This window comes from Phyllostomus discolor, chromosome 6 (genome assembly GCF_004126475.2).
Source record: "Phyllostomus discolor isolate MPI-MPIP mPhyDis1 chromosome 6, mPhyDis1.pri.v3, whole genome shotgun sequence".
Lineage (NCBI taxonomy): Eukaryota > Metazoa > Chordata > Mammalia > Chiroptera > Phyllostomidae > Phyllostomus > Phyllostomus discolor.
The window spans coordinates 119,483,572-119,624,555 of record NC_040908.2 but is presented as its reverse complement, the minus strand read 5'-3'; the positions used below and the strand labels follow the sequence as shown (position 1 = coordinate 119,624,555).

The 140,984-nt window shown below is 52.9% G+C and overlaps 3 protein-coding genes and 2 non-coding genes across 10 annotated transcripts; 4 read left to right on the top strand and 1 right to left on the bottom strand.

The window, feature by feature from the left end:
- The first annotated feature begins 17,558 nt into the window (after positions 1-17,558).
- On the top strand, positions 17,559-19,618 carry TPBGL (trophoblast glycoprotein like). The gene has a single exon (XM_028517338.2). The coding sequence runs from the start codon at positions 17,818-17,820 to the stop codon at positions 18,985-18,987; it is 1,170 nt and encodes a 389-aa protein (XP_028373139.1). The 5' UTR covers positions 17,559-17,817; the 3' UTR covers positions 18,988-19,618.
- Positions 19,619-31,033: 11,415 nt separating this feature from the next.
- ARRB1 (arrestin beta 1) lies at positions 31,034-102,335 on the bottom strand. Of its 6 annotated transcripts, none has more exons than XM_028515856.2 (16): positions 101,953-102,135; positions 56,005-56,035; positions 54,235-54,295; positions 51,444-51,488; positions 50,542-50,738; positions 49,192-49,251; positions 48,246-48,313; positions 46,030-46,165; positions 45,041-45,125; positions 44,529-44,601; positions 43,568-43,705; positions 42,791-42,874; positions 41,532-41,555; positions 39,350-39,420; positions 38,486-38,537; positions 31,034-37,143 (listed from the first exon to the last, which is right to left on the bottom strand). In XM_028515856.2, exons 1-16 carry the CDS (start codon positions 101,970-101,972, stop codon positions 37,032-37,034), a joined length of 1,257 nt encoding a protein of 418 aa, XP_028371657.1. In that variant the 5' UTR covers positions 101,973-102,135; the 3' UTR covers positions 31,034-37,031. The 6 variants fall into 6 exon arrangements, with proteins under 6 accessions (XP_028371657.1, XP_035884700.1, XP_028371655.1 ...); XM_036028807.1 differs by lacking the exon at positions 101,953-102,135 and adding an exon at positions 69,019-69,041; XM_028515854.2 differs by lacking the exon at positions 101,953-102,135 and adding an exon at positions 58,844-59,094.
- Positions 102,336-132,842: 30,507 nt separating this feature from the next.
- Positions 132,843-138,409, top strand: RPS3 (ribosomal protein S3). Its single transcript, XM_028516726.2, has 7 exons — positions 132,843-132,987; positions 134,089-134,219; positions 134,460-134,553; positions 135,024-135,118; positions 136,986-137,173; positions 137,650-137,846; positions 138,335-138,409. The coding sequence occupies exons 1-6, from the start codon at positions 132,958-132,960 to the stop codon at positions 137,841-137,843; spliced, it is 732 nt and encodes a 243-aa protein (XP_028372527.1). The 5' UTR covers positions 132,843-132,957; the 3' UTR covers positions 137,844-137,846; positions 138,335-138,409.
- LOC114501126 lies at positions 133,785-133,931 on the top strand. The gene has a single exon (XR_003684891.1). It is a non-coding gene; the product is annotated as a small nucleolar RNA SNORD15 (small nucleolar RNA).
- On the top strand, positions 137,388-137,530 carry LOC114501125. The gene has a single exon (XR_003684890.1). It is a non-coding gene; the product is annotated as a small nucleolar RNA SNORD15 (small nucleolar RNA).
- Positions 138,410-140,984: the final 2,575 nt, after the last annotated feature.

Genomic DNA, 140,984 nt, shown 5'->3' with positions numbered 1-140,984 from the left:
ACATCCAGGACTTGTCTGCATGAAAACTTTGGCTGGAAATTGAAGCTAGTGCCTGAAATTTATTCTACTGTTGGAAAGATTTAGAGCCTAACTTTTGTGACTGCAAACAACAGAAACTGACTCAGACTAAGCAAAACAGAAAAAAATTATTGGCAGTTCCACCAGGGAGCTCAGGATAGATGAGAAAAACAGGACAACCAAATGAGTGGGCAGCCAGGTTCATAGCCAAGGTCATACCGTAGGAATAGCTGGTCCCCATGCCTCCACCAGTACAGCCTTTCAGCGTCACCACCACTCTGCACACACAGTTGTGGTGCTGCTACGTGACATAAGCACAAGTGAGTGCTAACGCATCTTCCTCCCAGCCTAATTGTCACACCAAAATCCCGAGCCAGGTACAGCTGGCCAAACTGCCAGGGGGGTGGCAGCGGGAGAGTATCTGGCTTCTTTTGCCTTTGAAGTGGAAGGCGGTGTCCTAGTTTCCATAAGGACTCACCTCCTGGGAGATTCACTCAAAATACAAAGCAAAGGATTAGCCTAAGGCAGCAAAGCACGTGAGAAAGGTCCACTTCGCCTTCATTGAAGACTCACTAAGAGCTGTGTGCACAGCCAGGGGCCTTACATACACACGTCTGCAAAACTCTCTAACCGCATGGTGGTCAATCCCAGCTCATAGCTGAGGAAACTGAGGTTTTGACGGTGGGGTAACTTCCCCAAAGTAAGTGATAGAACCAGGACTTGAATATGGGTGTGTGTGTGGCAGGGGGATGGGTGGGGGGAGGGTTGTTGAGTACATTGTGCCGTCCCCCAAACTGCAAACACGGAGCACTTGTACTCATGGTTCTTAACACATGTTTTAAACGTCTGGGGCACAGAAAAATGACGGTGTAAATATTCCAATGTCTGCACTAAATGGTTGATGGGAAAAGGGGATTATGAGTAATTTTTTCCTGCTCCTTAATGTTTTTCTGTACTTTCATTCTTTAAAACCTAACAATCATAAGAAAAAATAAGGTAAAATGGCTTCAAAGATCATAGTAGTGTTAATACAATTATGAAGAAAATATTCATAGAAAAAAAGGCTGGAAGAAAATTTGTCAAAAAAACTCTCTGGAGCCTAGAAATAAACCCGTGCCTATATTATCAATTAATATTTGACAAAGGAGGCGAGAACATCCAATGGGATAAAGACAGTCTATTCAATAAATGATGTTGGGAAAATGGATGATACAGATACATGCAAATAAATGAAACTGGACCACATTCTTACACCGTACACAAGAATAAACTCAAGATGAAGACTTAAATGTAAGACTTGAAACCATAAAACTCCAGAAGAAAACAGGCAGTAAAATCTCTGACATTTCTCTTAGCGATATTTTTTCTGATATATTGCTACCAGAAACAAAAGAAAAAAATAAACAAATGGGACTCCATTAAACTAAAATGATTCTGTACAGCAAAAAAAACCATCAACAAAGTGAAAAGATAACACATGGGGGAGCATATTCACCAACGACACATCGATAAGGGGGTAGGATCCATAAAAAGGAATGAAATGTGACCATCTGCAACAGCACGGACGGACCGAGAGGGCACTGCGCTGAGTGAAATAAGGCAGTCAGAGAAAGACAAGTAACGTATGATGTTACTTACGTGCGGAATCCAAAGAACAAAGCAAATGAACGAAAGTGAAACAGACACACAGACACAGAGAACAGACTGGTGGCTGCAGGGGGCGGGGACCGGATGACAAAGGTGAAGGGACTGGGACACACAGACCGACAGCTGCAAAGCCGCCGTGGAGACGGAGACGGGAAGCACAGGAGAGCACAGGCGAGGACACTGTCACAGCGGGGGATGCCGTGGGTACCGGAAACATCGGACAGGACGCTGTGTGAAGTGCAGTTGTCTCACTGCGACGCTGCACACCTGAAACTAACACAAAATAATACTGGATGTAAACATCAATGAGAGATAAAATGAAAAACCATCTCTGGATTGTGGGATTATGTGTGTTTATTTTTCTTTCAATTTACATATATTTTTCAAATTTTCTGTGGTGAGCACACTCAGGGAAAAAGAAAGCAAAATAAGTTACATTTTAAAACCAAGCATTAAAGAATGACATTAACAGAGAGATGGAACTGCTGTGTCTCTGTCCTTTTAAATTTCTGTGATCATGCCCTGGAGCAGTGAGGAAGCCAAGGTAGCTCCGGGTTTTCCGGGGCAGCCTGGCAGCCCCTCTCGGTGTCTGTGTTTGCCACCGGAGAGAGCACAGCTGGCATGGATCACAGTCCCCACCGCTGCCTCAGGCTGAACACTCAGCCAGGCTGGGGACAACCCAGCACACCCACCTCTTGTAACAATGAGTATGTCCCTGGGCCCTGCTGCCCTGTGAGAAGTTTGCTCCAAGGGCTGGTGTCCTCCTCTCTGCCAGCTTCACCCATTTCCCAGGGTTCGAGTTGTACCTGCCCTTCTGTGAATGGGGCAGGGCTGCTCAGTCACGTGAAGTTGAGGCCCCTCTGAGGTGCCTTCTGCATCTCCTGGTCCTAGCCCCTGCCCTCTGCCCTGCCCCAACGCCAGTGCCCTGAGCACACAGAGGGTAAAGGTCTGGTCCTGCCCCAGTCCCAGTCTGGTGGAGGAACCAGCCTTCCCACCCCAGGAAGACTCCAGACTATCCCCTGCCTTAAGAATGCCCCACTCAGAGGGAAGAGGCAGTCCCTAGCTTTCAGGAGCTCCTGGTATGATGTCAGGAGACAAGTGGGGAGAGAGTGCCCCCACCCCATCACCACACCCAACCCACTCCTCAGTTTCTTTCTGGACAAGGTGAGGAAGCCAGATAATCCTGAAGGGCCTCCAACCCAGGGGGACATTTTGTATCTTGTTAGCTCCTTTCCAGCGCCTCCCGTCCCCTCTCCCTACCCAGCATCTTCACTCATCTGCTCCCTCTCCTCCTCCTTCCAGGTACATCCTCTTCTTGCCAAGCTCTCAGAATCTCCAGGCAGATATCCACTTTGGCTCTTGCAGCAGCCAAGCGGCTGCAGTAAAGGGGTGCAGTGGGGTAGAACAGAGGTGGCTGGGGAGGGAGGAAGTCCAAGCCAAGGCCAATTTCGAGAAGGCTGGGCAGGGCACGAAGCCAGCCTAGCAGCCCAGGCCAAAGCTACCTCAGCAACTTCTGCTAAGCTCTAGCAAGGCATCTACGCTTGGGTGGCAACACCAGAGTTGAGAGGCTTGTGGGGAGAGGGGCATCTGGTGAGGTCAGCACAGCCTCCAGAAACCTCTCCAGAGGCCAGAGAGAGTCTAGCCCAAACCCTGGACTCAGGAATAAGAGGAAATGACGTGCCCTCCTCCTAGGGCAGGTACTCAGGTCCTGGAAAGCTAGAATCCAGAGCTGAGAGGGCCCCAGAGGACCCCTGCGGGAGACAGGAATCTCCTCTACTCTCCCAGGGGATGTAGAGCCCTGCTCACAAGCCTTCAGGGGCAGGAAGCTCATTCCTGCAGTGGCAGCCGCTCCCCTGAGAGGTGGTTCATGCATCAGTTATCAAACAGCCACCCATGCCTCCTCTGTGCCAGGGCCTGTGCTGGGCTCTGGGGCTGCAGAGATGCCTGTGGTCCCTGCCCTCAAGGGGCTCGCTTTCCAAGGGGTGAGGCAGATGCTGCCCACACGCTGCCACAGGGGAGCTGTGAGAACCTGGAGGTGGCCCTGAGCCAGCCTTCTGGCAAGGTAGATGGGGGCTGTGGGGGTCAGGAACTGCTTCCCACAGCAGACAATGGACCCGCAGGGCCCCTGAATAAGCAGGCAGCTTCAATGACCATGTAAATGCTGACAACTCTCAGCTTTGCATCTCTAGCCCTGACACAGCTCCTGAATCCCAGACTTAAATATCAACTGCCCGCTCAGTGTCTCCACTCGGCACCGGTAAACTCATCCAGGGCACAGACAAAGTCACCCTCTGACCACGCGGCACCTGGTCTTCCCTCTCTGGGTGAACGGTCTCATCAGGTCTCATCACTGATAAGCCAGACACCGGGAGCCAGGCCCCCTCCTCACCCTGTGTCCCGCCTGTCATGGCCCCTGCTTCTCCCCACCTCCACCCACCCCACACTGCCACCCAGCCCAAGCGCACAGTCATCCCCCTCCCCCACCCTCGCCCTCTCCTGAGTGTCTCCTCATGTGTTTCTGCACTCAGCCTCCTTCAATCACTCAGTGACAGTGATCTTTCCAAAATGCAAATAAAATGATCACCTCTCTGCTTAAAAGCTTTCAGTGGCTTCTCCCTGCCTTTGGGATAAAGGTTAAAACCTTGAACCAAGCCTGCAAGGCCCAGCACCGCCTGCGCAACTGCGCAACTGTATCTCGGTGGCATTCCTCCCCACTCTCTTCACCCTTTGTGCCGGACCTGCCTGGCTTTGTCCCGTCTCAGAGACCTTTGTACATGGTCATCGCACTGTCCCCACCGCAAGTGCAAGGACGTGGGCTTCCCTCCTTGCCCCTTCCAAATGACTTCAGGGACATCTAATCTGTTCTTTGCACGTTCACTGAACACCATTCTCTGGCCCCCTGCACTCTCAAGAACAGCTGCGGGGCACAGCCAGTGGTCATAAAGCAATCGGCACACTCAGAGCCCTCGGTCCCAGAGCCTCCCAGCACCCCCAGAGGCGTGTCCCTGATTCTAGCTCCCCTCCTGCTCTCTTCTTCCATTTCTGGGCTGGGGGCTGGGAGCGGAGGGCTGGCAAACGTCCCCCTCCCTTCACAGCCTAGATCATTCCTGGGCCTTAGAGAGAGCCCAGAAATGAAGTGCTCAGGCTGGTGCACTCCACCTGGACCTCAACTCGTGGGTCCCCTGGGCTCCCAGACAAGCCAGCCTTCCTCAGGCCCGGCCGGGCGCCGCCTGCTCTGTGCAGTCTGCTGGCACTCCCTGAAGCAGGAGGCCCCTGGTTATCCCTGGGCTCCCAGGACACTCAGCACACCGATGCTGTCAATTCGCTTGCTGTTGTGCCAGTCTCTCCCCCAGACCAGAGAGTGCTCGCTCGGCCCTGTTCAGGGGCTGGGTGTTTTCATCTGCGCACCCTGAGCCGGGGCAGCCCCAAAGGAGAGGCTCAGAAAAGCCTCAGCATTACAATTTGGGACAGATGTCACACAAATATATGTGTTTGTTTTCTTTTTGCATGAACCACTGTTCAGTTCTGTGTGCTTCCTGCGGAACTTTCTGGGAGAAGGTGCACCTCCAAGTCTCACCGGCCCCAGCACTGGTTTCAGCCACGCCTGTTACTAGCTGGGACCTAATGCAAATGCTGAGCTCCTTAGGGCCTCAGTTTCCACCCCTATAAAAGGACAACATCCTCCTTTAAGCGTTTCCATAATTAAATGAGCTGTTATGCAAAGGGTATGGCAAGCAGTCTGTGCTCAATAATTCCTTCCCCTCTCCCCCACCCCAACCTTTGAGCCCTAATAAGGAGTTGACATTTATCTCCATGAACTTGAACCCATGGTTGTCACCTATAGATCCAGTGAATCCAGGTCATTTTGAAACCCAGTCCTGACACAGTCACTCCTGCCCACAGATTTTGATACATGTATTTCCTTTGGCCTCATCTGAGTGCTTCAAAAATACACCAGACCGAGCAAGTCAGCACGAGGGACCGAGCCCCGAGGAGGGCTCCAGCCTGCCCTCCAGGCTGCTATCGACCCACTAATCAATTCTCCTCCTCTGGCTGTCCAGCCGGCCAGGGACTCCCCTAGAGTATCACTATTTGATCCCCCCCCCCCCCATCTTACCATAAATATACTTTGGGAGATGTTCCAAATGCCTTTTCAAAGTCAAGAATCTCAGGACTCTGACAGACCCCAATCGGTTCTTCCAAAGGAGGAGAGAGGGGAGGTTAGCCTGACTTCCTTTAAGGTAAACCCATGCTGGGTCCTGGTGACTACCACACTTTCTTCCTCATTTTTAAATAATATAAATCCGGTTTTTTTGGCTGTATTTGCTAACGCTGTTAAATCTGAAAATTTTTCAGTCCTCAGTGAAAGGACCTCACTTAGAAATGACCGAATCAACCCAGGCTACTTACCTATAAAAGTTGACTATTAGATAAAAAGTTTAAAACACTGAAGTGAGAACCTCCCTGTACCAGAGGAAATTCACTTTCTGAATGAAGGTTTTCTCTATAAGAAGGTAAATTTCCATCCTGCTCTTCTGATTCACTGTCAGTGTGAAATGGTGCAATTCAAATAAGTTCTGTCTTCTTGCACTCCTGAGTCAAATGTTCACTTGTTAAAAATATAACAACATTGTGTCTTAATAAGAGCTTAGCTGTATATTTTAAGACCAAGAAAATAAGCTTGGCCAACTATGATTTTTGAGGTTTTGTAAGACTGTTGAGAACACAAAAAGCCAGTACAAGAGGGAGCACAATAACATCCAGCAGGAATAATTTGTAATTAGAAAACCCCACGCAATTCTTCAGCCAGGGATAATGGTGATCCATCTCCAAAACACATGTGTCCCATGCTGGGCACTGATGAGCCTCATCAGACACGCTCCTCCGGCATTTTTCTCCATCCTGAAGGGCCCCTAATTGCTGCTGGGTGCATACAGGCGAGCTTCTTGCTGCTCCTCTCCGGAGACCATGATGATTAAGAGCAGGCCTGGGGCCAGCCAGCCGGGGTTGGGATCTCAGCCGTCCTCCTACTCACGCTGTGATCTTAGACAAGCTGCTTACCCTCTCTGTGCCTCCGTTTCTTCATCTTTAGACTCAGGTCTGGGAATCACTGCCTTTCAGGGTGAAGGTTATAAAGACTGGACGAGCTGCCACGGGACATCTGCCTGACTCAAAATGGGACTTTATTCTCCCCAGTTGCTGGGGTGCTCATGGGCAAGGCCAAAGAAGGGTCCCTTCTCCACTCCCCATCCTGCTGCCTCTCTTTTGTTAGGGACACATGGCCCCTGCCAGAAGTTCCAGGCCATGTGGAGGGGCACCGTGCCCACAGTGGCTCTGCCCTGAGGTCCAGTGTTATCTCTCCTCCTCAGTGCTCCCCACCCCACCCTGGACCACACCTGGCCCCGGCCCTGGCCCTGGCCCAGCTGGACTGCTGATGGCCTGCCCCCGCTAGGCAGGGCTGGTTTGGCTCCAGCAAGGGCTAAAGGTTCTTCATTTTGTTTTCTCTACGGCTTAACCATCTGGGTTGGGCAGAGGGGCAGGAGAGGGGCCAAGAGAGGAGAAGAAATGCACTGTTCCCACATTGCTTCCTCTCCTGCCCTCCCTATAGTGGGGCACAGGCTGTACTCATTCCAGACTGTCCTCAGCCCCAGGAGAGCTCCCCCCAGGGGGCCCTTGGCATGGTGTCTGGGGAGGTGGCAGTGATCTGCCCCATCTCAGTAGCACCTCCACCATCCCTCCATCTGCCCTGCCCCCAACTTTTTCTGTCCTTCCCTGGGTTAGCCTGTCCTGACTGTTGAGTTCAACAGCTTCTCTCGGCACTTGCCACGTGCCTGTCCCTCCCTGGAGCTGGGCACTGTGGGGCACAGAGAGGATGCAGGCCAGGGCTCTGCCCTCCAAGCACTCATTTTACCACAACAAAAGCACAGCCTGCAGAGCACACAGCCTGAGCTGGACTCCCCAGTCGGCCCCTTTTAAGCCGTGTGATCTTAGGTCAACTACTTAACCTGACTATCCACTTCTTTATTTGAAAATGGGGGCCAAAGTACCTCCATTTCAGGGCCCCTGTGAGAATTAAATACAATCCTGTATGTAAAGTCCTCAACTCAGTGCACTGCATGCAGCAGATGCTCAGTCAAGTCTGCCTACCTTCCCTCCCTCCCTCCTTCCCCCTTCCCCTATAGCCAGCTGCCTCTCCCAGAGCAGAGGGTCACAGGAAGGCCAATGGGTGGATGTAGGGCCCTCCCCCAGCAGGGGGACCTAAGAGCCAGGGCCATTTGGGCCTGTGTGGGGCCAAGCCCCATGCTGGGCAGCTGGGGCGCAGACCAGCAGGGTTCTGCCTGCCAGGTGCTTCCTTTCAGAAGTAGACTCAGTCCTGTGACCTCCTTTTCTTTCTCCCAATGGCTCATTAGGGCTGATTGTGGGCTCCTTTTTAGCCTTTCCTTTTCTGAACTTCCAACTGGCTTCTGTTTTCCCTCCCTGGGGCTGGAGACACACCAGCAGAGCCACCCTGAAGCCCCACCTCAGCCGGGCCCTGCACTGGTGGGGGTGGGGGGTGAGAGGCACAGCTGGGGGCTGCTGAGGCACAGAGTTTGGGGTGGCCACAACAGAAAACTACTTCTTGACTGCTTAGGCTGCTGTCCATCCATCTGTCCTGAAGGTCCTGTCCTGCGTCCATGAATATGGGGGCAGCCAATATTCAAAGTTCGGGCCAGCCTTCAAGGTTTTCCTGCCCACCCCAGTCTTCTAGAGAGCTGAGACCAACCCCCAGGGACAACTCTACTAGGGTGGGGGAAGCCACCCCAACCCCACCCGTGGCTGAATACTTTCTTGATCATTTTGAAATACAGTTGGGAAACCTAGGACTAGAACCTGACCCACTAGGGGTAACCAGCACTAGATCGTCCTGGGAAATGGGCAACATGAGGCTGGAAAGGCAGAGGGGCTCTGGGTGCCAGGGAACCACCAGCTCTGGAGGCCTGGGCTGGTGGCAATAAGGTAGTCCATCTGCAAGGAGCAGGGCTCCACCACTCAGCTGTGGGAAATGGATCAGTCATGAGTCCCAGGGGCAAGGATTAGCAGCAGCGGGGCTGAGACTCGGGGGGACCCAAACATGTCCAATTCTTCGGAAGGACTGAAACCGCAGCCCAACAAAGCTGCTCCACCTGGGCAGAGGGAAGCGGGGCCACAGTAGCTGAAGCCAAGCATGGCTGCCACATGCGAAGAAGCACAGATCCATGAAAAGGGCAGGCAGATCGGGGAGATGTCATCTGGGGGCTCTGAGCTGAAGCAGAGAAAGAGACAAGGGCATGCGGACAGAGGAGTCACCAGAAAGTCTTCCTGGAAAAGGACTGTCACTAAGAAAGTCAGGGAACCTGGTGTCAGAGATTTAGGAGGTGAACTGGAGGTAGGCTCACTGGCCATCCTGAGCACCAGGGCCTGTGCCATGATTACCTCTGCATTCGAGGTGGGTGCTGGGGGCATGACACCGGAACTACTCAGGCCAAGGTGTCCTCCCTGCTCCAGCTCCCGCGGGCAGGAGGCTGCCACATGTTCTCATCACGCCTTCTCACCTGGAGCCAGAGCCTGCTGGCTCCTCTGCTAATAGCTTCCAGGTGTGTCCTTGGGCCCGTGGGGGAGACATCCAAGAACACTCCCCCTCATACTCAAGTCTCTTCCCTCTGGCCACCTTCAGCCACAGAACCTGGGCTGGCCCGGTGCCTCCTTGTGAGACTGAGTGTGTCTAGGCTGTGGGTCTCCGTAACTGTGGGCCTGTTCCTTTCTGTGCACCCATAACTCTCTCTGCATGTGCATCTTTGCAGGCATCGTCTCTGTTTCTGAGACTACGTGTCCAAGTGCTTCTCTGTGTATTTCACAGCAAAGCTTTCCTAGACTGTAATACCAAATTCCATCAGTGTTTATTGTCTAATAAAAGGGAGCCCAATATCACACTTCCTGCTTCACCTCCCTAAGGCCCTAAGTTTTTATTCCAGAGTTATTTTCAGCCTAAATGGAGAAAATCTGATTTATGCTGTGCTGGGGGTGACTTGGGCTCAAGAAGATGAGAGGCTCATGGCTGATGAACTGCAAAGAAGCCAGGCCACCATAAATCACACCCCTGCGGCTCACAGCAGGCCCCCAGCTCCAGATACCTTGTAGGCACTAGGTCCATCTTCTGGCATTCTCCTGACCCAGGCTGATGCTGAGGGAGTATGTGCAGGGCTTATACTGACCATCAGCCTTATCGGCACCATCCTCACCATCACCTCCTTCTTCTTCACCAAAATCACCATGGCCATTACCATTATCACCCCTCTAGGAATGTCACCACCACCACCACCTTTCCCACTGCTGTCACTATCAGTGCCACAGTGACCATCACCATCACCACCACTGTTCCATTGCTAATGTCGAAGATGCCATTACTTTTCAACAGCTAGCTCTCCTTCTTCCTCAGTCAGAAGGACCATAGCTTTTTGCTGGGAACACTGCCTCCCAATTAAAAGGCTGTATTTCCCAGGCCCTTTGAAACTAGTTAGATGTGGCCAATAAGTGAAAGTGTTGACTAAAATTACAGGATATATCCATAAAGGGAAGGGGAACACTTATTTATCCTTTGCCTCCATCTGCTAACTGATGTGTTGGCTGGTGCTCTAGCAGCCATTACGCACCACAAGAATAAGGACTACATACTAGGGAAGGCAGAGTGGGAGGCTGACAGGAGTGATGGTTTCTCATGACTGTGGAGTAACCTGTCAGACTCTGGACTGCTACATCTGGACTTTTTGTGAGAAAAAAAATGAGCTTCTATTTCCATATCATTTAGGAGATTGTTATTTTGGGCATTCTGATGCATACAGCTGAACCTAAACTTGATTAGTATACTTTCTCACATGTTAGTTGCCTTTTAAATAGCCCAGGACAATGATCCCCACATGAGATATGGCAGGGGGAGGTAAGATACGAGAAAGGAGGAAGAGGAAGAGAGACTGAGATTGAATTTTAGGACATGGAAAATGATTCTACAATTCTGACCCTCCGGGCCACTGTCTCCAAAGACGTTCAGCACCACGGACAGCTCACTGACTGTCGCAGTGAGGGCAGGAAAAAGGGAGAAGAGGGTTTGGTTTGGTTTGATTTTTGTTTTTGTGTGTGTAGTGGTAGTGGTAGTGGTGGTGGTGGTGGTGGTGGTGGTGATGGTTTTCCTCAAGATATGTTCATTAACCCCTGTTCTGTGGCAGGTGCTGTGCCAGGAACTGGGATAAATACCAAGACAAATTCCCACCAAGTCCATGTTTAGCTCCCAAAACCAGAGCAAGCAAATCAACGTGGGAAAGCTTCCTGAAGCAGAAGAAAGACACTGAGAAGCCAGATGAGGGGAGAGACAAGGCTGTGTGATAGAACGAACAGAACACCAGAGCATAATGGACCCTGTGGGGGTGGGAAGGGCCCCACGGTGGAAAGGGGTGAGGCAACTGCTCTGTGAGTTAAAGGAGAGTAGCACTAGGTGGGAGATAAAGAAGTGAATCCTCAGGCCCCACCCCTTCTATTCCTCAGACAGACATCAAGAAATTTCAGTTCCTGACCCCAGGAATCTATGCTACTGTGACTGTATGGAGTCTATGACTGAGATTCCACAATTCTAATTCTAAGGCTCTGAATCAGAATCAGTTATCTACTGCTGTGTAACAACCTCCTCTCTGCCCTGCCCAGAACTTAATAGCTTAAAACAGCAACCAGTTAATTTGTTCACAATTCTGAGCCAGCAATCTGGCCTGTGTCAGCTGGGTGGCTCTCCTGGTCTTATCGGGGTCACTCAGACAGCTGCAGTCAGCTGGAAGGTCACCTGGGAACTGGCTGGTCCAGAAGGCTTCAGCTGGAATGGCCCATTTCCGGTCTCCTCCTCTAAGAGGCCTGCTTGGGTTTCTACACATGGAGATCTCGAGAGAGCGAGAAGAGGGGAGTCGCAATGCACAAGCACTTCTTAATCCTCTGCTTGCATCACACTGGCTGATATCTCAATAGCCAAAGGAACTCACATGGCCAAACCAGTCAGTGTGGAAAGGGACAGCACGAGAATAAGGAGAGGCAGGACTCACTGAGAATGTTCCTACAACAACCTCCTACAGGCTCTAAGTGTTCCATTCACCACCATTCATATTACCAGCACCACAGGTCTTATGTTCTGACTCAAACAGACCATAGTTCTATGGCTCTCTGAGTCTGTGGTTCTTAGATTCAACATTTTCTTAGATTCCAAGATTCTGTAATTCTAGAAGTAGAAGGCTGGGTACAGCTGAGGAGGACCACAAGGATGCAAAGGAGGGCAAGCATGCTAAGGTCACTCCCAGATCTAAGCAGGAACCCCCCTGCCTCTCCTACTTCCATCCCTTAGCCCCCTACTTCCTGCCTAGAGCAGAGCCAAGGCATGAACACTAAGTGGGAATCAGAAAACATACATCGCTAATCTGGGGTGACCCCACACATAGCTCTTAACCTCCCAGTGTTCTCATGTAACCAACAGAGATAGCAATCCCTGTCTTCCAAATGACAGCGCAGTGGTGGGGTCAGAGGAACTGGGTCCGCTAACTCCCACTATCAGGAACCTGACTCTGGTCCAGCTTAAGAAGAAGGCTTTGCTCCCACCACCCCCAAATTGCATCTACTGCTCCTGAGACCAAGTCTTAAGGGAATTAAGGTTTAAATAGTTATTGCCCTTGGTCTACCCTGACCTCTACCTGCAAAAGAAAGGAAGGAGGGGAAGGGAGAGCAGGAGAGGAAAGAGACGGCTGCTCCTGACTCAGCGGAATTCACACTGGACTCCGGGGGCCAGCCCCTGCCTGGCCCGGAGCCTCAGGCTTCTCCGCCCTTTAGCTTCCCCAAGAAGAGGCACGTGGAGGCAAAACTAGCTGTGCGAGAGGAGACCCAGACCAAGGCAACGACTCATGACATTTTACAGCTAGAGCGACCAGTGGCGACCCACCAGCTGGCCCACCCTGGAGTGTCGATGAGGATATGGAAGCCCAGAGAGGACCAGGACCTGCTCGCAGCCGCACAGCCACACAGCCGCCAGCAATGGGCCAAGAACAAGAGCCTGGTTGGGTCACTTCCCTTTTTTCTAACCCTTGGTTTCCAATTTTAAACCAGGGATAAAAAAAAAAAATGCAGCCTGGGACACCACTCAGAAACGGTGAAGCACTGTGAAAGGTAGTAAGGATATTATGGGTTGTCCCCAGAGCCTGGGAGTCTTGGTGGGGGTGGGGCAGAACGGGTGGGTGACTTTCAGGGGACTCTCCCAGCTCGTTCACTCTGGCTTCTCCCCAGAGGCCCAGGCCGCAGAGTGGAGAAGGATGCCCATTAAGGATCAGAGTTATTTAAAAGCCAGTCCCCCCCTCCGCCACCCCCGCCCCGCCCTGAGTCCATGTGGCCTCTGCTGACTGAATGGAGAAAATGGATCTTGGGGCTATGGATTTTCCCGTGTTTCACAGCAGTGGGGGGAGGGAGAGGGAGAGATGGGAACAGCAGGGCCTGCAGCGGAGGCTTCCCCTCCTGCCAGCATGGAAGCAGCAGGAGAGAACCTGGGGCCTGGCCCGCTACCTAAGGACTGAGCTCCATCCTGTCAGCCTGCCCAGCTGCTCCTCCGCTTGCCTCAGTGGAAGGGGGAGCAGAGGGAAGGGAGGGTGCTACAGCATCACCTTGGGGAGAACCCCCTATCCTATCACCACTTTCTAGTTAGGGTGGAGCCAAGTTCAAGGTCACACACCGTGAAGGATGGGAAACCAACTCCAGCAAGTCACAGTATTACCTTCCCTTTTGTGACCCCATTTGTAAAATGTCAAGGGGCACTGACTCAAAAGCCTTCCAAGACCATCACACACGCGCGTGCGCGCGCACACACACACACACACACTCTTCTTTGCAGACAGGGAAACTTAGATCTGGAAAGGTAGACTTGCCACAGACCCCTCCAAGAGACAAACCAGAGTGGAAGAAAAATGGGGAAGGGGCTACCTACCTGCTGGGTGACCTCAGGGAAGTTGCAAACCTCTCCAGGCTTCCACCAAGGAAGTGAACCTCACAGAGGGCACAGCCTTTGCAAGGTGAGAAGAACACCAGTGGGGGAGCTGAAATAGGGGAGGGAATAGCACCTTGGAATGCTGAGAGGGGATCTGGGGCCGAGTGGGATAATAAATTCAGGAATTGGGGTCCAGAGTAGCTGATGTGGGGGATTCTCAACTCAGCACAGGGTACAGCTAGGATGACTCACTCGTTGAGCCCAAAGGAAAGCCTTAGGCCGGGCCGAGCTCTCTGCCCACAGGCTCCCAGGGGACCTGACCCAGCCACACCCCGCAGGGAGTGCCCAGGAGGATGGGGAAGGCCTTGACAAAGGAGGCAACAGGAAACCTGAGCTCCTGTCAGGCTCCAGATCAGTTGGCTTTGCAACCCTGGGGGAAAGCACTTAACATTTCTGGGCCAAGTCTCCTGGTGCAAAGTGGGGATCCTCACCTAGCCTGCCTCACAGGGCTGGGGTGATCAAGCCAGAGATGTTTAAATCATTATGTTCCCTAAATGTTCCCTACTGCCTTCTCCATGCTGAGTTCTGAGTGGTGTGCTGACAATACAGTAAGTCACATGGATCTCAGGCCCTGGCTGCTGACAATTGGGGGCTGCAGGGCAGATCTAGCCCTCTGACCTCCAAGTGAAATTCGAAGGGGAGAAGAGAGTCATGAAGGCTTCCTGGAGGGGGCAGAACTCAAGCTGAGTGGGCTGGACTGGAGAAGAGCTGAGGGGAGGGTGCACCAGGGGTGCGCCCTCAGACAAACAGTCTGAGCAAAGATGCTTCTGCTGGATGCCTCAGGGAATAAACACACAGCCTCAGATGCAGCCAGACATACATGTATCAAATGCCTACCACACGCTGAACTCGGACAGCCCGAAGATGCACAGGGCTGTTCCTCCAGAGAACAGGCTTGGCTCCAGGGGCCACCTGGACAGAGACGGAAACCAAGAGGAGAAGATGGGGAGGAGGCCAGGTAGACGCATACAGACAGACAGCAAGTGGCAATTTTTACTACGTACCGTGAATGTGCTGTGCTGGGGAGGGAAGAAGATGAAACGAGGTAAAAATGACATGGGAGCCGATTAGTCCCAGAAAAGGGCAGTGCCTCATCCAGAGCCACAGGGTGACAGCGTGGCAGGGTGGGTGCTAGGCCCCCAGACCCTAGGTGACATGGCCTTTCTTGTTTTGAAGCACTTTCCGTTTACTTTATCACAAAGGCTTTGAGAGGACTGGGAAGAACAGGAATTCAGAAGCCCGCCTACTTCCAGAAGTAGATGCTGACAGCGCAGCGGCAGAGAGGTCCAAGGGCACGGTGGCCCCACCCGAGCATGAGCATCCGTTCCTGGCCTCGAGCTCCCTGGGGTCAGGACGAAATTTCCTGGTGGTGCTGGACCCTCTCAGATGCAGCCACTACCTTGCACAAAGCCCTGGGCAAGGACCCTGGTGCCAGGTTACCAGGCGAAGCCCTGACAACCACTGGCTTTGGGGCAAGTTCCTGGCCCTTTGACCTCAATTTCCCCATTTATAAAACACAATCACTGCCTTGTGCTCTGGTGCCTAAGGGTTCTTGGTTCTCTTTGAGTCTTCTTTTCCCAACTGAGGTGTTTAACTCCCCAATCAAGGCTGCCTACTGCCCTGCAGCCCTTTCGTGGTTGGGGGGCATCAGCCCACCAGGAGCCAATCACGATGGGGGTCTGGGGAGAGGGCTCTTACTTTGGCAGTTAGACTGAAAGTCTTCAGAGGCTGGAAGCGAAAGGGGCTCTATGCAGCGAGACAGGGAAGCAGAGACCTTTTCATTCGGTCAGTCTTTCATTCATCTACAAACATGTACTGCACACTGCCTTGTGCTAGCCCCTGTAATAGAAACACAGCAGTGAAGAAGAGTCCGTGCCTCCCTCTAGGGGAAATGTCAGAGCCAGGGCTTAGAGCTGACATGGCCCAGGGCTAGGGGGTAGTACAAGAGCTGAGTGAGGGCCCAGCCCCAAAGGCTGTAGGAGAAAAGACACCACAGTTGGTTACCTCCACAGACCAAGGGCAGGTGGAGGGCAGGAGTGGGCTCAGAGTGCGTTGGCCAGTCTCTGGGTACACATGCTTGCGTGCATGGGTCTGTAAGTCTGCCCCTCCCAGAATACACCCGGGAACCTGCATGGGCCCAGAAGTATGAATGTTCAAGTATGAATGTCCTTATGATTCTGGGACACATACCAGGATGCACTCAAATCTATGTTCATATGTGCACGTGTGTGAATGAACCTTCATGTGCTTGCATGAGGCACATCTGAGCCTGCCTGGAACCCTGCACAAGTTTATATAAGCCTTCCTATGCATGTGTGTGCACATTCAAGCAAGTATGAATCTGTGTGTACTGACGCGTGGACAACCTCACATGTACATATGTGTAGACATGCCTAGTCATATATGTGCAAGTTACTGTTCTCATTTGCCAATACCTGGGAGAGAGGGAAGGGCCAGCTCCCCCTCCCCAACCCCCCACCCAGCATCAACAGCCCTGGTCCTTAATGTTGGTCCTTGCCAGAGACCCAAGCCACAGCAGGGTCTGCCTTTTCTCCTTAAGTGTTATTGATCTGTTAAATATAACCTCAAGGAAGGAGTCAACCCAACAACCGTCCCTAATTCAGGAGAAAGAGACTGACTGATTCTTGGGGGGGGGGGGGGCCTCTATCCCAACCAGCTCTGCTGATACCAGAATGGCTGCAGGGTCAAGTGTCAGTCCTCCAGCCTAAATAATTTATGCCAAGGCCAGGAGCGCTCCCTTCTCGGGAGCCTGTTCCTTTAAGTCAGGTCTGGAGCTTCCCAGTTCTGGAAAAAAAAATCCATCCAGAACTAAACAACCCATAAACAGCTCATCCCTGAACCCCCTTAGCTTAACTCCGCATTTCATGCTGCAAAATCTGCTCCTGTTCTCCCACCACCAGAGCCCCAAGCCCTCCACCCATTCATTATTTATAGGTGGGGCACCATGGAGGGAAGGAGGGACAGTTGATGGTGTCCAACAACCCAGGGTCCTGAGACCCAGTACAACAGTCTAGTGGGGTGTCTGCCTAGGAGCCGGGGCAGGGAGGGGACAGCAAAGAGCTGAATCACCACACCCACTGGTCGCAAGGCCTGGGAGAGCGGTTGGAGGAGGAGTCCAGCCTAGTGGAGGAGACGAGATGAAAGAACCCCGGCTTCGCAGCCAGTGAGTTGGGAGCGAGGGGGAAGCGGAGGGGATGTCCCTGATTTTCGGAGGCGCGGTGGGACAAGGTCAAGAAAACGCTATTCCCATTAGACTTGCAGTGGTGGTAACCCAGACAGCCCTAATGTAATCGGGGTCGAAGTGGAGGGGGCCCGAGGCTGGGGATTTTCCAGTCTCTCCTTGCACAGCTCTCTCCTAGATCACAGAGATTAGGAAGATCCTGAAAAATGAGTAACTTTCTCAGCCCACCCCTCATCACTGCTTGCGCTTGTGGGGGGGGGGGGGGACGCTAAAGTCCTGCACCCAATTCTCATTCCGTGGGGCTGACCCACCTGCCTGCTCTCCTCAGTCCGACCCAGCCCCACAGGTGCCAGAGAGGGAGGAAGAAGGAACCAGATTAAACATGGGAAGTGGAGGAGATGAGGCATTGAGAACCTGGGAGAGCCAAACTTCTCAGCAGACCGGAGTCCGAGAAGGGGAGAGAGAAAGCACAGCAGCCAAAAGCCCAGATTCACCGTAGCCTCCCACTCCGCCTCTCTGCGAGGAGGGCGCGGAGACTCCGATGGGGGCGGAGGAGGAGGCTGGGAGGCGGGGAGGGGGGGGGAGGCAAACCCTGCCCACTCGGCTCCAAGCCCGGAACGGCCACGGAAGCCGGAGGCCAGCGCGCAGGGCGAGTAGGGCACCGGGGGCGGGGGGCTCCGCTCCCCGCTTGACCCCTCTCGCGCCAGCCAGGAAAGGGAAGGCTCCTCGGATTTTAGAGCCAGTGGACAGACCGACCGCGACTGCCAGCATCTGCAGGTCAAGGACTTGCCCCACCCGCCCCCCTCCCCGCCCCCAAGGCGCTCCAAACTCACTGGTGAGCGCGGCGGCCCGGGCGCTGGATGCGGGGGCCGCCGCGATGGCCCCGCGCGCGGGACAGCCGGAGCCAAGGGGGCCGCTGCTACAGGGGCTGCTGCTCGTGGCGGCGGCGCTGAGCCAGCCCGCTGCGCCCTGTCCCTTCCAGTGCTACTGCTTCGGTGGCCCCAAGCTGCTGTTGCGCTGCGCGTCGGGCGCCGAGCTCCGGCAGCCGCCGCGGGACGTGCCGCCCGACGCGCGCAACCTCACCATCGTGGGCGCCAACCTGACGGTGCTGCGCGCTGCCGCCTTCGCCGGCGGGGACGCGGACGGGGAGGAGGTGGCGGCGGGCGGCGTGCGCCTGCCGTTACTGACCGCTCTGCGCCTCACGCACAACAACATCGAGGTAGTGGAAGACGGCGCCTTCGACGGGTTGCCTAGTCTGGCGGCGCTCGACCTGAGCCACAACCCGCTTCGCGCCCTGGGCGCCGGCGCTTTCCGCGGGCTGCCGACGCTACGCTCCCTGCAGCTCAACCACGCGCTGGCGCGGGGCGGCCCTGCGCTGCTGGCCGCGCTGGACGCCGCGCTCGTCCCGCTGGACGAGCTGCGCCTCCTGGGCCTAGCGGACAACGGACTGAGCCGCCTGCCCTCTGCCGCGCTGCGCCTGCCGCACCTCGAGCAGCTGGACGCGCGCCGCAACAAACTGGCCGGCCTGGGCCCCGACGACCTGCGCGCACTCGAGCGCGATGGCGGCCTGCCGGTGCCGCGCCTGCTGCTTGCCGACAACCCCCTGCGCTGCGGCTGCGCCGCGCGCCCCCTGCTGGCCTGGCTTCATAACGCCACGGAGCGCGTCCCCGACGCGCGGCGCCTGCGATGCACCGCCCCGAGGCCCCTGCACGACCGGCCTTTCGTGGACCTGGACGAGGCGCAGCTGCGTTGCGCGGACCGCGGCGCCGAAGGTCGTGGGGAAGAAGTAGAACTCACCGGACCGGAGCTGGAAGCTTCCTATGTCTTCTTCGGGCTGGTGCTGGCGCTCATCGGCCTCATCTTCTTAATGGTGCTCTACCTAAACCGCCGCGGCATCCAGCGCTGGATGCGCAACTTGCGTGAGGCCTGCCGGGACCAGATGGAGGGCTACCACTACCGCTACGAACAGGATGCCGACCCGCGCCGTGCGCCTGCCCCAGCCGCTCCCACCGGCTCCCGCGCCACTTCCCCGAGCTCGGGCCTCTGAGCTTTGCCTCTTCGAGGTTGGAGGTGCCCCTGCCAGCTGATGACTTTACTGAGGCTACCTGGCCTGCAGCAGTGGGTATGGGACACCCGCGAGCTTGGGGCTTTTGAGACTTGCCCCTGACCTGCCTGAGACCTTTGAATTTTGGCATCACTTCCCGTCCCACCCCACCCCCACACACACCTGGAGACCCAAAACTGTAGCCCCTTCTTCCCAGCCTCTGAGAACCCTCACCATCAAAGACCCAGATATGCCCCTTCTGATTCCAGAAACCCTACCCACCCATCCCAGGCTGCGGACCCATCAACTCTCCTCACGCACTTTTAAGACTCACCCAGAGACCTGGCCCTAAAATCCAGAAGCCCTGAGACTGCATCCACCAAGCTCTTCCTGAGCCCTTACTCTCAGCAGGAAACACCCTAGACTTCATGGACCCCCATCTCCAGCTTGGAGCCCTCACTTTCCTTCCCAGAGCTCCCGCCCTCACGTCCCACTTTGGTCTCAGAAGCAGAGCACTCCCACAAAAAGGTTTTTGTGGACTTTGAGCCTTTTTTCTCACACCAGAACTCCTAGCCCTCCATCCTGCGTAGATACCCCCATCCTGGGGCTCTGAAGTGTTGGGCGCTCTCCCCGCCCCCCCGCCCCAACCGTCAGAGGGCGTGTCCCATGCCATCCACCACTCTGCTATGGCTCAGGCCCCTCCCTTCTTTGGCCCCTGCTTGGGGCTCAGCTCCCGTGGTCTCTCCCATCCCAAAGACAGGCGCTCACTGTATAGCCTTAGCGTTGAGCCAGTCCTCAGCCTTTCCCGCTGGGGCTCTGATCGCCCAGCACTCAGTGCTCACCCCAATCTAGACTCAGCTCTTCACCTGATCTGAGTTACAACCCCTGTCCAAGTCTTAGGCTCTTGATTCCACCCACACCTGTAGCTTACACTCAATACTCAACCCTCCCCCTCACTACTAGGTCAGGGTCCAATGAGGAATCCATCCCTGAAATGTGCTCTCCCTTTTTACCTCCTAAAATGAACTCTCCAGCCCTGCAAGACAGGTGCAGGTGCCACACACCCCCATCCATACTGGCAGGTCCCCATGGGGAAGGGAGATTCCTGGGGGTGCAAAGTCGGGCTTCAGAACCAGGGTCACCCCCGCTCACCATGGCCTCAGTGAGGGGTCAGGAAGGGGGCTCTGAAGGGCTGGGAGCTGCTGCATACGTGCTGTTTCCCACCCATGTGTCCCCTCCCCTAAGGATTTCTTGCTGCCGTGTTCCCTACCCCCCACTCCATGTCTTCTGGAAGAGGAAGGGGGTCTCACCTCCTGTCTCAGGCACACGCCCTTTTGTTCAGGGTCAGAGCCTCAGCGACCTGCCTTCTGCATGATCCCAAAGCACAATTGGTGAGTGGGGAGGCGGATGCCTCTCCTTGACTCCCACCCCTCGGTCAGGCAGAATGGCTGGCCTGGGCTGCTTCTGCACACAGGAAGTCACCCTCCAACACACTGGTTGAGGCCTGCCTTGTCACCCCCACCCCAGAAACCTGGATGTCCCTCGGGCAGTTTTCTATAAAGTCTGCAATAATCTCTGATACTCTGCTCTTGTAAGTCCTGCCGTGTCATTCCTGCTGACCTTGGAGCATTGAAGGGGCTGGAGGGGATACTTGGGAGGGCGTTCTGGACCTCCCTGAGGTGTGGTGACCCTTGGCATCTTCCCCTGGACTGTGGGAAAGGAAATGGGCTCTGACTGCCCAGAGCCGGGTGGAGGCTAGGCCCGCAGACTTCCCGCCAGGATGGCACTGCTCTCCAAACAGGGCCGCATTTTATCCTGTGAGGTGGGGTCACACACGGCCAGGGCGGGAGCCTGTGCTTCCTCTGCATCCTCTTACCCTTCCACTGGTCATCACCTCGGTGGGGATGGGGGTTGGTGGGGCAGAAATGCAATTGGGCTGATAAATCTAGCATCGCACAAAGCTACCAGGGAGGAATTCCAGCCACAGAGAACTGAGTCAGTTAATTCAGACAAGAAAAAGGATGGCTCATTCTCTGCTGCTTTGCCATCAATCCCTCTGATGAATTATCTGGTATTCACTTCACCCTTTGTCATGCCACAGTCTTCTGGCTAGAGGTGTAGGAACTGCCCGCTCGGGCATGTGAGAGGCTGGGAGCAGAAGCAGCCTCGAGGTGGGGGTGGATAAAATGGCTCCTTGGGATATGTGGGAGCAAGGAGGCAGCTGGGCAGGGCCAGTGGGGCCAGGCTCAGAGGCCTGTCTCCTGCCTCAGGTTTCCCAGGCTGGGCTGTTTCACACTCAGAGTCCCGGAACCATGTAGCAGAAGCCCAGACCTCTGGCATTTCAGAATTTTAGGGCTGCATCATCCTAGAATATGTGCCTTCTAAACATTGAAAAGGACCTCAGAGATAATGTGGGAGCCATCTCCCAAGCCACCTTAGTAAGGAGCACCCTCTCTCGATAAGGGGCTCACTCCTCTCTTCCCAGGAGCATCCATTTCAGCGCCAGAGGCTTCGGCCTGAGGCTTTCTGACAGTCCAGCCCTGGCTCTGTGTTGGGGCCAGGAGCACACCTCTCCCCAGGATCGCTCTGTGCAGAGTCAGGGCCAGCGCAGGTGCCCTATCTTCTCCTAGCAGATCCCTATCCCGTCATTCCTCATGAGAAGGGATTACATTCTCTTGAAGCATTCCCATCTGTCAATGACCTTCAAAGAGCAATCCTCCAGGACAAAGTAGTGGCTGTGTCTCTAACATGGTTAGAGAACTTTAACAGATCACCTCCCCAGTTCCAAAGACGTGCCCTCTGATGATATGGTCAAAGTCTGCAATAAGCCCTGGCAAATAAAACATGCTGTTAGTTGTGGGCTCGTTGTCAGCAAACATCTCTGAGGGTTTGTATGAGAGCTGCTACTAAGCTAAGTATCCAGTCGATAGTTGTCAAACATCAAACGACTGAGAGTTTCAGATGTGCCAGTTGACATTTAAGCTTAGTGCCCATTAAATGCTGTCTCTGGGCTGCCATCCTCCTTGTGGCCTACTAGTGACCTTTGGTCTTGTGGGACTATCACTAGGTCCCCGGGGTCCTCAGCCCTGTCTCCTCTGCAGATCCAGCCATTCACTCAGCCTCTGCTGAATACAGCTGTTCCAGTGCCGGAGAAGCAAATCGCCCAGGGGAGGAGTCATATTTAATCAAGGTTTAGAGAAAAGAAGTCCCAGGAAACTGAAAGTTTAGAGTGAGGACCCCTGACCCAACCTAGGGAGACTTTTTAGAGGAAGTCATGTTTGAGTGGGTTTTAAAGGATGAGTAGGAGTTCCCAGAACAGAGAACGACCTTTAGGCAGGAAGACCTTGTCAGTCAGAGAACTGGAGAAGACCGTTCATGGCTGGGAGTAGGCAGGAGGTGAGTGTGAGTAAGACAGGTCTGCTTCCCCTGCGTTCCGTGCTGGGTGGCAGTAGAGGGACCTCCGCCTTCAGAGAAGTCAGGGGCGTGGCGAGCTGTGATAGGAGATCCCTCACAGAAAGAGGTGAAATGGGGAAGGGGATCTGGCCAGTCCTGCCCTGATACCCTCATGCCACCCACCCCACCAGCACCCCCTCATTAGTGCCAATACCCCGGTGCAAGGCCAGCCTCCCCCTTTAATCACATGGCAGGAATGCTGCTGGAAGGCTGAGATGGGCAAGAGACTGCAGGGGCCTGCAGGGGCCTGCAGGGGCCTGCAGGGCCAAGTGTCAGGGGGAAAATTCCGTCCCGGATGTCCCCTAGAGAGCAGGCATGGTAGAGAGCGGGAGAGGCAGAGGAAGGTGTGTAACTGTCAGAACAGTGATAGACGTGAGACCAGCTATGTACTTTGAGAAACATGTCACTCCCCAGAATTCTGTGACCCTGTAAAAATTGTGAAATTTCCTCTCAAAAACAAAGGGAGCCATCTCCTTGAGTTTATTTCTGTGACCCCTGCCCTCCCCGTGCCCCTCAGCGAGGTCCCGGCTGCAGTCCAGAGGACGGGGCTTCAGTCTGAGCTCAGCCTGACTGGCTAAGTCATTTGGTTCTCACTCAGACACCCCGGTTGAGATCTTACTGCGCGCTGGGTGCCGGGGATTCAGCAGTGCACACAGCAGAGCCGGCTCCTGCCGGCCTGGCCCAGTCTGACACTGAGCTTGGACAGCCCTGCCCGTCTCTGACTCCAGGTTCCCCCGTCTGGGCTGGGCCTGGCCTCGTGACCTCCGGAGGCACTGCCTGCGCTTCCTGGAGCCCATCTCCTTCCTCGTTAAGTCTCTGCCTAGCAGACTAATGCACAGCACGGCACGACGGGGAGAAGGGGCTGGGGCAGTAAATATTCTTGGGATAATGCATTCAGCTCCTTCAGAGTCCCTGCCTCCACCCCCTCACCTCTCCTTCACCTCCCAGCCCCCTTCCCTCAGTGCTGCCTCAAGGCAATTTATCCCGCGCTAGCCAGTCCTGTGCAGTCCACCTCAACTAATCCTTCATTGTACTAATGGGGAAACCGAGGCCCAGAAAGCCTAGCAGCCCTCCTCCAGGTCACACAGGGCATCAGGAGCAGAGCAGACCCAGAGCCCAGGATGCACCCTGGGGGAATCCCTGCCCTGCTCCGGATCTGAGGATCTGACCCTGGCTGCCCCACCTTCTGACTCTGTATCTGTACCCCAGTGCTCCTGGCAGCAGACCTGAGCCTGTGGTGGCCTGAAGATGGAAAAAGGAAGTGAACAAGGAGGGGGCGGAGAGGACTCTTCAGCTTCCATTAGTACCTGCCAGCAGGCCTCAGAAACCTGTCCTAGCCTCCCGCAGGCAGAAACCCTGTTGCGGGATCCTTCTTGACAGTCCCAGGCTTGAAACTCATTCTCCCTTGGCCTCTCGTCTCCGCTGAGCTGCTGCTGAGATGGACAGGGCCTGCTCTTGTCCTCAGTAAAGATGGGGTCACTGTGATAATGGAAGCACACGGGGGGGGGGGGCTAACTAATGTGACCACACACACCAGGCAACTTTGGACAGTGAAAGCGGCCACTATTACTAATTACATGGGGACAAGAATAAGCTAGGGCTGTATTAGGCTGGTGGGCCTGGGACTCCAATGACTTTTGAAAAGACCTGGGGTGGGGGCGGGGGTTGGGGTGGGGGAGAAAAGGCACTAGACCGCTAGACTAGCTAGTCTGCCAGCACTAGACAACTAGTACACTCCCTGACCTTAACCCTGTCCTCCATCCACACTAGACAGCATCTTGAACACTATTCTCCAGCCACACCAAATTACTCAGACTTCAGGAACTGAGCCCAGGTACTCCAAGCCCCATGCCTTTGCTCACACAGCACACTCTGCCGGGAATGCCTTCCCCGCACTGAGAGCAACAGGACAGCTCCGGCCGTCCACTGGCCTTACCTCACCCCTTGCTCCTGTCACTGTACGCCCCACCCCCTGACCTCTATTTGTACAGACTGGTTTTCTGGCCCATTGTCAGCACCAGCCCAGAAGCTCCCCACAGAGGCCCAGTTCCCTTTCAGGTGCCCAGTCCCGGTGCACAGAGAAGATTTGTGAGCACTGTCCCCACCCCACAGAAATCCACAGCACCGGGGGAGAAGTGTCACGCAGGGTTTGTGGCTTCCTGCTGTTGTGTGTCAGACGCCCACTCCCTTTGACGCCCACAATCCCCCACGTCACTGAACCGAGGTTTCCCTTGTGTGGATGCCTACAGGGTCAGCTCTTCGTTGCAGCTGCTCCATCAAGTGAGAAAACAGAAAGGAAATACAGCTTTAGAATATGTAATCATGCAAAACATAATTCGGCTTTTTGACTTTGACTTTGACTTTGTAATACAGTTATAGTTTTCGGGCCCTCCATCTGCAGTACTTGTCCAGGGTCCTATCTGATCAACTTGCTCCAGGGGCTCAGCCCAGTTTCCTTGCCTCCGGAAACTGAAGCGACATCTGTTGGCCGAGTTCTGTAGAAGCCAAACCAGTTTTAACTTTTCTTTGCATACGCGCGCCACCTGCTGGTGAAGATGAGAAAGTTCCTCTTTCATTTAGTCACAACCCATTCAAGTATTTTAAGTGCCTACTATGTGCCAAGAACTGTGCTAGGAAGAAACTGAGGATACGATATTGAAGAAAATTACAAGGTATAATCCCTTATAAAATAATAATAGTAATAAATGACACATATATGCTTACTATGTGCCAAGGATTGTTCTAAGCACTTAAGACATATTAACCCATTTTACCCTGATGACAATTCTGAGAAGTAGGCATTATTACTATTTCTACTTTACAAATGAAGAAGGAACATAAAGATGAATAATGTGTCACAGCATGCTAATAAAGGGCCAATTTAGGCTTAGAACCCAGAGCATGTGCTCAGACTGTAAACGAGTAAATAAGCAACACACTTCTCAGGGGGAAACAAGCAGAGAGATGGGACAGCGGTGGGGAAGGCTGTCCTTCGGATGGGGCAGTCAGGCAGTACCCCCTGAGGAGGCGGCTTGCTCTAAAGAATGGGAAGAAATATGCTTTGTAAAGAGTCCAGGAAAGATCAATCCAGGCAGAAGAAATAGCAAGTGCAGTTTCTTCTTTGAGAGGGAAAGTTCAAGTATCGAATGGGAGGCAAGCCCTGGCTATGCTACCCGTAAATATCTCTCCATTCGGTTCTTCTGCTTCCCTACCTGGTCCTCAGCTCTGCATCTCTCAGCTGGCTCCCTGCCCCAGTTCCTGTGTGGTCCCCTTGCCTCTAGTCTCTTGCTCTGCTCCATCCTCCACAGTGCAGCAGAGTGATCCTAAAAAAGCATGGATCTGATCCCTTTTGCTGCCCTGCTTAAAGCCTGGCTCTTTGGACTGATTATCTGTAACCCCCCTCCCCATGGCCATGGTCTGGTCCCATCTCCTGTCGGCTCTGCTGGTTCCCTTCATCCTAGCTACATCCAAGTCCTAACAACTCCCCGAGGGCCCCAGGTTGCATCACCCCCTGAGGCCTTCCAGGTGCCTTCCCTTCTACCTGGAATGTCCATAGCCTCTCCTCACCTATCTAACTCCTCATCCTTCAAAACTCAGTTCAAGCAATTCCTCCTCTAGGAAGCCCGCCTTCTTCCCCATCTCATGAGCCCCAGCTGACCGTGATGGCCCCTCCTCAGTGCTCTCCCAGTAGGCACGCAGTGTGTGCATGTGGGCCTGCCTCCAATGCCACTCAACAGCAGCTCTAACCCTTCATTGTCCTGCCTTATCCTCCTATGAATCTGAGGGCTCCTGGAAGGAAGGGGGTGTCTGTTATCTCTGTCTTCAAGGCACAGCGTAAGCCCCAGCAAATGGTACCTGCCCAGTAAACATCATTTGTAGTCTTACAGTGAGCTATAAATTGTTTAGTTTCTTTTTGTCCAGCCCTTTTGCTTCTTTATTGAGGTACATATTTACATAGAGTAAAATCTACTCTTTGGGCATACAGTTGATTTGGACAATCAAGATATGAAACAGTTCCATCCCCGCCAAAATCCTTCCTGCTGTCACTTTGTAGCCATCCTCCTTCAACCGCAGCCAATGGCAATGAAGGGTCTGTTTCCTGTCCCCATGGTTTTGCCTTTTCCAGAATGTCATGTAAGCAGACATGTACAATTTGTCCTTTTCAGTCGGGCTGCTTTCACTCGGTGTAATGCATTTGAGATGCATCCCTGCTGTCGCTATCACGAGTTGGTTCATTTTTATTGCTGATCAGTGTTCCACTGTGTGGTATATGATAGTTCATCCATTCACACTTGTCAAAGAACATTTGGGTTGTTGCTAGTTATTGACAGTTATGAATGTAGGCATCACTTATGTTCATGTACAGGCTTTTGTAGGAATGTAATTTTTCATTTCCTTTGGGAGTGGAACTACTAAGTCTTATAGCATGTTTATTTTTTATTTTTAATTTGTATTGAATTTATTGGGGTGATATTGGTTAATAAAATTATATAGGTTTCAGGTGTACAATTCTATAATACAAATTTATGAGAAGCTGACAAACTGTTTTCCAAAGCATCTGCTAGTCTTATCCAGGTGATCACTTCATAAGTTACATAAATGTCTAAACACTCTGTTGTACACTGGAACTAATATAATACTGTATATCAACTGTAATCGAAAAATAAATTTTTAAGAAAGTGTTTTACCGTTTTGTATTCCCATTATAAGCATTCCAGTTCCTCCACATTCTCACCAGCAGTATTTATTGAAAAGACAACAATCGAATTGCCTTCGTACCTTTGAAGAAAATCAGTTGGCAGCACTCGATCCACTGAGCCACACCAGCCAGAGCCAGCTTTCCTTTTTAGTATTGTTTGTATGATTACCTTTACATGTTTTTACTTGCAACTTACCTGTGTCTTTATATTTTTTAAAGATTTTATTTATTTACTTTTAGAGAGAGGGGAAGGGAAGGAGAGAGGGAGAGAAACATCAATGTGTGAGCGATAAATTGATTGATTGCCTCTCACACGCCCCCCAGCTGGGAACCTGGCCTGAAACCCAGGCATGTGCCCTGACTGGGAATCGAACCAGTGACCTTTCAGTTTGCAGGCCAGTGCTCAATCCACTGAGCCACATCAGCCAAGGCTTTGCCTTTATATTTAAAGTGGGCTTCTTGTAGACAGAATATAACTGAATCTTGGTTTTTTGTTTTTTTTTTTTAATCCAGTCTGACAATCTCTGCCTTTTAATTATGTTTAGATCATTTACATTTAATACAGCCATTGATATGGTTGGATTTAGGCCTATCACTTATATTTTTTTGTTTGTCCTTCCTGTTTTTTATTCTGTTGTTCCAACTTTCCTGCCTTTTTTGGAATATTTGAATATTTTTTAGTGTGCCATTTTATTTATATTTTTGGCTCTATTTTGGTTGTTGCTCTAGGAATCACCATATACACATATAACCTTTCACAGTATACTTAGGATTAATGTGTGATTCCATCAAGTATATATAATGCAGAAGTCTCACAAATAGGTCTCTTTATTTCCCCCCACTAACCTTTACACTACAGTTGTCATATGTGTTCCCTTTATATACACTGACATCCCTATCAGACAATTTATATTTTTCTCTTTCAACAGTCACACATATTTAAAGAACTCAAGATGACCAGTGTAGCCTGTTTCTCTTAATTCCTGGAGATATAGATTCACCTCCAGCATCATTTCCTTCCAGCCTAAAGAATTTCTTTTATTTATTTATCTATTTATTTTTATTGCAGGTCTGCTAGTGACAAATTCTCTTACGTTCTCTTCACCTGAGAATCTCTTTATTTTAAATCATTCTTGGAGGATATTTTCCCTGGTTACAGAATTCTGGGTTGACAATTCTTTTTCTTTTAGCACTTCAAAATGTTGTTCCATTCTCTTCTGGCTTCCATGTTTTCTGTTGAGAAAGCTGCATCAAATCATCATTCTTTATACGGAAGAACATACAGAGGTCATTTTGCCCTGGATGGTGTAGCTCAGTGGATTGAGTGCAGGCCTGTGAACCAGAGCATCAGTGGTTTGATTCCCAGTCAGGGCACATGCCTGGGTTGCAGGCCAGGTCCCCAGTAGGGGGTGTGCTAGAAGCAACCACACATTGATGTTTCATTCCCCCTCTTTCTTCCTCCCTTCCCCTCTCTCTAAAAATAAATAAATAAAATCCTTTTAAAAATCTGTCATATATATTAAAAAAAGAATGTGTCATTTTCTCTAGCTGCTTTCAATATATTAACATTTATGTTTGGTTTTCAGCAGTTTGGTTATGTGTATCATATGGTTTTCTTTGAGTCTGGGATTTGCTCAGCTTCTTGAATTTGTAAGTTTATGCCTTTCATACAATTTTTTTCTGCAGCAGTATCTTAATTTTTTCCATCTTTTTTCTCTGTTTTTCAGATTGAATACTTTTTACTGATCTATTTTAAGTTCATCTCTGTCACCTTCATTCTACTCTTGAGCCTATCCAGTGAACTTTTAATTTCAGGTATTTTATTTTCCAGTCCCCAAAAATCCATTTGGCTCATTTTCTAGTTTCTAATCTCTGTTGAGAACCACTATTTTTCCATCACTTTCAAGTTCTAACAGCTACTTTAAAATCTTTTCTAATAATTCCAGCATCTAAGTTATCTTAGAGTTTGTATATGTTAGTGGTATTTTCCCTTGAGAATTGGTCATATTTTTCTGGTTCTTTGTTTGTTGAATAATTTCAGATTGTATCCTAGACATTGTGGATGTTATATTGTGTAGACTTGGTCCTGTTATAATACTTTGTAGAATGTTGATTTTGTTATTATGTTTAGAGGCAATCAACTAATTTAGGTTTAGACCCTAAGTTCTGTCTTACCTTCTGTTGTTGGTGGTTCTAACTTCAGCGCAAATGCACAGGAGAAAAGAGAAAATAAAGGGAAATTGACCCTAGATTACTTCTCCAAATTTTGAATCCTCTGTACCATCTTCCTGCTTTTGTTTAATTTTCAAAGTCATTAGGCAGTTGTTTTGTATTTTTGTCCAATTTTTTTTTATGTAATCAGTAGGAGAAATAAGCTATAGTGGACTTACTCTGTCTTGGCAAGAATTTGAAATGCCTCCCCAGTTGATTTTGATTTGCTAGAGTTTCCAAAAGCTAGATAAATGAAGTCCCAGAGCACCACGAGACAGTGACAGCAGGAGGCAAGCCCAAAGCTAAGAGGCAACAAGTCCCTCTCCCACACTTGGAGTCCTGGTCAGATGTCAGGGCCCTCCTTCCACATTGTGATATCCAGACCAGTGTGGTTATTTCTATTTCTGGGTGAGAAGATGAAGGAGGAGCGGGTGATTTGCCTATTCGGTCTCCCATCTAATCCCCTGGCCGCCTCTGGCTCTACAGGGCAGGGCACCGACCATTGAAAACTACATTTCCAAAGATTCCTTGAAAATCAGCTTCTGCCCACAGGAGGCACACACATGAAATTAGAGGGCGGGAGGAGAGGAGAAACTAGAGTATTTCTCTCGCTCTCAGCTTTAGGCAGCATCCCCAGCGATAGCTGTGTTTCTTCTGAGGTCCAGACTCCTCAGATACCCTCTCCCTCAATGTCCCTGCTGGGCGGCCCTGGTGCCTCAGCCCCATGAAGCCCACCTCCTCTCCCTGTGCTTCCACCACGCAGGTGGTTGTGGGTTCCTGTTGTGCCTGGTCTCTGGGTTGCCTCATATCCCATTTACCCTTTCAATTCTTGCAACATATTTGTAACCAGTTTTTTTTTTTTTTCAATTAAATTCCTGCCACTGAAATACGGGCATAAATGCTGGTTACCTGGACTCAGACTGATCTAGTCCATGTGGGGTCAGAGCGAAAACTAGCTCGGGTCCCCTGGTTCAACTGTCGGTATCCTCCCGCTGCCCTTCTCCAGCTGGGAGGGGCGTCAGGAAACAGGCCACCTTCTGGCCAACACGGAGGGCAATGCTCTGATCTAAGTTGCACACCATTTTACAGGAATGTAAAAGCTTGTCTTTCCTATATAATCCATTTCCTAGGAAAGTTGTCTTATATTCATCAGCACCTTCCTTTCGTGTTAATACTGTACGTTATCATTCAGAACTTTGAATCTTTTGCACCTGTACCCTCACTCGTCCCAGGTATTCTTTCGGAACAGGCAGGGGGTAAGTTGTGGAAAACAGGAGTGACTTCAGGAAGACCCAGCAGAGCAGGAAAGGAGACCTGAACACGAATCAGTGCTGGAACTGGGGCAGGACTTCGGCAGAAGTGGTCGGTGGCGCCAGGAGAGGACGGGATGGCTTCACCGCAGGAGCAAACCAGGGGTCATGGGACCCAGTGGTATCTGACAGGGATCACAGTTTGGCGACTCCCCCACGGCCATAAGGCTGGTAAAGGGCAGGAGGGGGAGGAGAAAGCTTCCCGGCAGTCTCTGGAATGGGGTGCAGCAACGGGTTGGAGCTGGGACCACAGGCAGGGGAAGAAAACACCTGACCCAGCCACGGGCGTTCGCACCAGGCCAGGGCGTCGGGGCCGGCACCTGCTGGTCCACGTCCCACCAGGGGTTTGTGGGATGGGAAAGAAGCACAGCCAGCACCTGTCACAAAAGACCTTTAATGGACACCTATTTATAGTTCTTTTGTTCACTGTCCTGTGAGAGTTGAATAAACTGCAATAACTTATCTGAGATAATAAGGAATGCCACAGGTACAACAAATAAACCTGGTAGGTGGCCCAGGAATGAGGGCGTCACACAATAATCACTTCACAGAAGGGCCACAGACCCGGAGAGCTGTCCCAGTCACCCGTCAGTCCCCACGCCCAGGACTCACACACGGTTAGTGCACCAGGCTGAGCGCCGGCTCCCACTGAGTGGGAGCAGGCGCCCCCGCCCCGCCCCGCCCCCAGTGTCTGTGGCTGGCCCCCCCCCCCCCGGGCAGAGACGTTCCGGAGGACCGTGCACCCTGCACTGGTTCCCCGAGCGCTCTGCTGATCTGCAGCGCAGGCCATGATTGCACCCCGAGCTTGTGTGGCTCCCGCTTCTCGTGTGAAAGCACCTCTCAGAGCCATGCCTCCCACGACCCTTGCAGCCGTAATTCCCGTGAGGCGGGCAGAGCCTGGCACTAGCCCCACGGTACACACGGAGACACTGAGGTCAGTGGGCTCCCAGGGCACACTCGGACTGAACGTAGAGCGCAGGTGGCACATTTTCTTCCACGCCACGTGGCCTGCAGTGCCCGGAGCCTCACATTTTCACCCAGAATGCCCTGCGTGGGGGCGGGGCAGGATTCTGGTCGAGGGCTGGTCCAGATCTCACCAAGGTGCCCGCCCTCAGCCCTGATGAGGGACCCAGGCAAAGGGGCAGGCTGGCAGGGAGGGAGTTCTGGAGACTGCAGCTGGGGCACCAGCCTCCCTCAGGCACCCTCCTGCAGCCCACACACCCGACTGCCCACACAGGTGGGACTGGAATCCTAGCAGAGTCTCTCGGCAGACCCCGCCCTCACAGGAGGGGCTTCTGCTGCAAAGTCATGCCTCAGCATTTCCTCTAAGAAACCTGGACTGCCACCCACCTGTCCACATGTAAAGAGGAGCCTGACTCTAGTGTCTCCTCCCATCACATTGCTCCTTCAGTCATCCCACTGCCTGGGCCAGGAGAGCTAGGTGTCCCCCTGGGGTACACACATGAGTCCTAGGTGAGGGCTGGGCCTGTTTCTGCACCCCACTGCCCCCCACGCTGCATGGACCAATGTCAGGATCATGACCCGCCCCCCGCCCCATCACTGAGCACCAGGCCCCCGCCCAAATGAAACTTAGGCCCAAGCTTCAGGGCAGGGGGCTACAAAATCACCAAATGACAAAATGTGTGTGTGTGTGTGTGTGAATAAGCGAATGACCTGGGCCTGTGACCTGAGCTCCAGTACAAAGGTGCCCGGCGCTGGAACACGGCAGCCACTCCGCCGTGAAGAGCAAGGGCAGAACTCGTGCCTGCTGGTCTAGCGTCAAACCTCCGAATCGTGGTTTGAAGAAATTTTTTCTCCAAAAGAAACTTTGAAGGTGAAACTTCAATAGACAAGACAGATAAAAGCAGAGCTGCTCTGGTGGGAGTGGGAATGGGGGCAGGGCTGGAGACCTACCCCACGCCTCCATCCCTCCCTTCCCACTGTAGCAGCCCCGACAGAGTGCTGCGGAACACCAGGGGTTCCACAGCACCTGGTGGGAAAACCACTGTGTCAGAGTGTCTACAGATCGTGGGTCTGTGGGATCTGTGCTTTGACTTCCCTTTGGAGCGAAGGGTTGGGAGAGAGTGATGGGGAAGGACGCTCCCCTTCCACAGGCCTCTCTGTGAAGCCGCGGTGCAGCGACCCTGCAAGGGGGCGTCGGAGGTGGAGAGCCTGCCCCAGCAGGCTGGCCTGGCCATTTCGGTCCCGGAGGGAGAACAAAGTGGTGGAGCTGCCCAGGCCGAGGTGCAGGCTCATGCACTGGGGTGGGGGAGTCTGTTTTGGTCCTTGTTGACATGAAAAAGAGAAACACCAGAACAGGCATAGGCCTATGACCATGGGACCCTGAAAGAGTTCAGGACTGGGGCCTAACATCTTCTTCCAGGATGGGCTGAGAATGTCCCACCCCCATCACTGGCAGGAGAGAAGCTGCCTTCTCAGGCTGCTGGAACCACCAGGGGACAGGTCAGCTGCGGCTCAGCACCACGTGTAAGAGGCCTGGGTTTCCCCTGCGTATCCCAAATGCATCCCAAGTATCATCATGAAGTACTGGCAGCTTTGGCTGACCTGGAAGGGGCCTTGTACCATGAAGGGAAGGAGCAGGCAATTTCTATCCCACGTCACCCTCAGCTTCTTTGATGGAGTGCTGATTCGGGGCTGGGGGCTGGGGGTTCTCACCAACCTGGGCCCAGAGCCCCAATCACTGACAATACCCAAGTCTTGTCTCTCTGTCCTGATTGCTGGGACCATTATCTGAGGCATGGCACTCCTGAATAGTGTCTCTGTTTTCCCCTCAGCGGGGTCACCAAAGCAGACCTGGCTACATCTCCTTCTGGTTGACATCTACCTAAATGAGACGACCAGAAGGCCAGAGCAAACTTCCTGTGTGACCTTGAGCTGCTCCCCTGAAGTAGCAGGGCCACGGCCTGTGCGGCCGTTTGCACTTTACAGAGGCAAGTGGGGAAGGGATTGCTGTCCCATTTTACAGCCAGGGAAACCGAGCCCAAGGGGTTGAGTGACTTGTTCAAGGCTACTCAGCTGGGTGACAACAATGAGGACACAGAGGCACTGTGGGCTTCCAGGCCAGCATGCTTTTCACAGTGCTGTGGGAACCAGCTTACGAGCGACACCCCAGCTGAAACAGTGCCCCTGAGGCTGAGGAGGCCGGTGGGGTCCAGCCAGATAACTAGTCCTCAGGTTCATGGGGACGAACCCTTCTCATAGTTGGAATGTGGAGGAGCCCAGCTGACCCTCTGCCTGGGGATTTTCACTCAGGGCCACGGTCTTCCTTGCACCCTAAACTGCTACCTACATGCCACCCCCGTGCCCACTGGCGGGTCCCAGTGCGACACTATGTGCTCGGCACCGGCCCCAACTGTGTGCACAGAATGAACTGACACTGGGCTGGGGCCTGGGGCCCAGTGGGCGCCCCCAACCCCCAGTTTCACTCCGGGGTCTCACCTGACGCCAGATGGAGAGGGGCTCTGCAGAGAGGGACCCAGTCATGTCTGGGGGCTGCAGGGGTCTAGAGCCAACCAGAAGCTTGGGAAGAGGATCTGGGCCTTTCTCGCAGGAAGAGGCCAGAAGAATCACGGGTCTGAATGCCCCCGAGCTGCAGCACAGGGCTTGCCGGGGAGGCATCCAGCCCAGGGGCTGGACTCCAGCCTGGGCACAGTTCACAGAGCTGTCCATTCTAGAGTAGGCTGAGTCCACCTGGAAGGGGCCCTGCTCCTGATTCACATCAAGGCACTATGTGGATGAGCAGTGGCCCTGGGGCCATGAATAAAATGGCCCCATTCTTCCCCCATGACTTTCCCCGACCAGCAGCTTCCTGAGGACAGTGCCTGGGACTGACCCATCTCTGTGTCTCCAGTGCTCGCACTGAGCAATTAAGGTATCAGCTGAGGATGGTTAAGCCAAATTCAAATGAACTTGACCATTGCCCTTCTGCAGCCCTGCACCCAAGGAGTAAAAGGCTAGATGGGGCTATGATGCTCCCTGCAGCTGGAGAAATTTTGGGTAACCACAGAGATAAACCTGAAAGGGTGAGGGAGATGTCGAGGGGGTGGAAGCTCAGGAAACCAGTGGCAAGTCTTTCGTGTGCACAGGTTGGGGATGAAGGAGGAGGATGAAGGAGCAGAGTGATTACCCCAAATCCAGAAGAGTCTTATCCCAGCTCCAGAGGTTCCCGAGGAAGACCCTGGCACCCACATGCTTGTGGCGCATTGTTCCATTGTTCATCAGCTCCTGAGCTGCCCGATGAAGTGCAAACCGCCCAGCCAGCTCTGGTGGGGGCTTGATGCCAGGTGCACCTGCAACTAGGACCCCAGGACTGGCCAGGGGGTGTGACTGTCCAAGCTGACTTGATTCTCACCTGAGTAGGGTTCCCTAGGGTTGAGTCTTCGTGAGAGGCAGACAGGAAGGGCTTGATGCAGAGCCAGGAATGGAGCTGGTGATCTCACCCTGGGAAATGGCTGCCCAGGCCCCCCCAGGAGGGCCTGGACTGAAATGTGTTGAGATTCAACTTGTGTAATAAAATTTTGTTGTCTCCCTTTTCAGGCAAGCATGGGCTAGAGAGAGAAGGAAGCAGAAATTGAGGGGAGAGCCCCTGCCCCATAAATCAATGTACTTGCTTGGGTATAAGGTGCAGCTCAGGTGTCTACATCCAGAGCAGCTGTGAGTCACTGGAGGCCCTGTTACCAGCAGCCCTCCAGCCCCACTGAAAGCTCAGCAAATGCAAACTCTGTCCTTTCGTCATACTCAGGCCCCAGGGCCAGGCAGCTCGTGCTACCTACGGCCACACCTTGACGTCAGGCAACCCCCTAGAGGCCCAGCAAGGATCCTGCCCAGGCCTGCCGTGGGGAAGCAGAACTCTCCATGGCCCTGACGCCTCCAGGGGCTGACCAGTGAGTCCCCTCTGGAGGCACAGAACAGAGTCAGCGGCTCTGGCTCCATCCACTAAGCCAGAAACTTTAATGTTCACAAGTTCTTGGAGGACAGACCTGGGAGGGCCCTTTGTGATCATCGGGTGAAACCCCTTGGTTTTCTAGGTGACAAACTGAGGCCCAGAAAGGGAAAGGAACTTGTCCAAGAACACAGAGTAAGTGAGCAGCAGAAACCAGACAACAGCAGAGACCTTCGAACACTTTCTACCTCATCCCCTGCCCACCCTGTTACCCTGGAAACACCCCAGATGTCAACCAAACACCAGCCAATGGGTACAGGGTTCCCATGGCACTGGGAACCACTGAGGGGGTCATCAACTCCCCAAGGAAATGAGGGATTCCTTGCTACCCGGTAGCCCCCTACCTTTTAGGTGAAGGTATCCCAAAGGACCCTGCCACCTTCTGAGGAAGGACCCCTTTTGCCTGTGGGCATGGTGGCCTCTGGCACTGGCTCCCAGCCTGCAGAGCCAGTCCAGCCTGACCCCGAAGAACTGCAAGGGGAGGGAGGAGGACACGGGTGCCCCTAGCCCCCTCTGGACTTGCAGCCTTGCTTCCCATGGGCTCACCAGCTGCGAGTACATAAAAGGGAGCAGGGCAGACTCTCCCCTTCCGGCCCTGCGCCCACCTCTCAGAGCCACCCTTCAGGACACCTCCTTTGCAGCTGCAGCTCATCCCGCCTGGGAGCGGGGGTGGGGGTCCTTTCTGAAGACCTTTCCTGACTGTCTCTCTCGACACATGTTTATTCGTAGGACAGCATGCGTAAGATGCCGGTAGCTAGGAGACCACACCCTGACAACACTGAGATACACTTGGGCTAGTCCACACTGCTTGCCTTCGACTAGGTAACTGCTGGTAAGAAAGTCCAGTTGCTTTTCTCCACTCCTGGGGTTTATGCCAATGTCACTGTCAGACGCAGAGGGACACAGGGCAGGGATGGGCGTGGAAGGGAGAAGGTGTTTAGTGGGTCAGAGCTGCAAACAGGCATTGAGAATCCATCCACAGGCTGCCGGCCCGGCCAGAAGACGGTGGCCTTCGACATGGTCATCCTTTAGCTGCCAGACTGTATTAACCACCTGGGGCCCTGGACATTCTCTCACAGTCTTGACCCCGCACCCCCACCCTTCCAAGCCCGGTGCCCTGTGCTCCCCCCTGCTCCCCATCCCAGGTCAAATTCCGAGGCCAGAGCCACGGAGGCCTCTCTGGGGGTCAGCAGGAAAAGAGGGGGATGGGAAGATGACTGCGGTGAGAGGGCTATGGTGGTGCGGGCCGCCCTGAGGCCGGAGGCTCACCACCACAGCCTGGAAGACCACTGGGCCCCCTGGCAGAAACTGGAAGAATGAAGGGGGCGGGGCACCAGGACAGGGAGAAGACAAATGAGCGGCCGAGTACGGGAGAGAGGACCCGGAGCAGCCAGGGGTGGGCCGGCCCAGTCTATCTGTCGTTGAGCCGTGGGGAGCCAGTACCATCCTCCTCCTCCTCCTTGTCGTCCTTCATGCCTTTCAGTCTCTGACGGGCAAAGTCCTCAAACACAATGTCGTCGTCGCTGGTGGGAAAGACAAGGAAAACGAGGGGTATTTGCAGGGCAGGGCGAGCAGGCTCATTCAGAGGAGTCAGAGGGCTCGCCTGCTGATGGGACTCGGATGCCGGCCCCCGGGGCTGACCGTGGGCAGGCAGGCCTGCCAGGCCGGCACACCTGGACACCCACCAGTGACAGTAGGCCTGGTCACAGGTGGCCTCCAGCCAGTGGTGGAAATGCCAGAGGAAGGCCTATGTTTGCCTTTCATGCCCGAGGGCTGCAAAGTGGCCGGGTTCTTGAGCAGGTTGGGGGTGTGGTAAGGGGGGGTGAAGCTGGGCTGGGGCCAGAGGAACAACTTACTCCCACTCTGCGGGGCCAGGCCACCAGTAGTTTCATGGCGTATGAACAAGAACAAGCCCAAGAACAAGCCCAAGAAACCCCGCCCACCCGCCGAAACAGCTACTCGCAGGAAGCACTTCAGCTTCTGCACAGGGAAGAGCCAGCTTGGCTTTATGGAAGAGAAAACCGTGAAGACCCTTGCTCCAGGAGAGCCTCGGCTCACATTCTACCCTGCAGGATCTTAGAGAGGAAGGGGTGGTTGGCAGCAAGTCTAAACAGGGGGGCAAAGGAAGAGTGGGGTGGAGAAAGGGGGTGCCTGAGTGGGGTTTCAGGACTAAGGACTGCTTCTGAGAACAATGAGCTCCCCTCTACCATGAAACACATCCGCTTAGGCCCACTCAAGCCCCCCGTCTCCCAGAATTCAGCCAGCTGTGTGGGGTGTGCTCATGGGGTGACTTGAGACCCCAGATGCCAAATATCTCCGGGCAGAGAAGGGAAGAGTGGATTTGGAGCTGGAGCGGAAAAGCTGGTTGGCCCTGGAGGTGGTTGGCGATGTCGACCCAGGTCTCCCCCTCTGGCCACTGTCCGGTGAGCCGATGGCCTTTGGCCGCAGGGCAGTCCGCATCAGTCCTTGGGAGCCAGAAGCAACAAGATCCCCAGAACCTTCCCCACCCCACAGCTTGAGTCCACTGCTTGGGCACGGGAGAGGCAGGAGAGTCCCAGCCCAGGGCCACGAACCAGCCCTGTGCGAGCTGAGCAGGTGCTGTGGACGGACTGACGGACGTGCAAGGATGAGGGAGGAAGAACAGACCCCACCAAGTCAGGAGGAAGAGGAACAGGCACGGAGGGTCCTTCAAGTCACATGCAGGCAAGCGGGTTGCTGAAGAGGCGAGCAGAGGCGGCTCTCAGCAGGCGGGGTTAGCCCAGCTGCTCGTCAGGGATTAATAAGCATATATGCAAATGACCCTGTTGCCCCACCCACCTCCCCGAGGCCCTCCCACCCAAACATTGCAGGCAGGGTTTGGCTTACTTTGTGTCAAGTTCTATGAGATTGGTATCTACTGGTGCCTCGTTCTCTGGAACTGAACACAGGGTGGGTGGGCACCCACAGGTTAGTGGTGAGTGGTATGGGGGCATAGGTTCGAGCCCCGGAGCAACCAAGCTAAGATGAGGCGGGCAAAGGAAGAAGGGAGTAGGGAAGGAAGGCTGGTTCCTGGTCTCAGGAATACCCCCAAATCACCCTAGAGGCAGGCTGGAGGGCTCAGGGAAGGTCCCAGAGGCCCACCGTGGCCCCAGCAAATGGAAGAACCTCTGGACCCTGCTCCCTTTGGCATATTTCCCATGTGACTTAGATTCATTTCTTGCATGCATGACTTTCACTAACTCTAAAACAACCATTGTCACATCTCTGAACTTCGGGTATGTTTATAATAGATGGCATTGCATAGTTTAATTGTGGGAACATTTTCCTTTCTTTGTGGTATACACTATAATGTCCCTTGACGGAATAGTCTTAGATTCAATGAAGTATGAGCAATCTGGTATCACTTGGAAAAGTTGTGGGGATGGTGTGTCCAGGGGACACCCTGTCCATGCAGCCCCTCCCCCACACCTGGATGCAAGACAGGGTCCCAAGCACGGCCAGGGGGCCCCTCCGCCCCAGCCCCACCCATCCCCACAGAGAACAGAGCCAGGCCTCTCTGCCTCCTGGGGAGGTGGGGGTAAATAGGGGTGTGGGTCTTGCAAAAGATCCTGGGGAGCTGGGGAAGAGGGGTGACCCTGGGCTGAAGCCTGACCCAGAGGGAGGTGGGGCAAGGGGAAAACACAGCAGCTGGTGGAGAAGGGGGTTGGCTGTCTGGAAAGCCCAGCCCAGTGACCTGCAGACCCCACTCACCTTCTCGATGTGGGGGTTCCTCTTTGGGCTTGGGGTGCATTAGGGTGAAGGGCAGTTCCACGGCCACATCACTGAAACAGAGACCCAGACCCAGTCAGCCCCGAGCCCAGTCTCCAGCTGTGAGATCAAGGCCCCATCAGTTTAAGGGCCGGGGAAGGTTTTGTGGTCAGAAGAGGTAGCTCTGGGCTGAGAGGTAGGAAATCTGGCCCCAGGCCCTGGTTCTGCCATCCTCTGAGCCTCAATCTTCCCTGGAGTTGAACTAGCGGACCTCTTACCCTGGCTCCAAAACGAGTGGAAACCACCTGTTTCCTGAGAGGGATCCCTGATCTCCCACGAGCTGGGAGGAGGGACAGGGGTGGGAAAAGGATTGCCTAGACAGTGCGTGCATCTTGGTCACTGGTAGTTCCAGAGGTGCCAAGGGACCCTGCCAACCTCAAATCGCCACAGCCAGCCCAGCCTTCCCTGACACTGCCCTTCCCAACTTTCTGGGTGCCCCCCACCCCCACCCTCACCATGGCCCATCTCCCAGCATCTCCAGGAGGCTCCTGTGGAAGTGCTCCGGTGGCCCCAGCCTCCTGCCGCCTTGCACTGCTGAGGTCGGCTTAATCAAACTGAAGTTGGAGGGGACCCAGGCCCCGGGGCTGTCTGTGCTGGGCACGGGGATAGAAGGGGGCCGGGGGGCAAGGGGGCAGGACCACGGAGGTGCTGGCACCAGCCAGTGCTTCTGACAGCCAGCAAAATAACAAGACCAGGCACTTACAGGGCACTGACTCTGTGCCGGGTGCTATCCTAGGATTACTCTAATCTTCACAAGCTGTTATTGCACCAACGTACAGACTGGGAAGTTGAGGCACAAGGACAAACAGTACCTTCCCCAAGGGCACGCAGCTATTAATGCGAAGTGACAGACAGGCCTCTGACTCCCTTAACCACTGAGTGACAGCAGCTCATAACCAGGTGTTTCCCACCCACCCTTGCTCTGCACTCTGACAAGAGCAGCCCTGAAGCCCCTCCTCTCAGCCCGAGGGCGTGTCCCCATGGGAGGCCCCGCAACTGTGAGTGCTGCCAGGCACAACTCTGCCTTCCTGAGCCTGCTGCCCAGCAAGTCCCGTTGGGAGAGAGGAAGGGACAGGGGAACAGAGGGGACAGGCAACCAGGAGGGTCTGTTCCGCCAGCCCCACCACTCACTTGGGGGCGGCTTACATCAAGTCCTACTGAGCTCTTCTGGAAAATGGGGATAACAACACCTATGTTCCAGAACCACTAGAACTTCCGGAAGGTGACATAGGTAAACGCTGGTTACATTGTGAAGCTTGTGCCGGGCAGAATCGTGACTTCCCCGCAGTAAGAACATGGAGGTTTCCTAAGGCTGTTGAAACAATTTGGTTCTTTTTGCTTCCAAAGGGGATTGCTTTTCCAGGTCCACTTGGAAGAGTGAACCCTCAGACCAGAAGCTGGTGGAAGACACAGTTTGCCACTAAAGCCACACAGGGTGCAGACGGAAGAATCTGGACCTTAACCTTGTACCAGGTCAGGAGCGATCAAGGGCAGGGATTGCGTGTGATCCTTCTCCGGAACCTCAGCAGCCAGTACAAGCCTGGGCACAGGCTGGGTTCGGGAAATCTTTACTGAAATACATTGAATTGAACTGAACTGAATTGAATTGCACCTCAGTCCAAACGGACCAATTTCTGGGGATCAGTAATGCTGCCATCTTGTCACAGAAGGAGGCAAAACCTCTGGGGGCGGGGGGCATGTGCTTTTTGGAATGCATGTGGATCCCGCTGGCAGAAAGGGAATCTTGTCGACAGAAGCAGAGCTCCATGGGCCCTCTCCTTAGCAACCCTCAGCCTGCAGTCCATTCTCATGAGTGTAGAAGTTTGGAAGCCATGGAGCAGACATTTTCCCAAAACATTCTATAATTCAGACTAGTTGGGGGCTACTCCCTAGATCAGTAATGCTGGCTTTGCGATCTGCAAAGGTCCTTGTCACCTGGGTGCAATGCTCGAGCAGGGTGAGGTTTTTAAAGGAAAAACTGCATCCCTTCGGTCCCTCGGGGGAGGGTTCCAGTCCCGGCGCGTGCCTGAGCCTGGCAATGCAAAGTGACCCTTAAGATTCCTTCCAACCCAGTGCCCTGCAGTCCTGGGAGGTGGGTCCATCAGGCCGAAGGGAAGGACTTTACCTGCACGTAAGGTCTCCCAACAGGCTGGGTGGGTCAGAGGAGGCGGGAGAGGTGGTCAGGAGAGAGTTCAGAGAGGAAGAAAACAGAAAGCATGTTCATTCACCACCTGTGCTGCCCGTAGGTTGAGAAGACCCCAGGACACACTGTCGCCCACCCCCTGCATGGCCGCCACTGCTCATCCAGGACAGACACGGTGTTAGCCTTTGCTGGGGGCTCTGAGATCGGCCCTGCTCGGCCAAATCCTCTGCAAGGCCTTGTGGAGCCGCAGGACCCGCATCCGCAGAGGAAACAGGAGAAGGAAGCCCTGAGCTGCCTCTCTTGGGAGGCCTGTCCAGTGGAGGGGGCAGTTCGGGGTTCACCAGGGATTTCTCCGGGAAGCAGCTCTAGGAGACTGGGTCCTGCGAGAGCCACAGGCCGTGGGAGCTGGGGCCGGCAGTTTGAGACGCCCTATAACACGTGGGCGAGTTACATGCTGCCAACCTGCACGAGGCAGGATCCTCATAATAAAGGGGACTGAACATCGAAGGCCACCAGCCTTCCCATCCTTTTGTACAAATGCATTAACTAGAAAAAAGCTCTGTGACGAATTAGAAACCTAGAAATCCTAATTCTAGGTTTACAACAACAGTAGGGGGAAAGTAGCTCTTTCTGAGCCTCCCCGCACCAGGCTGTGCTCCAGGGCTGGGACTGGGTATGGTCCACGGCCGTGACCCTAGCTCCCAGCCCGTGACCTGGGATTAGGGGAGGAGACTGCAAGAAAGGTTTGGGGAACTATTTGGGCCTCTGTTTCTCCATCTGTAAAATGAGAGAGTCAGAACACCCCCAATCCAGCTGTGGGTGGGATCCTCAGCCCCCTGCAGATCATCATGGGCATGCGTGGGGGTGGGTGCCGTACCCCAGGGTGTGAGGAGGGGCACAGAGCCCCCCAGACACCCCACAGCACAGACTCTGTGAAGCCTCCCCCACCCATGTGCCCAGAGGGGAGGACGAGGAAGGGGGCGCGGGGGAGAAGGAGGAGGGGAAGATGGGAGGGGCAAGGTTGGGGCTGAAGGCCTCTGAAATGAGAGAGTAAGGGGGTAGAGGAGGAGGAAGAGAAGCAGGAAGGAAGAAGGGATGGAAAAGGAAGTCCTAGAGCTTGGTTCACCCTCAAGGCGGATGCAGCTAAACCGTCCAGCAAACAGGTGGAAGGGGCGGCAGGCTGCAGGTGGCTAGGGGCACTGCCCTGGACTCAGGGGTCAGGGCTGCACCAGCGCACTCACCCGCCCCGAGACACCACCAGCTTCACTTTCACTTTGTAGGAAACGATGATGCCCAGGATCTCTCTGTTGGCTCCTTCCCTCAACCTGCAAGGCGACACGAGGAAGCCGGTCCATGGGAGCTCCCTGGGTGGGCAGGACCTGGCAGGGGAGGGGTGCGGTGGGGGGCGGCGGCCATCACCCTCTCCTGGACCACTCAGCCACCAGGAGCGAGCAGACAGCAGTGTGAGAAAGGGAAGCTGTGCCCTGAGGGGGCGGGAACTCGGAAGGAATGGAAGCCCTGCCTTTGAGGGGCACCCCCACATCTGCCCTCATCTCTCCAGCCTCCCCAACCCCCTCACCATTCACTGTCTCTTGCTAAGGCCATTCGAGGAGCTACTCCCTCCCCCCCCCAGCCTCACTATGCCTCAGGGACAAACCCCATCTGATTGAAGACACTAGGTTAGGATTTGCTGCCTCTTGCAGGAAGCCTCTTGCAGGAAGCCTCTCCAGGTTGCTCTCCCTCAAGCAAGCCAGCGGAGCCCAGCCCTGACCAAGGGCATGGGTCTAGGGGCCCATCATGTCCCCTGGGTCATTCCTGGATAGTGGTGAGAATAAAGGGACAACTTTCCCTGGCCGTCTGAGCTCCCTGGCCGTCTAAGAGGAGGGACCCTGGACAACGCTTGGGAAGAGGGGAACCTATGCCACCCAGCGCTGGCACTGGTGGGCCCAAGGCGGGTGTGGATCCACAGGGACAGGGTGGACATTCCAGAGCCGGGACGAGGGATGGCATGTCCTCACAGGGTGCTGGAGGCCAGGTTCGTGTCTTCGTGCTTGAGCTTCCCATCCAGGGCGAGGCCGCGCTTCTCCCGGTTGTTGGCCAGGAAGGGGGTCAGCGTGTAGACCTTGCAGAACGTGGAGCTGGGGGCCACCGTGTCGCTGGGCAGAAGGGAGGCGGGTGTAGAGAGGCCCTCGCCCGAGCCCACCCCACCCAGCCAGGACCTCTTAGAGAACACAGGGCAACGTTGTGAAAGGGGGTTTGCTTTTTAGTGTTTTTAGCTGCAGATACACTGATTGCTATGACATGTAAATAAACACACATATACAAGAAATATTAAATGAAATTAACTGCTCAAAAAAATTACATGCAGGGCCATGAAAAAAAGAAAAAACCAAATGTATCTTCTAATAGGAGGATCTACTTCCTTCTGGTGAAAAAAAAAATGTTTCAGTTGAGGTCGCTCATTTCCTCAGCAGCTGGGAACAAAGTTCCACGATCAATCACAGTAGCGCTCCTCAAACCCAGATGTTTCTAACAACAAATCATCCTCTACCCTCCCACACAACCCCTTTTACCCCATGAGCCGGATTATTCTTTCATCAGACAAGAAAAGCTGTGTACCTAGTGTGTCAACCTCTTTGCCTTGGCTACCAGGAAGCTCAGAACAAAGTACTTCCCTTCAGTATAGGTTTCTGACACAGCATCATTATGACCCCAGGCCCTTGAGATTCATTAGCTCTTATTTGGTCATTCTAGTTTTAGTGGGTCTTTTCCGTGATGGTAGCACACATTTTCTCGCAGCTGAATCAAGTGAATGCTTTCTAAAAGGCGGGTCAGGATCATGGACTGTGAGTGGCAAGGAAGTCCAAGGCCCAGGCCTCTGCTGGGTGGAGAAGAGGCTCCTGGGCCTGTAAGGGACCCAGGGCTCCTCCTCCCCCCACCCAATCCCACGCGTCCAGGGCTGGGCTTGTGCTCACTTACTCGGCCTCCTCCATGGCCACAGGGCACTTGTACTGGGCTGTGTTGAAAAGGCAGATGTCTGCATACTGGCGCACTGGGGAGGGAGAGGGGAATGAGGTGGTGTGAGTCGGGGTGCAGCTCCCAGGCACCCCAGGCTTCTCTGAGTTGGGGGTGCTTAGCCCCAGGCAATGGCCAGAGTCCACTGGAAGCTTCTGCTGGTGACCATCCCCACCCTCCACTCTTAGGCCCCACTGTAAGCCAAAGGGCTGCCCAAACACACCCACTCCCTTCTACGACCCAGAAGTCTTCCCCTCGAGGACAGCTTTGCCCTGCGCCCAGAGAATCTAAGAGGAGGCGGCTTACAAAGTCCACGCACTACCTGGCCAATAGGCAGCCTCAAAGCCTCGCCCTTTGGCTTAGAGCAGGGCCTGGGTACTCAGCAGTTACTTACAAGGCTGCTAACAAGGGGAGAGCCTTCAGCCACCCCCGCCCCGTGGGAGGACCCCCTCTGGCCCACCCTCTGCCCAAGGTACCCGAGATCTTGATCTTCTTCACAGTCTTGTTGGTGTTGTTGGTGACGTGGACGTTGACGCTGATGGGTTCTCCGTGGTAGTAGATCTGGGAGGCGGAAGGAGGGAGCGGGGCTGGGTGGGAGGACCCCGAGCTCCAGAGAAGGGGAGGCAGGAGAGGCCTCACACAGGTCTCCCGGGCTCCCCAGACCTTGGCCACTCTGACACGGGCCCCTAGTTCATCAGCCACTCCCCGCTGATGCCAAGCCACCTGGCACGTTAGACTGCAGTCCCTCCGTGGGACCTTGATAGGTCGTTGAGTTAGAAGGTGATGCTCCTGCACTCCAGTCCCGGCTTGCTCACCAGAAATGATGATAACAATAATAACAGCAATGAGAAGGAGAGCGGTGTGACCTTGGGCAGGCTTCCTAAGCCTCCGCTTTCTCCTGTTCACCCCCTAGTCCAGCTCCGTTTTCTCCTGTGTATGATAGGGAAGCTGGACTAGAGGATGACGTATCAAGTCCCTGCCAGCTCTGGCCACCGAGAATTTTAGACTCGAGAGGATCTAGAAGAAGCTGGAGAGAAGTGGGGAAGAACTGGCCCACTCACTGAGGGAACCAGCTCTGAATCCTCACGGAGGGACCTCAACTTGAGTCTTGCCCCAAGCACTTGCTTTCAGTGGTCCCCAGAGAGGGGTAAGGGATGCTTGCAGCCTGAGGGTGGATGGGACCCTGAGGGTCACCCGGACTCCTTCAGGGGTCCTTCAGGGGCTGCACTGATTTCTGCAGTCGGTCGCATCCTTCAGGATCACGCCTCCTTCTGACACCATGTTAGGTCTTAAGAAGCTTCCCCGAAACCCCGAGAGAAACCTCAGGTCTCCAGAGCCCAGTACTCCTAGAGCTGGGGGCAGAAGATCCTACCTGAGGCGTCCTGAGGCCAGGAAAAGCTGGGATCTGAGCAGTCCCAGCCCTGATAGAGGTGCCCCTCCCCCCCCCCAAGTCTGAGCCCCCTACCTCCTTGTCCAGGGAGGCCTCAAGATGCAACGGCTTGTCTGACATCAGGAACTGCCTGGTGGTCTCGGCTGTGGGCTGGGGGCCAGGCCTCTCCGGGGCATACTGAACCTTCCTGATGACCAGGCGCACAGAATTCCTGGTGGGGATGGGCAGAGCAAAGATGACCAGAGTCACCTGCCGCTGGTGACTTTCCTTGCAATTCTCAATCCTCCTGCTCAAGAGATGGCCATTGTGGCCCACAGCCTCAGACTCCAGTCCAAACTGCAGAGATTGGCATAGAAGCCTTGTCACCACCTGGCCCTACTCCATCTTCCCTCATCCTGTCCCCAGCCACCCCCACATCCTCACTATCATCCCGGATGCTCTGTCTAGTTCTTTCTCTGAAGCTTCATTTGCATGGGGTCCCTGCCTACAGTACCCTCTTCCCACCGCTTCTGCCCTCATTTGCTTCCTTCTTCAAGGCCCAGCTAAATGCCTCCTCTTCCAGGGAACCTTCCTGGATCCACCCACTTGGATCTTCTCCTGGTCTGAACACCCACAACACCAGAGCCAAACCACCCCCAGCAGCATGTCCTCTCGGTCTGTGTGCTAGTGGCCAGGAGGACAATAAGAAAGAGACTATGTATTCACTTGCGGCATCCCTTCTGTCATCTGACAGTGTAAGCTCCTCACGGACAGAAATTTTTGTCTCACTTGTTCACTGCTGTTTTCTCAGTGCCCATGACAGTGTCTGCCAGCTAACAAATGCTGCTAAACATCTATGAAACAAAAATATGCAGAGGGGACATGGACCCCATGCAGAAACAAACGGCACCCTGGAGAGGTGACGGGTCCGTGCTGGGGCGTGGATTCCCCCTGGGGATGCAGGTCGGGAAGACGATAAAGACTCGGGGAGGGGGTGGAGGCCCAGAGACAAGACGGGGCTCGGTGATGGAGACAGGAGCTCAGGGCAGAACTGGACGAGGGCGGAACCGGGTCTCGGTGAGGCAGTCCCCGGGGCATGCTGGGCACACCGGCATCCCTGTTCCTCAGAGGAACTGCCTCCACTCCCGGGGCCAGTTAGCCAGGGCAAAGTCCTGGCTCTCCCCTTACGAACTTACGACCTTGAGTAAATTAACCTGTGTCTTGGTTCCTCATGTGTAAAACAGCAACAGTAGCAGGACTAATTTCTTAGGGTTATTATGAGAACTAAATTAGTTTATACACGCCCATCACTTTGAATACTGTCCAGCACTTAATAAATCTTTGATAAATGATAGTTGCTATTATTAGTAGTAACTCTGGTGAGGACTTAAAATGTCCCATTGGTGGTGAGGAGCAGGTGGCAGTTCTCCACGTTGCTCCTCTTCCTTTCTCTGACCAGGCTCCAGCCCCCAAAACCACAATTCCCCTCCACTCCCCTGACCTCGGACCTTAAGAAGAAGTGGAGAAGCAAGGGAGAAGGGCCCCATTTCCTGCCCCCCAACACACACAAGCTGCCCAGGCTGGAGATGGAGATGCCTGCAATACACCCTGGAGCCACCAGGTGGCATACTCAGCCCACTCCTTAACAGATTGCCAGCCAGCCTCTGGCGGGAACTGTCCTAGGCAGAGTGTATCTGAGTTGGGGGCGGAGGCAGCCCACATCAGAAATCAAGGCTGGCTGTTTCAGGCTGCCTTGGGTTCTCTGTGTGCCCAGGGCTGTGCCTCTCCAAGAGAACGCTTCCCCTCTTGAAGACATGAGCTGCCCTCCCCCTCCTCACCTGGATAGGTTCACTTTCCCCACTTCTCTCCCTTGCTTAGAAGCCTCCACGGACACCCCCTACCACCCCTACCTGCCGCTGATAGCCTCCCAGGAAGAGACCTGGGAAATGGGTCTAGGATGGCCTGGGAACTAACTCACTGTTTAAAACAATCTGAATTTTTGGGATTTTTTGCAAAACAAAGTAAAGAGACATGCAGTCTGGAGGCGGCGAGAGGGAGGAAGCAGGTACAACAGTGTGAAGGAAAAAATGCTGAGGCTGAGCCAGGGCCATTAAGCCACCTCCCCAGGAAGCCCTCCGTGACTGGCCAGACGTCCAGAGGGCCCTGGTCAGACCTCCCAGGGCTGGAATGCGTGGCCCCTCCTCAAGTACTTCCAGGCATTGTCACTTATCTCTCCTCTGACCCTGCCTGGCCTGCCCCTCTCCCCGCCAGTAGGCAGTCCACACCCGAGCCCGACGCTGTGGTCTTCTCACCGTTTGTGGATCTTCTCCTCAAGGTTCTCTGCACAGAAGGCTTTGACTTCATAGTCCACACCACAGGCCTGTAGGGAGGGGGTCGCTGACTGCGGGGCCTTGGGGTGGGCAGAGTCCCAAGAGCACCGCCAGCCACCCTCTCCTCTCACAGACAGGACACCGGAGCGGAGCCCCAAGGCCCCCCCCCCCCGGCCCCACCCCGCCGTCTGACAGGCCCTCGGTCTGACTCGGTCTGACTCTGACTCGGGAGCCCTGTGCTCCGCCCCAGGGCCATGCTGCCTCCCTCTGTGGACGCCTCCCCCACCTGACCTTCCCACAGGGCTGCTCCCCAGCCCCCTCAACGTGGGGCATCCTGAGCCACCCCAACAGGGCTCTATTCTGTGGACTCCTGCCTCGCCTAGTGGTCACCCTCACCAGGGCAGCCGCCCAGACATAACAGGACCCTCGGCGCCCTGTTTGGGAGCAGGGTGTGCGTGCAGAGCGGGCACCGTGGGCACCGCAGCAGCGGCTCACTCGCCCTCGCACTGCACGAGGAGGCACATCCCATTACCTCCATTTCGCAGAGGAGGAAGCCTGGGCTCAGAGGTCGGGGCCTGTGATACTAGTGGGGTCACTTCTCTCTGAGCCTCAGTTTTCCCACCTCTGAAATGAGTGCACCTCCGCATGAGGTGTGAGGCCAGGTGGTCATCCAGAGAACGTGTGGTCCTGTTGCAGCCGACACCAAGGTCGGCGAGAATGACTCGGGAGAGCCTTTGGACACACCACTGAGCTCGGGGTAAGGACGGCACTGCATCTGCTACCCTCTCGGTGAACAGACAGATTAGACTCGCCTCGACACAAGGGGGCTTCTACAGGGAGGGCTCCAGCACCTCCTGGAGAGGAAACCAGGGACCGGGGGACACAAGTGTATTGTACTCAGACAGATGCTTCCTTTGGGGCGACTCACCTTCCCTGTGTCTTCAGGCCCTGGCTGCAACGTCACCGAGCACGGGAGGTTCGGAGGGATCTGTGGAGAGGACAGCCAGAATGAGCCTCCTGCCATGTTCACCGCTCACCGCCCTGGGTCTCCCGCCCACACACTCGTTCCTCAGACCAGGGCACTCTAAGGACAGGCACGCCTCTCCCGTCAGGTTAGGGGCTCCAGAGGGCAGACCACGCCTCCCCCATCAGACTGTGCCAAGCCACACCCCACATGGGGCCAAAGGCACCTCCAGTAAAGCCAATGACTGCAGTGTTTCTCTCCGTCCAAGGGTTCAGCCTAGCCCAGTCCTCACAGACCAACAGTTGAAAAAGATCTCCCCAGGATGTCTGCTGTGGTGGGCAGAATAATGGCCCGAAAGATGTCCATATCCTAATCCCCAAACCTATGACTGTGTTGCCTTCCACGGCAAAGGGACTTTACGTGTGTGATTAAGGATCTCGCGATGCAGAGATTACCCTGGATGTAACCACGGGGCTCCTTACAGTGAAAGAGAAGTCAGCGTCAGAGATGGGCTGTGAGAAAGACTCACGTGGGGGGTGAGGGGCAGGGATGGGCTATGAGCCGAAACGTGAGCGGTCTTTAGAAGCTGGAAAAGGCAAGGAAACAGATTCTTCCCCCACCCCACCCCTGAGCTCCAGAAAGAACGGGGCCCTGCTGACACCCCAGTTTTAGCCTAGTGAGGCCCATTTCTGACTTCTGACCTCCAGAACTTCAAGGTACTAAGTCTGTACTTTAACTGGTGGGTTTAATTGCCACCACGTTTGCAGTAGGTTGTTTCCGAAGCCACAAAAAACCAAGGCACTCGTGCAGGAGAGGATGAACTGCACTGTCTCTACCCCCTTCTCTACCCTCCGGACAGCAAGGAGAGATCACTTCGTCACAGTCAGAGTCTGAGAAACAGGACTCGTTAAAACCCAGGATGGGGGGGTCTCGGAATGGACAGTGGGTGGAGCAGGGAAACCCACTACTTGCCATCCCTGTCTGTGAGCCGGACGGAGGCTGGGCAAGTGGGCAGCCAGTCTGAGGGAGGAGACAGCCCTGTGGTGACCCGGGGGCAAGAAAGGGCCCCTTTCTCTGCAGCCCCCCGTACCCTCTTTCTCCCACCAGCAACTTGGACTCAGGAGGGTCTGGGAGCGGCTCAGAGATAAGGGTGACACCCCTGGCAGAGGCCAGACAAGAGGCACTTACCAGGCCATACGGCAGTGCCCTGGGTCCCAACACACACCGCCCCAGCTGCCCCCTGCGTGCCGGCCCAGAGCGCTTCCCTACAGGTGGTGCTTCTGGAATGGGGCCCCGGGGCTGGCGGTCCCTGACCTCAAAGGTGAACGGGTAGGCGTGCTCGCCCAGCTTCTTGATGAGGCGCTCCTGCAGCCGCGTCAGGGGCTTCTTGTCCTCGGGGGCCGGCGGGAAGGACTGCACGTTGGCCACAAACAGGTCCTTGCGAAAGGTCAGGCCCAGGACATCCAGGTCCTCCCGACCGTAGCGGAAGGCGCAGGTCAGTGTCACATAGACTGTGGGAGCAGGGGGCACTGAGGGTGCGCCTGGAGGGCACCGAGCAAGCCCCCCCACAACCGCAGCCGTAGCCCTGAGATTGGCCCAGCTGGTGGCCACAGGTCTGCCCCACAGTTCCCGTGGAGAGGGCTGCGCTGCCCTTGGGACGGGGCACTGGGGACCTGGGAGAGCCACCTGTGGCCTGGCACCTGAAGGACATAGGGGCTGACCGCTGGACCAGATCTGTCCTTCCCCACCCCCACCCCACTCGAGCCAGGGCGTGTGTGAAGGGGCACAGATAGGTGGTTCTGGATGAAGGCCCGGGGTCTTGCCCAATCTAACCCCCGCCTCCCATCTTCCCTCTGACCTTGGACAGCCCCTGCACCTCCCCAGCAATCAGCTGTTTCTTCTATAAAATGAGACTCTAACTCCCACCCTGTGTGCAGCCCAGCCTTGGGACCGTCATTCTATATGGATGTGACAGTGCTCGGGCATTAAAAGGTTCTCCCCGGTGGCCCAATGCAGGGCCACCCCAGGCTGGAGGAGGCCGGGGCTCCTGCTCAGATGTGCGGTGGGGCTGTGGAGGGAAGAACCGATGGGGATGGGCCGGGAGAGGCAATATGAATATGATTGGCTGCTGCTCTGCCTGGGAGTCAGGGGGACTCTAGGCTGGAGGTCGGCAGGGGAAGAGGAGGCCCCTGGACAGGCCGGGGGTGGGGCCTCACCTCTCCTCTCCTTGAGGTACTCAGGATCCACCAGGACCACACCGTCTGGAGGGAGGACAGAGAGTTGAGTAGACCCGACCTCTCAAACTCCTAAGCCCTGAACACCAAGCAAAACCCAAACTCAACCGCAAACCCCACCGTCTGCCTGTCTGTCCAAAAGTACCACGAGGGAAACGGGAGGCCAGCACCCAGGGGGATGGCATGGTACCCCTGCCACCCCCGGCTGGCCTTACAGACCCAGCTGGTGACTTTCGGGGGGTTACTTTTGTGTATCTGTCATGATAATAATTGGGGCCCAAACCCCCTGTTGTCAGGTATCATTTGGAATTTAGAAGTTCTGAATTGTAGGAAGGCCATCAGGTCCATCCTCCATGCACTCTCTGACGCCCCCTGCAGGATCGGGCCATGCCCATCGCTCAAACCCATGCTCCCTCTGCAGGGAGACATGAGTATTCTCACTGAGAGGCCATAAGGCATGACTGGCTGCCTAATCCTGCACCAAACTCATGAACAGTTTTAGACTTTCAGAGCTCTTGGCTTTGGGCTTTGCAGAGCCAGGTGAGTGGCCCTGCTGTGCCCGCCTTGTCAGGCTCCTGTGGGGACTGAGCCCGTGCACGCATTAAAGCAGTAGATGGGGCTTAGCATGTGTGACACCACGGAGAACGTCCCAAGACCAGGCCTTGGGAGGGTGGGGTCAGCCAGACATGAAGGCCCTCTTCTCTGCCCAGAACCCCCGGGGACCAGCACTCTGGCTCACGGTCACATCCCCAGTCACCTCGGGCCACACTTGACCCAGCTAGATGCACTGAACAAGCACAATCTCTCTCTGCCCACACCCTAACCCACCCCACCCCCACCCCACGCTGTCCCCACAGCTGACCTCTCAGGGACTCTCAGAGGCCACCTCTGGAAGTGAGTGCCCAGAGAGCCCTGGGTCCTACCCCAATGCCGGGCAGGTCAAGGGACAGGTGGTTGGGGAAGAGAGCCCCTGTGTACTGCCCTCCCCTAATGGAGGGCATTCCTTCTGTGCTGGCACAGGGGGCTCAGTGGGAAATCAGCGAGGAAAAGTCCCAGTGAGGACACTCCTTCCCGCCAGGGGCATCAGGGGAGGCTTCCTGGAGGAGGGGAGTTGTACCAGGTCTTAAAGGGCAAGAAGGGTCATCAAGAGAAGACCAAGGCAGTCCTTGGGGCCCCCACAGGGCCTGCCATGTAGCAGGTGCTCTTGCGAACACTTGGTGAGCAGCTCTCGGGTGCCCAGGGTGTTGGGGGTGCTGCTTCCCTCGGCCCGCCGCCCTTCCCCCAGCCTCAGTGCCACCTCCACTGTGGTTCTCAATAGGCCAGTGGGCTGGAGATGGCACCTCCAAGGAGGCCGCAGGTGAACACTGGGAGGCTTGCCCACAGCCTCCAAGGGGCCCGTTCAGGGGGAAGATGCAAATGGCAGAGGGGACACTGAGCTCAGGGGACACCAAACAGTGTCCCCAGACAGGGCTGGGGAGGAAGAGTGGAGTCATCCTGCTCTGGGCAGGAGGGAGGGGGCCTGGACGGGAGCTGGCCTCTCCGCAGCCCTGCCAACCCGGGACTCCCCAGGGTTCCTGTCCCAACGTCTCGGAGGTCTCCCTCTCGGAGAGCTGAGGCGGCTGCTGTGCGCTGCTCCCACACGGGCTCTGCCACCCCAAGCTCAGCTGGCTCCCGCCCTCCCGGCCCTAGGACGGCCCCAGTGGTGCGAAGACTGTGACTACAGCCTCTGTGAATTTCCCCAAACACACCTCGGTTTCCTCACCTGGACTTGGCCTCGTGCTGTTTCCGGCACTCACCCTCCCAGCCTGTCCCCTCCACTGGCCTCACTTCGGTTCGTTCGTGTCTCCTCTCTTTAAAACCCATTGAGCCTCTCCGGGCCTCACTGCCCCTGTCTCTACAACAGGGGGACTTGGGGCCTCCCTCCCTCCAACAGGTGTGGGAAGAGGCGATGAGATCAAGCTCTTCTAACGGGAGCGATGGCTCTTAGCTTCCTAACCAGGGGTGAGTGTGCCTTCCGAGGGGTCATTCAGCAATGTCCAAAAATGCTTTTTGTCATGCTGCAACGGGGTCTAGGGGGTGGAGGCCAGGGGTACTGCAGAGCACCTGCAACGCACAGGGGATCCCCGACAGCAAAGTGTTACCCGACCTTCCAGGCCAGGGGCGCCAAGGCTGAGGAGCCCTGAATGAGAGCAAGGCCTGGGGGAGGGCATCAGCCTCTGGGAGGACCCGCATGTCGGTGAGAACAGCCTCCACTTCACGAGCCCCAGGGTTTTCCTTCCACCGCCCAGCCCGTGCCGTCAGGAGGCAGCAGAACACAGGTTCTGTAGGGCCAGGCTGCCCGGGTTTGAATCCAGGCTCCGTGACCTGCTAGCTCTGTGACTGGGGCAAACCATGTAACCTCTCTGGGCCTTGTCACCACATCTGTGAAGCAGGGGTAATAACAGTGGCCACCCCCGGTGTATGCTGTAAATTGTATGGGGCGGAGGAAGGGGGGTAGTGGGGAGCTGCTGTCATCATCGTCCTCGTCCTCCTTATCATTGCCAGGGTTCCTCCCCTGATTCTCACCTCATCCTTCTCACTTACCCCTCAGCTAAGGGGGGAAGCAGCTTTGTAAATGTTTGTTGACTGAAAAGCAGGACGCCCCTCACACCCCATTCTTGGCACCAGGGGCCCGAGGGCTCTTCCGGGGCTGCTTCAACACACCCTTCTCTGGGAGGGGCCTGGCCAGCCCCGCCTCCCCCGCTGCCTTCCTCCCCGGGCTCCAGGGACTCACCCACAGGGTCCACGAGGTCGATGTGGTCCACAAAGTCCCGCTTTCCCAGATAGACGGTGAGCTGAGGACGAGAGGAGCAGGGTGACATTAGCAGCTGTGGGCCCGGGGAACACGCTCGTGAAAGCCGTGGGCCCTGGCCCTGGAGGAAACCTTGGGAGCTGCCCCTGAAACTCCAGACCCATCCCCGACCCTCACCGAAACCCTAGCTGGCCTTGGACCGGAGCCCCAGCCCCCATACGAAGAATAACAAACCCTTGTACAATTTTGAAGGCACCTGTTCATTCTAAACCCCTATGAAGAAGTTACTGTTGTTTCCATTTGACTGATGAGGACACAGCCCTGGAGAAATCTTCTCGCCCAGCACCACAGAGGGTGAGGAGGCCGCAGTGGCCAAGAGGCCTGCTGAGCAGAGTCCCAGGCGCGTCTCTGAGGGCCCAGAGAAACCGAGAGCAGGGACACCCGCGTGAAGCTCTGAACCCTGAGCTCCTTCCGCACAGTCTAGCAGAAACCCACCCCTGCGGGGGCCGGTGTTCCGAGCGGAGAGGGATCTGGAGCTGGAGCCCCACTTGCCAGCCAGCCCTCAGGGGAGACCCAGAGCTAGAGCCCAGAGGGTCACCCTGGATGCCTGCTCCTCCACGGTCCCCAGATCCCGATGAGTCCCTCCATCACAGCCCGCAGGCCACGCCTCCTCAGCCAGCCAGGCCCTCCCGAAATGCTAATCTAACGCTGCTGTTCCCATCTGAAAACCCTCTAATGGTGCCTCCGAGCCCAGAGGCAAGATGACAAATGGGTTTCATTCCAAATGCCAACTATGATCGATGGCGCGATTGGCGGGAGCTGAGGAGGAATCTGGGACGGGCGGGATCCTGGCTCAGTGGGAAAGGTAACTGGTGATGTTTGCTGAGGGAGCCCACGAGGTGCCATTTGCCAGCCCAGGCCAGCGGTCCAAGCCCCTGAGCCCACCACCAGACTCCCCAGGACCCAGCCCCACAGCCGCCCGGCGGCAGCTCCTGCTCCCTCAGCCTCCTTCTGGGCACCCAGACGCAACTGCTGTGACCCCCCACCCCACCCCTACACACACTCCCTACGACTGACTTATGTGCAAGCCCAGAATGCCCTTTCCACCAGGCCTTGCCTGGAAACACACACCAGGCTGGGTCCTGCAGCCCCGGGGCAGCCCTTTGTCTCACACCTGTCACTGTAGATGGGAATGATCGCTTTCGTGTCTGCCTACCCCGTCTGGCGCCAAGTGGAGGGCCTGTGCTTATTTATCTCAGTGTCGCCTACCCCAACCCTACCGGCTCGACGGGGCCTGACGTGACTGATGTCAGCACCATCTATGTGATGAGCTGAGAGGGAGGCAGGATGGAGCCTGGGGCCTGCGGGAAGAAATCCAACAGGACGGGCACTGGGAGCTGCCCTGACAACTCAAGGACGCCCGGTTCGGTAGACAGCCTCTAGGGGCCTCTCACACCAGGGAGCAGGGCCTCTGAGGCCCTTGGCACTTCTCTGGCTCCTGCACTCACACCGTAGTCTCTCTGTGATAGCCGTGTACCCCCACACCAGAGCAGGGGCTCCCTGGAGCCTAAGGGAGCTGTACCACCCCAATCCCAGGAGCGAGTTTCCCAGGGGCCCCCAACCCTGTGGCCAAGGCCTCCTAACAGCCTCAGATGGGGATGTGCAGGGTCCTGCATGGTCAGGAGACATGCCCGAGAGAGGACAAGAGTGTGGGGTCAGCCAGGAGCTGGGGTGCACTTGTTGTAGACTCACCTTTCCATTTGGGCTCGCCTTCTTGAACACCCTGTGGAGAGAAAGAGAGGGAAGGCCAGGGTTAGCCCAGGGGAAGTCTCCTGCAGGCCATCCCTCAGCAGGGCTGAGGGCAAGGGGCCTGGAGTGATTTTGCAGGCTCTTCTCAGCCTTCAGAGCTGGAACAGTGCCCAGCATGCCCAGGTCTCACCATCTCCACCACTGCCCCCAGCCAAGGCACCTGTATTGCCATTACAGCTCTCCCGGGCTCTGGCCACAGCCCCCTCAGTCTGTTCTTCAACCAGCAGGTGGAGGGAGTCTTTCCAGATGTAAGTCAGACCACCGCCGTGCACTTGCTCAAACCCCGCCCCGTCCAGGCAGAGGACTGGCCTCGGTCTGAGCGTCTGCTCTGCCTCCTTTACCTTCCGACATGGCCTCTGCCCCTCCTCCCTCCATCCTCCAGCCACAGAGCCTCCTGGCTGTTCCTCCCACACGCCAGGGCAGTTCCTGCCTCAGGGCCTTGGCTCTGGCAGTCTCCTCCCCGGGGAACTCCCCACAGACCTGCTTGCCCAGCATCCCAGCATTAAATGAGGGGTCTTCCCCCTGTGTCCCGCCCCACACTCTCGCTCCTTCTCTCCCTCTACTTTCCCTTTTCCCACAGCACTGACCACTTTCTAACCTGCTGCACAATCACTGGTTACAGTAATGCCTGTCTGCTCTGCTAACACGTCAGCTCCCTGAGAACTGATTCTGCTCGGATGTATCCTAAGTGCCCAGGAGGGTGCACCTATTAGGTGTTCAATAAATGCATTAATGACTGGCAAGTAGCAAGGACTCGATAAATATTAGTTGAGTGGGTGAATGAATGAACCAGTGAAGGAATCAGCAGCTGAGGAACTGAGGCCCAGGAGAGGGAGGGGACATGCCCGTGGCCATGGAGCAGATCTCTGGGTGTGGAGGCAGGGAGAGGCCTGTCGCCCAGTCCCGCCAAGGGCTCGCTCTGCCTTCTGGAGCGCACTGCAGGCTGCAGCAGCTCCCCTGCCCTCTCCCCAACACTGCTGCCTCTGAGCACCCGAGGCCCCTACCCCCACTGTAGATTCCCAGAAACGCTCAGTACTCTTGGGAGGGAGAGAAGAAAAGTGAGAGACAGAGACCCAGGGGATAAGAGAAGGGGCTGGAGGAGGGAGAGGACAGGAGAGGAACATGGCCCGGGAGCTCTGAAAATAAAAGATGGCATTGGAGATGAAGAAACAAACAAAAAAAAAACAAAACAAAAACAAAAAGGAGGGATAGAGGAGCAGTCACAAGCCAAGACTTGGAGCAGATGCAGGGCGATGGAGCAGGCCCGCGTGCAGCCGAGAGGGACCACACAGCCCCAGTCCCTCCCCGGGAGCAGGAGGTCCAGCAGGCAGCCCGGGTGAGGCAGGGGAGGCCAACAGCATGGCAGCAGCAGTCTGTCCTGCAAGGAGGGTGTGGGGGGTGGCTCTGTGCTGCCTCCATAGCCTCCCACACAGCCACCCCTCTTTCGGGGGCCCAAGGGACTGCTGATGCATCTGAGCTTGGCTTGCAAAGAAGGGCCTAGCACATTCCTCCCTGACATCCCCTAGGGGTTCTGAGCTTTTCTCCTCATAAATATTTATCAGTGTTTGGAGTGTGAAGATGCCACTGTCAGCAGGAGTGTAATAATTGCTAAAGTGAGAAAAAATACACATCACATGGTTTGAAACATGCTAGCCCCTGGCAGCTACCAGGTTGGGCTAGGCCTGCAGAGAAGACCAGAGATCCCTCCCAGGGATAAATGGCCTCCTGGCCACAGGAGGGGGCCGGGGGCCAGGCTGAAAGAGTGATAATCTAAAAGAGAGGGAGGGAGGGAGGGAGGAAGGGAGTTAAGAAGGAACTAGCCTTTGTTAAGTGCCTAATTTTTTCTACTATTAGCATTGCAAAATGGGCATTCTAGCCCATTTTACCACATATCTCTGTGCTCATAGATAATGAACTAGGGGTTTGGAGAGATGTGGTGACCTGCCCAGGAATGCACAGCAAACAGGGGACAGTGTCAGGATTCCGACGCAATTCTGCATGTCTGCCTCCGGAAGCTGGGTGCTTCATACCCAGCCCTGCTGCTTTTCTACAGCAGGTGTTTTTATTGAGATCGGGAACAGAAATGAGGGGAAATGAGGGCAAGAGAGGGGCGGGGGGAGGAAGAAACGACAGGGCCGGTGAAGGGGTGAGAGGAGAGTGAGGGCAACAGGGGCAGGAAGGTGGCCAGTTGGGGGGACGTTCTGACTCTCAATCAGCCAAGGGGCCACCTCCTCCTCAGACCATCGCAGCTGCCCGCGATCTGAGAGCGTGTTGTGCCCTAGTCACGTCTTGAAGTGTCTTTCCCCAAATGCTGCCGATCCTCCAACAGTCCCATTTCAGAGATGAGGAAATGGAGGGTAGGGTGGGCGAACGGTGGCCACCTTTCCCCTTGGTCCAGCCCTCCCCGAAGCAACTGTGCCAGCTTCTTGACCCCAATGTCAGCAAAAAGGCCCCTGTCGGGGTGCTTCCAGGCCACCAGGACACCCCCATGTGTGGTGCACCACGCAGATGGCTTCTCCCTGTCCACTTCGAAGAGCAAGCACAAACGCACAAGACATGGTCAGAGCCAGACTCCCAGGCTGCGGGGCGGTGGCCAGATCTGGTTTACTCCCGAGTCCCTTCTGTGCCCCACAAGCTGGGTTCTCGAGCCAAAGCCCAGTCCCACACAGGAAACACCGGTGGTGGTGCAGCTGAGTGAGGCTCACTGGAGACAAGGAACAGAAACCCACCGAGGGTAGCCCAAGAAAGGGAGGGGGGCATGATAAGGAGACAAAAATCTCACGGGAAGAGTGCGCAGGCAGGAGGCACGGGGGCTGGAGCCAGGAACAGGGAAGCCATCAGCCTCTCAGATGGTTGCTGTCTCTCTCCACCTCTCCCTCTGGGGCTGCATGTTCTGCCGGCTGCACTGCTCTCTGTGCAGCCGCTCCATTGTCTTTGTAGACCAACTCTCTCTGCTTACTCAGTGCTTTTCTGCTCCTCCATCATTTTGGCTTGCATCTGGCTCTCACTCTGACCCTCTTTCTTTTCTGCCTCTCCCTCAGCTTCCCACTGTTAATTGCTGAATGGCCCAATTCCAAAGTCCCAGGAGAGGAATTTCATTGGTCAGCTTTGGTCAGGTGTCCCACTCCTGGGCCAATCAGCTCTGCCTAGAGTGTGTCATATGGTCCCTGACGCATGGGCAGAAAAGAGTCTATAGAGCAATGTTTTTCAAAGCAGGGGCCACAACCCATTAGTTGGTAATGAAATCAACTTAAAGCATTGCCACCAGCACTTGTTTTAATGGAATAGGAGATAGAAGAAGCCTGAGGTACAGATGGCAAGCATACAGTACATATCACTATATTTACCAATACTCCATCCCCCTCTAAGGCTGGGAAAATTTCTCCAGTCCTGTGAAGTCGAGCATACCCATGTGGCTTGCTCCAGCCAATGAAATATGAGTAGAAATGCCACATGCCATTTCCAGGCAGAGCATTTAAGGGCTGGTGCACGATTCCCCGTGCCTGTTGTATTAGTTGTATTAGTTTTCCTTGGAGCCTACAACAAATGGCCACAAACTTAATGGCTGAAAACAACATAGGCTTATCTTACAGTTTTGTAGTTCAGAAGTTTGAAGTGGACCTCACTGGGTCAAAATCAAGATGTTGGCAGGGCGATGTTCCTCTCCAGAGGCTCTAGGGGCAAATTTGTTTCCTTGCTCTTTCCAGCTCCTAGGGCACCCACATGCCTCGTTCCAAAGCCTCTCCCTCCATCCTCAAAGCCAGCAACAGCAGGTTGAGTTCTTACCACATTGCATCACTCGGACCTCTTCTGCTTCCCTCTTCTCCTTTAACGAGCCTTATGGATACATTTAGTGCCCTATTTTAAGACCCACTGATTAGGAACTTTAGCTTCCTCTGCGACTATAATTCCCCTTGGCCATGTAATATAATACATTCAAAGGTTCCAAGGATCAGGGTATAGGCACATTGCGGGGGGCCATTCTTGGGCCTACCGCACCCTCTTTCCCCTGCCACAGAAAGCAGCAATGACCTGCGTGGGGAAGCCTCCAGCAACCTGAACTCCTGGGCACTCCTGCTACATAACAGACTTGCAGCATGAGGGAAAAAGAAAGTTCTAGCACCACTAAGAGTTGAGGGCTGTTTGTTATTGTGGCAGACCAGCTTCTCCTGACTGATACAAAAAGTATGACTCAGTGAAACTTTCACTGAGGTGAACTGAATTAGAATGTTCGATGAATTTCATGCTGCAATTTTTGTAATGCTGAAAACCATGCCTACAACCAACGTGCTCTCCACCAGTGTCTGCCAACCTATTGGATCCTGTTTCCTGATTCCATTCCATCAGGGTGGCGCTGCCAGGCAGGCCGGCAGGTCAGCTGGCCATTAGCCAGAATGCTGGCTTCTCCAGGGAGCCCCAGGCCCCGCCTGCAGCATGGGGGACCTGTTGGTCAATTTTACACTAGTATTCCTCCGCTGATCTATGGGCCTCCAGTCCTCCCAGGGTCTGTTTGTGCCTGTAGGAGAGACCTGCACCAGAAGGCCCCAGAACAAAGCACATCTCTGATAAATTACCCAACAACCAGGAGCTGATAATCCTGTGAAACAACAGCCAAACAAAGGAATATTACAGAGCAGTGAAATTATGCTTGCATCTTTTGTAACCCAGGGAAATGCCTATGACAGAATAGTAAGCAGAATAGATTAGGACTCAAAATACCATATTGGGCATGAGCTCAGTTTGTACTCAATAAATACCAAAATAAAAAGCAATAAAATGGCAGTACTCCTCGAATTGATCTACAGGGTCAGTGCAATCCCTATCAAAGTCCCCACTGGCTTTCCTTCAGAAACTGGCAGGCTGGTCCGAAAATTCCAATGGGAACACAAAGGACCCAGAATATCCAAAACAATTTTGAGGGGAAAAAAAAAAAGAACAAAGTTGGAGGGCTCACACTCCCGAATTTGTAACTCGTCACAGGCTATAGTAGTCAAGACTGTACGACACTGACCTAAATATAGACATATAGATCAATGGAACAGAATTGAGAATCCGGAAATAAACCCATATATTTATGGTCAATTGATTTTTGACGAGGGAGCTGAGACATGTCAATGGGGAGAAAAGAGTCTTTCAACAAACGATGCTGGCGCACTCGGGCATCCACGGGCGAGGAATGAGGTTAGATCCCCCGCCTCACACGGTGCACAAAAGTTCACTCAAAACCAGTCAGAGACCTAGAACTCCTGGAAGAAACATGACCGTGAGTGAGGCAACAGTTTCTTAAATATGACACCAAAAGCACAGGCAACCAAAGGGGAAAATATAGATAAAACTGACTTCATTGAAATTGAACACTCTTGAGCTGAAAAGGTCACTGTTAAGCAAGTGCAAAGACAACCCACAGCCCTGGCCAGTGTGGCTCCCTTAGCTGGAGCGTAGTCCCATAACTGAGAGGCCATGGGTTCAATTCCCAGTCAGGGCACATTTCTAAGTTGAAGGTTCAACCCCTATTCTAGGCGCATATGAGCCCCGGTCAGGTGTGCATGGGAGGCAACCAGTCGATGTTTCTCTCACTTCCTCTCTCCCTTCCTCTCTCTCTATAGGCAAAGAAAAAAATGTCCTTGGGTGAAGATTTAAAAAAAAGATAACTCACAGAATAGAGAAAATGTTTTCAAATCATGTATCTGATAAGAGTCTAGTGCCAGGATACATAATGACTTTACTTTTATTCAACATCAAACAGGCAAGTAAACCAATTAGAAATAGACAATGGATTTGAATAGACATTTCTCCGCGGAAGATACACACATGGCCAGCGAGCACATGAGATGACGCTCAACATCGCTAGTCGTTGAGGAAATGCAAATCAGCCACAGCCACACACTCCGTGCCCCTAGAACAGCTGTGACTAAAAAAGGATGACAGCAAGTGTGGTCACGGATGCAGAGACATGGCAGCCCTCGCACGCTGCTGGTGGTAATGCAACGTGGGGGTGATTTTGGAAACAGCCTGGCAGTTCCCCTAAAAGTTAGACACAGAGCTAACATCTGACCCAGCAGGTCCATCCTCCGTACGCACCTAAGGGAACTGGAAACAGATGTTCACGCAAACGTGGGCATGTAAATATTCATAGCATCATTGTCCATAATAGCCATAAAACATTATGACTTATTGATCATATCAATAAATATGATCAATCAATTGATGAATGTATTTTTAAATGTGCTATGTGTACAATGGAATATTATTTGGCCACAGGAGAGATGAAGTGCTGACCCACGCTCCATGGATGAGCCTTGAAAACGTGACGTTAAGTGAAGGAAGCCAGGCACAGAAGACCACACGAGGTCTGACTCCATTTACATGACATGTCCCTGGGAGGAAAGTACGTGCAGACACAAGTAGGTCAGCAGCTGCCAGGGCCGGTGGGCGGGAGCGTGAGGAGCGACCGCTCACAGATGGGGTTCCGTTTGGGGCGACGAACACGTGCTGGGATCGGACAGTGGTGAGGGTCGTCCAGCCGTGTGAACAGACTCAAACTGTGACTATTGTGGTATTTTGCACTAAAACTGGACTATTACAGTACGTAAATTATATCTCAATTAAAAAAAATAAAACTAAAACCAAGCCCCCAAACAATGAACGAAAGGAGAGGACGTGTGTCTAAATTCTAACAGGCGTTGAAAGAGACTCCCTCCCTCCACGCGCCCACCCACCCACTCACTGCTCTTACTTTTCCATTCTGTACAATAAGCACAAGTTACATTGTAAAGTTGCCAGAGCTTCCCTAACAAGACATGTCTCAAGTCTTGGGGAAAGGAGAGTCTGGACAACATATTGAAAGTAAAGTAGAAAAATATGGATCCTATGACTCTGAACCCTGTGAAGTCAGAACCTCCGGTTCTGCAACTTTGCAGTCCAGACTGCACGTCTCTGGGACTCCCCGGGCCCTGCCCCAGGCCTGCAGTGTCGCTACTAGAACTCTGCGCTGTGTCTTCCACCCAGCTCTCTCCTTTTACAAGCAGCCTTCCCTGACCTCCCCCCAGTCTGGGTTAGGTGCCCCCCAACTAACTCCCCCAGTGTGTCCCCTGTCCCAACATTTCCCACACTCTGTAACGGTCTGTCCGCTCACCCTCTGCTTCCCTTACATCGCTTCAGCAAGAGTAGAGATTTTATTTGCATCATTGCACGGTGCCTGGGGCCCAGGAGGTGCTCAATAAATAAATACAGGTTGAATGTTGTTGAGTGAATGTTCTAAGAGAGAGTTAGTCAAAAGTGAGAATGGATGAAGTTTGAATAGATGGTTGTCGGTAACGATCCTTTTCTCCAGGTGAGTGAACTCCACGGCTCTGCCTCCGCCTACAGTTCTCTCTGGCCCTCAGGACCGATCAGTGGGCATCGGGTTTAGACAACGCTTCACAGGGGCTGGTCCCAGCCACCACCAGCTGACCCGGACTGTAACTGGCACACCCAGAACAGGCGTCTGCTCCGCTCTGACCAACGGCTGGCTCTCCCACGCACGTTCGGCTCACGTTCACCGAGCCCCCTACTGGTGCCAGGCTCCGGGCCGTACAACAAACAGCTCGTGGTCCCTGCTGACAAGACCCATACATTAAGTTCTGCCCGAGAATGAGGTGCTGTGCCACGCACGTCACGCACGTCACAATATTACGTTATCCCACTAAATGTGCCCGTTTGCTCAGAGGGGAAACCTGAGGCCGGTGATCCTGAATAACTTACCCCGAGTCAGGGAGCCAGTCTCAGGAGGGCAGCCCCACGCGTGGGCCCCTGCGGGAGATCACTGAGACAAAACAGCTCTTAACATCAGAACACTCACCCCGGGGAGACTCTCTGGGAATGTGGGTTCACCACCACGACTTGACAGATCACTGGTAATAATTCATTCCTTTGTGAGCCTTGGGAAGTTCGAGTTGGAGGAAAATGTTGTATTTTTCAACAGTGAACGTGGAGAGACCTTTAAATACTACTCCAGTCTCCAGTCGGCATCAGAAAACTCTTTCAGGACAGAAACCAGGTGCCAGTCCCCGCTCAAAGTGGGCAGCAAATATCAACTCACTTGTTGCTCCCACAGCCTTATGAGGAGGCACGTGACCATCCCTGCTCCACAGCTGCAGAAACGGGCAAAGAGAGTCTGAACAATTTGCCCAAGGTCACACAGTTCGTGAGGGGCAGGACTAGACGTCAGAGCCCAGGCCACCTGGCTGCAGAGGTCGCACCTTTAACCACTTGCACTGCTCCCTTTTGGATGGGACCGCGTGGTTCTGTCTGGGAAGTCGAGAGAGGCTTCCAGGGAGGGCGCGGCGGAGAGCAAGGTCTTGCAGACCAGTCACGGTGGAGCGCCAGCCTGCGGGAGGGCAGGGGAAGGCCCAGAGAGAGCAGTGGAGTCCCCCGAGGGCTTGGGCCAGAGTGGGCAGACTGCTGTGGCTGGAACATGTCCTGAGTGCGGGGGGGAGCACAGGGAGGAGGATGGGCCGGCGAGGCATCCGCTGACTGCCAGGCAGTCCTGAAGCCCCTCCACATGCCGGGCCCTGGGCTTGGCTTGAAGGCTTTGAAGGGCCAAGCTCAGGAACTTAGACCATACACAAGGCCACGGGGAGTCACGGGCATTTTTGGGGAGGACGACTGATTGGCCAGGGCTGTATTTTGGAGACAGAGATGCTCCGGACCCCAAAACTTTCCCCCACCACTGCCTCTGACGGCATGCACGGCCTAGCTGGGCAGCGTGGGGAGCACACAAGGCAGGGGCGTTAACTCTCAGGAGCAGCCGCCCTACATTCTGACCCACTTTCCTGGGTGTGAAAACAGCCATCAGGGGGCAGGAAGGCGCGAGGAGCAGGTGGCCATGGCAGCAGAGAGGTTTCTAGGGCCCTTATCACACTCTCCCTGGCAGCAGAGTTATTTGTGCACAGGCGTGTCTGCTCTGCCAGAAAGAGCTGAACAGCCCTCCCTGAGTCAGAACACCGCCTGCCTGTTTACGCACCATTCGTGCACCTGCTCTTCAGGACTGCCCGGGGGTGGGGGGGGGGAAGGAAGCAGGAAAACAGAACGTCACCCCCATTTCACAGCTCTGTGGAGCCTGAGGGATCACGGGGCAGCCTGCTTCATTTCCCAGATGGAGAAATCAAAACCCGAGGGAGGGAAGAGTCCTGTGCCGGGGCCAGGAGACGCAGGCTCTCGCTGGCGTGCCGAGAGCCAGGAAGAGGAGAGCCCCAGGCTTCCCGTGCTCCTGTCCTATCCTGGCACGAATCCCTCGTGGCCCCTGGGGCCTCTGCAGGCTTGCAGGGAGCAGGGTGGTGTGTGGCAGGCCTGAGGGGCAGGGGTGGTGGATGGGGGTGGGGGCAGGGGTGGGGGTTCCTGGCCAAGTCAAGCTCCCAGCCTCTGGCTGCTAGGCAGACAGGGTTTCCTCCAGCTTCCTGCTGCATTCATGGGTTCATTTTTCTGGCCACGATCCATAGTTGTGTGGAGATGCTCAGGGGGTGCAGAGTGAGGAAGGGGGAGCCACCAGGTGGGCATGACAAAGGGGAGAGTTTCTTAAAGGAGCATAACCTGTTTTCCAGTACCCCAAGACACTGGAGACAGGAGAGTCCAAAGCTAATGAAGACTTCACTGACTGGGCCAGCAGCTGGATCCCGAAGAGCCCCCCGATGGCGCATGACACTCTCCAGCCTTCTCCGGTGTGGAGAGGCGGGGGGGGGTGGGGCACGGTGGGGGCAGGCTGCTGGCAGGCGAAGCAGCATGGATGCTGAGGCAAAGCAGACCCTGCCCGAGCCCCGCGTGACCTAGGGTGGGTTTTGCATCCTCTCTGGGGCACACTTGCCCTGGTCTGGGAAATCGGGTGATGTCTACCCCGCCGGTTGAAGGCATATGTGAAAATTCAAAACAACAACAAAAAAAGACTTGACACCTAGCAGACAATGGATAAAGGGAAGCCGACATCGGTGGTTCTGTCACTGTTACTGCCACCCTGACCCCGGCCCTCCAGCTCTCCGCCCTCCCTCCCCTCCGTCACGCGTCCCTCAGGTGAACCGCCCGGGCCTTGGGTGCTGGGGGAGCGGTGATGACACCCTTGCTGGAGATGGGGAAATTTTTTGAGTTGTCTATCTCCCTGATAGTCTCAGATGAAAAACAACAGTTCTGGACTAAATGAAACTCCAATTTAGTCCCTCGCATTCCAGGAATCACCGGGGACGGACCCTGCTCTTCTCTCTCTGCACCGGCCTTCCCTCCGGTTCTCCCGACTGCAGGCCTCTCTGTCCTTCCTTCCCAGTGTCACCTCATCCAAGAAGCCGTCCCGGCCTGCTCTGGCTTAAAGCACCCTCGCCCTGACTCCTCTCACCTGGGGTGGGGGAGGCTTTGCTGGCTCCCTGCCCCCCACCTCCTTCCCTTCTTTCCTCTCTCCAACCATCTTTCCCACTTCCCTCCTCTCTTTTCCTCCTTTGATTTGTCCAGCCTCTGGCCCTGGCACTGTTCTTGCCTGCGGGACCCCTGTGCCCTGCCCCCACAGCACCTGCACTCCGGAGCAGGGACACAGTCCCAGCAAACGAGCAAAGCCTCCCTTCATCGCAGAGGGCGGGTGGACCGAGGTGACGTGCCATGTGCCCAGCTCCGCTCCGGGGGCACCGGGGCCACCCACACGCCGGCACAGCGGCCCCCTCCCGCCCTCCCGCCCTGCACGCCCTCGGCACCCGCCCGCCCACTCCTCGGTGGGTGGCCTAGGAAGTGAGACCTTGACAAACTCCGGAGAGCGGGCCCCTCTTCCTTAAGTCGTCCATTTTCCTTGGAACATAGCGCTGAACAAATACTTGGAATAAAGTAATGAATAAGGGCCAAACTCTGGGCTCAGAACTTGGGAGGACAGGGCCGGGGTAGAGCGGCGAACCAGAGGCGGGCAGCCTCGCCACGCCGGTGAGGCACGGGGGCAGGTGGACGCGCGTGCCCCCGGCAGGAGTGGTGAGACAGCACGTGGCCCCAGACACACACGCCCGGGACGCCCCTGGCAGGGAGACTTGATTCCGTATTCTTTGCTTTGTTTGCCAACTTGAAAACACAAACTTTTAGGAATATAGAGTTATATGCTATATTAGAATGAGATACGAGTTCAGAAGCATTGTATTTTTCCCATTTTCACATTTCATAAAACACAGAACGGATCAGAAAGGTGGTGCATTTCCGACTCCACCTTGTCAGCCACTCGGGGGCTGTCGGGGGCTGACAGCTAGCCCTCTGCGGTCAGGGGCTGCGAGGGACTGACAGCTGCAGCCTAAGGTGGCAGCTCCTTCCTAGGAAAAAACTTTGGAGGGAGAAATCGATGCCTTACATTCAGCCAGAGGGGAGCCTTCACTGTGCTGGCGCTAGCTCACGACAGCCAACTGCCCCCTTGTCAGGGATTCTGCAGGCTGGCTGTTAAACACAGTCCTTGCCAGTGGCTCTAGGCTGGGGGTGAATTTGCCCCCCAGGGACATTTGGCAATGCATGGAGTCTCGGGGCCGAGGTGAGAAGGGGCCACTGGCATCTCGCAGAGAGAGACCAGAGATGCTGCCGGCACGACACACAGGGTAGCACCCTCCTGGGCCCCAAAAGAGAATCCCTAGTCCAGACGTGAGCAGTGTCGGTAGTGAGAAATCCTGGCCCAAACTTGTGATTGAATAGAGTATACTAAAAACAAAGGGAATACATACTCAAATCGTATCCCTTACTAATTATTTCACTAAATTTTACTATGTTGACCTTGGTCTGACATAATTTATGTCTCCTAGTCTATTTGGTGGGAATGCTGTTTGATGGTGTCGTCCTGCACACCACCTCCCACCTCCATGCTCAGCGACATCACGCTGGTCGTGCCAAGTCCACAGTGGGAGAATTTACACCACAGAAATGGGCAAATGCCACAACCTCCAGCCCCCTTTTTTTCTGGAAGGCCAACTGCTACTAGGACACCATTGGGCATAACCCAAAACAGAAATTCACAAGCCTGGTGGATGCTTCTAGGATGCCACACCACAGACCACACACAGACACCACAAACATGTACGCCACACACATACCATACATGCTTCACACCTCACACTGCATGTATGTCCACCATACATAGACACTTACACGTACCACATATATACCACACACATACATACATAGACACCACTTACACCCCAAGTACACCCCACATACACACCTGCACAACACACTCCACATGCCTCTCACACCCAACCCCACATACCTACACCGGGCACACACCACGCAAATACACATGCGCTCCCACAGCAGCCCCCCCGGCCCGCAGAGGACCGACTGAAGCAATGAGAACACAGAGGAATGCCAGTCTGGCTGGCCACATTCTTGGATGTCTGAGCACCCTGCACCTTCCTGCCTCCTCATCTGTGGCTCACCCTTCCCCACGCACCCCCACACCCAGCCTGCTGAGAGGAAGGTCTCCACACCCCCCTGGGAGCAGCACCCAGTGACTCCATCTCAGCACCCAGGCCACTTGCCCCCGGAGGCCTCGCTGGGTGGCCCCCATCCCACTCTGCACCCAGCTCTCCACAGGCTCCGGAGCTGAGCCCGGCTGGCTGTGGCCTCCAGGGCTGGCCTCCTCCCCTTCCCAGACCTCCTGACAAGCAGCTCCCTGAGTGACTCCACCCACCCGGCCACTTTAGCTGCCACCAGATGCTGGTAGGTCTGCACCTCCGTCTCCAGCCAGACCCTCTCTGACTCCACACCCACTCGCCTTGGGACATCTGCACCAGGACGTCCCCTGCCTTTTCAGACAAGTCGCAGACTTCCTGTCTGCCCACCTCTGCTCCTGCCCGCTGCTGGCAGCCCTGCCCGCCCCGGCGTCAGCACACGCAGCAGTGCTCCGTGCCCATGTCCGCCCTGTCAACCCTAGAAAGAGAGGAGGGGAACCAACTCTCTCATGCGGCAGAGAGGCAGTCTTACCCCATTTTGTGTATGACAGCCCTGTGTCTCGGCGAAGTTAAGGGACCAGCCGGCGAGGCAGGGGGCTGGGTGGGGTGGAGGGGGCCCTGGACGGGCCAGAGCTGGGGGCTGTGGCAGCAGCCAGGCCTGGGCAGGCCCCGCAGGATCGGCTCTCCCCAGCCCCAAGTGAGGGGGTTAGTTGTAGAGGAAAGGAAAAGGCGTTCCTGATACGCGTCCTGTTTCCTCTCCTCCTCTGGGCTTCTCGGGCCTTGGAGGGCGGATGTCTCTGGGCTGGCAGCCCTCGGCCAGCGGGTGGACCAGCGGAGGGCGAGGGTCTCCGGGGCCCTCTCCTCCCCCACAGCCTGGCCTGCGTGGAGACAGGGGCCCCCTGGAGTGGGTGCTCAAGTCCTCCTTCCCAGCCTGGGAGAGCCGCCATCCTTTATCCCCAGTGGGCACTCTGCCCAGCTGGGCACCTCCTGCCTGCCCGGCTGTCCCAGAAAGACTCCCCTGCCAGGGAACCTTCCACATCACCCTTACTGCTATGGGGGCCCCTCTGCAGCCCCCTTCCTCCCGGCCCCACAGCAGCCAAACACGCTCGCTGCTCTGCCCCGCTTCCTCTTACCTATCACCTATGGGCCCGGGCTCCCCATGAATCAGGCGGGACAGGGAAGGGGGCAGGGAAGAGGGAGGCAAAGGCCACAGCCATCCAATGGGGCTTGTTGAGCGAGAATTGACAAGGTGGGTCTCCCCCATCAGAGGGGGCCTTCCTGCAGAAGGAGGCCAGAGTTCCCCGACTGGATAAGGACTCCCTGCGGGAGGTGGCCATGACCCCTCCACCGGGCAGAAGGCTTCTGCAGGACAAAGGTCATGCCTCCTTCCTCAGCCAAGGCGCTGCCAGAGGACAGTGGGCTAGGTCCTCCCCCCCAGGGAATCCCAGGGACCAGGAGCCACGCCCCCGTCAGACTGGAGTCCCTCTCCCGGAGGATGAGGCCCTGCCTCCTCCACCAGACAAGGGACTCCCAAAGGGGCGATCTCATCTGTCACTCCCACCGTAGTTCCCACAGCAGACTTCCGAGTCTGACCCTCAGAGAAGGGCTTCCCCTCGGGCAGAACTGGGGGGAGACTTGCCCACATCATCCCTTGCAGCGGGTCCCCTGCCAACTTCCCATTCACACCCTCAGCTAAACTGAAGCCTCCTGGCCATCCTCACAACAGCCATGCATCTGAGCAGCAGCCAGCGCTGTCGGTGCTGGCCAGGGCTGTCAACTTCTCGAGAGACAGTGAGGTGAGCAACTGGGAGATCCCCAGCCAGAGGACGCCTGGGCCAGGCTGTGTACTTAGCTCTAGCCCAGGTGTGTCCAAGTCTGTGGTCTGAATGGGCCCCTGCTCCTGGCTCGGCCGCTAGCTGGGCAAAACCCCCCTTCCCAATCTCCCAACCCTGTTGACACCCACTTCTGGCTGCCGTGGCAGGAGACAGTGGGGAGGAGGAAACGCAAGGCCCTTCCCAGGTCCCGCCTTGAGGACCTCCTGGCCTTCCCCAGGGGGCGGTCCCTGAGCCTCGTCTAAGCTGTCTCCAGGATCATCTTCCCTACAGGCGCGCCAGCTCCAGGGAGCTGCTATTAGTTAGCATCGATCCGCAGAGTGCTTTGCCTACACGTTTTATGAGCTGGGAGCTGGCAGCTGGGAGCCAGGGTGGAGAAGAGTGAACCCAGGCCACCGGACAGAGCAAGGGAGCAGCCGGGCTGCAGGACAAGGCCCAGACACGCCCAGCGCCCGCGCTCAGTAGACGTTAGCCGAACTTGTGTTTGCCAAAAAGCAACCTGACCATATGTGGTAACTCACTCTGGGTATGTCTTCTGATTAAGAAATAATAATAATTATTATTATTACTATAACTGATGTTTGTGAAATGTTTAATACACGCAGGACACTAATCTAAACATTATATTAACTCATTTAATCCTCACAAGAACCCTGTGAGGGACTCTTATTATCCCTACTTTACATATGAGAAAACAGACCCAGAGAGGCTAAGTAACTTGTCCAAAGTCACAGAGCAAAAAAATAAGAAATGTACCATCTGCTTGATTAATGAAAAGGATTAGATACTTTTGAAAGATACACTGTATCCTCAGCGCCTTCCAAACTAAACACTTTCATTATCAGACAGGCTGCAGGGTGCACGAGGTTCCCAGAACCAGCAGTGTTGCCACGCAAAGCACATGCTCATCAGTTACCTCAAAATCACTGTGGACCTTTTTTTGAGACTTTTAACTGAATACTTTTACTAAAATTTAGAAAACAAAAAAAAACAATTATTTTAAGACAAATCACTTATTTGTCATGGGTTAGCTGCTTTATGTCATGTTGAGAATAGGGGGACAAGCCCTGACCAGCATGGCTCAGTGGGTTGGGCATCACCCCACAAATAGAAAGATCCTGGGTTGGATTCCCAGTCAGAGCATATGCCTGGGTTGTGGGTTCGATCCCTGGTCAGGGTGCGAGCAAGAGGCAACCAATCAATGTTTCTCTCTTACATCAACATCCATCTCTCTCTCTTTCTCCCTCCTTTCCCCTCTAAAAATAAAATAAAATCTTTAAAAATGAAACAGGGGGACAACACAAGGGGAAAAGGCATTATTCCCTTTATTGTGCCTTTAGGTGGAGGATGCCCATCTCTGCCCCTCCTTGGAGTCTGCCTCCCAGAGTGGGAGCAGCTCCAGGGCTGGGGCTGTGTGTGGCATGGAGAAGGTCCATCATAAAGGAGTTCAGGATTTGGGGTTGGGCAGGCCTGTCGCTTCCTCAGCATGCAGTTCGGCTGTCTAGAGTGTTAAATGAGGCTCTGCAAGTGGTGGAAACACAAGCCACCATCACAGTACGCAGGCCGGCTGGGTGGCCTCGGGCAGGTCCCTGTCCATTTGGCCTTAGCTGGCTCACTGGCTCTCAGTGGGGGCGATGCCACCTCCCAGGGGCCTGGGCAGCTGAGCGGAGACAATGGGTATGAGGTGTCCCTGGGGGTCAGAGCTCTGGGCAGGGACAAAGGCCTGCTCTCAGGACGAGGCGAGGTACCAGGCGTTGTTAAGGAATGCATCTCCGTTCCTTCTAAGAACACACAGGCCCGCACACGAGGCGGGCACAGCGAAGCCAGCCAAGCGTGGCTGTCCCCGAAGCAGTGAGCAGGGAGGGGCGCTCTGGGCCACCTCCAAGCCTCTCGCAAACCACACCTGGGCTGGGTGATAGGCACCCCATGCTCACCCAAACCCCCACCTGCCCCGCACACAGGCTCCCCTCTTTTTCCTGGGATGCTGTAGGAAGCCTGCCAGGAGGAACGCGCTGGCGTCTCCCCTCCACCAGCCTGTCGGTGGTGACAGGGTTGGAACCAGCCCCGGCCCAGATGCCCACGTTCTCCTGAGCCCCGGGGAGGCCACATACGTGGTGACAGACAAGAGGAAGACCAATGAGAAACAGGGTCTAGATCTGGCACTTAACGGCTCTTCTCGCCTCACCTATGATGGGGTAACACAACCCACCTCCAGGGTGTGGAGGGGGACGAACAGGTTGAGGTCTGCCTATGCCTGGCACGTAGTCCAAGTTCGATCCATGGCAGGACCGGGCACTGAGAGGCGCCAGCACTGCCAGAGCGAACAAGGCCGTCCTGGGCCCCGCCTGCGTGTGGGTTAGAGTCCAGTGGGGAGAAGACTTAAGCAATCACACACGAGAACACACAGCCAGGGGGCGGAGAAGCCTTTGCCCACCACGCCCCACGCCCCAACGTCTATTTGTTCGGCACTTTCTCTGAGTTTAGTGGGCCGTGGGCACTGGGGCGTGGGCCTCCAGGGGTGCTTGGGCATGATGGATGGGACTGTGAATACAGTCCTTGCGGTCTGGGCAGCCCCTCCCTCAACACTCTCCCTGTCTCTGGCTCAGGTTTCACCCTCACCAGGAAGCCTCTCAACCAGCACGCCCCAACTCCACATCTCGCCTATCTCTCAGCAGGAGGTCCCAGGCACAGGCACCAGCCTTCACAGCACACAGAGGGAAGGGCCCTGTGCCTGGATGGCTTGGCCGCAAGCTCTGAGCTGGGTCTTGGGGACTTTGACTGAGTCGGTCACGGGCCTGCTCAATCCTGAGGGCTAAACCGCCATGCACAGGGAACCTTGCCCAGGCCAGACCCAGGGAGGCCAGCTCGCCCATGCCTCCGCCGTTCTGCCCACGTCCTGCCACAGCTCCAGTGACCTTGAGAAGCAGAGGGGACCGCAGTGAACGCACTACCCGCATGCGATGGGTGTGACAGATGCGCACAGCGACTGTCCCGAGAAAGGCACCACGAGAAGGGCGATGAAGGTGACAGTAAGTCCAGGAGCGGAGGCTCAGTTCTTCCTGGGCGGGCCAGGGCGGGCTGAGGGAGGGAGTTACAGAGAACAGGGGGCACCTGAGCTGGGACTTGAGGAATGGTTAAGCGTTGGCCAGGTTGTCAAGGTGCGGAAGGGAGAGAACATTAAGTGACAAGTGACATGCATATGCACGGAATTACACATCCTTCTATAGCAGACTGTACCTTTCAAAATCACCCCCTCATTAGAGTCCCTCACATCCCATGATGGCGTTACTGCCTGCCTCTGCCTCCATCACACACACGGGCAAGTAAGAAAAGGGAGGCAGGTGATGAGCCCCAGGGTAAACGGGGACTGGCCGCTGAGTGGAAGGAAAGTGTGGGGACTGACCCTGGCCGAGCTGGCCCTCTTCTCCCGGAGGGCGGTGGGTATTTCTGTTAGGCAGAAACCCTTCACTTCCAGCCCCCGCTGGTCTGTGACATGCTCCTCCTGTCCCCAACACACAAACACACTCCTCTGGGTCCCAGGGCCTCTCAGGAGGGGCGGCCAGCAGGACAGAGCAGGGTGGCTGGGGCCAGACCACAGGGCAGAGAGAGGCCTGCCCATTCTCTAAGGCCCGGCTGGGAGGCCCTGTCCGGCCCTCTCCCACTCACACTGAGCACTGATAGCCTCCACCTCTCCCCCTGCAACTCTCCTCTCCTGGCCTCTCCTCTTCCCTGTACTCACAGAGGCTGCTGCCAGCCTCTCTCTCCTCCCTCCACCCTTTGACCCTCCCCAGGGATCGGTGAGCTCAGCCTTTCCCATCAGCCATCCCTGGGAATGATGGGAAATGCTCAGCAGGCCAGGAACTGAAAGGAGGCCTGCCCCGGCGGCGAGAGGGGAGGAGAGCGGGGCTTTTCAAGGGCTGCTGGGGGCGTCCTAGGGGCAGGGCTCACTTCTGCTGCTTTCCACAGATCCCAGGTTGGGCCAAGGGCGCAGGCAGCCTGTCCGTGCTGCACACTCCACATAAGGTGAGACCCCACTGCCGAAGAAGGGCAGGCCTCGTTTCATGAATGGGGAGACAGGCCTGGAGAAAGGAGGAAGGGACAGGGCACTAAGGGACTGCGTGCCGGCCCCCAGGCCCCTTCCGCACATCTGGTCTCATTTAGTCCTCACAACTACCCAGCAAGGCTGAATAACGGCCCCCAAGATGACCACGCCCTAATCCCCGGGAACTGTGAAAGCTACCTTACTCGGTAGAAGGGACTTTGCAGATGTGATGTAGCTGAAGATCTGAAAGTGGGGAGACTACCCTGCATTGCCTGGGCGGGCCCCGGGTGAGGTCACACAGGTCCTTGTAAGAGGGAGGCAGGAGGGTCACAGAGAGAAAAGACCAGGTGACAGTGGCAGGAGCACCAAGGGACTGGAAGACGCTACACTGCTGCTTCGTGATGGAGGGCGGAGCCAGGGGCCAAGGGATGCAGGCACCTTCTAGAAGCTACAAAAGGCAAAGGAATGAGTCTCCCCGAGAGCCTCGGGAAGGAACACAGTCTCTGGGACGGTAAAAGAATAAATGTGTGCTGTTTCAGACCACTAAGTGTGTGGTAACTTGCTACAGGAGACTAACCTGGGGGGTAGTCCCACTCTCATTTTGCACATGAGGAAACTGAGGCTCAGGAAGGTATGTCAGCTCCTGGGGACCTGCATGCTCCACTCCACGCCACCCTGACTGACTGGGAATCTCCGTGGCTCTGAAGGCCAGAGCCCCTAGGCCAGGGCTTCAGGGCTGAGGAGAGTCTGAGGAGGAGGCAGGAGTCGGCCGACGCAGGGCAGGGCAGAGGTCGAGACAGCCAGGGATCTGGGGAAAGTAAAGCTTTGCCTGCAGGGCCGGGCCCTTCTGGAGCCAGTGACGGGGCGCTGCGCTGCCCTGAACGGAGAAGCAGGCAGGCGTGATGAAAGGGCCCTGCTTACACAGCTGGGCTGGGCCAGCCAGTGTGTGCAGGATTAACAGGGGTTAGATGAAATCCTTTCGTGATCTTTCTCTGATCCTGACACAATCCCTGGAAAGAAGCTCCTTAGCCTGCTTCCTGCACCACTACTGGTGAGGAAAACGAGGTTTTGGGGTGAGTGACGGCCCCGAGGTCTCACAACCAGGGAGGAGTGGGATCCGGGCAGTCACGACCGCCTGAACGACAAGCATCACGACGGCGTCCGACGCTGTAAACGCTGTGTGCCTGACCCTGTCCGAGCTCGCGCCGGCGAGTTCGGTCGTTCTGGATGCTCACCTGACAAGTCCCTCCTCGGCCTGAAATTTCCTGACTGCTCCCCACACACCCTTGGCAGTCCGGCCCCTCCTCTCCCATGGTCCCCTGCCCCTCCCTCCACACTCTCCAGCCACACTGACCTTGGTCAGCTCCCCAGAGCTGCCAAACCCTTTCTAACTTTGGAATCTCCCACAGGGCTCCAGCCCCCACCAATCCCGGGCCACACGCACTTGTGGTGGAGAAACCACGGTTCTGGCCGTGCCTGCTCCTCCTTGTGGGTAAGGGAGAGGGAACAGGGCCCGGGGTCAGCCCCAGATGGCAGCACGCCTGGGAGGCTGGAGCGGGCGGAGAGGGCCCGAGCAAGCTGGTCATTTGCTCCCCAGTAAAGGCAACAGCAGCCAGGGTGCAGGACAGGGTGTGTGGTGTCCCAACCCAGGAGACAGGCCTTCCCAGAAACGCAGACTCCAGGACACCGGAGCTGAGGGGGCCTCAGAGAACATCAGGTCCCACCCCCACTCCCACCGCAGGGCACACATGGAAACTCTGAGGCCCAGGGAAACACAGGACTTGCCCCCACCCCACAGGGTGTCACTGTGGAAGTCAGTTCTGGTAGTGGTTAAGACTTTGGGGTCTGCCCCTCATTGGCTGGGAGACCTTGGGCAAAGAGCCAATCACTCTGATTCACCTCTGCAATGAGAGTGATGAGGGCGCCTTTCTCGATGAATGCACGGGAAGCACCTGCTGCAGTGAAGCCTGCGACGAACTCAAGCTGCTGCCACCAGTGAGAGAGCTGGGCCTGGACTGAGGACTCACCCCTGTCTGTTCTATAGCTGGCGGGTTTCAGGGAACCCCCAGGCCGGACCCCCAGGGGAAAAGTGGGCCCCTGGCTCTCTCTAAAGCCACGGCTTCCGGGCCCTCGAAGCTGGTTAGCTCTTAATCTCACCTGATCATCTCTATGAAAGGGATTATCCGCCTGGTTTTCCTTACAGTTAAAGAAAGGACCCCCGCTGCCACCACCAGGGAAGCAAGCTTCGGCTAGAGGGAGGGGCTCCTGGACCAAACCTGGGCTCCCCACTCTCGTGTCCACGGTGGGTAAGAGGAATCGACCATGGACTGAGCACCTCCTGTGGGTGGCGCTGTGCTGGGGCTTCTATGCGATCACCTCCTTTAACCTCACCACAGCCCACGGAGAGGGGGTTATGGGGCCCATTTTGCCAGAGAGGAAGCTGAGGTTTCCGGAAGATTAATAACCTGCCTGCCTGTGGCACCAGCTGGCAAAGCCACACTCCTGCCCTGTTCCAGGCGGCCTCTGGGCAAGGGCCCATTCTAGTGCTGGAGCGCCATGGTCTAGGACCTGTCTGGAGGGAAGGCACCCGGACCAGGCCCCGAGGGCCCGAGGCTGCCACCTGACCACCCTCAGCCCCAGCTCCTCCCTCTAGGACTCTCATCTCACTGCAGCCTGCCACAGAGACCTGTCATTAACAACTAGGAAAATAACACATCGTAACGCTGCTCCTCCTTCTGGACAATGCTGTCCGCCCTGACACGGAGTTCACATCCACCCTGTCTCACTTCGTCTCAGAGTTTTACTCATTAGGCACTCTCTCAGAAAGCCTTCAGTGACCCACAACTAGGTCGGAGTCCCCCATTAGGCACTCCGGGAGTGCTTCTCACAGCACGAGTCTCTGGCCGGCTGTCTCCCTGCTCCAGGTCATCAGCCCCATTAAGCCATGGTGTCCCGGAGGGTGCACCCAGGGCTGGCACACAGCCTCAGGAAGCCACTTTCCACTTGCCTGAGCCAGGCCCCAGGACAGTGGCCGAACACAGGCATCGAGTTTAACCCTCACCGTTACTCGAGAATGTGGGGACCGTCACCCCCGTTCAGATGAGGGCACTGAGACTCAGAGAGAGAAGGACACTTCGCTGAGCACACCCAGCTGACCTGCACCCAGGACCGGTCACATAATTTGTGGGCTCAGTGTGAAATGAAAACAGGCCCCTTGTTCAGATTCCAAGATGGAGACAGAAGAGCATTAAACATGAGTCCCTTCTGAGCTCGGAGCTGTGTGTGACTGCACCGGTCACAAGCCCAGAAAGCTGGCCCCTGGGCATCCATGTCTTCTGACTCCAGGCCCCGAGCCAGGCTCCTCCCACTGGGATGCCCCTGGGCACCTGCCCCTAAGGCAGTGGTTCTCACACTTGAGCCTGGGTCAGAATCACCTCGGAGGCTTGTTAAAGCCCAGCCTTGCCAGCCCACCCCGAGTTCCTGTTCAGTAGGTATGAGGTGAGAGGGGCCTGAAAACCTGCATTTCTAACTGTTGCGTTTCTAAAAGTGATGCTGATGCCGGGACCCTGAGACTCTGCCCCAGGAAAGCACACAGAACAGGGGCATTCCCAACGCAGGGCCTTGTGGGAAGGTTTAGCAGGAAGCTGTCAGGGCTGAGGATGCCCAGGGGCCTTAAATTAAACTCAGCCCCAGGCCAAAGGGCCAGCCCTGCTGAGCACAAGAGTGTGGGGGAGGAAGGGGAGAAAGAGGGAAGGACAATGGAAAACTTTACACAAATTACCTTGTTTAATTTCCGTAAAAATCTTAAGAAGTACCTTCTATTGTCTTTATTGTAGAGGAAACCGCAGTATAAAGAAGTGAATAATTTGCCCAGGATCACAGCCAGGAAATTATGGAGACCACAGCTGAACCCGGTTCTATTTCACACGTTATCGCAAAGCCGGCTTTAACCAGCTGGCCCTGATGGGTTCTAGTCCCATGACCTGCTCTGCACAGGGCAGCAGACCCAGTCATCCCCCGATGCATCCACACACTCCCAAGCCCTGACAAGCCCCCAGGGCCTCCCCTCCACTGCCTGCCTACCCTGCAAGCCCAGGCCTGCCTCGCACAGACCTGAGACCCAGCCAAGGGGGCTAACTGCTGATCTCAGTCCAGCAGGCCAGGGCACCCTCACCCCCCACCAGAGGTTCCTTCCTGTACATCCCAGCCCTTCTCTCCAGCCTCCTCTCTACCCACTTCCCCAGCACACCCTAAGCCCTAGATCACATGCCTTGTTTCAGAGTTTGCACTGGCGTTCCTTCTGCCTGAAACAACCTTCCCACCCTGCCTTTCTGTCCAACTCTTACCCCTATTCCAAAGCCCTGGGTCAGCTCTGCCTCTTCTGGGAAGGACTCCCTCCACACCTTGTCTGTCCGCAGTCCTCACTGCTCCTGTATGCCACTCGCTGCTTCCCAGGCTGCTCCGCCAGCCCTGCTCCCAGCACAGGGCACAGAGCTGAGGGTACGAGGCCCCGACTGAACTCTGTCAGGCCAGGGCGGGGGTTTGCCTCACCCTGTGAACTTCTGCCAGGACAGGCAGGCAGAGGGGGTCATGAGAGTCCTCAGTGGGTGACGGGATGTCAGCTGGGGGTGTGAAAAAGTGGGGGCAGGAGGCCGAGGGGAAAGTAATTCAAATTCTGCATTCCAAGTCACTGCCGAGTTGTAGGGAGCAGCTCCCCAAATCCCCAAGCCAGAAGGGAAGATCCTTGGCAGAGCAGCACGAAACGACCACCAAATGAACACAAGGCGTGCTATGTGCCTCTGCGCCACGGGGCTGCACTGGCTGTCGGCTCCCCCAGGAAACCGAGGCCCAGAGGAGGAATAGAAGGAGCCCAAAGTCCCACGCAGAGCAGGAGGCAGCCGTGGAGTGGGTCTGCAGCCTCCTCTCCCCGGAGACGTGGGTTTTAAACAGTGGAGAGAGGAGGGGCAGTGCACCCCCACCCTGAGGGACCTGCCCTGCAGACCCCACCTTGGGGCAGAAGGCATTAAGGGGCGCATTCTGGAAAGCCACAGCCCACAGAAGCCCCATGTGGGAGAGGACGGCTGCTGCCTGCCCGAGGGGGGGAGAGGCTGGAGGAGAGCCAGGCTGACAGAGGAAACATCCTGAGAAGCAGGCGGGAGGAAGGGAGGAGGAATGAGAAAGGAGGAAAGAGCCAGACACGCAAACACCTCCGCCTCTTCTTTCCAACCAAAACAGAATCCCCAGCAGACTGAACCTGTGAGGAGGAGACAGGGATAGAAGCTGAGGCCTCCAGGGGGCAGGTGGTTGGGAAGGCGCTGGGGGCTACAGCCTCTGGAAGCTTAGGGGCTGGGGAGCCCTGTGGTGGGGAAGTGGCAGTGGTGGAGATGCCCCCTCAGTCACCAGGGCCTGCCCAGCTCTGTACCCAGAGAGGCAAAGGCTCAGGAGGATGGGGACGAGGGCTCCACCTGGTCACCCCTACCGCTCCTTCAAGACCCACTGAGGTACCAACTCTTTCCAAAGCCTCCAGACCCAACCTCTGGGCTGGGCTGAGCTCCACACAGGAGTTGGCACAAACTCAGAGAATATTGTGGAGCAAAACTGATCTGATGGGGGAGTCCAGGCCTAGCCCTTAGGAAGCTTCCAGTCCAGTGGGAAACCCAAGGAGTGCAAAGGAGCGAGTGTGGGCACGGAAGCTGCTCCGGACTCCCAGACACCCGGGAACTGACAGTTACTTCGGGCCAGTCCCTGAAGCCTGAACAGAGGCCTGTTCTCTGGTAGAGCATGCGCCGGGGCCAGGGGTCAGGAGGAGCTGTGGGACCGAGTAAGAGGGAGGCATCATCTCTGCCCCCCCTCCCCCTACACACACACACACACTCTCTCTCTCTCTCTCTCTCTCTCTCTCTCTCTCTCTCAGTGCTGGGAGCTGTGGGTGCTTCCAGGGACCTGGTTCTGGTTCTGTTCCTGGCTCTGAGTCTTGAACAAACTCCTGGACTTCTGCAGCTCTCTCCTTTCCCTCACCCGTACGACAGGGCGTTCCTGCTCCCCTTCCTCTCAGAGGAGGCATGAGGTGACGGACAGGCCTCCAGGTAGGAGAGAACTGAGGCTTCCCGTGTGAGAGAAAATCCCACCCCATCCCTGCTCCAACTGGCACCCTCCTTCCTCGGGCCCCCGTAGGGTACAGCCAGCCTGGGAGGCAGGCTGCAGTCAGCAGAGCAGGCAGCCAGGCCCAGCACCCAAGGGGCAGGGTGGCCCCAAAGCAAATCCACTTCCTGTCCAGGGGCCTTCCCCCCTTCCTCTCTCCCTCCCCACACGTAGGTCCTCACCGCTGTTTGAGAGGCTTTATGCAGTGACTCGTGTCTGGGCTTTCCATCCTAACCCTCATCTGACTGGCTCCGAGCCACTAGAATTTGGGGACCCTTCCTTCGCTCTTCCCCCAGGGAACCAGCCTGCCGCAGATGGAACCTCTAGCAGGCATGTGACCGCCCTCCCTCAGGCTGTCTCTGCCTCTGTGAGGAAGGGCTGTTCTGAGGATTAAATGAGCAAAGTGCCTGCACCTAGTAATACATACTAGCTCATTTATTATCAATATTTTTTCGACCAATATTTACTGATCACCTGTTGTGTGTCAGACACTATTGGCCACCAGAAGTTTCCCTTCTGGCCAGGACGACAACAGGGCACTGCAGAACCCTGGGGTGCCATGGCACCGCTCACAGTGCCACCGGTGTGCCCTGCAAGTGTGCAATGCCACAGCCCTGCAAGACGGGCGGGAAGCAGACAGCCAGTACACGGTGATCTGATTAGTGCCGTCAGGGCAGGGCTCCGAGAGGCCAGGCTGGGCGAGCTGACCAGCCTGGGAAGTCAAGAAGGCTTCCCGAAGAAGTGACAACTGCACCCGGAGCTAAAGAAGGAGCAGTACGAACTCTGAAAGCGAAAAGGTTGGCCAGTGCACTGCGGCGAAGCAGGACACAACCCGCAGTGGGGAGGCTCCGCGGGACAGAGCAGGACTCACGGGACGTGCTGAGGGTGGCAGGCAGGTGAAGCCGGCAGGGCTGGGGCACCAGGCAGCCTCGGTTGGGAGTTGAGATTTTACTGTCATTGCGTTAAGGTGTTGATGGGGTGTCAGCAGAGAAGAGACGTGAGGTAGTTGCACTTTCACACACTCACTTTGGCTGCTGGGTGGGGAATGGAAGGGCCGAGAGGCTAGAGTGGGCACGGGGAGGCCAGCGAAGGAGCAGGGTTGGTAACAAGACTGCCCTGGGTTCAAATGCCCGTCTTGCCATGTATTAGCCGCAACAGAGGTCCCGACAGCACTGGCCTCCTCGTGAGGATTCAATGAGCAACTTTATGTACGTAAAGAACTTGGAACAACTCCTGGCCCACAGACGGTGCTGAGTGTTTAGCTGACATCACTCATCCCGGTGAGAAATGAAGGGGGCCTAGCTTAGCGAGGCAGCAGGGAGACAGAGGGAGAGAGAGGGAGAGACATGGCCAGATTCCAGGGACCAGGTCACCAGGTCCCACTGTGAGCACACAGCTGCTGCAGCCCCCGAGCCAGCTGCAACCGCGGGAGCCCCTGAGCCAGACTGCCCGGCCAAGCCCTTCCCACATTCCTGACCCACAGAAACCCGGGGATAAAAGATGAATGTTGTTGTTTTGAGCTACTAAGCTATTGGGTGGTGGATTATGCAGCAGAAGACAAATGAAACAACTCATATTGAGAGTACCTGGAGGGAACCTCTTCTCCCCTGTAAGCAAGAAGCTCACCTTAGGAGCAAGAAAGGTGTGCAGGGGTGAAGGAGGAGGGCAGCGGCCAAGCCCTGCCCTCAGGAAGTGATCAGATAGCTTCAAAACTAATCATTTCAGTATTATTTACAAGAGCAATAAATGGGAAATAATGTAAATGTCAAATAAGGGGATGGTTCAGTAAACTGTGGAGCCTTCACATGAGGAACTCTTGTGTGTCATTCACAGATACAGAGACTGGGATAAGTTAATGGCATGGGAAATGCTGAAGGAAAAGAAGCCATCATCAAATGTCACACGTGGCTTAAGCACGCGTTGTGTAGGAATACACCGGTGGGGGCTAGCTACCCCCAAAGGGAAGCAGGAGCCCAGTCCCCGAAGGCCGGAGCTCAAGCAAATGCCCCGGTTCCCATCCTAACCCCTACCCTGGCTGGCCAGTTCCAAAAGACTGCCCACTTGTTATCAATTAAATCTCAGCAGACGTGACACCTCAGGCCCATCCCAAACACGGACTAGTGAACTTTGTGGCTCAGAGGTCCGGAAGTCAGAAGACGCTGAGGAGAACCCCCAAACTTAGCCAGCCAGACCTCTCCAGTGACACATAAAGGGACTAAGGCTGAGGGACTTGCCCAGGTCCCCACAAGCCCAAGGCACCAGCCCCCAAGCCCGGGCATCTTCCAATGCCATGAAGGAGGCCTGCCTGGTCCTGGGGGAGGTGGCGCCTGTTCAAGCAGCTCTGGAGAAGCAGGGGGTGACGGACCGTTTCCATGAACAGCTGAAGCGGCAGGCGCAGCGAGGGGAGGCGGGTGCTGTGGGTGTGACTCCTGCACCAGGACCTGAGGGAGCTTCTGAGAGCCGGCCCTGAGTCACACTTGCAGCTGTGTCCCCAGCTTGCAGCCCAGGGCCTGCCTCAGCAGGGGTGCTCGGTGAGCAGACAGATAAATAAAAATGTGAATGGGAGTTAATAATAGTAGCCAACACTTACGCAGTACTTGCTTTGTGCCAAGCACTATTCCAAGCTCTTCACGGATATTAACTCATTTAATCTCCAGAAAAACTTTCAGATTTCCATAGTATAAGACTAAGGTTCCCATAACACACACTTTATTTTTCCCGCACTATAGATGTGGAAACTGACACACGAAGTGGTTAAGTAACCTGTTCAAGGCCACGCAGCTCCAAACCCTGGCAGTCTTGGTCTGAAGCCCTGGGTGTTCACCAGTCTGGCAGACTGCCACCCACTCAGCCTTGACCCTGCCACAGCTGCTCCCTCCCACACCAGCCTGTCCCCGAGAGCCTCATGCCAACACCCATGTCTCATCTCCAATACCCCTTTCTAACAGGTGCTGCCTTTTTTTTTAGCAATTTAAAAAAATAATTTATTGGGGTAAAACCCACATGCCATAAAATTTACCATTTTGAAATGAATAATTCGTGGCATTTAGTATAGTCACAATAGTGTGCAAAACCACCACTTCTGCCTAGTGTAAAACATTTCTACCATCCACAGTGAAATCCCTCACCCAGGAGTAGCTTTGCCCCACCCTCCCCTCCCCCAGCCCTTGGCAACCACCTCCGTCGGTTTTCTGTATCGACAGATACTTCTATCCTGGACGTTTCATATAAACGGGATCAGACAGTACGGGGGCTCTGCAACTGGCTGCTTTCACTCAGCACATTGTTTCCAAGGTCACTCGTGTTGTGGCCGGGGTCAGCATTGCATCCCTTTTGATAACTGAGTATTATTTTGTGGTACGGATTCAACACGATTCACACTTGGTTTATCCAGCCCACCACCGATGGACACTGGGCCACCTGTTTCCCCTTTTCGGCAACTGCGAACAGCCAGGGCTGCCTTCAACCACACCCCGGCCCTCTGAGTGAGGGCTGCTGTGCTGTCTTGTTTCCCAAAAGGCTACATTGGGACTCTTCCTGGTGAGATGGTGACTTCACTGAAGCCACTGCCTCTGGGACTAGCGAGTCCTTCCCCATGTCCTTGTCTCCCACGCCAGCCACTCACCCCCTGAGTCACACTTTTCCTGGGCATCAGTCACCGTTCCATGCCGGGCTCTAGGCCAGGTGCTGGTGACACAAGTGAGTGGCTCAGGCTGAGGCACAATCTCCACCACAGCCTGAAGCCACAGGGCGGGGCTCCCACTCAGCCGAAGGGTTCCAGGATCCGGGCACAGCGTGTCCAGAGTAAGTACAGAAGCAGGACTGCCCTGCTCCTCTTCCTCTCGGGGTCTCAGCTTTCCTCCCCGCAGAGAGGGAAGAAGGGCCCGGCAGGAGGCTCCAGAGATCCACACGACAAGATCGACAAAGACCGCCCAGGGCAGCAGGAACTGCTAGACTGGGAGGGCCTTCCCGAGACACAGAATGCACAGCCCTGGCGTGGGGAGGGCCCGTGGGATCAGGCCAGCCGGTGAGGGTGTCCCTTGCCAATCAGCCATTTCCCTCTCAGACATAGATGCATTAGAAAAGGCCCTTTGCCAGGAGTCCCCACTAAGCCTTCCTCCTGGGTAACCTGGAGCCAAACCTTTTCTGAGCCTTCTCTGCCCAAAGGTGGGGGCTTAAGGATCAAGAATTCCAGATTCTAGGTTGGGAGGAGTGGGTTGGCTTAGAGGGCCCTTCCTCTGGACAACCACTCCCCAAGCTGTCTCTTTGTGCGGATGGGGTGGCTATCAGCCCGTTAGTGGGACCGTCCTGACAGAGCCTCTGGTGAACGTCTCAGCCCAGTCACTAATAGTCACAGTCCCTTGGTAATTTCCCAATTTCTGGCTCTCTCTGTTTTTAACTTTTTATTTACTCATTTTTAGAGACAGAGGAAGAGAGAGAGAAAGAGAAACATCGATTTGTTGCTCCCCTCATTTATGCATTCATTGTTTCATTCTTGTGTGTGTCCTGACCAGGGATTGAACCCATAACCGTGATGTATTGGAATGATGCTCTAACCCACTGAGCGACCCAGCTGGGGCTCTAGCTGTCTTCCTTAGCCTATTTTTCTACACAACTGCCATGTGAACCTCCGGATCCTGCCTCAAGCTGTGTGGCCTTGAGCGAATTGCCTCATGTAGCCGATCTTTGATTCCTCATCTGCAAACAGGGACTCCATGTGTGGGGTAATTAGGAGGGTTAAAGAGAAAGCATATACCAGCACCTCAAGGGCTAAGGAGGAGTCCAGGAAAAGCTGTTGAAGGATAAGCACTTCTCCTTGGCTCCCCACCCTGTCCAACCCCTCCTAGCCCTAACCCTCAAATCCCGCTCTGTTCCAAAGGCTGGAGGGAAGAGCCTCGCCCCTGGGCTGGCCTCTGGCTGGACATAACTGTTTACACCAAGCCCAGCCTCCCAGGGACAAGTTATTTGCTCTGCTCATAATTAATTGCAGAAGGACCGGCTGGGTAATAAACTCTGCCGGGGAAACATAAACAGTTTGCACAGAGCTCCAACTCCATTGTGAGGCCAGAGGAGAGGGTCTGAGGAAAGGAATGTTCTCCCCAGTTTCCTCCTAGCCAGGGACAGTGAGGTCACCGAAGGTCAGAACCAGAGATCATCTGAAAAATAGCAGCTGACGTGACTGGGCGCTCCCTTGTTCCAGGCACAGCTGAGCACGTGCTTATCTGGGACCACTGTTTTCCTCACGTTAAAGAGAAGAAACCGAAGCTGAAAGGGTCAGGTGACTTGCCCCAAGTGGAAAGTGGCTGGGCCGGAAAGGACACCAGGCCTGACTTCAGAGAAGGGAAAGAAAAGGACAGCCATTCATTCAACGAAAATGTACACGTGTCCCCTGTGCCAGGCACTGGGACCTGGAGACACAGCTCAGGTGGCCCTGGCATTCCAGGTGGGGACAGGGATCTCAAATGCTAACCAAATAATGTTCCTATTACGGGGGTGCTGAGAAGAAAAAACAAAGTCCCTTGTGAGTAGCAAGATACAAGTGGCCATTCGACCTCTGCAGGGCAGAGACCACACAGTAGGCCTCAGCAGAAACACATAGTAGGTTCACAGTGAGTTTCTGTCTTTCCTCTGGGCCTGTGCAGCTTCTGACCGACCAATTCAAAGTGTTTCAAAGGTACTGTGCCAGAGCTGGGGGTATAATGATGGAAGAACAAGACATAACCCCTGGCCCAGGCAGCCCGCAGTCCAACTGTGGGTAAAGGGGTGAAGTGCAAGGTGGGTTGATGAGGGTCATGGGGCAGAAAAGAGGGACAATCAACATTCATTAAGCACCTCTTCACGCCAGGCACTGGGCTAAGCCCTACATTATCTCATTTAAGACTTACCACAACCCTGCAGTAGGGGGTGGGGAGAATGCTATCACTCCCATTCTACAGATGAGAAAACTGAGGTTCAGGGAGCTGACACAACTGTCAAGGTCACAGACATAACAAGTAATAGGAGTGGGGTTTGAAACCTGGCCTCATGCCAAAGCCCATGTTCCCTCCTCACAGCCCCCACTCCAGCCTCCTCCCGCCCCACCCTGAAGGGGACACTTAGATTGGGAGGCACAGGAGACAGGCTCCACTCAGCGCCCTTCCTGACACTCAGGGGGAAGCAGCGCACCCTGCTGGCCTGGCTTCCTTTCTGAGCAGGAAAGGTCAGCTCAGCCTGCCCTGGAGCTTGACTCAGGCACAAACAGGTCAGGCTCCACACTCACCCCCACCCGCCCGAGCCCAGCCCCAGCCCCAGAGCAGGGAAGGTCAGCCCAGACTTCTACCAGCCCTTCTCCCGCCAAAGGGCCAGTTTATGCAGGCCCTGCCCAGGGAGCTGAATTTCACGGCCTATAAACACTCTGAGCTCATCTTACCACCCCCACCCTGGCAGCTGTGTCCCCAGCAGCCAGCATCAGGCCCAGCACAGGTGCCCGCCACAGCAGAACTGGCTCCCTCCAGGGGGAGGGGTGGGCCCCCCTGAGTCATCTCCATCCAGCTTCCACCAACAGTTGCTCAGCTCCCATGCCAAGCCCAAGGCTGTGCCGGGCAGTCGCATCCCCCGGTACATTATCCAAACTTTCCCACGGCCCTTCCGGGTAGGTGTGATGTCCACTTCGCAGAAGAGGAAGACTGAAGGCAGAGAGGCCTTTTCCAGTCTCTTGTTTACACAGCAAGCAGGGGCTGTGAGCTCTGCCCAGCCCAGAACTGGCCCTGCGGGATGCCTTTCAGGTTCTGCTTCAGCCAGAAGGGCTCTAGCTGATGGCCAGGTCTGCGCGGTGGAATGAGGCCTCCCTGAGGACACAAGGCAACCTGGCACCGAGGTCCTGGCACAAAGCGCCACCCAGCCAGAGCGGGGATGGTCCCAGGCTTGAATGAATCTAAATGAAGTTCATAGACTTTAGAAGCCCTGTAACACACGCACACACGCGCGCACATGCACACTCTCATTCTTTTACACATTTCACAAAACCCCTGGGCATGGAGACGCATTGCTAGGCCTTGGAAAAGACCCTGGAGCTTGAAGGGCCTGAAGCTGCTGCTGCCGCACCAGCCTCATGGTGAATCCGCCTCTGGGCTGGAGGAAGGGCCCAGAGGCGATCTGAGCACAACTCGCCTTCACAAAGGCCCTGCCTCCAGCCCAGCAGACAGGCGAGGCTCCTGAGGGCATTCCTTCTTCTTTCTGTCTCTTGCCAGGGGTTCAGAAGCAGCAGAGCCGTCTGAGTGCAGGGGATGAGTGTGCATGGAGGGCAGCACCACTGGGTTTCTTTGTGGTCCTGGAGCACAACCCAGGGAAAGCCCTTTTATGTCCTGGTGGGCAGGGTCAGCCCCCACCTGTGCCTGCAACTCTGGGCCAGCAGGCGCACCCCCACATATTTGAAGAGCTTGACACAGTTCAACCACGGTCCCCACATCCCACACCCCACTTGGCCCATACAACAGCCCTGGGAGTCACACAGGGCAAGTGTTATTGTCCCCATTTACAGAAGAGGACAACGAACAACACTCAGCGTACCTACTATGTGCCAACAATGCCAAGGCACCTTCCACAAGTGACATCTCACAGTCTGGCAGGAGGGGCTGTATCCCCTAGGACACGTGGAGAAACCGAGGCCCCACTCATTTTCTGGGCCTGGGCCTAAGGATGGGGCTGCGGCCCTGCTCTCCCGCCTCGAGGCCCTGGCTCAGGAGGCAATGGGCAGACGAACCGGAACACAGTGGGCTGGGGGGCAAGAGGCCTCCAGCGTCTGAGACAGAGGAGCAGCTGGGGGTCAATGTAGCCTTCCCAGATAGGATGGAAATCAGCAGCTGACTTCTCTCTGGACATGTGGGAGGAAGAACTCATGGGCCTTAGGAGCCTGAAACCTGCTTGGAAGCAAGAGCCTGACAGACTCACGGCCCTGTGTCTTCCCACGCCCTGCCGAGCAGCAGAGGGTCCCGTGCCCACACCTCCCCCCGCTCTCCCCCTGTTGGGCCTTCTGGGCCCTTCACAAGACCACACCTGTCACCCCACAAACCAGCCCCCCAGCACTTGCTCTTGCTCATCCAAGTTGCACCTCTGTCCCTCCCTCACGATTCATTCGGTCATATATCCATTCTACAAACCCATATGGAAAATGTAGCACACAGTGAGGAACTGTCCCCACGCACTCAGGACTGTGGGGTTTCCCAGGACGCAGAACTGAGACAGTCCCAGGAGAACAGGGGTGACCCGTCACCCACAAGCACTCATGCTGAGTCCAGAGCACACACCACACGTGGCCACCGCCCTCAGGAAGCTTCCCGTCTGAGAGGGGTCTCCTTCCTCGGGGAACCACTGCCAAAGGCACCTGCTTGGCACCTTACACACGTTCTCAACTGCAGCCTTACGAGGAGGGCGGCATAGCCTCTGTGGGATACAGGCAGAAACTCAGACCCAGAAAAGTGCTATGACCTGCCCAGGGTCGCAGCTGTAAGTGGCATGCCAAGACTTGAACTCGGATCCAATGAGACAGACCGAGGAAAAGGCAGGTTCCAGCGTGAACATCAAGGAGACAGAAGAATATAAATGTCCAACATGAGCATTAAGAAGAGAGAAGAATATAAAGACATGTTTTATTTCATTGATTTTTGTAGCCTCAGTGTCTGGCATGTTCTAGAGGTTCAGAAAGTGTGTGTGGAAGGAAGAAGAGGAGAGAGACGGCTGAAGGGAGACAGGAAAGGGTGGAGGGAGGGAGGAAGTACATGCCTTTTGAAATCGTCTCCAGGCTAGAAAATCCCAGCCCCTAATTCAAAATATACGTATACATTTCCTTTTCACGGTTTCAGCTGTTTTCTTTCAGCACCAAGGCCAGGAAGGAAGTGAGAAGAGGGAAAGAGTGCTTCTCCTTTGGGTCAGCAGCCCAGGGCTCACTTCCTCCAGTGAGGCTCCCCTGATTCACTCCCCCACCCAGTTCTGGTCCCCAATCATTGGAGGCCCCTACCAGGTGCTGGGAGGCACCAAACACACATCTGCCCTTTAGCACTGGACCCTGACACGGTAGCAGCTGATGACAAGAAGCCATGCCATCGGGAAGCCCGCAGGGCGCTAAGGGAGCGTGGAGGGGGGCACCACCTCTGCTGGTGCAGGGAGCGAGGAGTCGGGGGACAGCATCACGCCCAAGCACCCAGCAGTGCCCGGTGCGGCATGCTCACCTGAACTGTGTCAACATAAAATATAAGGGGGATTTCATCCGTCAGAGGAGGAAGGGATCCCAGACCAAGAGACTGGCTGGAACAAAGGCACAGAGGTGTGGAAAGTACAAAGACTATGGAGGAACACCCAAAAAGTCGGTGTGGCCAGAGCGCTGGCTGGGTGGTGGGGAAAATGGGAAAGGAGCGTGGGAAGAAGTTTGGCACAGACCACGAAGGGCCACCAGTGCCACCTGAAGAATGGGGACTGTCCTACAGGAAGTGGGGAGCAGCAAACCAATTTCTAAGCTGGGGCAGAGCAGGGTCAGGTATGAATTTAAGAACAAGAGGAAGGTCTGCAGCGTTGAGGCCGAACAGAGGGTCAGCGGCCAGAATACCACTGTAACAGAGGGGTGCTTGGACTGGGCGGGTGGCAGTGCTGTGGGGAGAGGAAACCACTTTGGTGATGGGGGCACATATCCATGACATCAGGTGGGGACCGCAAGGGTTAGGACTAGGACTTCGCCTCTCTGCAGAGCTCCCTCCCTGCTCATACCCCTCTGCCTCCTCCCCCCTCCCCCCCCTCCGCCCCTCCGCCCCTCTGCCAGCGCCTCACTCAGAAGGAAGCTGAGGCCAGAGGGAGCCGGGTTGGGCTGTGGCCTGGGACAGTGCTTGGTCTGCAACTGGGTCATGACTCTGTTTGAAAGTTCTTCTTATTGAAAACTTTTTTATTTTTTCCTTTTCATCTGCAAAGTGGTGAACATGAAAGAGGGCTGCCTTGTTTCAAGGAGGCATGCTGAGTCGCCGCTGCTCAAGTCAGCACCCTCAATGACATGACAAATGAGTATGTGCATATTAGCCAACCGGTTATGCTGTGTGATCGATCATCTTTATTGTTTTTAGGATATTTTTTAAAATGTATTGCGAAAGAAGAGGAAGAAGAAGAAGAGAAAAGAAAGGAGTGGGAGAAGATGAGGAGGGAGAGGAAGAAGGAGAAGGAGGAGGGGAAGGGAGAGGGAGAAGGGGGAGGAAGGGGGGAGAAGTTCTTCTTACTGAGTTTAAAAAATGCTTCTAGGTTTTCCACTGCCTTGGAGCTATACAGACCCATAATAAAATCAGCCCACTAATGTGCTGGGCACTTTCATTAGCACAGATAGAACATAAAAAGCATGGAAACTATGCCCAGAGGCTGAAAAACTTACCACAGATGCAAAGCTACTAGTAGAGGGGAGGTGAGAATGGCAGCCTGCTGCCCCTCCCCACCGCACCCCGGGGCCCTCAGAGGTGCAGAGACAGCACCCATGTCCCAATCCCACAACTACCCACAGCCCCACAGGCTGGAGCCGTTTCTCACAGGACGTGGTTTCCAGACTGCTTCCTGTCCATCGCTCACTGGGAACAGTCCTCAGACCTCTGCAGGGTCTGTTTGGCCAGAGGGATGCCTTCTCACCGGCCCCCCCGCCTCCACCAGAGGAGTGCTGGGCAGCCCTGGTTTCCAATGGTGTCTTAGCCAAGCCCAGGGCCTCCGCATACAGCTGTCCCCGGTCCTCTGTCCAAACACCTGCCTGATGCCATGTGGCAGAACTTGCACTTTCACCCTAGATGCTGTGTCCTCAAGAAGTCTGCAATCCCAGGACACCCCTTCCTAACAGCAGATGAAGTAAGTGTCTGACATGCTGCCTGGCACATAGTGGGTCCTCAAGTACCCGATGAAGCAGTCAGTCCTGGCTGGAAACATCTGGCACAAATACCACCAACACAAGCAGCCCCTGTGGCTCACCTCAGCTCACCTCGAAGCCGGCTCCAGTGCTCCCCCTCCCCAGAGCTGCTCTGACCCCACCTACTGAGCTCACTCTGCCTAAGACCAGACTGACCTCCTTACCCCCTTCTTAGGGTGTGTTGTGATGACCCAGCTCCTCTCCCCCAAAGGATGTGAGCAGCCAGGGGCCAAGGCTTGTTTGTTTCCTCTTCATACCTCAGGTGCCCAGCCCAGGCTGCAGTGTGGCAGATACTCACAGACCTACACGTTCACGAGACCCTCCCTGGGAAGGTGGGGGGTGGCTGAACAGTAAGGGTATAAGCCAACCCTGAAACCCCTAGGGATGGGGGTGCTCCTTGCCATGATGTTCCCTGCCACCCCAGAACCCCGCAGGGCCAAACCCCACCCTACGAGACAGGGCGTGGTTTTAGATGGGAGACAGGGGCTGAGCTGCTCCATAAATCAGCTTCCCCTAGAACAGAGCCTAGCCACTGGGGTGGGCCAGTTGGCTTCAGGGCCAAGCCTTGAGTGGAGGTCCGGGCCTGGCACCCAATGAACACTGAGAAATATTTGTGAAATTGAATGGAACAAACTGAAAGACGTTGGCTGTTTGCTCCTCTGGTTTCAGAGAAGCTCCCCTCTGGGGGCCACTTTGCAGGCAAATTATCTCAGGACACGGCCGGCAGTTTCCTCTAATGACGCTTCTCCCTTTGCAGTTCTGCCCCCAACAGTGCGGGAAGGCGGGCAGCGTGCAGAGCCAGCCCCCGTGGCCTGCACCAAGGTAGTGCACACAGCTGCCTCCTAAAATGCTATGGGCAGCACCCCCCTCTCCCCGCAAGCAGGAGGATGGTCACAGGGACCTCTCAGGCCCAGGAATTCTGAGCAGAGCTGCGCCTCCTCTATGTGGTCCCTCTGGGGAGGAATGAAAGAAGGAAGCAGGGAGTCGTGCTGAGTTATGTAACCAGCTTCCTCAGAGTCAGAAGCCCTGGCTGTCACGGCCCAGAGCTTTGGGGAGAGGCTGGGGGAGGGGAAGGCGGCTTTCTTCCCTGCCTTTGCTGCCTCTCTTCCAGGCCTCGGCAAACCTCTGCAGGCGCTGCTTTTCAAGTGCCCCGGATCCGCGGAGGCACCTCCCGCTAGGGATTGGGAACCAGGAAAGGCTGCTGCCAGAATGTATGAAACAGTGTCTGCTGGCTTCCCTGGCAGAAAACCAGGCTCTGGGCTCCTCACTGGCATCTGGGCGCTAAGAGAGAGAGGCCTCAGGCCCTGCACAATGCCCACCCATGCCCCACTTCCTCCTAGAGAATCAGCCATGGGTGAGGAGCCAAAAGGGAGGGGACCCAGGCTGCCCCAGCACCACTCTGCTCCACCCCTCCCCTCCCTGGGCAATCTCACTTCCCTTTCCTGCCATCGTAGGAGCTTCTCCTCTGGCCCAGAGCAGCCCCCCACCCCCACATACCCAGCTGTACACACAGTCCAGGGCAGGCAAGAGAAAGGCGGGCAGAGACAGAAAACCTGAGATCCACTCTAGGTCTTGAATAATAACAATAACTTTGGATCAAGCCCTTACCCTCTCTGCCCCCAGCATGCAATGGTGTTATTACTACATCAGTTTCACAAATAGGAAAACCTTCGCTCAAGATTGTGGAGATAGTGAGCAGTATTGCCAGACAGCAAAGCCGAGTCTGCCTGGCTCACAGCCACACTCCAAACTTCAAGGCTCTACCCTTGGGGAGCAGCATTCCCACACACCCGGGGGTGCTGCTTGGGAAATTGCAAGACCAATGGACAAGACACTGGGCAGCCTTAAATGGCCGCTCCCTGAGAACACTGATTTGCTAGGGCAGTCATGAGGATGGGCAGAGATGAGGACATGACAGAGGCCGAGGGCTTGCCTGCTGCCACCCCAGTCTTGCCTTCTGATGAACCCCTGCAACTCAGTCTGAGGCGGGGTCGGACCCGCATCCAGCCCACTCCGTCTGCAGGGCGGGGTGCTGCAGGCCACGCAAGAACACAGCCTGCTGTGGACGCCCTCTCCCCTCCTAGCACTAGAATCAAAAGGGAAAGGTCCTTGAGACCTTCTGGGCCAGTGCCTCCCCTACTTCCTGCTTGACACAGAGAAGAAAGGCAGCTCTTCTGTGGTATCACAGGGACAGGGAAAAAGTGGGGTTGGAACCCCTACTCCTGAGTCCCATCGCCAGGGTGCTGTCCTCATATAGCACCTTCTCTTGTCCGTCTGTCTCTCTCCCTGCTCCCCACCCCACTTCCCGCTTCCCTTCTCCAGCTGTGCCCAGCAAGTCCAGGGTCTGAACCCCCCTTGCACGGCATCCCTCTCATTCTCACATCTCTTCTGAGCCTCACTGCCCCCGCCCCCTTTCCCTCCACTCCTCTTGGCCAAAGAGCAGTTCTTGGGTGGTTTAATTAGCTGATTATGACCTCAGCCTGCTGGATGCAGTGCCCAGAACTCTATCCCCAGCAATTAGGTTCTGAGTACTTGCCCAGTGGAAGCCGACGGGGAGCTCTGCGCTCTCCAGCCGCATAAAGAGCTCGTTGATCACCAGCGGGTCATCGGAAGCCATGGTCCCCTCCTCAGGCCAGGTCAAACCACACGAGGTATACTGTAGCCGGATCCAGATGTCCATCCTAAAGAGGATCTACCCATTGTCCGTACCTTTTCTGCCCGGACCCAGAAGAGGCTCAGTAACGTCTGAGGATGGGGATGGGGAATTTAGCCCACCCTCTGGAGCCAGGAAAGGAGGGCTCCATGGCTGGGACTCCATGGCACTTATTTAGGAAGCAGGATTTGGACGGGCAGAGAGAGGGAAGGGAGGATGGCACTCTGGATGGGGAGAGCAGCAGGGGCAGAGGCACGGGGGCTAGAGTGAGCTGCCAGTCCCCCCGCCGGGTAGCTCTGGCTGTCAGAGAACACTCCCCTAGCAAGGTGAGGCCAACCATCTACAACCTCCGCCCTTGGGGTCACAGAGAATACTCTACCTCCGGTGACTCCAGCCCACCCTCAGACATTTTACAATCACCAATGACGTCCCATTGTCTTCACCAACCACACTGCCCAACCCCCCCACTGTATCTTTTCCCAGTGAAATACCTACATTCAGCCTCCTTTGCTAAACAAATATTTATGGAGCTCAGTGCCACGCCAGGTCTGCAGAGGCGCTAGGAACAACAGGCCCAGGCTAGGTGCCCTGGCCTCACAGAGAGGACATCCCAACTGTATGAATAACCAAGACCCAAACAAAAAGGGTGGGACCTTGTGAGAGAGAATGGCACAAAAGGCCACAAGGCACTTGGAGATCAGTAAGGGCTTCCCGGAGGAGAAGGCCACGTGTGATCCAGTCCTTAAAGGACAGGGAGGGCACTGAGCATTGTGTGGGGTCCAGTCATTCCCCCTGGACTGACAGCCAGTGATAAAACAGGCTTGTGTGGAGCCTGTTGGGGTGTCTCACGGCGAGAGCTCACAGCCCATGAGGGAGGCAGACCAGTGAGTGGTCATCCAAGAGCTCACCTCAGTGACACTGCCCCTGTGCCAGGGACTGTCTCCAAGCTTTACCTATTTTAACTCATTTAATCCTTGAAACAACCTCCTGGGCAGGCACTATTACACCCCCTTTTCCAGACGAGGGGGCTGCAGCAGAGAAAGAGTTAAACAATTGGAGCAGGTCACCAAGCTGGTAAGTGGCAGAGCTGGCATTTGAAACCAGGAAATCTGGTTCTCACTAGAGCCTACCCACTATTCTAATCGGCCTCTAATCTATGCTAATCAGATCACGGAGGAGGCTGTGGACACCCAGAGGAGGGTGTCCATGAGGAGGAAACAGCCTGAGTGGAGGGAATGAAACAGTCTCTCCTGCGGGGTCCCGCAAGGGATCTGAGAGGTGGAGGGCTGCAGAGGTGAGGACTTGTGTGAGAAAGCACAGCCCACACCACCCAGGCCCAGCTCCCTGGCAGTCCCAGCGCCCTGGTGTGTGGCAAAGGCGTGAGCTGCCTAATCCCCCACTCTGGTCCTCCAGAAGACAGGTCACCCCAAAACACACTAAGGGAACACAGGACAAGGGTGACTCAGCCAAGAGGGCCTTACATGTGGCTGATTTGATTTCCACAGGGACACCAGGACCCAGAGAGGGTAAATGCTGTGCCCAAGATCACACAGCAATGAGTAAGCATTAGCACATACTTCTGGGACCCTCCTGAGGTGCTGCATCCCACCTGTCTACTCCCTAACCTCTCCCCATCCTTTGTCAAAACACGCCCATCCATGCTCATTGGTTGCAGCACCAGAGAAGGGGATGAAGCTGTAAAAGAAAGCAGCATGCAGCTTCTCTCTCTGAGAGAACCTAGAGGCTCAAGGCCAGAATGGGAGGGACCTCCCACCTCACCCAGGACCAGACCTGTTCAGTTTCTAGGCCTCTGGGTGCACCAGAGAGAGAAGCTGCACAGTGCAGGGCCACCGTGCAGGGCCACTGCACAGCTCAGACCTTGAGTGCAGAGTCCTCCTGGCCTGACATCGGCCACAGCACCCCACTTCACTCCACATTCTTTAGACCAACAGACGGATCCGGCTCCAGGTACAGCGGGCCCCGTGGACTAACTGCGGTCTCAGGCAGGCCCAGCCCAGACTCAGGCAGCAGGAAAGCTGCTCAGCTGCCGTGATGACTTCAGGCGTACAGTACTCCAGGGATCTGTCTGGTCCAGTCGCTGGGCCTTGGCCTCCTGGGGGCCTTGTCTGGCACCAGGTCCCCTGGGAAGGAACAAGCAGTTCCTCTAAAGTGGGACTAAAGATGGACCAGTCCCAGGAAGGAGGAGGCGTGTCTCCAGAGAGACGACCCTGCCATGGCCCCTGGGGGTGGGGAGGAGGGTTGGGACAACAGAGTCCTTTGTTCCCCTCTCAAAAGCAGCCATCCTGTCCTGCTCCACACCCTCTGTTCTATACCCCCTACTAGGACACAAGAGGACACTGGGGCAGGACCTCTCCTGCACGCAGCGGGGAGGGAGGGAGGGTGCCTGGGCACCATCAGGGATGGCACCTGTTCTATTTGCAGGGGTTGTGCTGCAGACGTGCCTCACCTCAGGGGCCCCAGTCTGATGAAGGAGACATGGCTGCCGCTTGCAGAAGTCTGTCTCATGGGGGAGAAACAGGCTTCCCTCACAGGAACCTCATTCTAAAAGGGGTGGTACACCCGCTCCCTCAGGACTTCCCACTGGGATGGAAGAGACCCCCAGCACCCAGTCTAATGTGGGAAGCATGGCCTCCATCCCTAGAATTCCCCGATGGAGAAGACCTAATTTCAGCACTGAGGGAGCCCCTGGGGTGATAGCAGAGGCAAGGAGGGAGGGAGGAGTTAGTCCAGCTAATAAATTCCTGCCAGATGCTTCCTATGGACCGGACCCAGAGGTGAATAATGGACGAGCGAACAGGAAACAGAAATAACAGCAACCCACAGGCGCTCGCCAGCTGGGGAACACAGATACCTGGGCTACAAATAAGTGAGTCAGAAAGTGCCTTGAGATGCACCACCCCAGCACCCAGGGCCTCTCGCCAGGGCTGCCACCTCCACCGACGGCCGCACCCCTGCATCCACTGTCTGCACCGTGATACAGGCTCTTCCTTCTGCCCACAGCACCTAAGCCTTCCTCCTGCCCTAGGACCCAGCTCAGGGGGCACCTCCTCCAGAATGCCTCCCCGAGACCCCTCAATGCCCTTCTCTCGGGAGTCAGCACAGACATGCCTCCCTGTGACCAGCTCACATTCCTGAAATGACCCTTCCAGCTCTCGGCTGAGACTCACACCCCAGGTCCCCACACCCCCAGCCCCACCTCCCAGGACCTCACACTCACCCCAGCTCCAGGCCCGAAGAACAACAGAGTCCTCCCCATCTCCTCTGCACCTGGACCTGGCTTTGTCCTCACCACCCCCTCCAAACCCCCTCACCAAGTCAACGTGTGCCTTCTGCCTTCCCTGTTTCTTTGGCTCCCAGGACACAGACTCCCCTGTGCCCGCCCTCCTCTCCCCACCTTCTGCCAAGGCCATTGGCCTTCGGTGCCCTCCAAGGCCCCAGCTGTCCCTAACTATCCTGTTGTCATAGGCTGCACCTTCTCCCTGCACCATGTCACCCACCCTCCCCAAGTCAACTGCCATCTCTAATCCCAAGAGTTTCAAATCCCCAGGTCCTGACCCGTCTATGCAGAAGTGTCCCTGCATCTTCCTCAACTTCCAGTCTGGCTCCTCGCCACACTGCTCCCTCTCCCCCCAGCCCCCCACAGGCTTCATTAGATGGTCCGTATGGTCATACTGGCAGCAGCTCCAGGAAGCCACTCAGGCAAGGCATGCTGACCCCCAGCCTAGTGTCCTTCCCTTGCCACAGACTTGAGGTGTTGCCAGCTCATAACTCAGGACCCCCGAGCCTATGCTTCAGTCTCGGGCAAGGAGGCCTGAACTCAGAAGGGAGAAAGCCATGAAGAAGTCGGAAGCCCGGAGGCCAGCCTAGAATCAGGGATCATAGACAGTGGGTCAGGTTCAACACTTCTGTTCCCAGCAGCCTCACAAGTGACCCTGGCCAAAGCCACAGGATTTCCCCATGTTCTAGCCAAAATGGGACACACAGAGCTTAACTGCCAAGAGAGACAACGGCCAAGGCTCACAGACAGCTGGTGACCATGCGTCCCCATCACACCCGCCCTCCGCCTCCACCAAAAAGGAAGAGTTTGTAAACATCTGTAGGAAAAGAAAATCCATTCCATCCGACAGCTTCTCAGGAAGTCCCTCCTGCTGTCTGACTCCGATCTTTCATGTTGCCAATTGAGTTAGTAGGAACAGCAAGAACTAGAAGGGAAACACAACTAGAGGATAGAGTCACCAGGGAGTTGGGAGAGGCTACCTGTGAGGCAGACAATCCCTTCAGCTGGGTGAAAACACAGAGCAGCAGAGGGGCTTTGTGGGCAGATGAGCCTGGGTTCAGAAGCTCATGGCTAAATGCAGTGGACAGATTGCTTAATCTTTCTCAGTGCATTGCCTCATCTGTGAAATGGGAGCAGCAGTCCCTACGCGAATAAGATCATTGGGAGAACCAGAGGAGGTCGTGCACATCAGACACCCAGTCAGGCTAGATGGCTCCACCTCCTTCTTCCGGCTCCTCGGTTCCATCCTCTCCGCAGCCTTCGGCCGGAGCTTGCCTTCTGTCAGGCCCCTCCTCAGCCTCCTCACTGCTCTCCTTGCTTCCAGGCCTGCCCTTCCCATCTACCCTCCTCGCCACTGCCAGAGCCCCCCTCTGAAATGAAAATCTGCTCCATCCCTCCCCTCCTCACACTCCTCTCTTAATCACCTTCCAGGCAGGAGAAAAGCCCGTCTCCTTAGCTTGGCATTCCAGGCAGTTGATGGCTGGCCTGTGTTTACCTCTGAAGGCTCGCCCAGCATCCCTGGCTCAGCCCACAGCTGCACAAGTTGCTTCACGCCTCCAGCCTTCGCACATTCTGTGCCCTCGGCCAGGAGCGGAGCGAGGTCCCTGATCCCGCCCCCTTGGCCTCCTCATCCTTCCAGAAGAGACTCCATAGCTCCAATGCCACCTCCTTCCCAGGAAAGCTTCCCTCGCCATGTGGCCGCTGGGCCTGGGTTGGGGACTCCTCCTCAGCCTCTCATAGTACATGTCTTCCTGCCTTATAATCACCTGCTCTGCTCCAAGTCCTTTGAGGACAGAGGGGAGCCATTCACCTTGAACCCCCAGCCCTGGCATTCAGTCAGCATGTGTTAAACAGGTGCATGACTGCTCCCAGGGCACCCTGTTAGAGCAGTCAGCATACTTCCTGTCTTATAACGAGTTCTATCCAGGCATCTCTCTTCCCCCTTGACCCCAAAGTTCCTAGAGGGCAGTGATGGTGTCTGACTAATTCCCACTGTCACTCTCATATAGGGGGTGAAATCCAGGCTCAGGGACGGATGGATGACTCCCGATCCTTAGAGGGCTGCGTATTTGCCGTTGCCTTGTCTACGACTGAGATAAAGCAGAGTCCCGCAGTTTATGGAACAAGGCAAGATACAGCCCTTTATTGACTCTGCCCTTCTCTTCCAAATTAATCAGGAAACCTGCCTGGGAGAGAGGGGGAGGCCAACTGGGGCTGCAGGAAAGACGGAGAGGGGAGCAGGGCTACCCTTGGCTGGAGTGCGGCCCGACCTGGGCTTTAGGCTTCGGGCAGCACTTCCTACCCTGCCCAGTGAGCTCAGTGAAGACAAAGAGAGCCCGGCAAATTTTAACAATGGCTCCAATTTACAGATGGGGAAACTAACGTCCAGAAAGGTGGAGACGATGCCCAAGGTCTCCAAGGTCCCCCCGTGAGTTAGAGGCAGAGCAGGGAAAAGGCCCTGCCTTCAAGCACCGCATCTCCAATAGGTGCCTCACTGCCCATGGTGTCTGCATCCTGCTGACCACCCATGGCAGCAGGGACCGATGACACTCCTCCCCAAGTCAGAGAGCGGCAAGCCGAGGCCTGAGAGGGGCTGAGTCACCCCGACGCCGAAGCAGCGAAGGAGAATGAAGGAGAGCAAGAGCTGCTGATTTCCTGCAGGGAGGAAAGTCTGACCTCCACGGTCAGGAGGATCTCGGCTTTGAGGGGCATGGATGTGGAAAAGAGAGTCACAGACTCTCCTACTGAGGACAGAGTCCTGGGTCACAGTGCTGGCCAGCCGGCTGCAATGGGGACCAGCTCTCAAGGTGCATGCAGACACCTCAAAACCTTCGGAAGCTTCCCCCGCCAGCCCAGGGCCTCCACACACAGAACAGGGTACCCCACGCTGAACTCGAACCCAGCGCCCTCCAGGGGCAAGGCAGTGCCAAGCAGTCACAGAGAAGTGGGACCATGTGGGCTCTGGTCTAGGCCCTTGCCTCTGACCCCTCCTGACCTTAAGCAAGTCAGGTAACCTCGCTGAGCTCTGGTTCCTCTTCCAGGAAGCAGGAGAGGAAAATTAACCTCCTTGCAGAACTGTCAGGATGGCTGGGAAGCAGTTTCTAAATCTTAGGAGCACCAGTTACCTCTGAGCCTCAGTTTCTCCCTCTGGAAAGTGGAATAGTCTCTGGAGGACCTCTCTCAGGATGCCGAGAGAGAGGGTCAGTTGGCAGTGGGTGGGAAATAACTTTGTTGTGGTCCTGAAACGTGGCGACCACCAGGGTCATTTCTCCCTGGTCCATCTGCTCCTTTGGCACACATCTTTGATCCCCACACTGTGCCTAGTACGCAGCAGGTGCTCAGTAAGTAATTATTGGAAGCGAGGAGAGGGGGAGGGGGAGGGGGGAAGAGAGGAGGAAGCAATGGGGCACAAGAACAGGAGAGAGGACGGGAAGGAAAGGTGTAGGAGGGGCTGCAGAAGGGGTAGCAAGACGGGGTACGGGAGGCGCTTCTATGAGAACTTAAGGAAGTGGGCAGACCTAGGGCAGGGGCAGAGCTAGGGTGACAAAGCTGAGCATCTGACCAGGGCTGTCCCCAGGGGCCACCCGGTCCCAGCTCCAGCCCTCCTCCCCTTTTTTGTCCCAATTTTCCATTTCAGGGGCATATCCTCTCCCTTTTGGGGCAGGCTCCCTTCCCCACCCCCAGCTCAAAACAGATCCTGGCCAGCTGTGCCAGGTTTCAGGGAGGTCAGAGGGAAAGGAAACAGAGTGGTTAGGGTGCGGTTTTCTCCCACCGTGTGACCCGTGGGGACTAGAGCGTGTGTGTCAGCAGCCCCAGGGACTGAGTGCTCGTGACCATGGGGCGCCAGTCTGTGTGGGCATTTGTCCGGCTTGTGTCCGTGAGGGTCGGTGCTGGTGCAGTCCATGAACACCGTGTTAGTGCAACACGTGCCAGCACAAAGTGGGCATATCATAAGGGTGACAGCATGTGTGTCCCTGTAAGAGTGTCTGCTACAGTGAGTAAAAGGGACAGTACACGCGTGTAGGCCAAGATGTGTGTGCAGCATAAGGGTGTGTTAGACTTGACGTGTTGGAGTGCGACACATCTGGTATACACATTATGTACAACAACATGACTGTCAGCAAGAATGTGTTAACAAGTACATACCACTGAGTGTACGGCAGTGTCACTGTGTGATCGGTGTGTGGCAGTGAATGTCAGTGTGTGTGTGCCAAACGAGTGTGCCTGTGGATGAGTGCACCGGTGTGCCTACATGAGCGTGTGCCATTGTGTGTCAGCCTACCCCTGGTGGCTCTCCGCATCTGCTGGCCAGTGCTGAGTGTCAGCGAGTGAGTGTGCGTGAGTGTGTCTCGGCGCCGAGGAGCCATGAGCCATATGGGGCAGCCCGGTCCTCGCGTCTCTCCGTTCCCCCGCCCACGGCCCTGCCAGCGACTACCCGGGGAAACCTCGGGGGCAGAGGAGAACTGAGCACCGCTGAGCCAGGCGTTGGCGGTTCGGAGGTGACCGCGAACGCAGAGCCAGGGCGTGGACTAGAACCCCTGCCCTTGCCTTCTCCCAGGTCAGCCCCACACGCAGCGAACCGGCCGCTTCGTGCACTCACCGTGTCCCTTTGTCGCCCATGGTCCGCGGCGGCCGCAGGGAGGTCCGCGGCGAAGGCGCCCAGGCTGGAAAATCCCCGGCGGGCAGGAGGAGCTCCGGCCAGCAGGCTCCCGGTTCCCTGCTCCGCCTCCTCCGCTCTCCAGCCTCCGCCGCCGCAGCCGCCGCCCCCGCCCCCGCCCGGGTCACCGCCCGCCGAACCGCCCGCCGCGCAGCACAGCACCCAGGCCGCGGCCAGGGGCGTGGAGCAGTGCGGGAGTGTGCGCGTGTGTCTGGGGGTGCGCGCGCCGCCCAGCCAGCCGCCAGGGCAGCTGGAGGCGTCAGGGCCCGCAGGGCATTTGGGGGTCTACACAGGTGCGTGTCCAGATGCGTCTATGTGTGTGCGTGCGTGTGCGCGCATGTGGTGTATGTGGTGTGTACGTGAGGGTGCACGCTGCGGTGGATATACGTGCGCGTGTGTGCCCGGGAGAGTGTGCTGGTGCGGGGACGTGTGCACGCCGTGTGCGCGGGCCGGTTAGAATGTGTTTGTGTGGATGGAGTGGTGTGCAAGCCTTGGTGCAGCCGTGCGTGTGTGCAGGCTGCTCCCCGGGGCACATAAGGGACACTCTTTGTGTGTTCCAGAAGGTGAAAACCGAGGGTCCGCGTACTCCAAGCCCCAGTTCCTGGAGGCACCCCTAGCAGGATACGGATGGGGGTTGGTGGGGGACTCCGAGTGCTTGGCAAGGCCGTCGCCCTCTGCTCCACCCTCCCCCCACCCCAACTCCCCACCCTTCTGGAGAGATAACACCCAACAACCCAACAGAGACAGGAAGCAGGGGTGGAGGGGGCAGGAGAAGACAGCGTCAACGCTGGGGAACAGATGACAGTGGGAGGGGGACTGGAGTGAGCAAGGGCAGCGGTAGTGGCTGCCCTAAAAGAGGAAGCAGTGAGAAGAGGAGATAAGAAAGAGGGCATAGAGCTGGCCTGCTGTGCCTGGGAGTCTGGCATGGTGAGCTAGTATGATGGAAAGCACCCTGGCGCAACTCCACAGGCTGCTGGGGGTGGCCTGGGACACCAGCTCTCTCAGAACCAGTCTCCAAATGCGTGAAGTATGAGACCTGTATTTTGCCGGGCATAATGCACACCCACGTTTTGTGTGCATTGTACATGGGATTATTATACCCATGGTATGTATTCATTATACCCCTGTATAATGCACATCCTTATGTTTCCCTCAAAAATTTGGGCAAAAAAAGTGTGCATTGAACACAGCAAAAGACAGTAGTACCAGCTTGCAAAATTGGTCATAGGTATGTTGCTGGACCCTGCTGAGTGCCTGCCTGACAGACACTGTAGGGGCCTAGTCAGTGTTAACCCATCCCCCTGCAGGCCTCTTGGTGTCCTTCAAAATCCTGGCTGGGACCCTGCTTTGTCTGGGGTTGCTCCTCCCTTGCAGGTGGAGGGGGACAGTGTGAGTCGTTCACTCTTGGATTTGACTCTTTGCCCCTGACAGGTCCCTAACATTAGCCTGTTAATGGGAGGAAAGGAAGCTATCATTTACTCTGATGTGATTGTGGGTCTGTAAAAATCTCCTGTAATTTTTATGCTCAGAAACAGATACCTATGCTAGTTATATAGTCGGGGAAAGATATCCCAGGAGAATTACTGTAATTATTTCCACATGGCGGATGGTTGGGGGATTGGGGGACTGATAGGCAGTCAGGGTAGTCCAGGGTCTGGACAATGTTAGGAGCTAGGAGGCTGTGGATTAAGGCTTAGAACTCTCCTCCCGGCTTTGGCCTCTGGGCTTCCCCGCTCCACTCCCACAAGGGGAGGAGAGGAAGACACCTGCTGTTTCTGCTAAAACCGGGGATCTTAAGAGGAATACAGCAGAGTCCTGTGTGATGAGGGGAGAGGCCACTGTGTGAGCCAGAGGGACCCCTACCAAGAGGGAGTGGCCAGGTCCTGCCACTCTCTGCCCCAGTTTCCCCACCTGGAAAATAGGAGTTCGACCAAACCAGATGATCTCCAGTGGTTCTCCTGCCGATGGTGCCCAAAACATTATTTGACTCAATATAAGATGTAATGTTGACATTATTTCCATGTAAAACAAACAGCCCAGGAAGACATGTCAGATGGTTTCAGGTAAACGGTGCTCTTGGAGAGAGGCATGGAGCCAGAGCATGGCTTCTCCCAGCCCGGTTTGGAAGCTCGGCTCTTACGTTCTTTCTCAGGGAGCTGAGCAGATCGGTAGCCTGTGGGGTCAACCTGGAGGACTTCAAGTATGCCCCTGCTGGCCTGCGAACTTCACGAGGGGGTGTGTGGTGTGCCTGCCACTACCTGGTGCTCACAGTTCTGTGAGGTAAATGCTCTTTTCCCTTTCTGTATAAATGAGCAAACTGACACTCAGAGAAGCTGAGTAGTTTGCCCCAAAGCCATAGCTTTGTCTGGACCTTGGCCTCCAACCTCCCCTCCAAACACCCCCTCCCAAGCGAAGCTGACATGCAGTAGAGCCGGAACGTGGCCCTTGATTTACTTTACATTCAGGAACTGTTTGTCGAGTGTGCCGTACATGGTTCTAGGCACTCACAAACAGTGACCAACAGAGCAAACGAAGCTGTCACTCCAGTGAGGGATCTAGGAGGAGAGAAGAGAAGCGAAGGGAGTCTCTTTGCTTTGCCCATCAGGAATACAACATTGTTACATATTCCTAGTATAATTAAAATTAATAAAAATGCGAAAGTAGTAATCTTGAGGGGACCTCTATGAACATAAATAATCTAATTTCAGGCAGTAAGAAGTGTTATGAATGAAATAAAATGATGATGAAACAAAGCATGATGGGAGCCAGTGTACTGAGAAAAAGCTCCTCAAGGAGTGGACCTGTGGCCTGAGACCCACAGTGAGGAGCCAGTGCTGTGTGCAGCGTGTGGGAGAGCCTGGGGCAGAGCTACCCAGACAGAGGGAGCAGCAAGTACAGAAGCGGGGCCTTTCGGAAGCCCAGGAGCAGGGTGCCTGGGTTTGGGTGAGTGGGGAGGAGTGGTGAAGATCACTCAGGGCTCATGGTTGGGGCTAAGGAGGTTGGGGAGCCAGTGGAGGACTTAGGAGATGAGTACAAGTGACTGCTTCACATTTTTAAAAGTCACCCTGGCTGCTGGAAGGAGATGTCTTGGAGCAAGACAAGAGCAGAAGCAGTGCATCCCCCAACTGCTGTAGGCAAGAGAGAGTGGATAATGGTTTAGACTAGGGTGGCAGCAGCAGAAGTGAAAAGAAGTGAAGAGCTTCGTGTATATTTGGAGGCAGAGCTGACAGCACCTGCTGAGGCACTGACAGTGGACAGTGGAGCATCCAGGATTACTGAGGTGTAGGGAAGGTCTGTTTGTTCCACGCTCCACGCACACCGCCTCCCCACGCATTTCTCCAAGGGCACTGATGGTTGAGGGGCCCAGAGGCTCCTTCCTTCCTGTCTCAACCCATTTCTAATACATCTTCCACATGAAAACCAGAGTAGCTTTTCAAAAAGGCAAATAGATTCCATTGCTGAGACTCATAAAGAGATGGTCGTCTCCAGCTAGGTCCCGACTTGGGCGGGTCTCGTGCTTGAATTTTTACCTCTCGCGATAATAATTCCTTACCAAAAGATAGAGAGAAAAGAAGTACTATTCCTGCTTCTGTGATGAGAGGAGAAAGGCTCTAAGAGGGAAAGTGCCTCAGCCAAGGACACAGCAAATAAAAAGTAGAGCTGCAGCTCAGACCCAACGCCTCTGCTTAGCTGGTCAGGCAGCTGAATGTCAGGCTGAAGTGAGAGTGAGTGGGTGGGTGGGGGATGGGTTCTTGCTCCCTGTTCGGGGAGGATCTGAGCCTGACTGCTGCACGCCTTGGAGACGTTAGAGGTTAATACACTAGGGAGCTTCCCTACCTCTGCCCAAACCAGAAATCTGCGTGTAACCCTTGATTCCTCCTTCGATCCCCTCAATCTTCATCCAGCCAGTCCTGGACAACTGTCTCCTAAGTATCTCTCTACCTGGGGGATCGTGTTAAGGAATTTGGTCTTTATCCTAGGGTCAGTAAAGAAGCTTTAAAACATTTTAAGCAGAGCAGTGGCATGCTCAGACATGTGTTTTGAAAAGATGGCTCTGGCTGTGGTGTGAAGAATGAACTGGACAAGAGCCAGGGTGGGTGCAGAGGGGAGACCAATTAGGGGGCGGTGTGGGCAGCTGAGGGGAGGAATGGTAAGTGCGTTCCAGGGAGAGAACATTCAACAGCTGCAAAGCCAGGGAGGAAGGAGAGGGCAAGACATTTTGGAGGAATTCAGATGGGTCTGTGGCCAGAGCCCAGAGAGGGGTGGGGAGGGGCCGAAAAGGAGGAGGGGCCATATCCTGAGGAAGCAGGCTCAGGGATGGGTCAGCTCCCAGTATGTTTTACATTTGTCTAACCAGATTTCTTCATGGAGGGATTGCTGGTATTTAACTGTCACTAGGTGGACAATTCGAGTTTCTCATTGGTAATCCACAAAACCAATTCTGGCTGACTTACATAGACAAAGAACATACTGGCAGGATATTCAGGAAGTTGCAACTGATGAATAAAGAACACCGCATCTCATTCTTCCACTAGTGCCAGCACTAAGCCTAGCCCCAGAAATGAGCGAGGTCACTGCCATCTCTCACCAGAAAGGATTCTTGGCTGGACCTATGGCCTTGAGCCCAAGTCCCCCATGCATCTGACTGGCTGTGCCTAGGCACGTGCCCTTGCCCTAGGTCATGTAACCCTGCCCTCTGCTGGACCCAGAAATTGTGTTTTGGGCATTTGTGATTTCCATAGTAGGAGGCAGGCCTTAACTTTCTCCAAGAATCATAGGGTGAAGGATTCCCCAAACATAAGAAGGGAGTTTAGAGGCTGAGTAGCCAAAAAATACAAACATTCACTTTACTGTGAAATGCAGCCAAGCGAGCTGCAGGAAGAACTCAGAGCCAGGAGATGACAGGAAAGGACGTATGCCCTTGTTAACAGAAAAGCTTCTGCCAGGTTGTCTCAGTATTGTTAGCTTTCTAAAAGACAGAGGGAGAGAGAGATTGGTTCTGATTCTAATAATACTAAAGTATCTTTTTTTATCCTCACCCGAGGACATTTTTCATTGCTTTGAGAGAGAGAGAAAGAGAGAGAGAGAGAGAGGGATCAATGTCAGAGAGAAACATCGATCAGTTTTCTCTGACAGGCTCCCCAACTGGGGATCCAACCCACAACCTAGGTATGTGCCTTGACTGGGAATTGAACCCGAAAATTATTGATGAACAGGACAATGCTCCAACCAACTGAACCACAATGGCCAGGGCATTGTAAAGTATCTTGTATCAGAACAACCCTCCTGCAAATGGCAATACAAATTTTGGACAAAATATGACAAGGATTTGAAGACACTGGAGAGCAAGCAAAAACAGTCAAACTGGAGAGAATTTCATTCTTGAAAGATGGGACTCACACTGGGTGAAAGCTAATTTTATATGTATTTCCCCAGAGGGACTTCCCCACTCTGGGCAGTGCGGAGGGGCTAGAACTCAAGCAGAAGCCTTGCAAGAGGAAGGAATTTGGGTTTGCTACCATGGCTAGAAATTGAAGGGGGACCCTGGAAAGGAGAGCAACAGTGGGGTGAAGACTCTGAATCTGCATAGAGATTGACCTCAAGTCCTTGGCTGGCCCCTGACTATATGGACACGGGGATGGCTTTCAGCGGAAAGTAGGAGCTAGAAAGCTGAAAGAACCGAGCAGAGTTCAGACATTTCCCACCACGGGAAAGATAAGTTTCAGTTTCCCCAAGAGATTGCAATTTAGTGAACACCTTGGGTTTTCCACAGAAACCTCAGAGGTGCTATACCTTAACAATAAAGACAGTGTCTCAAGACTGGGGATTTGGCCCAAGATTAAAGGCAAAGTAAAATAGAACCAATAGCCAACAATTGGAAGCAATCTAAATGTCCATCAGCATGGATTGACAACATGGATTGGGTAGACCAAATGCAGTATATCCATACAAAGGAATATTATTCAGCAATTAAAAGAAGTAAAATACAGCCTTAGCCAGGTAGCTCGGTTGGTTAGAGCATCACTCCATTACACTAAGGTTGTGGGTTTGATACCTTGTCAGGGTGCATACAAGAATCAACCAGTGGGCACACCAATAGGTGGAACAACAAAGTGATGACTCTGACTCTCTCTCTCTCTCGCTCGCTCTCTCTCTTCCCCCCTTCACTTACTGTTTCTTTCCCTCATTTCTTCTCTCTCTAAAATCAATAAAAATTAAATAAAATATGAAAAAATAAATCAAATACCAATACATGCTATAACATGGATAATCTTCAGAAACACTATCCTTTGTGAAAAAGCTAGACACAAAAGACCATATGTTGTATGATTTCATTTATATGAAATGCCCAGAAAGGCGAATCTATAGAGATCGAAAGTAGATTAATAGCTGCTGAGGACAGCGGTGAGGAGGAGGGTAATGAGGGTTAACAGGGACAGCATGAGGGATCTTTTTCAGGTGAAGGAAATGTTATGAAACTTGGTAAATTTACTAAAAGGAATAACTGAATTGTACACTTGAAATTATGATTAATTACATGATATGCTTATATGTAAAAGATGCCTCAAGAAGGTTATTTTTTAAAAAACTAAGTGATAAAATCAACAGAAACTATTTAAACATTAAGTGATGAACCGTAACAGTGTTTCCTCTGATCATCCCCAAAAGGGCAGTTAATTAGGAGGAAGAGATAGATTCCAAACAGAAGTGATGAATGTACTTTTAGATTGCTCAACAATTTGATTAATGAATAGGAGTTATTCCTCCTATTCCTCCTGATAAATAGGAGGAATTCACTTAATATACAATTTCAATAATCAAACTAATTGAAATTTTTTTAATGTCTTCCAGATTTGATACAAAATACTGACATCAAAAAAATAATGTAAAACTAATGACAGAGTGGTCCTCAGTGACAAGCTAGTTAAAGGCTAAACACATATTTAAGATTAGTTACTGTATACAAAAAATAATGAATAAAAAGGCCTTAAAACTCATATATAAAAACATTAGAGTTTTGTACCAAATTTGACAACAACGTTGAAATTTTATGTGACATTACCAGTAACAGCTAAGCTAAAAGAAACTTTCTACACCAGTAATTATTTCACAAATAATAAAGGCAGTGGGTCTGCCCTAACAGAGCGTGCAATCGAGCTTCCACAGTTCAGGACAACCAGCCAGTGATTGAACTGCCTGCTAGAGCAAAAGTCAGCTCTCCCATAGGAAGGGGACAAAATCCAGATCCCCACAGCATATCATCTGAAATGTCCAGCACAGAAATAAAAATTATTGGATGTGTGGAAAACAAACAAACAAAAAACAGGAAAATATAACCTGCAGTCAAATAAAAAGCAGTCCATAGGAACAGACGCCAAGGTCACCCAGATGTTGGGATGATCAGGCGAGAATTCCAAGTCAGCTGTTCTAAATACGTTCAAGAACGTAAAGGAAAACAGGTGCAGAACGAGCAGACAGATGGCTTAGCTTCAGCACAGAAATAGAAACAAATTAAAAAGGACCAAATGGATCCCTGGCCAGCATGGCTTTTTTGGTTGGAGCATCGTCCCATAACTGAAGGGTCACTGGTTCGATTCCCAGTTGCCCACATGCCCGGGGTATGGGCCAGGCTCCTAGCTGAAGCACCCGTGGGAAGCCACTGATTGGTGTTTCTTTTTCTGTTTCCCTTCTCCTCTCTCTCAAATGAGAATAAAATAAACCTTAAAAAAGAATGAAATGTAAATTTTAGAGCTCAGAATATGGTATTTGAAGTGAAAAATTTACTGGCTGGGCTTCCTATTAATTGATGGCAGCAGAAGAAAGAATGAGCGACCTTGAAGATCAGTCTACATTATCTAATTTGCAGAAAAAAAAAAAAAGAAAAAGAATGGCTTCACTGAACTGTGGGCAAGATCATGTAATTTTAGTCCTAGAAAAAGAAGTAACCCCTCACCAAAGTGGATATACAGACAGTAAATCAGCTTCTGAAGATGCTCCACATCATGAGTCATCAGGGAAATGTAAATTAAAACAGCAATGAGATACTACTACACACCTATTTGAATGGATAAACTCCAAAAACAACTGACTACCCCAAATGCTGGCAAGAATTTGGAGAATCGGGAACTCTCATCCAAGGCTGGTAGGAATACAGAATGGTACAACCACTTTGAAAGACAGTTTTATGGTTTTTTAACTAAACTGAACATTCTCTTATATAATCTAGCAATCATGCTACTAGGTATTCCCCCACATAAATTGAAAACAGGTCCACACAAGAGTCGACACACAGATGTTTACAACAGCTTTATTCATAATTGCCAACATTTGGAAGCAACCAAGATATATTTGACTAGGTGTGTGCATAAATAACCTGGGATGCATCCAAACAATAGAATATTATTCAGTGATAAAAACACATGAGCTATCAAGTACTGAAAAGACATGGAGGAAGCATAAGTGATTTCACTGTGCGAAGGAAGCTGATCTGAAATGCTACATACTGTGTGATTCCAACTATATGACATTCTGGAGAAGGTGAAACCATGGAGACATAAAAAGATCAGACATTGAAGGGAAGGGGAGGGATGAATAAGTCATCACAGATGATTTTTAAGACAGTACAAATACTCCATATGATACTATAATGGTGAATACATATAAATTTGTCCAAACCCCTAGAATATCCAACATCCAGAGTGAGCCCTAATGTAAACTCTGGCCTTTGGGTGATTGTGATGTATCAGTGTATGTTCATCAGTTGTAATAAAGGTACCTCTCTGGTGGCGGAGGCCTCACAGATGTGGAGGTGGGGAGTATAAGGAAAATCTCTATACCTTTCTGAATGCTTTCCCTGTAAGATAAAGAATAAAATAAGCATCTCAGTTCTCATTAGTTCTGTTAGCTTGATACCAGAAAGTCTAGTCATTGCAATAAAGAATAAAAAGAAATAAAAGACACAATGATTGGGGGGGGGGGAAGTAGAGCTATCTATTTGCAAATGATACACTTGTTAACATGGAAAATACTAAGGAACGTACAACTACCAGAATTAAATGAAGTCAATATATAAAAATCAATTGTGTCTCTATATACCAGCAGGAAAGGGTTGAAAATGAAATTTAAAATTCTATTTACGAGAGCGCTAAAAACATAAATATTTAGGAATAAATTTAACAAAAGACATGCAAGACCTTTACCCTTACGCTGGAAATGATAGAACATTGTTGAGGGAAATGAAAGGAGAGCTAAAAAAAAGTAAAGAAGTATATCAAGTTCATGGCTTGGAAGACAATATCAGGCTGTTATTTTCCCAAAACCAATCTACAAATTCGGTAAAATCCTAATCAAAATCTCAATAAGCTTTTCTTCGTAGACATTCGTATGGAACTAGTGACATCGGTCTCCAGGGGTGGGGGCGAAGTTGGAGGACCCATACTACATGACTTTAAAACCTAATATCAAGCTGCAATCGTGAAGGCATCATGTGCAGGGGAACACACATGCAATGGCATGGTGTAAGGATAGACGAATAAATTAAAAAAATAGATAGACCCACAGATCAATTGCCAACGCCCACTTCTTGTCTGTAAAGTCTATCTGTATCTGAATCTGTTTGGTTCCTCGCAACATCCTCGGAGCCTAAAACAGGGCTCACTTAATAAATGATCATACTTAGTAATTAGAACACAGTACATAGTAGGTACTCAACAGATATGTATTGAATACGTGCATTTTAAGGAATGGGGTGGGGATAACAATCAGGTCTCTTCCCAAGGTCAAACGGTATGCCCCCACGCATGCAATTTTGGAGACAAAGAAGCCACCCTTCCTTAAGTTACCTCACCCCATCTCTACTACTTCCCTTACTTGTACCCTCTGCCCTTCACCTTAGCCATCCAGAAGTCAGCATCATCAGCTTCTCGATCAGCCACCCACCTACCCTATGGGCTCCCCCACCCCCCACTCCCAAATTCAGAAAGGAGATCATGCTATATCAGCTCCAGAGATGACACAAGCCATGGATTCTTTGGTCTCCTCCAGCGGAGCAAAGACCAAGGAGAAGTGAGAGGTAGGGCTAGCACTGCCCCCTGGGCAAGGATGACCAAATGCCCAGGTTTGCCCATGACAGAGGGTTTCCTGAGATGAAGGACTCCCAGGTTTAAAACCAAGACGGTGGTGGGCAGACCAGGAGGGGTGGTCACCATGCCTCCCGGAATCCTGCCCCAAACTCCTTCACTGTGAAAAGGAAAATGCACGTGGACTGTACACCCTCCCCGAGGTGACAGCCAGCTCTAGAGTGAGCAGTCTCTTGTAACAATTGGCTTGAATATCAAGAGCAAAGGTAGCTCCAAGCCTCTGCCTCCAAACGGTCTGAAATTCAGCCAGTACTGGGTACTCTGTTGGGTGAATGAACGTGCTGAAGGCGTGGAGGAAAGGGGCCCTGCCCGCCCCCGGGAAATTCCCTCCCGACGGTGGGCTGCTTTCTGCAGCCACAACCCTGCGCACTGCATCTCATCTGCCCACGGGTCGTTTCCCCTCCCACCTGCTCATTCTGTCCAACACCGAGTACTGTTGTGTTCGATAGATACAAACATGGACATTATTTTTATGAAATGTTATTTTTATCAAGTTTGTTTTTTTAATGCTTCAATTCAGAATATTACTAAGGGAAAACTCTGTCTTGCTCCATCCTATCTTACCCTGCTCTAGGTCTCCTCTCTGATAGAAACCATAATCTCTTCTGTTTTGAGATGTGGTGGCTTTCACCACAAGCCTGATTAATATGCATATGCCTCCCTTTATCGATGAACTGAATTAATTTTCAGTATTAATTATCATCATGAAAACATGAAGACATCTGCTCACACTACTTCTCATCTTCCAATTCCTTCCACGTTGTGTTACTTATAATGTCAGCTTATTTTTCTAATGATTATTTCTTCAAGCGCAATAATTGTTTAAGATCTTTATTCCGGTTCCACCTGCTTCAGCTGCATCTCATGACCTCCATGTAAAGTGAAGCCCGCACCTGTACTCGGCTTCGCCGCCCTCCCCCCATCTGCTGACTCTGACCATCGCACGATTACTTTTACGTTGCCAAGAGTTATCTTGCTTACATATATTTTAACTATAATTAAGTGTTTCATGCTTTGTCTAGAGAGTAATTCTGATCTTTTAAATCCAAGAAACAGCACTTACAACATGATGATTAGAAGTAAATTCTAATTGGGGAATATATTGGGTCCATACAACAAGAAAGGACTGCTAATAAAAAGGAACAGTCAGAAAACAGGAAAATTTTCTAGGAAATTAAAAAATATGTAGTTGCTTGCCCTGGCTGGTGTGGCTCAGTGGATTGAGTGTCGGCCTGTGAACCCAAAGGTCACCGGTTTGATTCCCAGTCAGGGCACGTGCCTGGGTTGCGGGCTGGGTCTCCAGCTGGGGCATGTGAGAGACAACTGATGGGTGTTTCCCTCCCTTTCTTTCTCCTTCCCTGCCCTGTTCTCTAAAAATTAATTAATTAATTAATTAATTAATTCTAAAAAATATATAGTTGCCAAAATCAAAAACATATAATTTGAAAGTCTAGAAGCTAGTACCAGAAAGTAAGGAAGTGCTTAAATAAATCAGGATGGGGTGTGTCAGGGACACAGTCCGACCTGAAAGGGCTCTCAGTAGCCGGAGCTGGGACAATTTGAGCAACAAAATAAATAGTGTAGTATCGGAATATAACCCGAAGTCTAAAATAAATATACATGAGTGTGTGCTGGCCTAAATAAATGATGGAATAAACAAACACATGGGAGAAGGGGATGAATCTTCCTTACAGCAGAATCCCAAGTAACATATGTAGCTACTCTCCTTTCCAGATGGAGCTTAATTGGTTCTCCCGACATGAATGTGTGCTAGATTTAGTGACTCACTTCCAAAGGAGAAATTATGGAAAGGGGGAAAATATAGTAATATTGCAATGGATAAACCTGACAAATTGCTTTAATCAAGCAGTCAAGGTTATGGTCACCAGCTGATATCACGTGATGTGAGGAGTCCCTCACCATTTTGGTATTCTTCCCAGGAACACCTCACCCCAGTCTAACCAAGAGAAAAAAAATCCAGACTGAGGGATGTCCTACCGAAGAGCTGAGTAGTATGCTTCAAAACTGTCAAAATGATAAAAAAAAAAAAAAAGAAAGAAAAGAAAGACATAAAACAGGGAAAGTCTGAGAAACTGTGACATTGTAGACTCAGAGGACTTGATGACTGAAGGCGGTGTGGTACCCTGCACTGGGTCTTGGAACAGAAAGAGGATGTTAATGGGAAAACTGTTGAAATTCTAATAAAACCTGAAGTTTGGCCATAGTAATGTAGACATGTTTATTTCTTAGTTTTGATGTATGTACTATGGTTACGTAAGGTGCTAAGAGAGGAAACCGGGGGGAAGGGTACATGGGCACTCTCTGTATTATCTCTGCAAAAACAAACAAACAAACAAACAACAACAAACCCCCCCCACAAAGTTCTTAGCCCTGGCTGATGTGGCTCAGTGGACTGAGACCTGGCCTGGGTCCCAGCCTGAGAATCAAAGAGTCGCTGGTTCGATTCCTGGTCAGGGCAAATGCCTGAGTTTCAGGCTGGGTCCCCAGAGTGGGGGGCACATAAGAGGCAATCACACATTGATGTTTCTCCCCCCTCTCTTTCTCCTTCTTTTCCCCTCTCTCTAAAAATATATAAGTAAAATTTTTTTCAGAGAGTACTTAAAAGTGTCTAGAAGCGAACATCATGGAATTCTCCAAGAATATAGAGACAAAAAAGATTTTTTTTTATTAAGGGGGAAACAATCGAGTCATAAGGGATCAGTTCAAAAGCCTGATATCTCTGTAATAAGAATTCCAGAGAGAAGGGGAAAGAGGTGGGAAAATAATCAGAGAAATAATAGAAGAAAAACCCAGAGCAATGGAAAAAAAAAATACATCAGGTTAAAAGCGTTCATGGAATGCTGATCAGAATCAAAGAAAATTCATGCAACCAGGATCTCATGAGGTTTCAGAAAGCCTAACAACTCTGTAAGCTGAGAGCAAACACACAGGTTATCTATAAGGTAATAAAGATCAAATTAGCCTCCGGCTTCTTTGATGCTAAAAGCTTACGAACAGTGACCTGCAACTTTCTGAGGAGAGATGCTTTTGAACTCGCCAAACTAAAACACACACACACACACACAAACAAGCAAACAAAAAACTAGTAGAGGCCAAATAGGCTTGTAAGAACAAATAAAGTGTACCTCCTATGCACTCTCACTGAAAAAATCACTTGAGCTCGTGGTCTAAGAAAGCACACAAGGCTGTGTGATACAGTGCTTTGATTCTCAAAGCATAGTTCCAGGGGCTGAATCCGGCAATGTGACAGAAATGCACGTTCTCAGGCCCCACTTCTGATCTAGTGAGTCGGAAACTCTTGGGGTGGGGCCCAGCGACCTGTTTTAACAAGTATGAGGACCACTGGAGTCGTGGATGGTGCTCTCAAACCCCCTTCACCCATCTGGTGTACCCATCGCCCAGGTGCAGTGAGTGGCTGCACAAAATGCCCCCCAGTTTCAAGGGGGTAAACTCCAGAGTCTCTGTCGGGTCACACCGAACTTAATGTCCAGCTGAGGACACTTCCATGCTTCCCTGCTCTGTCCTGGTGATGGTGAGAGATTGGTCTCACTTTCACCAGAATCCCCATCTCAGGCTCTGCTCCCAGGGTGCCCGACCTGACACACAGAACATCCGAGAAACAACGGGACTAACCCCGACCCACACTGAACAGAAAACTTTCAGGATGGTAACTATTTTCCTGGAAGTATGTGAGTTAAAACAGAACAGAAAAACAGAAGGCTCTGAGTAACGGTGTCTTAGAAATGTTTTCAAGAAGAAAGTGAATTCCAGTCAGTAGGTAGTACAATTAAGAAGCTAGAAGCTCTTAATTTGTACTGATATGTCCCACAGGGCAAGGGACATAAAGGAAAGAATAAACAAATGGGATCTCATCAAAATAAAAAGCTTCTGCACAGCTAAAGAAAACAGTATTAAAATAAAAAGAGAACCAACTGTATGGGAAAACATATTTGCCAATGATACCTCAGACAAGGGTTTAATCTCCAAAATATATAAAGAACTTACATGATTCCACTCTAAGAAGACAAACAACCCAATTTAAAAAAGGACTTGAACAGACACTTCTCCAAGGAGGACATACAGAGGATCCAGAGACACATGAAAAGATGCTCAATATTGCTAGCTATCAGAGAGATGCAAATTAAAACCACAATGAGATATCACTTCACACCAGTCAGAATGGCCATCATAAACAAAGCAACAAACAACAAGTGTTGGAGAGGTTGTGGAGAAAAGGGGACCCTAGTACACTGTTGGTGGGATTGCAGTATTGGTACAACCACTATGGAAAACAGTATGGAATTTTCTCAGAAAACTAAAAAGGGATCTGCCTTTTGACCCAGCAATTCCACTGCTAGGATGATTCCTAAGAACCCTGAAACACCAATCCAAAAGAACCTATGCACCCCAATGTTCATAGCAGCACAATTTACAATAGCCAAGTGTTGGAAGCAACCTAGATGCCCATCAGTAAATGAATAGATCAAAAAACTATGGTACATTTATACAATGGAATTCTGTGCAGCAGAAAGAAAGAAGGAGCTCCTACCCTTTGCAACAGCATGGATGGAATTGGAAAGCATTATGCTAAGCAAAATAAGCCAGGCAGTGAAAGACAAATACCGTATGATCTCACCTTTAACAGGAACCTAGTCAACAAAACAAGCCAACAAGCAAAATATAACCAAAGACACTGAAATAGAGAACAGACTGACAGTGTTCAGAGGGGAGGGGAGAAGAGAGGGAATTTCAGGGGAATTTCAGGGGAAAAGGGGAAGGGTTTACAGGAACAAGTATAAAGGTCACATGGATAAAAACTAGGGGCGAGTGGAAATGGGAGGGAGGAGGGGAAGGCTGGGTGGGTGGGCTGGGATGGGAGTAAAAGACAGAAAATTGTACTGCAACAACAATTAAAATTAAAACAGCTTGATTTAAAAAAAAGAAGAAAGAAGCTAGAAGCTTTTAGTCATGTGGTAAAAAAGACACGTGTCCCTCCTCTCAGACGTTAATGGAAAAAGGGCTGAGAACCTCCAGGAAAAATGCAAACCTGTCCCAGAAAACCGTAGTTCAGACACGAAGCAAACAAAAAGGTGGCATGATGCTGAGCCATGGATGCTGCGTAAGGAGAGAGAAGTATTTGATCTTAACATCTGAAATACTCCATTTTTTGGCCTTAGTTTATTTCACTTTTTTATGAAAAAAATGCAAGCATGTGTGGAGGTAAAAAGAAGAGCAACATGCACCCCACGTGCCCATCGCCCAGCTCTGACGGTTATCAAGATCTCAGCCTCAAATATCGAGTCGGTTTTCAAATTTCCCTAAATACCTCTCTCTTTTTTTCTTTTGTACAATTGGTTGGTTTGAGCCAGAATCCAAACAAGGGCCACGGGATGAGTGTTGTTGCTCCGTCTCCTCCATCCCTCCCAGGCTGCAGCAGGACATCCCACTGCAGACAGCACCAGGTCAGGGACTTGAAATGACATTTCCTTCTCGGCTGATCCAGTCACCATCTCCAATCTGCCGGGATAGTTTTGTTCCTGTGTTTAAGCCAAACCCTTTGCCTTAATCACTGTCATCTCTTGAAATAACCACTGGGTAGGCTGGCTAGGCTCAAGTTCAGGCTGCTTCAAGTTCTCTCAAACCTTCAGTTTCTTACAGTCAAAACAACCTCCTGTTTCTTTTGGTCTTACAGAATTCTTTCTCTCTTTCTCTCTTTCTTTCACTTTAAATTTATTGATTTGAGAGAGAGAGAGGAAGGGGAAGAGAGACAGAGAGAGATACACTGGTTCGTTGTTCCACTTACCCACGCAGTCATTGGTTAATTCTTGTATATGCCCTGACCAGGGATCGAACCCGCAATCTTGGCATATTTGTACAATGCTCTAACCGACTGATCTACCTGGCCAGGGTGAAGGACTTTTTCTTGATGATCCAGTCCGTATAGAAATTTGGGGTCCCCCATTCCACCATAAACACTGAGGCAGGTGTCCAATGTCTAGGAATTTTCTGGAGTTTTCTGTTTATCAACGTTTAATAAGACTGCCCCTGGCTACACAAGTTATGGACACTTTAGCACCAGGTGCAATTAAAAAGATCTAAACAGTGCTCTAATTTATACCTGAACTTCTCAGAAAACCTAAAAAGTTTGTGTCAGGAGCCAAAACATGTTTGGAGCTGCAGCTGCAAAAGACCCCACAGATGACCTGCTGCTGTGGATCCCTGGTTTTGTTAGAAAGAGCCACTCCACCATGAAGAGGAAGGCAGTGGCCTGGCCTGAGGCACACAGATTGCGGTCATGGAATCTTCTTTCCAACCCTGAGTCAGAGGTTCTGGACTTTACCCCTCAAACCTCTTTATCGTGGTGGCCGGTTACAGGAGGGGTGGAAAGCACGGGCAGTTCCAGAACGCAGGAGGAAGGGAGCTTTGACCTTAGTTGCTCAAGACCTCACAGTTAGGAAGTTGTCAAGCCAGGGTTTGAACCCAGGTCAGTCTGGCTTCAAATTTTCTCCCCTCCCCTTCCTCCCCATTCTGGTGAAAACTGGGAGGCCACAGGAGAAGTCCTGACTCAACCCGGTGCTCCCCGAGGGGCCCGAAGGGAAACACCTGGAGTCAGAGTGACCGAGTTCCCTGCAGTTAAACAGTTGACTCAGACAAATATCAACAGACACTCCCAGAGACCTGAAACCAAAAGTCAAGCAACCAACCTACAAAAAAACAGTCCCTCTGACAGGTGAGAGACAACCAGAGAATTATTCGAATCAGTCCCTTCTCTGTTGCCCTGAAGGCCTGGAGGACTCAAACACCAACCCGCTCATTTCTGTGGAGGTGGGGCACTAGGTGGGTGCTGAGTCCTTGCCCACAGGGAAACTTCTTGGTGCTCTGTCCCCAGGAATGTGAACAATGAACCCCTGACAGAGGGGTAATTTTCATCATGTCCTCAGGGCCAGGCACAAAAAAAACCCTTACTCCACCCTGGCTGCTGTGGCTCAGTGGATTGAGCACCAGCCTGAAAACCAAAGGGTCACTGGTTTGATTCCCAGTCAGGACACCTGCCTGGGTTGCAGGCCAGGTCCCCAGTAGGGGGCGTGTGAGAGGCAACCACACATTGATGTTTTCTCCCTCTCTTTCTCCCTCCCTACCCCTCTGTCTAAAATACAAATAAATAAAGTCTTTTTTAAAAAAAAAAAACTTCACTCCTTGAATGAATTTCATTTTTGAAAATTAGCCCAGTTGCTCTGCCACCTGATCATTCTTCAAGAATTTAGTGATTTTGTACACTATTTAAAAAGAGGAAATTATAGGCAGGGAAGGGAATTGAGAAATGAAACGAAGCATGTTGCCTAGTAGACATATTTCTCAAATGTCTTCTTGAGCAAAGTAAGGGAAGCAGAGAGAGAGAACAGTCAGCCTGGGAACAGAGCCCCTGCATCTGCTCAGATAAAAGACTGTGAGTTTCCGGAGGGGGTGTGGGACTGGCAGGGACCACGGGCTGTGTCCAGGAGTCTCTAAGGATCCACAGCCCAAGGTTGGAAAGGAGGCAGACTGGAATGGCCCTCAGGAGCACATCTTCAGGCTTCCAGGTATGAGGTCATTCATTTGGGCAACATGTAATTTATTGAGCACCTACTATGTGCTAAGCCATGTTGGGAGCACTGGGGAAACAGCAATGAAACATTTAAACATTTTAAAATGTTTAAAAATCCTGTCCTCTCCTGGAGCTTATAGTCTAGTCAGAAGAACAGGAAAAAATTAATAAGATAAAATTATAAATGTGTTTACCCTTGACCCAGCAATGCCACTTCTGGGACTTGGGGCAAGAGCTTCATCAGCATAGGAGAAGAATTAGGTGCAAGGTTGTTGACCGCCAGACTAGCTGTAACGGCAAAAGGCTGGGCACAGCTTGTCGTCTTGAACTATGTGAACATGTCCATTCAAATCAAGACAAAAAGAATTTAATATAGAGTTCATTGGATGCTGATAAATGTATTTTGGAGAAACACCAAGTAGGGAAGGGGACTAGGCAATGCTGGGAGTGTTGCTACTTTAAACTGATTGTCAGGGAAGGCCCACTGGAGAGGATAACATTTGAATAAAAACCTTACGGAAGTGAGGCTGTGCCTGCTGGGGAAGTGGGCCAGGCAGTGGCAGCAGGTGCAAAGGCCCTGAGGTAGGAGCCCATCTGGCACGTCCGATGACCAGCTGGGTTGGACCACAGTGAGCCACGACCCTGGTTGTGGGCTCTTCTGTCGTCTCCTTTGCAGCTGCCACCCCACAGCGGGGCTCCTGACAGAGGGTGACCCCTCCACCCCGTCCCTAGGTTGCTAGGTAAAATACAGGCTGTCCACCTAGGTTTGAGTTTCAGATAACCAAGTAAATTCAGTAGAAGTATGTCCCCCATGTCTTCTGTGAGACACACTTACCTAAAAAATCATCTGTTGTTTGCCTGAAATCCAAATTCAAATTTAACTGGGTGTCCTCTATTTTCTTTTTTAGCTAAATCTGGCAACCGTACCCCAGGTGACTTTAGCAATGTCTGTGACCTCTGTGGTTGTCACAATGTGGGTGCTACTGAATTTAGTGGGGGAAGAAGGCCTGGGATGCTGCTAATCACGCTCTGGTGCACGAGGCAGTTCCCATAACCGGGAACCACCCAGGCCAAAACTTCCCGGTGTCCAGGTTGAGGAGGTCTCCTTTCAAGTGCCCAGAGCACACAAAACGCCTCACCCAACCTCCACCACTCACCCCGCCACCTGCCTCCTTCCCTGGGGCCGTTGAGAGAGAGGGAGAGACTCCTGGGCCCTGTCACAGATGCTAACCAAGGCTGTTGTGAAGCTAACAGGGAAAGTCAAATACAAGACTGTGTACCTTCTCAACACAGCTCAGGGGTAGACAACATGGGAAAAAGTCCAGTGGAGGAGATGAGGTAATAGAAATGGTTTTTCTTCTCATTTTTTCCCTTTCCCCACACATTTCCTGGGAACCATGTTTATAACATATTTCTGAATTTTTAAACTTTTAATTATATAAGTAATGCATGAGTACATTCTTCTTACATTAAAAAAAAAACTTTTTAAAAAAACATAGCCCTGTCCAGGTAGTATTTACCTGGTTAGACTGTGGTCCCGATACACCAAGGTCACAGGTTCAATCCTTGGTCAAGGCGCATACAAGAAGCAGCCAATGAATGCATAAATAATCGGAACAGCAAATCAATGTCTCTCCCCCTTTCTCCTTCCTCTTTCTCTAAAATCAATAAATAAAAATAAATTAATTTAAACAAATGACTTTAAAAAACGGAAACAGCAGAGCAAGGCCAGTCTCCTTCGGCCTCCTGCGGTCAGCTCCTCCAGTCTGGCCCCAGCCCCCCTGCTGCTGGGGGCTGATGTGGGCCATGCGGGGACAGAGCTCTGCCTCTGGCTTTGAACTGGAAAGGGAATCACACTGTCGTAAGGCGAGCACATTTGACTAGGTTCGGCCACGCCGTGTGACAGGTAGCTGCACCACTACTCTGCCACCAGTAAGGTGTCACAGGGCCAGTGCGAGCCAGCGCTTGCCACCGGGCTCAGAAACGCTGGCCAGTCTGACAGGCGAAGAGTGTAATTTCAATTTAATTTGCATCTCCCTTATTATGATGGGATTGTTTCCTAGCTTTGAGATTGAACTGAAAAATGAAATTGTGTAAGTTTACAGTATTCAACGTGATGATTTAGTATATGTATATATGGCAAAATGATGACAGCAATAAGATTAAGTAACACATCAGCACCTCACAAAGTTACCTCCTTTGTGGGTGTGTGGGGAGAACTTCTGAGATGTACTCTCTCCCCGATGTGGGAGCACATAGGACAGTATTGTTTATCTGTAGGCATCACGCCGCCCATGACATCCCCGGGACTGGGAGTTTGTGCCCTTTGGCCGCCTCCACCTGGCCCCCAACCTCTCTCTGCAACAACTGCTGATCTCTGTTTCTAAGAGCCCAGGTATTTTTTTTTATTCCACATTAAGATTATTGGTCTTTTTCTGTCTAACTTATTTTGCTTAGCATCCATGTTGTTGCAAATGGCAGAATTTCTTTTTATGGCTGAATAATATTCAATTATATGTATATATGTAATACCACATTTTCTTATTCCTTTTTCCATCAATAAACACTTAGGTTGCTTCCATGTCTTGGCTTTGTAAACAACACTGCGTAAACACTGTTAATTTCCTTTGAATATATACCTAGAAGTGGAATCTCTAGATCATATGATAGTTCTATTTTTAAGTTTTGAGGAACCTCCACACTGTTTTCCACAGTATCTGCACCCGGTTGCATCCCCACCAGCTGTGCCCGAGGGTCCCCGGTCCTCTGCATCCTGGCCGGCGCTCACCCCTGGTCTGTCTGACGGCAGCCGTTTCCACAGGTGTGAGGGGCTCCCTCGCGGCCTCGACGTGCGTTTCCCTGAGGACCAGGCATGTCGAGCATCTTCCATGCTCAAGCTTCCACTTGTCCACCATCTCTGGGAAAATGTTGTGACAGATTGAATACCTTCCTGTGTTCTTCTTAATTCTTAAATTACTAAAAATGTAATCAATCTGCATGCACATCCTACAACATTCAAAGAGAGCAGTCGGTGAAGAGCCAGCCACCTTCCCGTGTGAGGCCCGGCTCAGCAGCCGCTCCCCGGGGACCATGTACTTACATACACAGCCCTTCTCTGTAGTTTTAACACTAATCGTAACATTTTCCACACTGTTCTGCACTTTGCTCTTTTTTTTTTAATCTAGAAAGTGGTTCATCCCACCGTACAGAGAGCCTTGCTATTCTCGTCCTCAATTTCGCAGCAGCCCGTCTGATGGGCACGTTACAACGTGTTCGAAAGGTTCTGTGCTGTTGGGTGTGTTGGTGGTGCCCAATTTTTTGCTACAATGAATATCTTATGCATATATATTTTCTCACATATGGGGATATATTTGTAGGCAATTCCTTAGAAGTGGAATTGCTGGGTCAAAGGGCGAGTGTATTTAAAGAATTTTGGATTGCAACCAAATTGCCTTTCATATCAATGTACTGATTATGTCACTTCGTGATTGTAAAGAAACTATCTTATTTTTAATTCAGAGAAACCATGGCTTAGAAAGCATCTACTTTGTGTCAGAAACTTCACACATATTACCAAAAACACTCACGAAACACTTTGAGGCACAGGAATTAGGCTTTTTGGCCAAGGTGCCCACAAAGTAGGTGGCAGAGCAAGAAATCAAACTGTGGCCTGCCAGACTCCCTCCCCTGGGCCTGGGCCTTGTCACCAGTCAGGAGCTGACACCCTGGTATGAGAACTGGATTCCAGCATAACTCGGGGGAATGTCACAGGACAGGCGCCAGGGGGCCTGAACCAAGTGCCTGGGAACACAGGCCTGGGAACACACGCTGAGTAGGGGTGGGGCGGGTGCACCGACGGCTCTGCAAAGGTGAGCGCCTTGAAGGCGAGGCCTGAGGGCGGAAGGAACAGATTTTGTCAGTGACAAATGGGAGAGGGTGGCTCACGCTGAGCCTCAGGAGCCAGACTGTCTGGATTTGAATCTTCCTTCTGCCACTTCCTAGCTGTGTGATCTGTCTCATCTATAAAATATAGACTCTAACTCACAAAGTTGTAGAAATTAAATGCATTAAAGCATATTTTAAAAGGAAGAAAAGCACTTAACGCTTTGCGAGCATTCCGTAAGCCTTAGCCATTTATTAGAGAATAACTAAATTGTTTTCAAAGGTATTTTAATTGATAATTTTTTTCTTTATGTTGTTTAAAATTCTTAGCAGTTGGCAGGCTGTAACGATGGGACTAATTGTTTGGCTGGAGGTGGCAGGAGGCGACACCGTGACAGACCCATCCAGGCACCACGAAGGTCTGGCCAGAGCAGCTCCAGGCCCAGCGCAGGCACTGGCGGTTCGCAGTAGTTTATGTATTTTACCAAATTAGTGTTCTTTAAAAGTGCTGAAATGAAGTTATGCAAATGTAGATTTTTAAGAGTTGATATTTATTTAGCTCCTAATATGTGCCAAGCACAACTTTATGTATCTATTTCACGCTCACAACAAGCCTACTAGATAGCTACTGTTATTACCCACACTTCACAGATGAGGAAACTGAGGCACCGAGAGAGCTTTAAGTCATTTGCCCAAGGCCAGCACCCAGGCGGGGGGGGACCCACACCAGGTCTGGGGAGACCAGAGCCTGCTCCACCTCTCTGAGGTCTGCCTTTCGGTGGGGACTGGGTCTAGAGCCAAGCCGCTGTCCTCCTCCCAATCATCCTGCTCTTTGGAAGCAAAGCTCCCTCCACTCTGGGACCTCCTCAAGCCTGAATGGCTCTGGTCTCTGACCAGAGAAGGACAAAGGGAGCAGGAGGCATCACGAAAGTTTCCTAACCTGGGAATTTTAGAAAGCAGCCCTAGTGTAGCAAAGAGGGGGCTGAGAGGTGAGGAGAGAGACTGCAGCACCCTGGCAGAAATGTTTGCAGGAGGCGTCTGGTGGAGGGGTGCTGTAGGTCAAGGCTGTAGGTGGTGCCAGGGGAGGTCCTTGGCCCTACCCACAGCCCTGGGACGGCAGGGGAATCCTCCTAAGACCCTTGTCTGCAAGAGGTACTTATCTGCTGGAAATTAAATGTCTATAGTCAGTGGTAGCTGTTGCACCCTTGAACCGTGGCTAGTCCAAATTGAGAAGTGCTGTAAATAGAAAGTACGTGTTGGATTTCAAAGACTTAATATTTTACTAAAAAAAACTGAGATATCTCAATAATTTTTATATTAATTACATGTTACAATGACACTTCAGATCTACCAGGTAAATAAAAATATTAAAATTAATGCCACCTGTTTCTTCTTCCTTCTTCTTACGTGGCTACCAGAAAATTTGAAATTATGTATGTGGCTCACATTTTACATTTCTATTGGACAGCACTGGTCCTTAACCTTCCTCCGGGCACCTGCCTCCCTTCCCCGTTGTGAGGAGCTGTAGCGGGTTAGCGAGATGAGCTCTCGGCCAGGCTTTTTCATTGGGGTTCACTTGACCAGGGGACCGCGGCTGGGTTTCCCCGGGAAAGGTCCGGGTCTGCTGTGCTCTGCCGCCCTCTAGCGGCTCCTCTTCCAAGCTGTCCTGCTCTTCAGCGACCTTTCATCTTCCTGATGGGACTGGACTGGACTTGGTATCCTGAAACACTCTGTGGTCCCCAACCACTTACTCCACTCACCATCTTGTTTTGATTTTAGTTCGTTTAAAGTCACTTTGCAGAATTGAAGAAATGTCATGGTCCCTAGTTACTATCTTCTCATCGGGTCTCAATACAATTCAGATGGAGGCATCTTAAGTTTTCTTAACTTCTCCTACTGTGGCTTTTTGTTGGTAGAAAATGATCAGTAACATCTAAGAGACAACACTGCCTAACCCTTTACATTCCTGGATATTAATAATTAATTTTACTTGGGTGGATAGATTTTTGGTCTTAGAAGACAGTCTCCTTTTGTCAGTAAAATGAGTTAATAGTATGGTAAATAGGTTCAACTGTATCATGGTTCAGACCCTTCTGGATGAGTAAACAAGGGGGGATGGAAAGAAATTAAATCTTGATAGGTCACTGACCTGGCAAAAACAGCCAGCTGGTTCCAGATCTTCCTGGAAAATCACCCAGCTAAACCAAACCTGGGTTAACTCAGTCATTCGGGGCAAGACGAATGCACGGGGTCATGGACCCACTCCACAGGGCGCTCTGGATTTTCCAGGGTGCATGGAAACATTCCCGGGCTTATGCGGAATGGAAACATAAGTTCAAGGAGAAAATGAAACAATATAAAAATGTGCAACTGTTCAAGACAACTTGTTTTTATATTTTTAAGTGGGTAATTGTGGGTATCAAATAACTGTGGCATTCATATTCTTATGGAGACATTTATAAGAGTGACTAACTGCTTTATTTTACAGTGTTGACATTATGATAATGATGGAAATTATAGTCTTTGCAAGTTTATTTAAACATGGTGAGAAGTGTCTACCTACGTTAAAGTTCTACGTAACTTAGAACGTACAGAGGGAAACCACACCCTTCGTATTCTTGTAAGGGAGAATGTGAGCACAAAGTTTCGAAGACCAGACCTTAGGCCGTATACCCAGGAGTGGAATTGTTGGTTTGGGGGAGTGCACAATCAGCATTCCTCAAGGATAACAAACTTTCCAGAGCCACGAAGTTAATTTACGTTCCCCCCAGCAGTGGAGTTCGAGTTCTATTGCTCTGAGTCCCCCCGGAAGCTCAGTGCCTGTGTGGAGCTCTGTGCCAGTCAAAAGGCGGACCGGCCCATTGTCTCTCTGCAAAGCATGAGGCTAAGCAGAGGTTCCTTGGAGCCAGAACCCCAGCCTTCCAAGCTTCTAAAGACTTCTCTCTACAAAATCCCAAAGCACTTGTCTCTAATTAAGAGCCCTCCCTAGCCAGTACCCCAGGCCTGGCTCCTGCCTCTGGGCAGTGTTGGCTGCATGCCAACCCTTGGCTCTTACCCTTTCTTTTTGTCTTCAAGCTAACCAGCTACCTGTTCCCATGGCCTTGCTCTGGGCAGGAAGCTGGGCAGTTGGTAGCACTGAATCATTAGCATCTTATTCCAGTCCTCTGGTCACCTCAGTGGAATCACAGTAAATTTAGTCCTTTACGTGTGGGTTTCGCTATCCAAATCCTGGGAAGCCAGCCTCTCTTGCCTCTTGTTTCTGTGGAGCATTCCCACCTCCCCAGCTATGTCTGTCCCACGTCCTCAGCCTCTTGAATGGAGTCACCAAAGATGACCACTTGACTACCTGACCACTGGAAAGGGTAAGGAGGGCTGCCTAGGGACAGCAGCAGCTCCACCCACCTCTGGGAAAGAGGGTCACCAAGGCGCTGTAGTTGCAGGTCGTTGCCACCAGAGGGCAAAGCATGCAGCACTTTGGGAGAGCCAGTTGTGGAAAAGGAGAATTTCCACATTCTAAAATTAAATGGGACAAACTTACTGTCTGGGTACTGCACTGTGTTCCCTCCAGCTGGGTGCAGTGACACCCCCAGGAAGGATCCAGCAGGTGTTTCTTACCTGCAGCCCGCTCCCCCTCCTAGCCCTCACTGGCCCTGGCAGGGCCTTGTTCCAGCTGGTCTTGGGCCCCACCTCCCCAGATCAGACACTGACCCCATACTCCAGGAGGATGCCTGATGGTTTGGGACCTCCCTGCTCCTTTTATTTCCCTTGGCCACATCTTTCTGCTTCAGCAGCCTGATCTCCGGCCCAATTATTCCCACCTCTTCCCTTTAAGGAAGGCTTCTCTGCTCTGTACATTATAGTAGTGTGGTCCTTTTGCTTGCAATCCAAATGCGCCCAGTGTGTGTCCATCTGCCAAGAGCAGAGGTCAGAGCTTCGCGTTCGGTAGGACTTGGTGAGGCAGCTCACCCTAGCCAAAGCCATTAAAGATGAATGTAACCTAAACGCCAAGTTGTTGATTTGCACTAACAGCGATGATACTCTGTCCCATATTTCGAACATTTTCCACGTTAAGTGGCTTGCCTGGGATCACCAAGCTCGTCCGTGGCACACTGGGTATGAGGCAGGTTGAGCTGGCGCCATATCTCCGCACTGCCCCTGCCTCTGTCCCCTCCTCCGGCACCCTCCTGCTGCGGCACCGGCCTCCTCCGTGGTGCCCACACATTACAGCGACCCCATGTGTGTGACACTGCAGGTGCACATCCGTTCGTTACAGGGTATCTCGTTTCTTAAGGAGAAATCTGGAAAAGGTGCCCCAAAATATTTACATGGCTCAACCAGAACAGTGTTGCTCTTGCTTGCTTCTTTATCCTTCTCAGTGTTTTTATTCATGTATTTCATTTTTTTAATCATTTGAATGTATTTTATATTTTGAGCTTTTTATTTTTATTTTATTTTTAGATTGTGGGAAGGGGGTTCTTCTTAAGCTCCTAAAGGGTTTGGCCCCTTCATTCTGCTGATGTGTCAGCTGGCCTGGCCAACACCTGGTGTCTTTTGAGCCTCAGATCAAGGACTGGACCTTTCCAATACCCCGCCCTCCTCAGTGCTCTATTGTCCCTATCATGACACGACACTTACCACATTTATTTATCTGTATCCCCACCCCGCACCCCCAGATCTGAGTTTCTGGAGGACAACAGCTGAATCAAATTAACGTGTGTCCCCTGCACCTGGCACAGGCAGTGGATCCAAGCAATAAAACAAATGCTAATTGAGCACTTACTATATTCCAGATGCTTTACTATGTGTTAAGCACTCCGCCTCTATTAATTCATTTAACCTCACAGCCATCCTGTGGGGTAGGTTTATTAATATTTCCATCCACTTTACAGAAGAGAAAATTTATGTAGAGATAACTCCATCAAAGTTGCATAGCTAGTACACAACCAGACCAGGGATGAGAACTCAGGCTGACCGGCTCATGTCTGTGACCTTTGACACTGTGCCTCACTGAACGGATGCTTGGAAAAGTTTTGTCAAGTGAAAAACACCTAGAGTTTCTTTAAAGCATCGTTTGATCTGAGAAACACTTCATCTGACTGCAGAAGCAGGGAGCTAAAACTATATTCCTAGGCCCTGGCTGGCGTAGCTCAGTGGATTGAGCTCGGGCTGCGAACCAAAGTGTCACAGGTTCGATTCCCAGTCAGGGTACATGCCTGGGTTGCAGGACATGACCCCCAGCAACTGCACATTGATGTTTCTCTCTCTCTCTCTCCCTCTCTCTCTCTCTGTCTCTCTCTCTCTCCCTCTCTCTCTCTCTGTCTCTCTCTCTCCCTCTCTCTCTCCCTTCCCTCTCTAAAAATAAATAAATAAAATCTTTAAAAAAAAACTATACCCCAGAACACTGAGGGCCCAGTGACCATGCCGGCTATTTGCTCGGAAGGACCTAAACAAGGTTAAACGGTCGCTCTCGCTGAGTTCACCTCCACTTGCCCACTGGACCACTTTGGCCTCAGTTTCTGGAGGAGGGAGGGCGTTTATGTGGACCGGGAGGCTGTGATGATCTCACTTTCCTGGTTCCAGGGCTCTAGAAACAATTCCGAGTTCCACGTGACAGGCCTCCTTCACCCCCAGGCCAGGGTGGGGTCCCAGGAACTCAAACGAGCATGAAACTGAACCCCAAGTTTCCCGGGTCCCAGGCAAACAGGGAACAGATTCATCACACTCCTTGTAAAGTTTCTTTTGTTCAATAAGCCTTTAAACAGTAACTAAGTGCCCTCTCTCTGCCAATCACTGTGCCAGATCTCATGAGAACAGAGAAGGAAAGCACCATTGACTTCCGTGGTCGAAAGGTTACAGCCCTGCCCCAACTGGTGTAGCTCACCCCACACATCAAAAGGTTGCTGGTTCGACTCCCCAGTGGGGAACATACCTGGGTTGTGGGCCCGGTTGGGGGTTGTGGATGCTTCTATCCCTCGCCTTTCTCTCTTCCCCTCTCTCCAACAATAAATAAATAAAATCTTTTTAAACAAAAAAGAAAGAAAGATCCCAACAGCACTGTCCAATGGAAATATAAGCCCCATATGGAATTCTAAATTTTCTGGTAGCTGCATTAAAAAAGAGAAAGAAACAGGTGAACTTAATGGCATATTTTATTTAATTCAATGTCTCTAAAACGTTATTGTTTTAACAATATAAAAATTATTGAGGCACTCTTTTTTATATACTTTGGAATCTGGTCTGTATTTCACACACAGAGCCATTCTCCACGGGGACCAGCCACCCCCCAGGTGCCTAGCAGCCCCGTGAGGCCTCGTATCAGACAGGGTTGCACAATCCAATGGACAGACTCAGATTTCCTCACCCCGCGCTGTCAGAAGACAGGGTTGTGAGAATTCGTGTTAGAGGCTGGGCCATTCACACTGTTTCACAAGTGACCACATAATCAGAAATGAGGCCCTTGCATTTTTTCCTTTTTATTTATTTTCAGTTTCACAAGTAATGTGTGAATGTATTTTTATTATTTAAAAAAGTTGAGCAATACAGCAGCTTGCCCCTTAACCTCCCAATACTGCTCCACTCTCAGAAGTTAGTTATCTATCAGTTGGGTATTTATCCTTCCATGCATTTACATGCATGTATGTCTTATTTTATTGTACATCAATATTATACAGCCCAGCCCTGGCTGTTGTGGCTCAGTGAATCGAGTGCCAGCCCGTGAACCAGAGGGTTGCAGGTTTGATTCCCAGTCAGGGCACATGCCTGGGTTGCAGGCCAGGTCCCTGGTGGGGCAGTGAGAGGTAACCACGCATCGATGTTTCTCTACCTCTCTTTCTCTCTCCATTGTCTTCTGTCTAAAAATAAATAAAATATTTTAAAAAATATTATACAGCCCATAGTGTTCTGCAACTTGGCTTTGTCACGTAGCGATATTTCTTGGTGCTCTTTGCATGTCCACATCATTCTTTTTAATCACTACGTAATATTCCATAACCACTTCTCTGCTGAGGGACTTTGGGGTTGTTCTTTATGTTTTCACCATCCCCAACAGTGCCGTAATGAGCATGCCCACACCCACCTCCATGCACATTTGTGCAGTTGTTTTTCTGGAGTAGATAAAAAGGGGTGTATTTGCTGACCAAAGAGAATCTGCATTTTAGGCTGTGGTGTTACCATCAAGCCGCCCTCCCAAACAAAGCCCAGTTCACATCCCGCTTGCAGGGTGAGGATGCTCCTTTTCTCACGCCCTTCCACACTCTGGGTGTTATTTTTACTGTAAGGAGGGATATCAGAAGTGTGAGTCCTCTAGCAATAATACAAAAGCAGTAAAAAAATCCTTTTAGAATTTATTCTACAATTAGGAGCAACTAAGAGAGTCATGACCCTGGAGGAAAGGACATATTTAACATGAGTGACAGGGAAGAAACGAGCCAGTAATGAAAACCATTGCCAGAAAGGGAGGGCGTGATTGCCAGAGCAAGTTCTCAAAGGAACAGAACTGAACTAGAACTAGAATACACAGGGAACACTGACCGAGGGCAAGAAGAGGGTCTCTTTCATGAGCAGAGAGGGGAAAAGAGAAGGATGGGCAAGGAAACATACAGTCATGGGATAGATCAGAGGCAGGTCTCACCTGTACAATCTACTGGGGGGGGATGAGTTAGGAGGGAGGTTGACTGCTGAAAATGAGGGGGAGGTTCTGACTTGACAAAGGTGATAACAGGCACCATGGGAGAATCAGGAGAATAACTGAATGGGGATGTATTCTGACTACAGCACACAAAGCCAGGTGCCTTCCCACAGTACCCACACCCCAAGGGGGCGTATAGCAAAGTCAAGTAGACAGGTTCAGCAGGGTAGGGATTTTAGTAGCCTGGCACTGATGACTTAACAGACGATGGAGCTCAATGAAGAGGGGAGTGAAGAGCAGAGGGAAATAACACATGAAGAAAAAAACTCTCCCTGGGTTCCTCATCTCAGTGAGGGTTGTCACTAAGCATCCACTACTGGAGTCAGAAACCTGGGCATCATTCTCAGTTCCACTCTTCAAGCTCAATCCACCTGGATACATCAGGTCCAAGGCCCATCTTCGTCTTTGATTCACCCACTCCTTTTCATGTTCCTTGGTCCCTCTGCTCAGCTCTCCACAGTGTTCTGTTAATTCCACAGTTATAGCACAGATCTTTGCATCGGAATTGTTAGTTTAGTGCTGCGGAAAAGCGTGGGTGTCTCGTAGGGCCAGACAAGAAATGAGTGAAGCTGCCGGGGACTGTGGCACCTGGGAGAGTCTTCTGCCATCTGAAAAGGGAGAGAGTGCAGTCACAAGGAAATGTGAGTCTGGTATTTTGTTAGGTCTTTCTATATATTTCTCTTCTCTTTTATTTATTTTTTTGAGATCTTTGTATATTTTTACAGAATAACCTGAAACAGTTTTATAGAGATATCTCCTGATTTTAAATGGAGGCAAATTATCCAAATTTAACATAAAACCGTTGAAGTGTTGAGGAGTGAAGCATACTGATGTCTGCAACTTACTTTGAAATGCAGGAAGACACACATTGGCAGGTGAATAGAGGGGTGGATGGATATGCGACAAAGCAAATATAGCAAAAATGTTCATTGCAGCACCTAGGTGAACCATAGATGGGTATGCACTGCACAATTCTTTCAACTTTTCTGTACGCTTGACAATTTTCATAGTAAAATGTAGGAGGAAAATTTTTTTTCATTGAAAAAGAATCGAGAGCGCATGAGCCAGTACTTTGTTACTGATGGTTACAAGTTGTAACAGACTTTATGAAAGCGAGGTGGGGGTGGATTAGTTTACAATATAAAGGACATGGAACAGTCTCTAGAATGCTTAACAAATGTTAAGATATCAGTTGGAACGGAGGAAATGAAAACATAAAGAGCTGGGCAACTAAGTGGATTTCACTGAGGACTTTCAGTCAGTTTTCATTACGGTGTAGAGTGTAGGGACCAGGGTTCCGTGCTTGTTAAACTATGTTGTCTGACTTCATACTTGTAGTTTTCATCTCTGCTCCTCACGTTGTTCATTTTGAAACTGCAGTACTAAGACCTGGATTCTCAGCTCCCTTGCAATTCCCAATTTCTGATGGATCTGTTCCCTTCCTTGTTTCTTCCAGTAGGTGTCTCCCTTACTCTTCTCCTTCCCGGAAGGCCTTCCTCAACATAAAAACTACATTTCCCAAGAGCGCTCACAGACGTGGAAGTGGCGCAGTTTTTCGTGATCGCGCCGCGCCCTTTATACCTACTTCCGCCCGCGGGTCTCTTCCTTTCCTTTTGGCAGCGCCGAGCGTAAAGATGGCTGTGCAAATTTCCAAGAAGAGGAAGGTGAGATGTTGGGGTTCGGATCCAGGGAGGCTGCAGCGCCGTTCGGGTCTGGGGCTTCTCCCGGTGCCGTCGCGGGTCCCGCAGCTCGGTGCCCTGCCCCTGGAAGTGGCCTGGTCCGTGAGGCATGCCCGCAGACCGCGGATGGTGGTGGATTGAGTACCGGGCCCGAGGCCGGCGAGCGCAGTGTGGAGGGGAAAGGAAGACATTTCTGCCGGCTCCGGACGGAGCGCAGAAATGAGCCCCAGGCGCCTCTCCTGCCCCAGAGAAAGCGCATGTGAGCATTTCGTGGTCAACAAATGAAGTCACTAAATGTGTTGGTATTTTGAGAGCGTGAGCCGAGCCAGATCGTTAACACCATGGCTTCGGGAGGGGCGGTAGTAGCGCATTTTTGCCTTTTTACTAGTTGTGCCCGGGTGCAGCCTTCCAAACCCAAAGGCCTTAACCGCACAGGCTGCTGACAATGTATTGCTCCTTCGAGGGTCCAAGGAATCCGCGGGCTAGCGGAGGGAGGGAGCCTGGGAGGAACGCTTCCTTGAGTTTAACTTTTCCATGAGAAAGAACTGTCAAGTCTGGTTGCTTAGTAGGCCGGTGGCCGTTTTTGTATGCATGCGTCCGTGTTAAAGTAAAATTAGCACGCTTTTGTGATTTGCCAGCTGTCTCAGACAACTACATCAAGTAAGGCGAGGTAACGTGGCTGGGACTCTTCCCGCTGAGTCTCCACGGTGAGACTGCTGGCATCGGGGACTTGAACAGTTTTTGTGCAGCGCGTGTTCATACACATGGCAGCCTTAAAGACCCTTCAATGAAGAGATGATGACGAGTCTGACTGGAGGTGTGATTGTCCAGGTGGCCCCTGCTCGGTGCTGCGTTCTGCAGCGCGGGCTTCAGGGCCCTGGGTGAAAGCGACCACCAGACGATGACCTAGAGGCATTTGTCTGAGAAGGGTTTTGCTGCGTTCCTGTTGGAGCAAGGGTGGTACGATCGCGACGGGTCCTGTGCTGGAGGCGTTGAGTTTGGATGAGAGCTGCATTGGCTGAAAGACCGGGCGGGGGAAGGGAACCTGCACCTGTGTCCTAACTTTGGATTTTATTTTTTGGTTAGTTTGTGGCTGATGGCATCTTCAAAGCCGAACTGAACGAGTTTCTCACCCGAGAACTGGCTGAGGATGGCTACTCTGGAGTTGAAGTCCGAGTTACGCCAACCAGGACAGAAATTATTATTTTGGCCACCAGGTAAGAACTCACCTTCCTTGCCATCACTGTGATTGTTACCTATGTTAAGATGGGTTAGTCTGTGAACATAGGGGACGACCAGTGAGTTCGGCCTTGGAGAATGCGGTTGGTTTTTTAAAACTGCATTTTTAAATCTAGTTATCATCTGATGAAGGAGGTTTTACTGCTACACATATGCAAGACAAAGTTACATCAGGAATTCTGTGAGACCTATGAACTGTCATTTTTTACTCTCGCCAGGACGCAGAACGTTCTCGGTGAGAAGGGCCGACGGATCCGGGAATTGACTGCTGTGGTTCAGAAGAGGTTCGGCTTCCCTGAGGGCAGTGTAGAGGTGAGTGGGCCTGGCCAGCGCCAGAGATTGCTGTGGGCTGGAAATAGCTCTTTAGGGGGGTACTTCCATAAACCCTCATCACACCGAAGACCTAGTTATATATATATTTATGATCAGTGGGTATTACAAGTGGATTAGTGTTTTGCTGAAGTTCTCAAGGTAAGGGGTAGGGGTAGTCTCTGCTCAGTTCTTATTATTAAGGGAATTTGGGGTCACCTTGGGTGTGGTGATGCTGCACAGGCTGGCTTGGCTGCCCCACCGCTGTCCTTGGTGTGGCTGTGGGAGGAGCTGGGGATGGGAGGGCAGTGAGGGTCCGTGCAGCCCACAATGCAGAGGGTGTGCCTTAGTGCCTAAGGTGCCACAACGATACGTACGGCAGTATGTGTGTACGTGATGGATGTGCTGGTTTTTTATCGAAACCCATGGTGGAGGTAACGGGTTGAAGGACATACCTTGTTTCTTTCTTAAAGCTTTATGCTGAGAAGGTGGCCACAAGAGGGCTGTGTGCCATTGCCCAGGCAGAGTCTCTGCGCTACAAACTCCTGGGAGGCCTTGCTGTGCGGAGGTGAGTGTCCCTTTTTTGTGGGTCAGAATGCAGTGTGTCTTCCGTTCTGTTGTTTCAACAAGTGAACTCTCTCCACATGGCAGGCTCTGCTAGTCTCTGAGGGTTTTAACGATAAGACACTTTGCATCCACGTCCTTGTTGGACTGGCACTCTAGCAGGAAAGAGTAGCAAAGAACCAAGTTTTTAAAGAACTGGTCAGTGTTATAATGGAGATCTGTTCTGAGTGCTTTGGGAGTGAGACTGAAAAAGAGCTCAGGGGAAGGAGGGCAGGGCCCCTGTTGAAGGCATTTGGCCGTACCATGTGGTGACTGTCCTGGGGAGTACTAAGGAGATGAGACTGTGCGGTTGGAAGGGAGCCTGAAACCTGGGTGTTTGTCTTTGTAGGCTGTGTTTAGATAGTAATGTGAGCAGGGGTGGGCCATAGAGGGCTTGGGGTGGCTGGGCTGGCCCTGAGCAGAGCCCCAGAGGTTTTTCAGAGGAGAAAGGGCTGTGCCCACGGCAGGCTGACGCTGGAGTGGGTAGGAAAGGACGTGTAGAAGACCGCCCCCCGGTTTTAATGCCAGCTCCACCACTTACAACACTGATTCTCAAGAGTTGGTCCCTGGGCCGGCATCACTGCCATCATCTGAGGACTTGTTAGGGGAAATTCTCAGTCTCCACCCTAGACCCCCTGGCTTGGAAAGGGGGAGTGTGGCACAGCTGGTGTGTCTTCGGCCCTCTGGGGGATTCCGGCACACGCTGGAGTTTGACTTGGAAGTTCTGGGACCTGAGTGGCTAGCTGGACTTCTCTGGCTCTTGGGTGTCTGTCTCTAAATGGCTATCGTTACGTTGCTCCGTTTTTGTAGGAGTAGATGGGACCGAGTGAAAGGGTCTGCGGCCTGGTGGTAGGTCTTCCTCTGCATTCCTGTTGAAAGTGGCGGCTAGCTCCAATTAGCACCTCCCAGATGTAAACTAATGGATGAGTTGGGGCGTGATACTTGAAGGCTTACTATCAGTTTTATGGAACTGGAAATGTTTTCCAGCATTCTAATGATCAAGGCAGCTAGGAACCTAAATTGGTAGTTAGGGTACCCAATACACATGATTTCTGGAGGTTGTGAAATGTTTCAGTAAAGGGGTTGCATAGTGACGGGAGTACTTCTGGGTTCTTACTCACTGCTTGCCTCGTTCAGAGTTCTGAGCTGGCAGAGCTAGACTGGACTGGAAAGGCCAGCTCTAGAGTGATTGTTGGGGCGGGGGGTCAGCTTGATAATCGTTAGTTTGGGTGTGGGTTTCAACTTCGGTTGCACGTTAGAATTGCCCGGAGAGTGTTTTTTTGTTTTGTTATGTTTTTTAGAAAATGCGTATTACGAGCATCACCACACCCAGCTCCCCACATCGCCAGTTTACTTGGTTTGGTGTAGGGCCTAGGCTTGGGGCCGGAGCCGTATGTCCAACCTTTTGGTGTCTCTGGGCCACACTGGAAGATTGGTGATTTGGACCACACATTAAACACACAAACACTAACGAAAACTGATGAGTAGGAAAAAAAGGTTTTAAGTAAATTTAAGATTTTGCATTGGGCTGCATTCATAGCCATCCTGGGCCGCAGGTTGGGCACTCTGCGTGACAACGGCAGACTAGAGAGAGCGAGAGAAATAGCTGCTGGTTGCCTTCCACACGTGCCCCGAACAGGGACCGAACCCTGCAGCCCAGGCCTGTGCCCTGACCAGGAATCCAGCTGGCAACCTTTTGGCTTGTGGGATGATTCCCAAGCAACTGAGCTTATAACTGGGGGCTATTTTATTTATTTTAATATGGGATTGGGTTGGGCGAGCCTGTGTTTGGTGACAACACAAACGAACGTCTATCTTTTGTTCTCCCAAAGGGCCTGCTATGGTGTGCTGCGGTTCATCATGGAGAGTGGGGCCAAAGGCTGCGAGGTCGTGGTGTCTGGGAAACTCCGAGGACAGAGGGCTAAGTCCATGAAGTTTGTCGATGGCCTGATGATCCACAGTGGGGACCCTGTTAACTACTATGTTGACACCGCCGTGCGCCATGTGCTGCTTAGGCAGGGTGAGCAGATGGGCGCTCTTAGGGCAGAGGGTTTTGGTGCACAGATGCAGTTTCCCGTGCACACCTCTGTGTGTGGGGAATTCATCTTGGGGTGGCAGAGCATGTTAGTGCTCGTTGGGTTTATTGATCAGCTGCACTGAAGTGTAAGAAGTAAATCATTGGTATCAGTCAGATCCGAGAGTTGGTTTATCCTTGTCTCAGCCACCTGGGTACCCTTCAGTGATGACACGATGACGAGTCAGAAAGGTCACATCCTGCTCTTGGTCCTTGTCAGTGCCATGTTCTGTGGCACTGCGTGCGTTCCTTTTGCAAAAGTGTCCTGTTCATTGATTGATTAGAGGCATTTGTCTGAGAAGGGACCCTATCCAGGGGTACTTAAGTAACTTGTTGTTCTCTTCCTGTGCCCTGTCCTGTTGTGTAGTGGGGGCCAGTGACACCACAGGTAGGTCCTGACCATGCTTCTAACTGCACTCTAGGTGTGCTGGGCATCAAAGTGAAGATCATGCTTCCTTGGGACCCAAGCGGGAAGATAGGCCCCAAGAAGCCCCTGCCTGACCACGTGAGCATTGTGGAACCCAAAGACGAGATCCTGCCCACCACCCCCATCTCGGAACAGAAGGGCGGGAAGCCAGAGCCGCCTGCCATGCCCCAGCCAGTGCCCACAGCGTAACAGGTATGTCTCTAGCGCCTCTCGGGTGGAATGGGCCCTGTTTCTGTCTCCCTGTTATTACTTATATTGCACGCTGGTAAGCATTTGGCACGTAATAATTGGATTATTATTCCCATGTACTTAACTTACATGGGACAATGCAGGTTGGAGCCAGGGGCCTTTTAACTCAGGACTCTGTTGGGGGCTTGGGTGTTTGGCCTTGGTCTCTTAAATTCCTATATTTTACTACAGTGTTTGAAATAGAAGTTTTCCTTTATTGTCTTACTATTTACTCAAAAATTTCAAGGCACTCTTGCTAGTAATTAGCTGTCATCCTTCAGCAGCCCCTTTAAAACAGAACACATGAGGGTTTTTTTTTTTTTCCCTAAGTGTTCTTTGTGGTTATTTTCATGCAAACTCTAAGGGGAGAGTGTATGCTCATAGGGTAAATGAAAAAACCTGATACTCAGATGAAGTTTCCGTTCTTACCGTTGTGCTTTGTTCGGTTTTAGGGTCTTGTCGGCAGCTGGATCTGGAGCCTGGATGTTGCTCTATAAAGACCTTTAATAAAAACTTTTTAAAAGATGCATGGCCTGATGATTCATCCAGTATTTAGAATGAGGGTCAGGTCACCCCATCAGAGGAGCGTTACCGATTGATTTTCAGGGCTGGCGAGCTCACGGTGTTTCTGTGCTTTCCCTGAAATCCTCTTGGTTTCAGCTGTACTTGAGACAAGGGCCAGACCAGGGGGACCCAAGCAGAGCTGACCAGAGAGCGACCCCGTTGGGGCTAAGAGGTGACGATGAGGTCTGACAGCACCTTGATTAACTCCTCCGTGGTTCAGTGCTATAGGTATAGAAGAGGGATATGTTTATTTAAGACAATTTTATTTTCTTCATGTTTATGGAAATTTACATTGCACATAGAAAATAAATACAAGGGCCATTATATTAGGTTAGCCAAAAATATGCTTTTTATGTAAAATAAAAGACATTTCTTATTTTCACCAATAACTTTATTGATTTGGATATTTTGAGTATGCCGGCTATCTCCCACTGTCCTGGTTTCTAGTGGGTAGAGGCCAGGGGTGCTGCTGACCATCTTCCAGTGTGTGAGACAGCCCCACAGCAAAGAATTACTTGGCCAAATTGTCAATAGCACCAAGAAACTTGGCAAACCATTTTTGATACATTCGATCAGTCACAGCACAAATCTTTTTTTGTGTTTCAGTTGTTTTTACCTTTGTTGAAATAATAAAGCATAATGTGCCGAAAATGTTGCATATCTTCCATGTTCATTGGTAAAATGGCTGCACAAACACCAATTTTGAGGTTTTTAATGCACGTCGATAGGACAGCTGTCAAAATACAATCTAACTAAATTGGTTTAATGTAGTTAAAGACAACTAAGTGCTACTAGAGCCACATTATGGGAAGATGTGACAGACTTTGCCCAACCCAGTATTTTGGGTTGCACGTGCCCTGGATGTGCTTCACATGCTTTCTTCATCTTCAAGTGTAAAGGGTGTGTGTGCCAGTGGTAAAGATCCTAAAGCACAGAAGTAAAGGGCATTTTTTAATTGTCTACTGTTTTATTATCTCATATTCGAAGTGTTTTCTAGAGGGAGAAAAACATCAATGTACAAGGGATACATTGATTGGTTACCTCTCACAGTGCCCTAGCTGGGGACCTGGCCAGCAACCCAGGCATGTGCCCTGACTGGGAACTGAACCAGTGACCTTTTGACTCACAGACTGGGATTCAATCCACTGAGCATCCCCCCACCTTTTGAAAGAACCTTTGTTCATATTGACTTTGTCTAGACTAACATCTTATTGATTTTGTCAGTATTGATAGAACTGAGACATCTCATTAGTAGAGGTAATCCCCTTCATAAGACTTACTTATCCCTTGTGGCTAAAAAGCTATTAGCATTTTTCAATTTTATGGGAAATGTTACTGTTTGAACTGTGCTAAGCTGCTTTATTCCTGTATTTCTGGATTTGTGTAGTTGGTTGTGAGGGGATTACTTTTACAGAAATTAGTTCAGCTAAGGTTAGGGCAGTCCTGGTCATGTAGGATTTTAGCTTTTAGTACTGACAGCTAGTCAGGTGTTTGTATATTACATCAGGTGATCTTTCAAATTTCCTATTTCCCTAATAATGAGTTTTCTGCAAATGTCAGCCCACTAAAATTGGAAATTAGTTTTGCGAGGTTCAGTAGTGCTGTAACAGGAGTAGCACCAAAGTAGCAGCTTGGGAGGGGAAAAAATGACTGAAGTACTGATGCTCCTTGACTTACGATGGTGTTACATCCAGGTAAACCAGTAAGTTAAAGACACCAGAAGTTGCCCTGGCTGGCGTAGCTCAGTGGATTGAGTGCAGGCTGCGAACCAAAGTGTCACAGGTTCAATTCCCAGCCAGGGTACATGCCTGGGTTGCAGGTCCTGACCCCCAGCAACCACACATTGATGTTTTTCTCTCTCTCTCTCTCTCTCTCTTCCCTCTCTGAAAATAAATAAATAAAATCTTTAAAAAAAAAAAGACACCAGAAGTCAAAAATGCCTTTAATGTACCTAAGCTAATGAAACCAGCCTAGCTAACCTTAAATGTGCTCAGAACACTTCTGTTTTACAGTTGGGCAATTACCTCGAGTTTTCACCTCAAGAGTAATCTCCGTCCTCTATTCACCAGAAGCAGTAGACGCAGGTGGGCATTTTGTAGACACGATGGGATGTGAAAACAACTATCTAAAAAATGCTAGCGACACAGCACTGGAGAGGGTCAGTTGTTTGCTCTCGGAGCTGCGGGGCTGCGGCTGGCTGCCCTTGCCCGGCCTCAGGCGCGGTGCCATGTGTCCCTATCCTGGGAGAGGTTGGAATCCAAAGTCGTTTCTACTGAATGGGTGTCACCTCCACACCAGCATAAAGTCAAAAAATCACAAGTTGAACACTGTCTGCTGAGGACTGTTTGTGCTGATGTGCAGAAAAATGTGTAAGCCATTAGTATTTAAATGTACAGCTTGAATTGTAAACACAGCACCTCTGTATAGCCATTACTTGAGATCAGGAAAGAGAGGGAGGGTTTTTTAAAAATCTTTTCACTTTAGAAAACCATGCAAGGTAAATGTACAACTTAGGTGAGCACTTAATAACCACAGGGG

What these genes read in the sequence shown, in the direction of transcription:
- ARRB1 (XM_028515854.2), bottom strand. Translation starts at nt 58,899, where the DNA reads ATGGCTTCCCTGTTCCTGGCTCCAGCCCCCGTGCCTCCTGCCTGCGCA. An exon ending in GTACCTCAAGGAGAGGAGAG is followed by an intron (nt 50,739 to 51,443) that starts GTGAGGCCCCAC and finishes CTGCTCCCACAG; the next exon opens with TCTATGTGACACTGACCTGC. An exon ending in AACCTGGCCTCCAGCACCCT is followed by an intron (nt 42,875 to 43,567) that starts GTGAGGACATGC and finishes GTCGCCTTGCAG; the next exon opens with GTTGAGGGAAGGAGCCAACA.
- RPS3 (XM_028516726.2), top strand. Translation starts at nt 132,958, where the DNA reads ATGGCTGTGCAAATTTCCAAGAAGAGGAAG. An exon ending in ATTATTATTTTGGCCACCAG is followed by an intron (nt 134,220 to 134,459) that starts GTAAGAACTCAC and finishes TACTCTCGCCAG; the next exon opens with GACGCAGAACGTTCTCGGTG. An exon ending in CCATGTGCTGCTTAGGCAGG is followed by an intron (nt 137,174 to 137,649) that starts GTGAGCAGATGG and finishes ACTGCACTCTAG; the next exon opens with GTGTGCTGGGCATCAAAGTG.
- TPBGL (XM_028517338.2), top strand. Translation starts at nt 17,818, where the DNA reads ATGGCCCCGCGCGCGGGACAGCCGGAGCCAAGGGGGCCGCTGCTACAG.